We start from the raw sequence: 121333 nt of genomic DNA on the forward strand, positions 1-121333 counted from the left end.
TTAAAATCATGTAAAATTCTGAGAAATTCCTCTCATTTGAGGCACTGGAACCAGAGACTATTTGGAGCTTTGTTTGATAAATGACTCAAAAGATTAATGGATTATTGAAATTGTTCATCAACTCGATGAGTCAACAAATTGACAATTGACAAATGGACCAGTCTCTCTTTATGAAGTCAGGTTAAAACTTGGATCAGTATTTTCTTTCATAGTTGGTTTTAGCCTTTGCAGCTTCACTGCCGGAACAATGCAATTAATTTATTTTAACTTAAGTGATAGTACCAAGCAAACACTTCATTTCAGTTCAATTCACCATTGAACCGAGGTCACTTTCTGGGGAAAACTGGACAGAGAGACGTCATTTACAGTACTGCTCAGCTATTTTACTGGACCCTGAACACTCAGAGACTTCCTGTCACACGTGGCCGCTCTGACTACTTTGGATTAGAACCAGAGCCGTGAAAAACTGGCTCCACACCCTGGTTTGAGCGGTTAGAGAGAAGCAGCACCCACCTGAGGGAGATGCTGTTGCGTGTCTAATCTATAACAGCGAACTTCATGTGCTTCAGCGACGTATTTTTAGTTGTCGGAAATGCAGCTGTCAGTTATCCTGACTCATTCGTCTCCTGCGGCTTTGCAGATAAAGGGTCGTCACATTGTTATCAGAGTGAAAAGCAGTGCTCACAACAACAGCATGCATCTTGCTGAAAGATGCTTATGTCTGATACAATGAAAAACACACACAAAGACAAAGCCCTGAGGTGATTTTACCATGATGCTTTGCAGGGACGATGAAACTACAAAGCGCCAGTGCAGGGCTGTCTTATCATGTGATATATTTTGGGACAAAGTCGGGGCAAATGTGTTTTAAATTGACTATCTGAAGATCTGAGTACACAAGGTGTGGTTTATCTTTTTTTAAAGAAAGAACATCAAGATGTTTTGTTTCATCAGCCGTACTGTCATCTCCTGCAGCTATAAATCTTACGTTTTCGGGGTGTGTAGTGTGACCTTTGGCCTCTGGATTCTGATGTACTGACGATAAATCTCGCTGTAAAGAACAGGACCCTGACATATGAAGAGCCCACTTATGACCCTTTAATCATAGGGAGGGGAGGTACATCAGTGATTATAGTCACACACACAATGACAGTGACCTAACCTTTAGCTTGTCCCATTTCCTGACTGACACACACACACACGCATAACAGGACTTTTGTTACTAAGACGGGGATCAAATTCCTGAGTCTCCTCAGTGTGACTATGTCCAGGCTTGTGTCTCCACAATGGGATAAATACAGACACACACACGTACACACACACACACACAAACACGTACACACACATAGACATACTGACAATATCCAGTCGTGTCATGAAGAGAGACTTGTAAGATAGACTGAATAAGTAGCAGACTTGGGAAATACCTCAGTACCTCATGCTGTGCAAAGACGGTGTAATCTTTCATGTCTTTCTGTCCTCATACTTTTATCAAAACAATCTTCCAAATCCCCAGGACTCACATTTAACATGATCACACTAAAAGGATCAATATTAAATAATTGCAAATATTTTAATCCTGCAAGAAGAAAAATAAATCCTTAATTGTTTGAATATGTCTTTGTGTTAGCCTCACACACTGACTGCTGATAACTATTTTAGCCCGAGGAGTGATGAAAGACTTCTACCAGGTTAGAGGTGCCACATGTTTTAAGCCTTCAATGTATTAAAGCCGCTCATAGTGGCAAACACTCACAAAATTATTGTTATTGTTATTACTGTTATTTTCAGGAAAGAAGCTTGAGCACCGAACGACACAGTTAAAGTAAAGAGCCAGATATTTACATCAGGAGGTGGTAGAGACCAAAAGCAGAGCTAAAAGACAATGCTGGTCTTTGTCAGGGGGTCGTTTCCACTGAAACGCATTTGTCAAATAAAAACAATGCAATGAATAAATCAATGCAGTTTCAGTTTTAACCGTAATTATATAACCAGGTAATGTGACATAGATCGGTAGACTTGATTTCGCTGCGGGGGTATTTATAGGATGCTGTGCCACATTTCCTATAAAGCCTGATACTTCCTGTCCGGGAGGATGTGGCTACTTGCTCCCTCTCAGGCAACACATTGTGTTTGTTTGTTTTATTTTTTTTATTTCTCTGCCTCTTCACCCCACATAAGCTTTTATACTGTATGTGCAAACACAAGCATGTACCTGTTTGCATGTTAACAGCAGTGCTCTCCTCACTTGTATCTACCATTTCTTCTCAACAGCATTTGTCTTCCTCTCTTCACGCAAACACCATCTGTTGAGTTGCAGTGTGTGTTTACTGCTTTCATTTTTCTTCAGTCTTCAAACACCATTTTTTTGTTCACATGCACAAACAGTTTATTAAAGCCTGCTATTTTTAGCACAACCTTACTATTTCAATTTCCCCATCAGCTGGCTCTGGCCTGACCAGCAACAATGCCACTTCATCTTTCATAGACAACAGACATCCTCTGTATTTCCTCTTTTACCACATGATAAGACTGTAATACTGTAACAGACTGGCTTTTATATCAGTGACCTTTCTTACTTACATCACAGAAAAGACGGCTGTAATTTCAGGGAGTATTTAAAAACCCAATGATGCTTTATTTCATTCAAAACTACCTGTTTCTGCTCTTGTTTTTGCACTGCAACGTACATCAAACCCTCAGTTTAAAATGCAGACAAAAATGATCAAATAATGTTCTAAATGCTTGTGAAGTGCAACACAACCCACGCACTAAGTTTAGTATGACACACAGTGTGGTTGCCAGACAATGTGTCCTTGAAGGAACTCTCTATTGTCTCCCAAATGCTTTTGAATAGGCAGACCGGCACGACAACAGGTCATTAATCACACCTGAACATCCCCACAGACACACAAACTGGATGTGACCCCTTCAAGTCTGGACTGAAGGTGTCGGCCAAGACCTGAAGCTTTGACAGACGCCACAGACTTGTGTTCAATAAACTCCAGTTGGACAGAGTCCATCCAGAAATGTTACATTATTTTCGTATTCACAAATGAAGATGATTCCATTTTGCGGTAAAGTTCCCCTACGAGTGCAGAAACATCAGCAGGAGGTGTGAGGAAGCGTCAGTGGTTTGCAGGAAGTATCCTGCACATTGTTTTCAGTTATAGGGAAGTGAGCCAGGACAGACTGGACGCTACCTGTATAAACATGTTTTTGTGTTGGACGGCTGGTGGATCCTGCAGAGGACAAATCACAATATTCAAGCTGGAATCTTTTGTTTTAACAATAAGAAAAATACAAGACTTGTGACAGAGAAATTAACATGATGTCAGTTAGTTATTCTAAGTAAATGCTTTTTAATTCTTTCCATTTAAACTAACTATTGAATTTAAATATTCTGGTGGATTACAGTTCTGGCTAAGGCACAAAGTCATGAATTTTAAGTGGTAGTTATGCCACAACATTACCCAGAATGCATCTCACGCTGCTTGGATGGACAGTAAAAATGGCAAAAATTTTGCTTCCTTGTTTATTTTGACTTTTCACTAATGGGGCACAATAAAATACTTCCACACTTGGCAGGATCTCTGTCCTTCTGTCCGTGAATATTGTTTTAACTTATACTGCCACCTTTTGGTGTTTATTTGTAGCTACAAATAATGGGCTCATTATACTGTGGCTGACTGTGGTACACCACCTCTCCATCTGACTGTAACTCCACGATAAAACATCTGTGAGCATGTGTTTTTATAATGTGTAATAATGTAACAGAAATATCTGAAAACCAGAAGTAAAAAACCTACAATTATATATTTTTTCCGACTATGAAAGCTAAAGCTGTCTGCTGTGAAAATGACCTAATATGGGAATAATTTGACCTGCAGTCATTACAGATATGACCTGCAGATATTACACACCTCCCATAGCTCATTATGTCATAGCATTTCTGAACGAGACTGGACCCCTGTGAAGCTTTAAGCTGCTCATGGAGCAGATCATGTTGCAAAAACATCCTTTATTGGAGTGATGAATGATATATTGTTTGGCAGCCATCGTGTTTTAAACTGGTTTTATTCACTCATTCACTTTTGATTGATGGTTGTTGTGACTGCTGGATTAAACGTATCGTATATATAAACAGAATATGAGTCACTGTGACTCATTTTTATGTTGTGGTATAAAGTGATGTCTTTATAATAAAAGGAAAGAATGGCTGTCACAACACGACTCAGTATTTAGATCTGTATTTGCAGTTAAACTGCCTGCAGAACGGTCATGGTAACAACACAGTGATAGCTTATATAAAGGCCATTTAGTTTAAGATCACTATCAGCAGCTACAGACTAAATCTGCTGACAATGTTGCTCAGAGTAAGTAAATTTCAACAAGTTTCTGAGAAAAATAGAGTGACGCTGTCATTTAGATCTTCATTAGGCTTCATTGAGACTGATCATCTGGATAAAGCGAATGTCACAGCGCCTTGGACCTCCAAAAGCCCAGGTTCACTGAAGGCTTTTGGTAATTTGATTAACTGCATTTGACAGGAAATTTGCACCATTTAAGGACAATACCTTTATTATAGCTGTATTGTGCTCATATGGTTCAGATTACCTAAAAGAACTTCAGCCTAATTGATACACAGAAAACCTGGAAGGAGGTTATATACACAGGCTGGTTTAAGCTTTCTGTGTGCACTGCACATGACAGTAACATGGGGGACGAGAGTACTTCTTCCACTTTTCCACAGTCCATCTTAAATTAGTTCAGGACCAGAGAAAGTGGCAGCGTTTCTGGATCTGGTTTTTATACGGTTTCCTCTTAACATGGTAGAGTTTCAGTTTCAGTTGCATTTGTGGCTGCAGTGATGAACTGCGTTCACCGACGATTTTTGGAAGTGTTCCTGAGCTCGTGCAGTGATGTCCACTACAGAGTCCTGTCTGTTTTCGGTGCAGCGCCGCCTGAAGATCACGGCCAGCAGATGTTGATTTTGTCTCTTGTGTACAGAGACTTCTTCAGATTCTCTGAATCTTTTAATGACATTATGTACTGTAGACAATGAAATCCCAAAATTCTTCACAGTTTTACATTAAGAGTCACTTTTCTTAAATTGTTGCACTACTTGCCAGCACAGTCTGTCACAGGGTGGTGAACCCCTCCCCATCTTAACTTCAGAAAGACTCAGCCTCTCTCGATGGCTCTTTTTAGACCCAATCATGTTACTCACCTGCTGCAAGTTAACCTAATTAACTGTGAGATGTTCCACCACCTGTTTTCTTTTAGCATTTCACAACTTTTCCAGTCTTTTGTTGCCACTGTCCCAACTTTTTTTTAATTGTGTTGCTGCCATCAAATTCTAAATAAGGATATAATTAAAAAAAAACAAAGACATTTTTCAGTTTGAACATTTGATATGTTGTCTTTGTGCTATTTTTAATTAAATATGAACTAAATAAATGTCAGTGTTTTGCAAATCATTACATTCTATTTGCATTTTAGTCCCAGCTTTTTTGGAAACAGGACTGTATATATGGTACAGGAAGCAGAGGTGAATTGTACAAGACAGGGCATGCATGCAGACACAGTTACCATTACACAAAGCATTCAGAGAGGGAGGGACCAGTAGGGTCTATGTTTTTGCCCATGGGTCCCCCAGCTGCTTAACCCAGTGAGTAATGCAACAACAGTAACACTACAGCACCACCATGATGATTTAAGTGATGATGATATATTTTCTAAATCACTCTCAGCAGCACATATGTTCTAATAAAACATACTTGGACTAATTTAAAAAAAATAAATCCAAATGAAAAAACAGACATGATCGATTCAAAGCTAATTTACAGAGAACAGCTGTTTGCGTTCAAAATTATTGGAATAGCACAATATAATTTTAACTTCAGGATGGCTTCTCCAAAAACTCTCTGCAGGCTTATTAAATGATTATTAAAGTGACACAGTATGAGATAGAAATACCATATAGGATTCAAGTGGCCCACAATCAGGCCACCTTTAGCTGACTATGGAGAGCCATTGACACACTTTCCTGATTGGAACATTACAGGGATATTACATTTACACCACACAGGACCGACAAAATACCAAATTACAAACAAAACGGCGTCTCACATAAAATCCCGAGAGAGATCCACTGGTAATTAACACCCATATGACACTTCTCCCCCATAGGTGAATGTGCAGCTGATAAAATGTGTTCATACGTGCGGTGTTGCTCCTCACGCCCTGTGGTCCTCCTCTTCCTTCGTGCCATTGGCTGGTGAGGCTGGGACCTGCAGCCAATCACAGTCCAGCTGGGCCCAGCGGTCTAAATTGTCTACCTGTTGTGTGTTATGAACAGTATTTGTCAGTCCATAGCCAGCTCTGTTATATGCTGTCAGGTTAATGTCAGAAAGGAATGATTTACTGTTGTTAAGTGTCAGCTCATCAATAAATCATCTTAAGTTGTTTTCTTAAATAATGTATATCTTGTATATGTCTTAACTCTTTTGTCTCATCTCCGTTTCTTTTTACCTGTTGTTTGCTTTGCTAAGATTAAAAACTGTAACTTTTCTTTTTCGTTCCTTAGTGTGGTGGTTTTATTTCTAATCATGGCCGTTTGGCTTGTTTCCTATATCTGGCAGTGAAAGATTAAAGCACTGAACACAGTTATTTTTATTAGACCACCCTGGGGTCATAACTGAGCCATATGACCGCTGCGCCTGGTGACTCTCGCCGGCAGTTTGGAGCTCAGACGCTATTCGGCGCTCTGGCACCGCGGGAGGAGCTCATCCCGGCCGGCGAGAGACGCTCTTTCTGCTGCCAGTCCGTGAAAGCCCCTCAGAAACTCATCATCCAGCATTTCAGCCCTCGCACCGGAGCGCACAGGCATGCGGGCGCCCGCCGGAGCGCACTGACTGTCCAGGGCGGGGATGGACGCCTCTGCGCCGACGCACAGGACCGCTGGGGTTTGTTGGGTGGGGGAGACCGGAGCTGAAGGCGCGAGGAGGAGGAGGATGGTACCAGTCAGTTTCGATTTAATTCCTCAACCGGCTGCCTTTACGCAGGGTGGAGGGGTACAGTAGTCTGCCGCCTGGAAGTATAATCCGCTTGCCAGGAGGAGCAGGGAAAGCCCTTTCCAGGCTGGGAGGGAGGGAGGGAGGGAGAGTTTAGAGTCGGACAGGGACAGAGAGAGTTGACAGGAGTGCTCGGTCATATCTGGAGCTTTCGTCCCGGTGCTGGAGACTTAACTGAACTGACTGACACACACTCTGAGCTGTTGGACTTCCACTTCACATCATGAGTGGACCGACAAATGGTAAGAGAGTGTGTATGTGTGCTGTGTTTGATGAGTTTAAGGCGAGCATGTGCACGCTGTGTGTGAGAGAGAGTGTGTGTAGGCGTCTGCCTAATCAATAACATAGTATCCAGGGAGGGTTTAACTTGAAGTAGACATAAACAGCCCCTCAATGAGGTTATTGATCACTGACTCCCTTATTGACACTGTATTTCATCATGTCATTCTCTGTCAGTGAAGGTTAGAAACAGAGGCTGATATTGTTGTATTGATAGCCGGCCATGCTCATCATTGTGTGTGTGTGTGTGTGTGTGTGTGTTTGTGTGTGTGTGTGTTGTGTTAAGCAGTGTGTTTGAATTGAAATAGATTTCTGTGGTTCTGGTAACAACCAGGGATTCCTCCGCTGAAGAAATTCCCACAGTCACAGCACCCAATCATTTAATCCATCACTAACAGATGCATGTAAAACTGCTCCTCAAGCATTTGGGTTTTTTTTGTGGCAGAAAATCTTTTTAGAAACCAGGACTCATTGCAGTCAATAACAGTCAAGTAAGGCGGTCAGGAAACAGCCACTCAGATATTCTGCAGAGGAGAAAGGAAGCTGCTCGTAGCTGGAAGACAATGGAGCAGAGCTGCACACTGTGCCAGGCACATATTAAAATGTCCCAACGTCTAAACAAAGAACCACTCAAAAGCAGGTTTTTATTAACGTGAAACCACTAAATCCCAAAATCTATTTCTCAAAAATCAAAGAGGCTCTGCAGACTTGACACAGCACGGTGCACTTACACCTCCTAGCAGCCTCTCAGCTTTATACCTCTCATCCAAGGGAGATTTAACCTTTTTAGGGCTTCGGTGCGGAAACACTCTGATACAACCATGTCAGCGTAGCAGAGGGGCCCTGGCTGAGCGACTGTAACCCCAAAAATCTCCCACAGAAAAGAAGAGGATTATCTTTTGGCTGACTGCTTTGGTGCACACTGCGAGAGACCTTTATTGGTTTTTATCCAGGCTGTTTATCCCGCAGGTCAAAGGTCAGAATGAATATGTGATGCTGTCAAGCAGTGCTTTGAAGCCACAAGGGGGAATAGTGGGGAAATAGAGGAGACATTCAATTTCTTTTTCTTTTTTAAGGAAAATTAAATGCGTGGGATCCGAGATGTTTTCCCTGCTGTAACACACCACCATAAGGTCAGCAAGAGGAGGAGCAGCATCCTGATACCTTGTTCTTATCAGCATTTGTTTTAATGTAGACCAGTGTTCCCAACCTGGGGTTTGGAGCCCCCCATGTGGTCTCAAAATAAAGCTGGGGGGTCTGCAGACTATTAACAGGTTAATATTTTCTAGATATTCTAAATCTGTGCTTTTTTCAGGCAAATTATTCATTCAAATCCAACCGTGAGAGAAAAGAAATCACACCCCTCACGGAGTCACGTGGTAAATCTGAGAGGTCACAAGCAAACAGATTTATCAAGCAGAAGAGATGAAGTTCAGCTGCACGCCCTTTTTTTAAATCAATAATTTCAACCATACATAAATTTTACATCTTAAAGCCTATAAAATAAAAAATTAAACCAACTGAGGAGTAAAAAAAAGCTCTTTCTGTTTTTTTAAATTGATGCAAAATTACAGTTTCTAACAACAACAGAGAGAGACAGAGGTTATACAGGGCATTATACTGCGTGTGTGTGTGTGCGCGCGTGTGTGTGTTTGTGGGTAGACTGAGCAAATAAAGTTAAAGGAAATGATGGAAAATGTCTGTTCAGCAAAATCTGCAACATGTGACGAGGGGTCGTAACATGACACAGCAGTTAGAGACCTGTCTGTTGGTCTGTTATATCAAGACAATACACACACACACACACACACACACACGCACACACACACACATTGAAGTACATACTGTACATGTCTATGCACAAGCTACATGTTTTCACCTTCATCAGTTCCAAAAACTAGAACATACAAGATTTAAACCTACCAATGAGAACAAACACACACACACACACACACACACACACACACACACACACAAAATACACATTCAATCTCTCTCTCTCTCACACACACACACACACATGCACAAACACACACAGGTGGCTCAGATCTTTCTGCGTCTGTGGTTCCAGTCCTTGTGCTGCCATCTGGCTACAGAACCAATGCCAGCTTCTTTGGTGCACACACACACACACACACACACACACACACACAGACTGATGATACATTTTGTTAGAAAACATTTTTGTCCCAGTTTTACCATTTTTTTTCTCCTGAAAACATTTATAGATCCACAGCTCTGTCTCTCTCCTGCTGTCATCAGCTTAACCTGCCAGCATGGTGTGAGTGTGTGTGTGTGTTTGTGTGTGCGTGTGTACGCATGTGTGTGTGCGACCATTGCATAATACTGTGGGATGCAGCAGCATTAACTGTAATGTAATTGAATTGAGTATTATACAGTAGAACCGTTGCTCAGATTGTTGCACACTGGGTGCAGCTGAGTGTTACAGGAATTCAAAATCAATATTGATCAAATGTGCAACCAGTCAGTGAAATCCATTCACTCCACTGGCCTTTTGTGTTACTGTCTTGTCATGACAGGGACAGAGCTGTATGTGTGAGAGTGTGTGTGCGTGCGTGTTTCAGACAGTGTAAAGAAAGGACTTGTTTCCCCAAGAGGGATTTGACCGGTTTCATAAGCAAGGATGAAAGAGGTGTAACCTCCACTGTGACCTCTCCCGTCTCTCAAAGTGTGTGTGCTTGTCATGTTTTGGATGTATTTCAAGATTCAAAAATTCAAAGCTTTGTTTTCATATGCACAAGATGCAATGCACAATGTGTGTGTGCCGATAGAACTGGAGAACAAAAGTTGAATGGAAATGTAGGATAATTAGTAAAGTGCACAAATGCACAGTGTGATACATTCATGCACATTTGTGAAGTGCAATAGTTGCAACAGCAAACTGCAACAATACAGCAATACAGTACATAAGTACCTGTGTGTAAGAAACTTAAGGCCTCCTGTCTGTCTGTCTGTCTGTCTGTCTGTCTACCTGCCTGTCTCTCTGTCTTAAACCACTACCTGCAAATGAATGGTTGTAAGTCGTGCTGATCCTCCTGGCAGACTAACAGGCTTTCCAGGAGCTGCTACTAGCTACAAAGCCAATCACTAAGCCTCCTCCGTCTCTTCTAAACCTTCAGACCAGTGTGCGTGTGACTGTTTGCGAGCGCGCGTCTGCCTCCATGTTTATTTTGTATTTATTTTTGCGTTTTTGTCATATTGATCCAGCAGGATTGGTTGTGTGACATTTGAGAAAAGTGTCATGAAAAGGGCAAATTGATTTTTTTTTTTTTATAAGCAGGAGAAGAAATCAACATCTTTACTGATGTTTGAGAATTACATTTAGCCGACTTGTGGATCTGATTTGTTTCTACTTTGTGACATGTTCCCGTAACAAGACAAGAAAAAAATGCATCAGCTCTCTCATCTTTATGTGGCGTTCCACATTTTTATCAGACTTTGATCACATGTTTGAAAGGAAGACAAAAGGAAGGGCCTCAAAATGACAATAAGTGACATGTTTTTGATCTCTCCTCTCCTCTCCTCTCCTCCTCTCCTTCTCGCCTCCTCTCCTCTCCTCTGCAGTTCAGTACCAGGCAGGTCTTTATGGAGGAAACAACAACAGCAGCTCTCCTCTCTCCAGCCGTGGAAACTCGGCCATCGTGTGCGAGCGCTGCGGGGAGGTTTGTCGTGGCGAGGTGGTGCGAGTCAAAAACACACACTTCCACGTTCACTGCTTCACCTGCCAAGGTAAAAAAAAAAAAAAAAAGGCACACCTACACACACACACAAACATGCGCATTAACACCTCCTCACGTGCACACATATGTACATACACTCACATCCGCCTCCAGTCTCCCACACACAACACTTCATATTCATGTATTTTTCAATCTTGGACTAGTGCATCTTTCTCCATGTGTGGATTCCACCCACATCAATTTGCATAATTAAATATTAAATAATTACCAGTACTCAGACAAGAAGGAACCAGCACAATTGAATCAATGATCACTGAAATAGGAAGTGAAATGACTTCACCAAGATCAAAGTCAATCACAAACTGTATTGTATTAACCAAAATCAGTCTGCTATCAACAAAGCCAATTATGCAACCAAGAAAAATTAGAGATCGCAATCGCATACATTGCTTTTTCCTCTTATTATTTATATATTTGAAGCCTTTAGTGATTACATGAAGCCCCTGAGATTTCTCCTTTCTGACTCTTTAAAGGAGTAGCTCAACATTTTGGAAAATATGTATGCTTGATTTATTGCTGAGAATTAAATGAGAAAATTGACACCGCTCTTATGTCAGTATGCTAAATATGAGCCTAGCGGGAGCAGCCAATTAGCTTAGCTTAGCATAATGCGTGCAAGCAGGGGCAAACAGCTAGTTTAGCTCAGTCCAAAGTTAACAAAAAGAACCTTTGAATTTTGTTGAATCTTGTTTGTTTTATCTCGACACAAACAGAATGTAAAAATGATTTCCCCCTGCTTCCACTCTTTATGCTAAGCTAAGATTATCGCTCGCCGGCTCTAGCTTCATATTTAGCGTACAGACATGAGATTAATCTAATCTTACTCTTGGCAAGAAAGCAAATAAGTATACTTCCCAAAATGTCAAACTATTCCTTTAAAGACGAGCCACGACACCAAGTTTTTGTCTGTGTGTAAAGCTTTGCAGAATTTGGAGGATACAGCTTGTGAAATGCCTCAAAAGTCTGCTTTGCTGCGTTCTTGTATCTAGATGCTACCCATGCTAATCACGCTTGTGTTTTATTGTTTGTAAAGAAGGAGTAACAATGAAATCCATGATCAAATGTTTTAAATATTGATTAATATACATACATGTAGACTAAAAGGAAATGGAACCAGGCTGAATGTTTTGTTAGGAATTCATGTTTTTATAATAACGTATATATGATATGTACAGTTTAGGTGCTCATAGAATATGCAAAATAGCTTACGTTACTTAACAATGTACCCTAAATTAATGAAATGATAAAGCAGGACTTGTATTAGGTCCCTACTTTCCTGAGCAGAAATAAAACTGTGCAACTGTCGACATTCCACATGAAAATGAACAGCGGAAGTCGAGCTGGAGGTGTTAACACACATCTAAATTCCATATATCCATATATCTGAGTGTGTGTGTGTGTTATGTTATGCACATATGAGTGTTTGTGCGCCTCTGCTGCACGTGCGTCTTTGCATGTTTGAGCTCCACCAGTGAGAAGGTGGGACAGAACGCACAAATAGAGGTCTGGAGTCAGCAGCTAGCTTAGCAGTTTAGTCAGCAGGTTTCCAGCCCGTAGTCAGACTCCAACCAGCTAACCTCCTTTCGCAGGCCGGGACCCGCACGGTCCCAAAGCGTGCTGCAAGACAACACTGTTGTCTCCGTTTGATCTGCCAGCAGCATCGCCTGAATGCGCTCAGCCACAGAGCACCAAAGAGGAGGTCCTTCTGGTTTTATTTATTTAATTATTTTTACGAAACACATCTTGCAACATTGCAGATCTTAAAAATAACCTGAGCTGAAACAACAGCTTGTACTGTTTGTTTGTTTGTATATTAGATTTCCTAATTGACTGATTGTTTGCTCAGCCGAGCACTCGCTCGCTCCGACAGGACACAAGCGAGATTTATTGACGGAAGCGTTCTCTCTTTGATATTAAAGTATTTATTATTATGGACAATTGATCTTGCAGAGTAAGCTTAATGACTTTTAGCTAATGGAGCGTGGGCTGAGTAGACATCAGCTGATGAAGTGGACAAGAATCAAATTGTCAGCTTTTAGCACACAGGCCTGTGGTTTTTTTTCTCTTCCGCTCATTATTTTTTCCTCGTCTTTCCTCCCCCTCTCTGTCACTCTCTTGTCTCACATTCTTTGTTTGTAGCTGTGAATGTCAGAGAGTGGCAGCGTCTTTGTTTGGTCACAGTGTAATCTCCTGTTTGTGTGGCTACGTGGGATTGAAGAGAGAGGAACGAGGAAAGAGGAGATTTGAATTGAATGAGGAACAGAAACAGGCGAGCAGAGTGAGATAGATGAGACAGCAACCCCGTGTGTTTGTGTGTGATAGGAGATTGTCTTTTATTGGATAGTGTAGTAACTAATTCAAGTGGTGTGGCTTTGGAGAGTATAGAGTTGTGCTTGGTCCATAAACTTTTTCTCATCATTTCAATAGAACATTTTTTATGTATTTGAAGAAGTTGGATGTTGGCGCTATGCAATGAAAATTGACTATTTGGTTATTTTTTCTCCGTGCTGGTGGTTAATTAGTTACTCCACCACTTTGGTCCAAACTGAAATGTCTCAACAACTTGGTTGATTTGCCATGAAATTTTTCATCCAGCATCATCACCAGGTCAAAATTTGTCCTGTTTATGACCAAAACACCTACAAATCTAATGACATCCTGATCACCAGCAGTTGTACTTTGTGTTTAGTGCTGTTAGCTGTAGTAATGGTGCTTCCTGATGCATTAAATAGACAAAATGGTGAATATTACCTCCTAAACATAATCAAGTTAGCATTGTAAGATAAATACCTGCAAACCAAACAACATCCCCATGAATCTGAGCTTTGTTTTGTGCTCATTGCTAATTAGCCATAAATGCTAGCATACTAACATGCTAAATGGTACACATCATACTTGCTATACATTAGCATGTTAGCATTGTCATTCCGAGAATGCTTGCCAAATACCTGCAAACCTAATGACACTCATTAACATGCATACATCAGCATTTTAGCCTTGTTATTGTGAACATGCTAGCATACAGATGTTAGCATTTAGCTCAAAGCACAAACCACTGTGCAGAATTAGAGCCTCACAGAGGTGCTAGCATGGCTGCAGTGCTAGGCAGCTACTTTTTTTTTGTATTAGTGATTTGCATTTCAGGACAACTCCACATTTAAGCTGAAGTCGAATGTTTTTAAATGTTTTAAAATTTTGAAATATGTAATTTTTAAAATAAAACTGGCAGCCAAATCATAAAAATCAGGTCTTACAGGGGTGGGTGATGTGGATAGAATCGTTAGAAAGATTTGGCAAAATCTCTGATTGTAGAGGAGACAACTTCTCAGGGTATGTTTGTTTTTCCCAACCACCTTGACATCTGCAAGTAAAATTGGACGTCTTTTCATAAAAGTGACTGTAACACAAACCACCACAAACTGTTCCTACAAGTAAATATCCCACATGAGACATTTAGATTGAAACTTTTGATTTTACCGCTGAAACTTTTCTGTCAGAACAATAAGAGCAAAGAACAGAGTGCATATAAATGAAGTTTCCGACAAGGCTGATCGCTCATAAAAGAAAAAAATGCAACTCTGCAAAAAAAATCTTTCTGGTCTAATAAAGTCTCTCATAAAATATGGAACACATTCATAAATTTGCCCTCATTTTAGAGCAAATGATGCCAGTTTTATTTGGAATATTATCTCCATGTCCTGCTGGGCATGCAAATATGCAGTCACAACTCCTCAGTTTGACTGATAAATGTTAATACTAAGCCACTGAAAACCACATTCTCTCCCAGTTCAAACAATGTAGTGAGATCCATATCGTGACGCATATATGTACTGCTGACACCGAACACTATCTCGGTTAGACTGCACACTGGTGAGACTTCCCCTTTTCTCCCTTCCTGCTTTCCTGCTACCTTCCCCTTTGATCCATCCGTCCTGATCGCACTCATGCAAATGCAAAGGAGCTACATGGAGGAAATCCATCCTATGTTGATGATGCGTATAGATGAGGGAAGACAGTGACAGGACGGCAGACGTGTGCTGGATGGACAGATCGATAGCCCCATTGATACCTCCCCTGGGCCTCCCCCCCTCCACATCCTCATCCCCTCACTTTGCTGTTTGCTTCCCTTTCTCCTCACATATGATGCTTTCTCTTTTCCTCTTCCTCTAATCTCTCCCTCGACTCCCATCTTGCCTTTCTTCTCGTCTCGTCTTAGCCTCGTGTCTAAAATTGAAAATCCTCTCTTCTCCTTTTCTTCACCATAAAATTGAACCATGTACACATCATCTGTGACCTTAAAGCATGTCTTCTGCAAAGAACAAGCTCAGTCATTACTGAAAAAAAGGACAAATAGTCTGATTCTCACTGTGCAGCCAAACATTTCACAAAGCTTTTAGAGATGAGTCTGTTATACCATTCAAATCCCATTTTTCAGTTACGGAGTCCCCCCCTCGAAGATGATGTGCAGCCGATGCACACTAATTTATTTGGATGGATTGTACAACTGCAGGGTCTTTACCTTCTCAACAGAATATAAAACAGACTCATATGATTCTTCTTCTTGCATAGTCGGTCTTACTGCAAAGCCTGACCCACTTTGGTTGGAAACAAGTTTGTGTTTCAGCATCCACCAGGAGCGAGATTCAGTGCATTTTATCAGTATTAGTGCACTCTCAGCCGTACAGACAGTCACGGATGGCCTGCCTCTTTCTTCAGAATAGACTTCAAGGACAAACTGTGAAGCATTAACCGCTGGATCAGCTCAGCTGCGCAGCACTCTTTTGTGTGTGTCCTCGCATGAGTATTTGCACAGTGGGCCAGTGCGCTTGTGTTTCTGTGTGTTTCTGTGCACGCTTGTATGTTTTTTTTTCTTCTTTTTTTTTAATTATATCCAGCAGCTAAATCAGAAAGATGAGACAGTCAACATGTGTGTCAGGCCTCCAGGAGTTCTTGCTTCTTGCATCCATCTTCATTTGTATCCTTTCTTTATCAGTCTGTTTCTCCCTTTGCCTGTTTCTTCCAGTCCCTCGACCCTTCCCTTGTGCCGCCAGCAGCAAACAAAGAAATCATTGTCTGTTGTCTTTCTGCCAATTGTGTGTGTGTTTGTGTATCTGTGTGTCCAGACCTCGAGCGCTTCCCTCTAATAGGCTACAAATCACTGTTAACAGATGTAGAAGAAAAGTATTTAAATACTTCAGCGCCTCTGATGAACTGCAGCTGAACCTGCCCCCTGATGAGCAGAAGGGTGGGAAAGTAGGAGGCTGGCGAGGAGTGAAACTGATGGAGCAGAGAGTGAAGAGGAGGGTAGCTTCTGGGGTAAAAGGGAGGAGAAAGAAAACACACTAAGCATAATTTTTTTCTTTATTGATTTGTATTTATTTGTGACCTGACACTTATGTTCTACTGCCTGTCTCTCCAAGCTGTTTCTTTTCACTGTTTGTCGGCCAGTAGGAAATTAGAATGATAAGAAAGATAACCCCACATAAACTATCACTATCAAAATTAAAAATTTAGTTCCTCAAAACAGAGCTTTTGTCTGCAAAATATATCAAAACTACTATTACATTCGGTGTTCACTTCATGGAAAACCAGTTGGAACACATTCAGATTTTGGAACAATTTTTCTCGTCGTCAACGGTTCAGTTTGGGATTGGGCTCGGTAGATGCTGTTGAGTAGAATTTCTGACCGTTCAAGCTTTTGATAAACCTTTCAGGCGCTGTTTAGAGTCTGGCTTATGTCCCTGTGACAGCCAAATGTTTTCCAGTATGCCGTTATTTTTGAAGTGGAAACAAAAATGGCAAATAAAGCATTGTCCAAACTGCCGCAGTGCTGCGTGTCAGCAGTGAACTTGAGACCACGTAGGGTTGGTCATGTTGTATATTTGACTGATGTGTTTGCTTGACCTTCTGAGAGCAGCCTTGCCAGCATCTCCTGTGTCTTTATTGTTCCCGAATTCATCAGTCATAGACCTTTAATTCCATCATACATTTTTGACTGCAAGTGAAACACAGGTGGAACCAATTACATCAACGGTCTCTCAGTGGCAGCCACTATTGCAGTGCAAAGCAGCAGTTAATAATGTGATTAGTTACATCATTCATCAACCCTCTGCAGCGGCTCTGTGCTCCCACTTTGGGAACCACTATCCTCACCTCACATCAAGCATAAACCAGTGGAGGCTGAATTCACTTGAGGTTTTGCATAAATGAAAGTTACAGACTGATTATTGGGATCTTAATCATTTAATGCCTTAAAGTGTGTGACTGTCTGGTTAGTGCTGACTCCGCAGAACAGAGACTTAATGAAAACCTTCATAGTTTGGGGCAACAGGTGGGGTCATGAGAGGTCAGGGTGAGGTCACACAGGGGTCCTATAAGGTGTTTCTTGATGGGTTTGGAATGGAGGCAACTGACTTTGAACGTTAAGCTTCAGTCAGCAAGTTCAAGTGGCAGCGGGAAGATTTGTCCCGACTGTCCCCGAAAGACTAAAATGTTGTGTGACAGAGCGGGAATAATGTGAGGTAGCAGGCGGGAACATGCTCATTTAGATTCTTGGAGTTCTCTGCGCTGGCATTTCCTGCTTCTATCATAATTACACAAAATGAAATCTTTATCTTAATGAAATTATTTAGGCTGAGATGCACTCGAACACTGCTAATGTAATTCCTGAAAGGTTAAATTGTTTTGAGAGAAACTTTGATTTGAATTCTCAATCTGTGACCTCATGCTCATCATACAGATATTGTTGGCTTGTCTGCTTGATCTGCTACATGATTTGGGTTTGTTAACAAACATGCCTTTCTGCATGTTCCCTTAACATTGTATTTAAGAGAAAAAAAGCCTCTATATCAAATCTGTTGCGCTTTGCTCATTGTTCATCTTTATTAGGACAAAGTTTCAGTATTAATCTGGCAAAAATTCACAAAAACAGGTATGAAAACGAGCCATGAGTGGACAATAGATGATCTGGTAAAGAGTGGATTAAAAAGCTGTAGGGGTTGATTGTCTGATGAGCCTCAGGTGTGCAGGTGGGCTGGCAGCAGGAGGGAGCAGGTGACGACGCCAAAGACACACAAGAGACACAAGGCGGTACTGCCAAATCCTGACACGAGCATTCGCCCGCAGAGCAAAGCTTCAAGGACACACTGAAGTTTTGACCCGATGATGGCGCGACATGAACAGCCATGGGATCAGCTATTAAAATTAATCCTAAAACGAATCATGATGTATGTGCGATATTCCATTGCAATCCATCTGACAGACATTTCACTTAAACCGCAAAGGTTGACCTCCTGGTGGCACGCGAGGAAAAGTCACCAAAGTCAGTCAGAGTCATCATCTGGGAACCATGAATGTCTGCACAAACATTCATGGCAGCCCATGCAACACTTGTTGAGATACTTCAGTCTGAACCAAAGTGGACAGACACTGTCATCCCTAGAGCCATGCAGTTTGCACAGCTAATAAGATTAGTGTAATAAAAACACCAGTAAAAAAAAGGGGAAAAAAGCATGAAAACTCTTCAGGGAGTAACAAAAGAAGCAGTAAGCACAGCCAGAGTGAATGTTCATGCATGGATCTTGTTCTGTGAGGACGGTTTTTGGCCCGCGATCTGAAATCCAAATTTACCAGAGGTCCCTTTAGAGAGGCCAAGCCTCAACAGCTCCCTGTCTTTCCCGTTTCCCTCCACATCTTAATAGCTTTCCAATGAGACACAGATGAATGTGTGAATGCTATCAGCAGGGTGAGAATAGATGAGAAGGACCCGGCCAGCATCCTCAAGTGTGTGTCTCTGTATGAGATGTGTATATCAGGCTGTCGCAGCTGGCGGAAACTCACATAACTCCATCTTACTCTTCATATGCATCAACATGAACTGGCTTTTGATGCCAGGACATAGTTAAACAAAGATGAATTATTTATTTGCTGGACATACATTTTTTACTCAACAACAAATATATGCATACACGTGTGCGTATTCATGTGTGTACAGCACATTCGTTGGAGAGTGTGTTAGCTGTAATTCTTCCACTGTGAACGTCTCAGGCAGACTGATAAAGGTCAGGCTGGCATTTTAAAGTTGTGCGACAGCAGCCTCGCCATGACAGGAATACCATATCTGAGACAGAGCAAAACAAAATGCTGTAAAGTGTTTGAGAATCACGTCCTAGTTTCTCTTTCCTGTGTGAATAAAGTCACTTCAGCATCTTCAGATTAACTGAACTGTCCCAGAAAACTTACTATGTTGTCTTGTTTTTCTTTTCTTTTTTTCTTGTCTCAATGCCTTTATGTCTCAGGCAAATAAAAGCACTTTAAATTGCCTGGTTAATATGCAATTCTATGCAGCAATTGGCATGTGCTGTTTATCATGACCAGTTAGAGGAGATATTGTAATTGCAGGCATTGCAGTGATGAAATGTGTAGTGGACAGCAATGTCATGTTAATATCTACATAATATTACAAGATTATCCTTATAAGGGAATAAAAAGTTAACGCAACATCATTTCCTGGTCTTTGAGTTTCAGACAAAGCTTTTCTGTCTGCATGAAAATCAAATGATTTGTGTGTTTGGCTCCAAGCTTATTTCAAGACAACTTAGAAAAGTACTACAGCTCACTTTAATGTTGCTTTACTGTCTTTAAGTCTTCAGACTGGCTCCAATAGACACATATATTAGGCAGCGAGACTGTTTGTCTTGCTCTACAGTATCTCTCTCTCTCTCTCTCTCTCTCTCTGGCTCTCTTTGAGCCACTTAACACATTGGCTCCGATCAGATCAGATCCATTCACTCTGCTAGGTTTAGAGCCATTAGCTTAATTAGAGACCAGACATTCAATTCACTGTCAGATATCTTGATCCGCTGGCTGCCTTTCAGATATCTAACTTACAGTGCATCCAGGTTGTATCATGGCGCCCCTTGTCATACTGCGGCTTGTACCTGCGCTGGCTGGGTCTGCACACTGCAGGTCATATCACAGTGACAAATTTAGTATGTGTTGACGCGCTGATGCTGACGGCATCAACGGTGACACTATACAGTATGAGGATATGGCTTGCTTGCAGCCTCCAAATGGCACCTGTTGTTGTAAAGTCTGTAAAACACAAACAGTGAGCTTCCCGCCTCTCTGAGGTCTTCCCTCCGCTCCTTTTAAACTAAAGCAAGCGGCTCGACAGAGGCCTCTTCAGCCGCAGCACAGCTGGACCAGAAGCAATCATTTGGCTGAAGGACTTTGCATTTGCCAAATAAAAGCCATACATCATAGCTGTCAGTATAAACAGTACGCACAGTGTGCACATCTGTGTGTGCTCATGTGTCTCTTTGCCTGGACATGCATCTATCACACAACACTGCCTCCATAAATATAAACATGGTCACATTTTATATTAAAGTACACATATTCACCATCAATTACTTGTTTATTAATATACATATTAGTAGCATATTGGCCTTTATTAGTCAATATAAAGCAGTTGTTCATGCCTTATTATTGATAAGGATTATTGAGGGCAAACTCTTGTAGAAAATGGTCATGCAAAATAAAGCATCAAGTGCTTTATAATGACTAATAAAGAGCCAATGAGCTACTAATATACATGCAAAAAAACAGCTAGTTAATGATAAATATGTATTATCAAAAAATGGGCACAAAAGCTGTAACATACACAAAGTAATTCACTAAATCAGGCTCACACATTGTATATTCTCATATGCACAGCTGTAACATGCTGTAAAAAATTGACAGATTAGATGATTGCTGGTCGAATCCCTGCAGCCAGATTAGAGTATTAACCCTCCAGAGGTCGGAAAGGACAGTTTGCACTCTGAACAATCCCACACCCTCGACCACCACACACAGGCACAAAACACTGACTGCGTGTCCTATCAACGACCCTCATACCATAAATGAGTGGATTAAGGTGTTTGTGTCAGAGTAGTTTCTTAGTTACAGCAGCAGCTTGTGGAGCACTGATCACACATGTTGATGTGATCAGAAGCTTGACATGGCTTATAATTAGAAACATTATGTAACACTGTGCATGAATTTGCATGACCAATGCCTCGTCTTTACCTTATTTTTGTGGCAACTGTTTTACTGTTGGTCATAGAGGTCATCACCCCTGCCACAAGTGATGCCATGCACTACAGCTTTCTCTCTGTCTGGGCCGCCGGGCCTTGTGTTTCTGAGCACTAAAGCTGAGCTCATTCACTTTTTTCTCTCCATCTGTGCAGTGTGCGGCTGTGATCTGGCGCACTCTGGTTTCTTCCACCACTCTGGCGAGTACATCTGCACAGAGGACTACCAGCGGCTCTACGGGACCCAGTGTGACAGCTGTGACCAGTACATCACTGGAGAGGTGGTGTCTGCCCTCGGGAGGACATACCATCCACACTGCTTCGTCTGCAGCATCTGCAGGTAGGGGGAAGTGTTTGAGTGCAAAGTCGCAACATTTTCAGACATTTATAGGCCGACTGACACAGGGTAGTTATATTAGAATACAGTTTGGATGGTAAGTATAGTAAGAGTAGGAGTCATGCAGTTAAAATATTTCATCTTTTTAACGTTTTAGTGTACTGCTCTATGTGTTGTGTCCTCAGGGATCCTCCTGGCACTGCCTCATTCATAACTTATGACTATAAATACAAGAGCAACAAGTGAGATTCTCACAGAGCACCACACACTGCGGTGTAATGACTTCACAGCTACTGTTCATAACTTCTATACATACCACAGGTGGCCCTTTACAATTAAAATGCAATGATGTGTAAGTACTACGGGCCAGTGAATTCCTGCATCTGTTTCAGGGACCAGTTCACACCAAAGCCGCTGCAGACACACTGCAGGTGATGTTGTAATTGAAATGTTCACAGTCGATCGCACTTGATATAGCCCATTAAATGTAACACTCTTGAATAACAGATGGAAAAAATAAGAAACAGATCAAGTGAGTAAAGTACAATATTTGAAATGTGTGTTGCTGTCTCTCTAGTTAAAGGTGATTTAGTGTCACACTTCCATAAAGTTTGGGGAACTTGAGGAAATCAAAGTTGCTGTCCTGAGCTTTAGTGCCTATATGGGTCACAACCTAAACATTCTCAGTTACACTACACTTCCCATAATGCAGCTTGATAGCATCTGTCATTCATCCCGCTCTGCCTGGTTAACTTCCTGCAGGCTTTCTGTTTTAAGATTGAAGTCTCAAAACTGAGATAACCCTGGTGATGTCATCAGGGTTATCTCAGTTTTTTCTGTGACTTTAATCAGACATTGTACAACTTTCACAGGCTGTATAAAAAATCAGTGGGGTTGCCCCTTTAAGTATTATAAGTTGTTTGTTTTTGTACCATTTAATTACCCACACTGGTGAGTGGGGCTGAACATTTATCAAAATACTAACTGCAATATGGCCAAGTGCAAATCCAAATTGTAGTTGCTGCAATTCTTTGATAAAGGGAAACGTGTGTCACAACATAGCATCATAAATGAAGCATTGTGGGACTACAGAGATGCCCCAGCCTATATATCATATTCTCAGTCATGTCTCATGTTGCCATCGGAATATCTGTTGAAATAACTACACTTTTTGTTCAGCACTGCTGGTACGTGTATCAGAGCGGAGCAGGAAGCTGATGAGCAAGCACATCCAAGAGCAAACAAGATTTTCAAATATTTTAAATGCTTTGTGTCTGTTGTAGTTGGCTGCTCCCACTTTCATATTTAAATCAAGTACCGGCTTCACTTCAGTTCACTCAGAGCTGGAGTGAATGTGATAAAAGTGACTGTAAGTGAATTGGGACTGGTGAGCTGCTCAGTAAATACATGAAAGGCTAACTGTCTGTCAGTGTGTTATGTAGAGATGGATCATTAGGTTTTGGTTCACATAGCGCGAGAGTCTTTGGACAGAGTTCCCAGAGGTGTGTGTGTGCGCATGCTTGTGTGTGTGTGTGTGTGTGTGTGTGTGTGTGTGCGTGTGTGTGTGTGTGTGCGTCCAGCAAACTGAATGAGAATACACTGTGCTGAAATTGCGAATGAGGCTTATTCATTTTGAAAATGGCTGTGTCAGCATATTGCAATAAAATTGTGTCTCTCAAATGGCTGTTTGTCAAAGCATTAACTAAACTGGTCCAACAACCACTCTGAAGAAAGACATGTAAACACAGAGCTTGGCAGTATATTGATAATGTTGTTTGATCATTGCAACAATCACTGTAGTCACACTGATTAAGTTTATATAAGAATCATTTCTGAAATTGTTGAAATGGCAGTTCTAATTCGAGCTTCTGTTTCTATGACCTGATGTCCAATGCGACGCACATCAGCTTGACAATAAGACATGTAACTTGATTTTCCTCCAGTTATTTTTATGTCTGTTATTTCCACAGAAATAACAGACGCACAGTGACTGTATTTTAGCAGGTTTGTCATCAGAAGTCCAGATTCACACTGTAGATAGAGTCCAACGGTGAACAAAGCCTCATCACCAAAGTTACAGTAACACTAGAACTGTATGAAAATGTGCAATATATATATATATATATATATATATATATATATATATATATATATATATATATATATATATTACAACATACCTTTTGAAATACAGGATTGTATTTGTACTCTGAGCTTTCAGTGTTTCTGAGGCGACTGTAGAGGAGCAGCAAACACTTTACCATTCGTCTGCATCTGTGTTAAGCCTCCTTATTTCCTGCCAGAGGAGTTTTGAAAATCTCTGCAGTGATTTGAATACAGATTTGTATACAGTGAGAAAAATTTGATTCAGCCACAGCATCACCTTTGCCCTCACAGTGTGGCTCCAGCTGAGCCCTCAGGCAAAAGACATACATACTGGATTCATACTTTATGCTATTCTTGAATTAATATTTCAGTTCTGTTTGCTAAACATTATTCTGTGAAAACTAATGTGTGTCTGTAGGTGGAACCAAACACCACCAGCGGCCCTAAAATATAATCCTATATCTGAAATACAGTCATATGTCTTGTAGGATACTGAATCTGCATCGATTTACTCTTCGAAATACAAACATTTGTATTATTTTCAGTGCTGTGGAAGTTAAGGATCACTCTCTGTTAATTTTGAATTACAGAGAACAAAATACAATCTCCAAACTACGTCTAACTATACAAATACTCCTCAGATCTCACAGTCTTTTGGTTTTACTGACACTACCTCTTCGTTATAAAATAGTCAAAATGTAAAGACAATGCAATATAATACAATTCAGTGCTGTGAGAAGCACAAATGTCGTTCCATTTAAATCCTGTAGCAGTAAAAATATCAGTTGCATGTGTCAAAACTGCAAAGCACACAGATAGATGACTGTACTGCGAGGGGTGAGAGACAAAGTGCATATTTTTTGTGATTTTGGTTGAACTGAACCAGACTTTCTGCAGTGCCACATCTGCAGAGCTGCACTGAAATGTTCACCGAAATGTGCGTATGTGTGTGTGTGTGTGTGTTCTCAGGAGTCCGTTCCCAATCGGAGACAGGGTGACCTTCTGTGGCAAGAAGTGTGTGTGTCAGCAGTGCTCACACACTCTGAGCAGCGACAAGCCCGTCAAGGTCCACGGACCAAGCTGTAAGCAACAAACACACACACGCAAATATATGCACACGCACATACAAGCAAACCGCACCATACGTACACTGTAGTGTCACATTTGTGAGTGTAATATGCATTTAGTGCTGTAGTGAGTATTTACAGCAGCATCTGGCTCACTTGACGTGTTTTTAAAAAGTCACAGAGGCGTACTCAAGCTTTGGCGACACAGCTTTTCATGGGATTTGCCAGCAATAAGAAAAATATAGCATACGACCAGCATTATCCTTTCAGGCTATATCAGTCGGACATAGATAAGCTAAAAATACTGCACACCTCCTGGCCGTAGCAAGGATCATCTGTGGCCTTCATTTTGTGTAGCCTACTGATTTAATTAAAGCTACTCATCTCAATCTCTGTGCTTTATCCAGCATGTAAGACTGTTTGTACCCCTACAGGTGAAAAAAAAAACAGGAGAGTTCTACTGTCCACCTGCTAAACGCTGCAAAACATAGCCTCGTTCCCTGCAGCTACACACCCACACACGCATACACAGAAGGTGGCCTGCTGCTCCAGGTAGTCTTGTAGCCTGCTTCTGGTAGCTCCATCTGGCAGAGACCGTGTGACTGTCACCACGGGAAGGGAGATAAACGCATCAGTGCTGAAAATGTCCAGGCCGCTCTCATCTTCTTAGCTGTGTTTTCTCAGTGCCGCTTTTCCCGCTTCTCCTCCAGACTGTGCAGGCTGCGGCGAGGAGATCAAGCAGGGCCAGTCGCTGCTGGCTCTGGAGAGGCAGTGGCACGTCAGCTGCTTTAAATGCCGAACGTGTGGCTGTGCGCTCACTGGAGAGTACATCAGCAAGTAGGTGGCTTGATCCCCCGAATCTACAGTGTCAAAGGTTATCTGAAGCGACTCGCATCTTCTGCTGCAGGATTTCGTATGTGAAGCTGCAGCGCTGGGGCCAATGTGCATAAAATAGATGTTTTTGAAAATAAAGCTATAGGATTTTTTCTAGCAAGTCTTACAAAAGTAGGGTTTTCTCAACAGGACAGCTGTCTGTGTAGCAACAGGACAACAAGTCTTTTCATCAGCTAAATGACACCCACAGTATTTATTTAGATGTTCATACTGAAAAATCTTGATAAATAATGGTGGAACAGTTGCAGGTAAATTCAGTGTGAGGACTTGCTTTGTTTGTCCCTGGCAGGGACGGGACACCTTACTGTGAGACTGACTACCACGCTCAGTTCGGCATCAGGTGTGACAGCTGTAACAGGTACATCAGCGGCCGAGTGCTTGAGGTGAGTGCATTTTTCCCAGTGTGAGCATGTGTGTGTGCTTAAGACAGATGGGAACAAGAGGGAGAGCGTGCATCAGTTTTTGTCAGTGTGTGTCTTTGTGAGAGAGTGTGTGGGTTTGTGTGTGTGTGTGTGTCATTTCTATAAAAAGCTGTGAAAAGATGCAGCTGTCCCTCTTTAAATGACTGAAGTGTTGACTGATGACGAAGCAGCCTTGGAAAACCAACAAAGCGACACTCTCCCATCTCCTCTCTTCATTCCTGTTTTTTTTTTTTTTTTTTTTTTTTTGCTATTTCTTATCGAGTTTCTCACCATTCCACATTCCTCATTGTTTTTCTCTGTTTCTTATCACCATTCTCTTCTTGTTTCCTCATTTGTGTCATCTGCTTTTGCTTCTCTCTGCCTTATTTATTTCCCCTCTCTTTTTCTTTCCCTTCCTGTCCTTTCCTTTTTTCTGTCCTTTCCTTTTTTGTCCTATCCTTTCCTTTTCTTTCTTTTCTTTTCCCTTCTTTCCCTGTCCTATTCTTTCCTTTTCGTTTCTTTCCTTTTCGTTTCTTTCCTTTCCTTTCCTTTCCTTTCCTTTCCTTTCCTTTTCTATCCTTACTTTTCTTGTCATTTAATTTCCCTTCCCTTCCTTTCCTGTCCTGTCTTTTCCTTTTCTTTCCATTTCTTTCCTTTCTTGGCCTTTCCTTTCCTTTTTCTCTCCTCTCTACCTCTCCACCAGGCTGGAGGTAAGCGCTACCACCCCAGCTGTGCCAGGTGTGCCCGCTGTCACATGATGTTCTTGGAAGGAGAGGAAATGTACCTAACAGGTGAGTGGAAGCAGGAGAGGAGAGCCATACAGATGGTATGATGTCTATGTAGAGCCCATGGAACTGACTGAGGCCATACAAAGGTTCCTCTGCAGTTGTACAGCTAACAGGCATAAAAATAGACTTGTAGCATCTATTGAATTAGCTGAAGCCTGCAAGTATCCAGATGGCCCAAGTGTTTATGCATCTGTGGCCGTGCATGTGTGTGTGTGTGTGTGTGTGTGTAGGGGGGGTTGCCTTCTTTATGGGGACTAAATGCAAGTCCCCATAATGTAAATCACTCAATTTTAAGGTGAAGACTTTGGTTAAGGTAAGATAAGGCTGTGTGTGCGTGCGTGTGTGTGTGTGTGTGTGTGTGTGTGCGTGTGTGTGTGTGTGTGTGTGCATGTGAGACAAAGGGGGAAGGCAAATTAGAGAGCAGTGGGCTATGGCCACCTGATAAGTGACTGCTTTTAACAAAGCACCACTATATATAAAGGTTATTGATCTCACATATAACACTCAGTGGTGAAGACACACAAACACACATACACACACCTTCCTCGAGCTGATGTTTTCTTGAAACACACAAAGGTTGGAGTCAATTACCTCTCAACCTCCACCTTTGCTGTGTCCATTACTCTGCGCTGCCCCTGTCAGAATTAATCTGAATGAAGCCGGAGGTTTAAATCGAATCATCCAGGAGCTTCTGTTTTAATCTACATTATTGGAATTAATGATAATGAGCTAAGTATCTGCAGATTGGTCCCATAAACAACAATGTTGCTTTAGGAATTATGTTCAGGAGGAAATGCACCCTAACATTGGCCATAATGTTTGTGTGGTACTACATGTAGCTTGCAAAGCTATGATTAAACGTTGACTGCCAGTGTGATGAAGCGTTGTGATTGTCACATGATGTAGCATTTACCTTCAACCCTGGAGTCAGTGACCATGATCTTTTCCTGGTCTTATTATTAATCATACCTTAACCACAGTTTAGTTTAAATACATGTATTTTATATTGTGGGAGTAACAAGTTACAGTGTTGGCTGTGATAATTTTGCAAATAAATACAGTATCAACGTCTGATATGTTTGAGCAGCATTTCCTTGAAAACATGATGTTAATGCAAATTAGCTGCGTATGAACATACTGTAGGAGATATGGTGGTATAAACAGGCCACAAATGAAAATGAGAGTTCTGCAGTTCTAAACTGGCCAACTGTTTCTTGAAGATAAAGCTGAAATAGAAGCATGCTTCAGTCAGTTTGTGCAACACCGACTGAGCTGAATCTAGATCAAATGTAGAGCTACTGTTCCGTAACATGCGGCCAACACACGGCGTCCCAGAGTCGCCACACCTCCTGTTTCACCTCATTGACATTCTGCTGCTCTCCTGCTCACAGCTACCAGTAAAAATAAGCATTTGCATATTGTACCTGTACCGTATGTGTGTGCGCTTTAATCTGTGCCTGTGAATGCATGCAGGCGTCCGCACGCCTGTGTATCTGCTTCAGTGTGCGTTTGCACATTTGTGCGTCCGCATACGAAAGCAGGTGTGTGTGTTTGCGTGTGTGCTGAGCTCCGGTGTGCTGCCCCAAGGTTACATTCACTCCTTTTGATGACTTCAGACATGTAGGAGGGCTGAGCAATCACCCTCGTGAGACACACTCAATTACGACACTCGCGCACGCACACACACATACACACACACAACATATGTGCACATACCCTTGCAATCAATCTCATGATGCATGTCTGGAATAAGAAGTGGTGTGTGTGTGTGTGAGAGAGAGAGAGAGAGAGAGGTGGGGGTGGAGAACTATTTTATGAACTACTTGTGAATGTTTAATCTCACCATTGGCATTTGGATAGATGAATGGAAATAGTATGTTTTTTGTTCCATCAAGTCTTCTAATTTTTCAGCAATGTTCAGACATCTGAGAACCTTACTCTCCTGATTATACCTGGCATCACCCTGTGTCTTGGGTGATCCAATCACAATTGGACAGCTCAAAGTGCATCAGTTCACACCTGCCATATCAATAGGTCTCCACACGTGTTTTTAACTGGCGGCCCAACAGCAGTAGCCATCACACTGGGGCAGAGGGACTCGGAAAGAAATAAATTACTTAGTATAGAAAATTTGCAGAATTTACAAGAAGGATCAAGAATTTTTCATAGAAATGCATAGAAACTAACGCACCAACTCACAAAATTACACTTTTTTAAAGGGAGTCTGTTGACTTTCTCCACAGGTGGCAAAAATGTAGTGTGTATTGGTTACTGTTCAATCAAAAAAGTATTGTCTTCTTTCATAAATTTTGTGTAAATGGTGAAATCAGTTCAAACAGTGTGTTCAAACAACTGCTAAATATTGGCAGCTAAGACAACACTTTAGACAAGGAGTAGCCAACAGACTGGTGCAGCAATGCTGCAACAAACTGACACAATGTTTTTTGTAACTTAATGTATTATAGTTAATGCAGAATTTAAAAGAAAGCACAAATGATTCAGAATTTGTCGTAGCCATGTCACAAAGTTTATTAAGTTTCTCCTCATTCCGAAACTCTCAAAGTTGTGCGATTTTTTAAAGTTAAGTCCACTTTTGATCAGATCGCCCAAGACGCATGTTCGAGCCAGGTGTAAACAGGGCCAGTGTGCTGTTAGCTCACTCAATCCAAACAATGCTAGCACTGTATTCTCAACAATTTTGACATAACTTCGGCAGCACATCATGGTAGCTTTCGTTCAGGTGGTTGAACTGTTGAATCTCAGGCTCATCTCTTCCAGGTTCAGGACTGCACCTAAAAAATATGAATCTGATGATTATTTTTTCAGTAATTGATTATAAAATGTAAAAAAATATCACGAATGTCCTTCACAATTGGCAAGAGTCTAATCTTATATTTGCTTATTTTTCATTCTAAAGAAACATGAAACAAACTCATAATTATAAATTCAGTTAATTTTCTTGTGATGGATTGGGAATAGATTAATCAACCAAATTGCATCAAAAAGAAATAATCTCACCTCCAAGAAGAAACTGATCAAAGCTTCAGTAGCATTCATACACACCTTTACCTCTTTTCTTACTCCCTCAGTAAAGTCTCAGTTTAAAACAGAAGGACATCAGGAGGTTATATAAATGGAATAATACAAATATGAATGATGACGTCAGTCTGATGTGAGTGCTATTTCTCATGGCAGCATGATTCAGCAAAAGGCAAACGGCCCGCAGCCATTTAAATATCTGCTGCTTTATAGCTTTAGAGTTTCAAATGGCATAAGCACAAACGTCAGTACTGCTTTCCTGGATTTTACTGGCTGCCTTCCTCCCTTCTTTTGAACCTCAGCAGTCGAGATAATGAGACCAGTTTTGTCCACTGATTAACCTCATTTTGCATGAAGTCAAGAAAAGAGGAAAAAAGTCTAAACATAGCTGAGGCTTTCGCAGACAGAGAAGGACTCACAAGTTATGTTTGAATACTTTTGTGACAAATTCTAGGCAGCTAATTTCCTCAGAACTGCAGCGCAGTGGTTTTGGATTGAATTCCTTCTCTCTGCACCATTTAGATTCTCCTCATCCAGTAGATAAAGGATCTCAAGTCCAAGGCCATACATCTGTTCGACAGCAGAGTTGAGGAGCGTGGGTGGGACGGGGGTGCACTGAATCACCACGCATGGTTTCTGTCTACAGTATTGATTTTGTGTGCGGGTGTGTGTGGTTGTTGCGTGTGTGTAGTCGACTTCCCCCGTGCTTCACTGTGTCTGTGCTTGTTTGTGTGTGCGTGTGCAGGTCAGATTTATGGTGATGATAGTGGTTGTATATTACAGTCATGATCAGCTAACTGAGTCCATTCGGCTGGCCTGCTGCGCCCCGAGGCCCGAGAAAATGATGGAGTTAGTGTGTGTGTTTGTGTTCAGAGCGGATATATTACTGTCATTATCATTATGAGATCCACATGCATACAACATCCTGACATTAGTGGTTTATTGTTATGATTATTAGCTAACAGCCTCCATTCGTTCCCTCTTTCCTCTTTTGCTGTTTGGTAAAGTTTCCTCTTGTCTTTTTGTTTTCTCTCTCTCCTCTCAGACCACCTCCATTATTCCTCTCATGACCTCCGTCAGTCTCTCGTGTTCATTTAAAAAAAAAAAAACCTTTTTTGGGATGACTGCTAATGTTCCCAAAATGTTGCCAAAGCAGTGTGTCTGTTTAGTGTGCGTGCACAGGGTATGCAAGAAATGTGCATTTTCAAATTAGAAACAATAAGACAGGAAGTGATGTCAGCATGCTGATGTTTAGGAGGTGTAATGTTTACCATTATCACTTTCTTTGTATAGCGTGTTAGCACGCTAACATTCGCTTAACCCTATAATGCCGTGGGTATCATATTTGATACATGCATTTCTGAAATGTTTTGCTTTACCATATGGTAAAAACGTTGCTCAAAACAATACAAACAAAAAAACATATTTGCAATTTTTTTAAATAATTTTTTTTATGTTAAAGGGCCAAATAAAGTCTTCAAATTCAAAAAAATAGAATTTTCTGTCCATTATTTCTTGGGTCAGGCATTATAGGGTTAATTAGCAATAAACAGAAAGTACAGCTGAGGTTGACGGGAATGGTCACTGGTTTTGCAAGTAGGTCGTAAACCAAAGTGCTGGACGAAGTGAAATTATGACCCGATGATGTTGCTTAGAATGTTTAGGTAGCATCAATGTATGTGTACCAAATTACATGTAAAACCATCCAACAGTCATTGAAATATTTCATTCAAAAACGCTGAGGAAACATCCGGGGATGACCAGAGTTGAAAGTATTCATCCTCTGGAGACCAACAATGCCTGAAAAGAAAATTTATGGCAATCCATGTAACAGTTTTTGAGATATTTCTGTCTGGACCAAAGTGGTGGAAGGAGTGTGTGTGTGTGTGTGTGTGTGTGTGTGTGTGTGTGTGTGTGTGTGTGTTGTTGATGGATGTTGATGCACTTGAGAGAGGCTGAGCTGCTCTTCATAGGCTCCCATAAAACTGTATGGCTGCTGCCCACACAGTAAACAAAGTAAATCGAGCTAAAACCATGTCTGTGTGTGTGTGTGTGTGTGTGTGTGTGTGTGTGTGTGTGTGTGTGTGTGTGGGTGTGGGTGTGTGTGTGTGAGTGTGTGTGTGTGTGTGTGTGTGTTTGTGTGTGCAGGTTCAGAGGTTTGGCACCCCATGTGTAAAGAAGCAGCTCGGCTGGAGAGAAAACTGAGGGTGAGCGATACTCAAAATACCCACAATCCCCTGCGCTGTCTCTCTATTTCTGTTTCTGAGCTCTCTGTGTTCCTCTTTGTCTCTCTGTGTGTGAAATTTCTCATTCTTGGTTTACAAGCTACATTGTTCTAAGACAAAGCTGCCCTCCAGATAAATAGATAAATTGTTTTAAAATCAAACCCTCTGTCTAATTCTTTCTCATCTTGCTCTTAACTAATAAAAGGCTGTAAAATATACGATTCAGGCACCCTTTTCTTTCATATTTTGCAGTATTGCGTGTAATTTATGGCAGAGCTGCTTATTGCAGCTTTAGTTGGTGGCTCTTATCCAAAGAGCTTTTTTTTATGTTTCAAAAAAGCATTTTATTTGAAATATTTATATGGGCTGCACTTTGGCAGCAGCCTGCAAGAGCCAAGAGTTACAGTACCATGACAACGCAAATAACACAGCATGGGCTCATCACATCAGGACAGACGAGGATGTTGTTCTGTCCTCCTCATCGCCCACAGCATGATCAGGACATGCAACATCTTAAGATTCAGAGAATGAAAGATTTTATTTCTCTTCTCTGTTATAGTCAAATGTTTGCGTCGCCCAGCTCACCTGAAGTAACATCATTCAAAAACTTAATGCAAAGTTCAGTTTACCCAACATTCATTTTATTTATTCCAGGCTTAATCTCATTGGTTGTCTCATCTGCCTGTCATTATCAACTTTATATTGAAAGTGACTTATTATGACACCAATGAGAATGGGAATTCATGTCAGTTAAGGTGTAAGATTGTAGGAGCTTAGAAAACTCACAAAAATAAGGAAACCAGCTTTTTGAGTTTATTTAACTTGTGTCAACTCAGTTTAAGACGTTTTGATCAATCAAATCAATCCGTACTCGATTTTCCTTTAACTTAACTTTAGTTTTTATTTCAGTGGATCAAAGTGGTGGTGGACTTTTTTGGCCATTCAGTGCACAACTTAACTGTTGTAACTTACCTTTGTCCCACCAGCTGAGACGTACCTCTGAGACGGCGTCCATTTCCCCTCCAGGCTCCTCTCCTCTCCTCGGCTCCCCTCACCGCCTCATCTGTGTGAGTACCGTCGTCACCATGGTTACGCCAACAAAGCAACGGTTACGCCCTCAGCTGTCACTGTCACAGCCTTCAATCAAAATGTAACAGACAGCGACAGAAGCACAAAGAGTCAAGTCGCCGACCCTACCGGTCTCTTCCTGTCTGTCTGTTTGTCTCGCCACCCGTCTGTCCCCCCACTGCTTTCAGAACCTTTTTCATTTACTAAGATGTTTCTTGTGGGAGACTAGTCCTAAATTGTCATGAAACAAGCCCTCAGGTGTTTTAACTCACCTGCCGGTCTGTGATCTGTGTATGTGTGTGTCTCTGCATGTCGACCAGCATGTCAATTAATGTATTTCTCTGTTTGTTTTTCTTCCTGTCTGTGTATCTGTGTCTTTATATGTCTTTCTGCCTTTGATTTTTCTCATTTTCTGTATTGCTATTTATGTCCAATGTCCTATTTATTGCTGTTTCCATTTTCCCTATGTCTCTCTCTCCGTCTGCCCGTCTGTCTCTCTGTCTCTCTCTCACAGTCTAAAGCTGATGGTGATGTTTTGGACTATAAGCAGCTGGCGGCGCTGCCCAGGGTCAAAGCCTTATATGACATCCAGCGGCCCGACATCATCCCTTATCAGGCCGACCATGCGCACACACACCTCTCAGACGACACGTTGGAGCAATACAGCTGTGGACAGGTACACACACGTGCACACACACACACACACATACACACACACATACAATCAATAATGAACCTAACAGCTTTAGGGGAGATCCATGTTGTCTGAATGCAACTCTCATATATGATCACTTTTGTTGTCATAGCGATGACATTTTGTGTTCTCCTTCTTATCCAGTCATTAGGATCTTTATCGCCGTACTCTCATGTAAGTAATCCACCCAGTTATTTTTACTTTTATTTTTTTTACTCTAAAGTAGTAGCTGTATCGCACATGTGACTTGTTCCCGTTTAGGAAATACTAATTTTCACATTTTCCTTGTAAAATACGGCCTTTATGAAGGATTTAGAGATTAATAACATTTGCTTTTATATTCAATCAGTCTGTCATTGGTAGTAAACATTGTACATTATTCTGAATTTTAATCAGTCATCATTAAGTTGGTATTGGCAGATGACCTGAGTTATGGTGTATTGAAATTGGTATCAGGAGAAAGTTGCAACGAACGAACTCCCCATAAAAAACACAATTTATATTTTTAGGCATTTATGTTTTTGTACAGAACTGTAGATATGCTGTTTTAAGATGACAGTAGGTTCATTTTTTTGACCAAGACAAAACCCTGCTAGCTGTTTCACACTGTTTCCAGTCATTATGCTAAGCTAAGATAGCAATCTGCTGGCTCAGACTTCACATCTTGCATAAAAAACATGAGAGTGGTATTGACCTGGTTCTCTAGCTCTTGGCAAAAAAGTGAATAAGCATACAGTGTTTCCCAAAATGTCAGACTATCCCTTTAAAAAATGTCTTCTTCCTAGTTAAAGGATTCTAACACAGCGCCTGCAGTGTTTCCTCATAACTGGTTTAAACATTAACTCATCACTGACCAAACATCCTGAGAATGTGCCAGTGTTTGTGTGTATGAAAGCTGTGCAGCGCTTGCACAGTATAGAATATTAAACTGCTCTCGTTTGATTAAAATTGTGTTTTGAAAGGAGCCTTGTGTGTCGTCTAGTTTACTGCATTTAGTAAATGAAGGCACGTCACTCTAAAGAAAGCCTGCTTCTCCGTCTCTCTCCAGGATCTCTTGGACGGCGTCGAGTTGAGAACGAGGCGTTCCTCCAGCTCCATCTTCACTGACTCTCCTGCACACAGTCGCCACGGAGGCTCCCCGCTGCATTGTTATCTCCCCGGTAATGCGCCCACACACACACACACACACACACACAGTATAAAATATGCAGTCCCAAACAGGAAAGATGTACTCTGTCTTTGAGTGGGTGTCATGTTTGGAGCCCCAGAAGTCCTTGCAGCACCCCTGCCACACACACACACACACACACACACACACACACACACACACACACATATTCGTACATGCATTCCACGAGGTTGTCAGTCTGTCTGTCTCTCTGTTTGGGGACGTCACTCCTTCTGCTCATGCTTTGGTTTCTCTCACTGTGATTGGCTGCACTGACGGCAGGCAGTGAGAGTGGCAGGAGTTCACCCTATTACAGTCAGCCAGAACCCCGGTGCGCCACACCCACCACCACCACCTTCCAAGCCCCCAGGCATTTCCATGTGCCAGGTAGGCCACTATCCGTAACGCTGACCCCCGACCTTTTTACTAACCCGAGTTTCCCCACGTCAGATGCAAACCCACCACCCTCTGAATTTTTACTTCTGCTGTACCTTGTAGGACGTCATTTCCGACTCTGCTCTCTGACTCCAACCACTAGTCATGTTTCATGTTTGATTCCGAGACCCTGACCCCACACTTGCACTAGCTGCCCTCCTAACAGACACACAACCTCATTCCCAGTGAGCTTTTAACCCAACTGTGATAATTTGACATAATTTAAAGTGGCGAAGCAGTTAGTTGATCTCGAGAAAATTAATGGACAATTTTTAGAATTTTTTAAGATAAAACATCACGTTACATTGGCTCGTGGAAAACTGTGAATGGTATTCTTCACTTCCATCAACTGAAAGGTCAACGACAAATGAAATGACTGTGATAGGAGGAACTGAAACAGCGTATTTTGCTGTAATTTGGTCATTATTGTCATCCATCATCATTTTAGCGTTATGACTTATTTTAGTTTTAGCATCCATGAGAATGCACAGTCCTTATCTTCTTTTCAGGGCGCTCCAGCGGGGAGTTCCTGTCTAATTTATCTCACTGGTCTGGGGCTCTTGTATAACATATGAGTGTTTTAATTTAACCGCTAATACCAGTTCATTTTATTGAAACATTCCATCAGCCCATTTTATCTAGTTGATGCCTCCCCGAATGTCTCGCCCTGTCTTTGTTTCCTTCACTTTTAAAAGGCCTTTACTTTTCACTGCAAGCTGTGCGTTTGGTTTCCCTCCATCGGTCCCTCCTCCTGCCTTCGGTCCGCTTCCCGCTGCATGTTCCCTCTCTCCGGTTTTTCTCGGGCTGTTATTCCCTGCCAGCCCTGCCACGGCAACTCCCCTCATGCTTTTCAGCGCTGAGCAAAATGTATTTGGTGGATGCTTTTATCCAGAGTGCCTCACAGTTTCACGAGTGCATACAAATTTAGCGTGGATGGCCCGTCGGGAGTCAAAGCTCTAGCTTTGGCAGGGTTAGTGGCATGCTCTGTGCAGTGATTGGGAGAAATGTTTTTGCTTTATTAGTTGTTTTATTGCAGGCTATAACACAAAGTATTTTTCATTTAGTGTAATATGCTGTTGTGGTGCTTTTCAAACCTTAATGATTATGCAGGAAACTCCACCAAATGAGCAACAAAGTGCCACGTGCTCCTATCATCTCTAAGTTTCTCCCTCCTCTTCCCTTTTATCTTCTTCCTCCACCTCTCCACCCAGCCCTCCCTCCACCCTTCAACCGCTCTCCTCCCTCCTCTTTATACCCATGCCATCTGCTGCTCTTTCCCGTAATAACCCCGTGAATCTGTATTAATCAGCCTCTCTGCACGTCGGTCAGGTTGTCTGGATGCACGGCGCCGTCTCCAGCATACCAGTTTATTACCCGTGCTGTCAGCTTTACGAATGAGGAGACTGTAAATGTATACAACTCATTTGGGGGGACGGGATGAATGAGGAAATCCAGATTACTCCTATCCCCCCCCCCTCTCCTCCTCCCACGCTATCCCCTTTGCTTCTCGCACTTATTCTCTTATTGTTTCTGTTCTCAGCGTCTGAGGAAACCAACATCTACAGGAAACCCCCCATCTATAAGAGACAAGGTTAGTGGATTCCTCGCAGTGTCTTGTTTTTGTCAGGCTTTTGTCTACCTGTCAGCCAGCTGGTTGCTGTGCTTATTGTCAACGCGTTCACAGTGTGAAACATTCTCCTTAGAGGAAGTGAAAGCATTTCCTCTACAAGCACCACTGGATATTATGAGTCGAGATTATCCAGTGTTTCAAATATTATCTCAGATTCTGCTCCTCCATCGTCTGATAACTGAGCAGCAGATTGTGACAGTGCTGGAACGATTAATCAGTTACTCCGAATCCTGTACAACATACAACAATTGTGATTATAATTATGAATAAAACATTAAAATTAAGATAAAACACTCACAGGTTTCAGCTTCTCAAATGTGAAGATTTGCCACTTTTCTCTGTTTTATATTGCTGTAAATTAAATGTCTCTGGATTTTTAGCTGTTGGTTAAATAAACTAAAATGAACTTTGAGCTTTATGGCTGGTGAAGTGAGCCTGCAGGTGTTTTAATTCAGGAGTCTCACGAGTATGAAAGCTCATTAGTCAGCCGTTAATGAGGAAGGAAGGAGGTTGTCTCATTGTTAGATTGGCTTAATAACAGCCTTTTTTGATCACTTGGACTTCAGTCTATTCAATTTCACTCATTTCAGTTATATTTGTTGTTTTTTCTATGTGTATTATTCCAGATGTGTTAGAGCCAGTGGTGGGCCAAGACCAAGAAAAAGACACAAATCATCACATTTGAGAAGCTGAAACTAATGTATTAAGATCAGTTTTTATATGCTGTTTGGGAATTTGCATCATATTTTAAAAGTTCTTCATATATTTTGTATGTAAAATCTTAATTTGGGAATTAACTATATCTAGATAGCCAGTAGGTGTAAAAAGTACAATATTTGTCTCTGAAATGTAATGGAGTAGAAGTATGAAGTATCATGGAATTAACTGATACTTGTAATTTGTACTTAAGTACAGTACTTGAGTACTGGTAACATAAATTGTTAGCTGCAGCACTGAACTCCACCTTCAGTCAACTTAACCCTGAAGTATCAGCCCCCATACTGACCTGATGAAGGGGATCATGTACCTGCCATGATGAGACCAGTACAAATTAATTTCTTTATTAATGTCATTTTTAAATGTAGTGTTTGTGCTCCTGTATCAGTCACATTCATTTCTTCGCGTGGGCCGCCTGCTCACTGGTTATAAATATGAGTACCAAAAAATAACGCAAACAAACTAAAGTAAACTACATGACTACGACTGTGATGTTTGACGGTTGGAGCCGCATCAGAGGCAGGACTGCAGACTCAGTTGGTGAGGTGAAGTAAAAACTGAGCGAAGCAGCGCCAAATTCTGTGAGTGTGTAGGTGATCCATCAGTGCTCAGACGTCAGGTCCGACAGAGTTACAGTTCCCCAGAAACACCTCTGGATGATTTACGCTGAGCTACAAAGTGCTGACAAACCTCTCCCCCTTCAGTCTGAGCAGGCAATCTGTGGCCTGGGCTCTGTGCAAAAAAATTGAATTTACAGCATGAATCATTTATAGAGCAGTTTTCATATTAAGGCAGAGCACCATAATCAGGTATATATACTGTATATTAAGTACCGTAATGTATGTCATTGTCAAACTTGGCTGTCTGCACATCATAAACAAACTTTTCAGAGCGACTCAAGGAGGTGTTTGGTTATAATACCAGAGGGGGCACCTGAGAAACTGTGTGGTCTTGCCATATTTTGACAGCTCCACTTGCCTGAAATCCATGTGTACTGTATGTTCTGTGATCGCTGTTTTAAATGTGAAAACATTACCAGGATCAGAGTGTAGGACGCTGCCTTGGCCTGAAATATGCGTGCATTGCATCTCTTCCTCATGCAGAGCTGGGAACAGTGATGTCTCTCTCCCTGTTAAAGACTTCAATAAATAAAGACCTCATAATCCCCTCCCAGAAAGGGATCGCTCAGCTGGATTTTCCTGTTAAGTTTGTGCTGTCCACAGACCAAAAGCCACTTTCATGCCTCCACGGCATCGAAATGTGACCTTTGTTACATGCCAGCAACTCGCTCTTTTCACGCTGTCTGATAAAATCCAGAACAGTGAACAGTTTTCTTTAATTCAATACATTCTCTCATCCACACATTTGTTTTGACGTGTTTCACATCACAAACAACCTTCCTTCGTCCCTCACCGGCGTTGTTGCGGCGAACCCTCAACAACTTTGCTTGCTCACTGGAAGCTGTGCATCCCATCACATTTCCTCTGACCTCCTTTCCGCTCTCTGTTCCCTTGTTTGTTTTTGATGCCTCTCCTCTCCTCCTCCCTCCCTCCCTCCACCCCCCCTGCTGTGCCCTCCCCTCTCTGTCAGTAAATGCCTTACTTTGACCGCCTTGTTTCTCCTCTCCGCTTTGAAATAGCGAACCAACAGCAAAGTAAGATCAGGCTGAACATGTTTTAGCATTCTTCTGCTCTCGGTTGACCTTTTTTGTGTTGACATGATTTCTCTCTCTCTTTCCCTCAGACCTATCTGCCTCTCCAACAGCCAACAAGAGTAAGACCAATGAGTACCTCGTCAATTCCAGACGCCTCTCCACCTCCAACTGTAACAGCCTTTATCACCCAGACTCCAACTACTACCCAAATACTGGCTCTCCAAAAGGTACGGCTCCCTCTCTTTCTGTAACACAAGCTTCTACACACAAAAGTGCCTAGAAAACTTTATTTACACCAAATGCACGATACAAGCACATCTAGGCCCCCTTTTTATCTCCGACTCTGTCTCTAGTCTCCAGGGTGAGGAGGTTTTCGTCTGGAGGGGAGGAGGATGGATGGAATCACAATATAAACAGGGTAAGAGAGGAAGACATTCTCCTGCTTTTCCCTTTTATATTTCAAGTGTGTGTGTGTTAATATTTAATGAGCTATTTAATTAAATGCTTCTTTTCCAACCTCACCCACTGGACGCGATACAGAGTAATGCTCCTCTCTCCTTCTCTCACGTCACACTCATCCCTCCATCTGTCCAAACAACAACCGTCGCCTTTTGCCTTTTCCTGCCTCCTCCTGCCTCCTCCTGCGTTATTCCATCGCCATCTAACCACCCATGCATCCATCCCCCTCAACCAACTTATTGCTCCATCTATTTGTCCATTCTTCCACATTACTTATCCCTCCTCCCCACAGGGAATCGGCAGGATGATCCTGAAGGAGGAGATGAAGGCCCGGTCAGGTTGTCACGACAATGACCAGTGGGGGAGCAGACGCAGTTCCCGCTGTAGCAGCAAGGAGGCGCTGAACAATCTGGGATTCAGCTCCCTGAATGGCTGTAAGTCTGTGGTTTAGAGTGTATGTGTGTTTGTTTCGTAGCTTCTTGAATCTGTCAGTAAAGCTAAATGTTTGTAGATGTACTCCATGTCCTACATGTTGCATACTTTACTGTGTGTGGCATATTTTGGTATGTATGTGTCTTTATTGTATTTACTGTAATATTGTTCCTATAAAAATATGTGAGGCCCTCTTGGCCAGGTTTTTCTGGAACAAGATTGTTCAAGAGTCATGCAAGCTGCTTTTTGAGCGCTTTTAGGTGCTAACAATTAGGGCTATCAACAGTGTAGCTGAGGACGATGGGCATGTCATAAGTATTTGGTCATAAAGTGTGTGTGAAAGTGAAAGATTCACCTCATGATGGTGGAGCTAGAGGAAAAGTCAGCAGCAATCCAGCCAGTAGTTGTTCAGTCCAGACAACAGACCAGCATTGCCGTCCTCAGATGTGCTTTAGTGCTAAATGTTAGCATGCTAACATGCCGAACTAAGATGTTAAAAATGCTAAACATTATACCTGCTAAACATCGAAATGTTAGTGTTTCACCATGGTGACGTTAGCATGTAACTGAAAGCACTGCTGAGCTAAATGCTAACTGAAATGAAATGAGTGTACTGAAGGATTCAGATGGCTCAAGGCTGAAATTAGCATCAGCTTTCAGTTCAGGTAATGCTGGTGATTGGTGAAGGTTAGAGGTTAGGAAATGAATACTCACCTTTATAGGAGGAGGTGTGTGATGCTGAATGCCGTCGGAGGGGGGGGGCTCCCACTTAACTCTCCCATTCATCCCATTCCTCATTGCATTCAGCACGTGTGCAGGCGAGACTAAGATGGAGAGACTCGGAGAGAGGAAGAAGAGAGTGTTTAGGTGTAGGTCAAATGGGAATAAAAGAGAGGGTGTTATAACAGGAGACGGAGAGAGAGCGAACGAGGCGGAGAGTGAATTAAATTTAAAAGAGAACGAGGGAGAGGGAGCGAGAAGCTGAAGCAATTTGGAGCTGTTCGGAGAAGATGTATGACATGAAGCCAAGAGGTAAATCAGGGTCAGAGAGCGGTGGAGAGGGAGAGATGAGCTATGAGCACGGGGAGGTCAGACAGAGGGAGGTGTGGGTAATGTGGGTGTTCAGTGCTGCGTAATCACTGTGGGTTTATGGCGTCTGCTGTTATTATACAGATTGAAAAATACAGAGAGGTGTGTGCTCATCTGTTCTTCACAGCTAATGCCAAGCTAATGCCAAAATGGGATGTGCACCGTTTGATAGAACTGCCACAAACTCGAATTAAATAACTGGCACTTGCTGTCTTCATTCACTTTAACTGATTCGGTTCATTTTTTTCAGCCATGCTGGCTGTGTGGCTGCAGGATCCCAACAACTGTTGGATGGATTGCCATGAGATTTTGTGTAGACATGCATGGTCCCCAGATGATGAATCCTAACAACTTTGGTGTTTCCCTGGCTTTTCCTTTAGCGCCACCATCAGGTTCACATTTGTGGTTTTAATTGAAATATCTCTATAACTTTTGGGTGGATCGGCATGAAGATTGATACACACGGCATAAATAACTTTGGTGAATCCCTGTTTTTCATTTGTCCAGTGCTTTGTGACCAAATGTCTGCAAAACTAGTGGCATCCTCAACTGTACTCTAGTGCGAATAAGCAAATGTTAGCATGTTAACACGCCAAACTAAGTAATCCATAATCCTTCAGCAACTGATCTTATTTTTTGTATCCAAACATGTATGTTTGAGAATAATAACCAAGTAAATGTCAAGCTATAGCGGAGTCCATTAAATTTACAAAATGCAGTGGATGGATGCCATAAACATATGCATTTTTAACATGAGTGGCCCATGCTGCTTCATATTTCATACGATGTGTAGGTCCTGATGGTGATTTGTCTGCATGTTGATGCTATCAGGGGCATATCTTCACACAGCTGATGTTTTATAGATGTCCCACAACAGCTGGCTTTTTTTATTACCCTTCCCCTGAAAATGAACTCCCTCAGTTTGTCCTCATACTTTTACTATGTGATAGGTTTATTAGCCAATTAACGCAGTCTCAAATACTGCATGTTCACACAGTCTCAAAGACACTACTATGCATGTACTGATGTGCATGCACAAAAAATTATATGAAAACTTGTCCACTTTTAAATATGCATTTTATATATACTTTAAACAGCTGAGGTGAAGTATCTTCAGTGGATGTAAAATATGGGGTGCTATTACAGTCCCTTATTGTTGTGAACTTGACCTCTTTGGATGGATTAGAGAGACCTTTTTAGGATTTAAATTAAGTTAATATGGTGCTATTGGAGGGTTTTTTCAACTTTAGGAGCTCAAGGCGCGAGTCTTTTGATGCAATTTTGTATTCCCAAGGTGTAAAGCTGATTAAATGAATATGTCGTCCTGTCTGTTTTCCTTCTGTCTCTCTATCCTCAGCTCCCAGGTCGGTCTACAGCGCAGACAGCGGTGAGTGGTTCATCACTGCGTTTTGATCTCTGAGGTCATCTCAAGGGGACGGCGACACAGCGGGCTGTCTTCCCTCTGATCCCCTTCATCCTGTCGGTTCTGCTGTGACAGCGCCAGAGCTTTAAGTGGGAGATTGTTATCAACTCCCACACTCACTCACACACACACACACACACACACACACACACACACACGCACACACACAACTCCTGCCTTTTGGGTTACAGGTGGGAAGATGAATGGCGCTGTAGCTTAGGCCTGTATTTATCAGCTTTTCTTTAGCAACAGCACTGAACCAGGATCAGTGACCTGAGCCCCTCAGCCATCTGTTTCACAACCTACAGCTACACACAACAAGTTTGAATGTAATGATGTGTTTTATGCAATCAAATTACCCACACTTGGTCTTTAAATACCTGTTATGCAGCAGCATTGTGTAAAATAGATGCACTGTCTTTCTTTGTGATCTTTTCAGCAACTATTTTATTGCTTCTGCATGAATTTAAACCCCAAAATGTCCAAACTTGGCCTCCAATTTTGTTTTAAATTGCATTGTTGTGTATGCAGACTGTCATATAATGCCATAATCATTTCAGCAAAACAGAATAACTGATCAATAATTGTGCAAATTACTCCAAAAGCTTAACTATGAGGATTAAGTGGCAGCAGTGATTACATTGTACTCTAAAGCCTGATAAATTATAGGCTTAGGCTAGTAGTTTTCACACTGTTTGACATCGGTGTGCACTTTGATGAAACAGCCATATTTCCGAGATGCTCATCTCATTTCTTGTTGAGAGAGAGTTGTAGATGACAAACCCATTATAGTCGAGCATCTCACATGCTGTACAGTAGCTCCACACATCAGCCTGTATTCTACTGCGTCATGGTGTTTCATCCCGGCTCTTTGACATTGCTGTGTAATTTAATTCCCTTCAGCATCAGAGTGAACAAGAGAAAAAGAGAGAGCCTGAAAGAGAAGAGAAGGTGGGCAGAGTAAAAGAGCAGAAGAGAGGGAGGTGGGGGGGGCAAGAGACTGAGGAAGAATGAATGATGAAGCCAAGAAACAGGAAACGAAGATGGTGAAGAGGAGGCAGGTGAGAGTAGAAGTGAGAGATAGAAGAATGACCCGGGAGGATCGGTGTGACTCCGCTGCCCTCTGCTGCTTCAGCTGCAGCAGTGCACACCGCGAATGAAGGCATGCCAGCGGATGCTCGGATGCTGGTGGTTACCAATGGTTACAGCAGGGATGCGACCACGCTGGAGGAGTGATAACAAAAAAAAAGATGGATTAAAGAATATTTGTGTTATCGCTGTGGTGATAGCGTGCAGGGAAGCAGCAGTAATATCACATTCCTCCAGCTTGTTGGCTTGTGAATGTGGCATGTTTCTGTAGTTTGTATCTTATTTGTATTTAGGGTGTAAATGTAATAAACAGAGGCTGAAACCCCACCATTCCAGGCTTCGGGTGAGCTGTTTGTGAGACACTGATTATAATGCTCCCAAAGTCAAATTGATTTCACCAATCTGTGTGCAATCAGAGCTGTGCTTCGTCATCGGGAGTCTGTCAGGTGGGTGTTTAGGAGGCAGCGGTAGCCTTGAGGTTTACAAAGAAGCTACAGTGTGAGACAGAAGAGCTGCTGCTTTGAAATCTTACAGCAAATGGAAGAAACTGTTTCCTTCAGAAGCTGGAGGGCAAAGACAATAGAAACCGTCTCATAATCCTTCAGCAACTGTCAGTACTCTACCTCAGTACAACTTTGTGCAAGTATTTGAGTGCTTGTCTGTCATGCTCCTTTATTTTTCAACTTCATGACATTTCAGATGGAAATATTGAGTTTTTTACTTCACTATATTTATCTGACTGATGTAGATACTGGTTACTTTATAGATTCATATTTTGCATGAAAACATATGATAATCTTATTGAAGACAGTGCATTGCTAAAGATTAAATCAGTGACCCCTTACAAAAAGCTGTGTCTTTGTCACTTTTCAGATGTTTAGCAGTTTCACCAAAGAGACATTTCCCTCTGAACTTCTCTCATGGTTTCGTTGAAATAACTGTTGGAGGCTTGAATTGTCCTTTATTTCAGAAAAAAGGCAAAGATTAGAGAAGAGTCTAAAAAACTGGATATGAAATTGTGCAGCAGAACGTTTTATCTTCTTTCCTCTTCCATGAATCTTCTTACGACCCCTCAGATTTGTCGTCTGAGCCTTTGGAGGGGCCTGACCCCAGATTGAGAACCACTGGGTTCAGTACAGTACTTTTACTTTTGATACTTTAAGTACATTTTACTGATAATACCTCTGTGCTTTTACTGAAGCAGGATTTTGAATGAATAAATGAAAAGAGTATTATTTATGTGGTTGTACTCGTACTTTTACTTATGTATGAGATCTGTGTACTTCTTCCACCACTGCTGGTGCTACTGAGATTTATATGTTTATATATAGAGGTACTGCACTCCTATTCACAAATTGAGTGTGTTAATGTTGTTTTGCATAATTCATGTGTTTGTTTATGGTTCTGTGTTTGGATTTGTTCTTCCAGACTCGTATATTGCCAAATCGGCCTCGTTGCCAGGCTACGGCAGAAATGGACTAAACAGAGTAAGCAATCATGATTAGTGTGTCTTTGTGCGCATGTGATAGAGAGGGAGGATAAGACAGGCCGTCATTAGCTAAACCGTAAACTGTGGTAAAGTCCTTCGTTTGCCACTGAACCTTTAAACTCATCTGTAACGGGTTCGGTAGATTAGTCAGTGTGAGAAATTCAAACTACTCTGTTTGATCCTTTCCCTCTGTTATCAAATTCATCATCCATGTTTGCTAAACTGCTCTTGTGTTCCAGCAGCCTGGCAGTGCGGGTGCAGATTATTACCAGTATGACAGCAGTAATGCAGTTAATTGGCAGATCAGAGGTAAGCCCACTGTACAGATTAAATCTTCTTATCCGCAGTTCTTCTAGTTTACTCCTGATTTACCATCCCCTCCTGATGCATGTTAGTCAGGGTCTATATATTAATGGAATAAAGGTGACAGTTATTATTATTATTATTACTGAAACTGTATTTTCTCTTCTCCATTTCTTTCAGAATACAAGGTAAGATGCTTTTCCCAAAGCTAGCAAACTGAGCCAAGAGTGAAAGGTCCGGATCAATGGATAACAGATAAGGACGATGTGTTGCCTGTTTAAAGTTCGTATTGAACGGTGAATCCATCTCGCTCAGTAACACCCACTGGAGTTAAATTTTCTGAAGCTGACTGGCTCACTTTATTGACAGGGGAGGGAAAACAAGCAAAAACAGAGTTTGTGTGATGGGTGAGAGCCCTCAGCCTTGTCTGTTTATGACAAGACAAATCATACCTGTGATTAAAAACTTGATAGAAAATGTTAATATACACTGAAAAATAGAAAGTTCATGAAGCTTGATCCACTGTTTTTGTGCCACATTCTGTGTATGTACAATAATAATAATCATAATACCCTGTGGAATATTTCAGCAATTAAACATAGAGGCTTAGTCAATTAATCAAATTTATTTTAGAAAGAAATTAATTAGCTGTATTTGGCCACTAGAGGGAGACAGAGATTAAAAAAATATATAATCAGTCTGCCTGTTTTCACAGCGCTGAAACGTTCCTGTCCAGACTGGTTTGCTAGGATTTTCTTTTAAATGATGCATTTGAATGATGTTAATACTGAATCAACAGCTTGTGTTTTTTGCTCTCTCTCTCTCTCTCTCTCTCTCTCTCTCTCTCTCTCTCTCTCTCTCTCTCTCTGTATGTGTGTTAGATCTACCCATATGAAGCCCTAATTGTGTCAGTCAGAGGGCAGCAGCGTCTTCCAAATGATGTGGACCGAGCCAGACTGGAGGTAAACTGCTACAGGACTGAACTCTCTCTCTCAAATGCTTTTGGTGTGTCCAACACTATTTTAGTGGACACACTGAAGAGTGTACTGGTGTTTTTACCAGTCGTGAAGCAAAAACATGTCCACAGTGAATTCTGTGGTAATCATGTCAGTATAGTCGTCAAGATATTTTACTCTGGATTACTGTAGTTTGACAGAAGTTGCTCTGTCTCCTCTCTCCTGCCAGCGTCACCTCTCACCAGAGGAGTTCTACAGAGTCTTTGGCATGTCCATGTCTGCCTTTGATCGCCTTGCTCAGTGGAAGAAGAACGAACTGAAGAAACAGGTCCGACTCTTCTGAGAAAATGAAGTCACCAGAACCATCTAAACCAGTGCTGGTCCACCGCCAACAGTGTGCTCTGAAGAGTAGCCTCCAGAAAGACCTCAGATCTGACCCCAGGCTGAACTGGATGAAGGCAGGAGCAGAACTGTTGGCCTCTAGATCTTGCCATGCTTTTAACTAGTGGGGACTTGGACTCCTTAAGCAATACAAATGAAGCCAGCCAACTGGCCAAAAGGGAAAAAACTGGAATGAGAGGAAGGTGAACTGGAAGGAGAGCATGAGAGGACTTTGAGAGGCAGCAGATGAGCTTCACTGGGGCTGCAACAGAGAGAAAGTTAATGACTAGAGGGAGAAGTTGGCCGCTTCCCCCTCTTACCAGCAGAGGGCAGTGTGTTAACAGGCTGACACATGACCCTCCTGGCTGAAGTACTTGGTACCGAATTGAGGGTCCACTATGTGGAGCCAAACTTGCATTCATGCTGAAATGGAGGGAGTCAGTTTGGGAAGCAAACAGGCTGCCTGGAAGACACTATCCTCAGCAATTTACAGGATCACAAGACAGACAACGGACAACGATGCGACTCTCAGTGTTAAGGTTATTGAAGGTGATATACACATGGTGTTTTTATAATGTGCTAATTACTGAAAACCAAAGGGTTTCTTCCTTTTTTAATGCTGGCATGTGTTTGATTTTGATGTCAGTTTTTCTGAAGCCATATCGGTTCTTCTCTGTGACAGGAGCAGGCTGTACAGTTCACTGAAGTGGGTTTTGAAATACGATGTAGTCGTAGGTTTAATGTGGATGAACTGTGTCCTGGCTCTGAGCTCAGAGATGTTTAGATATCAGGTTTTAGTACAACACACACTTCAAGATAAATGATCTGTGTTTCACTTGTTTTAGTTAAAGAAATCAAACTTTTTGTCAATTCATATTCGCAGCTGCACTCGTGACGCAGCACAGAGTTTCAGCTGCTGGATTACAATTAAACCAGGCTTAATCGTGTGTTTGTGTGTGTGTGTGTGTGTGTGTGTGTGTGTGTGTGTGTCATTACAGCAAATGACTAATGAAGGATTTTCATGAATGGTCCTTCAGAAGCCCTCTGAATTAAGAGAATGGACCATTCTGAAGTGAAGGAAGGAAATAGCGAAGGAAAGAAAGATGAAGAAAAGGAGGAAGTAACATGGGAAGGAATGTGTGAAGGGATAAACAAAGAAAGATGCAAAGTGAAAGAAATACAAAGAAGAGTTGACGGGCATCAAAAAAGGAAGCGCTAACGTGTAAAGAAAGGGTTTGTCTTTGGGAGGTGAGGGAATAACTGAGCTGGCTGAAATTAGTTTAATGTGAACAGAAAGTATTGATAATTAATTGCAAACATGTTGTAACTGAATATAAAAGATGGAATAATGTTGCTCTCTGCTGCAGGAAGTGAAACCATGAAGTGCGTGTGTTTGGGGTTTTTTTAGTGACATTTGTATTTATTTGCAAAACCCTGTCTCTCACTCCAACTTCTGAATAAACAACTCAAGCATCAACCTTATCATTTCTTGTCCTTGTTATCATTAATTTTCATGAACCTTGAATGTACCTGATGCCGGTTGGCTGGTAGTTTTTGGTTTAAGCGTCTTTGGGTCTCTTGAAAGGATATAAGTGGTTCATCCAGGAATCTCGGGAAATGCTGGATGTTATTGTATTTTTATTCTGACCTGAAATGTATTTGCAGCCGCTGATAAGAAACTACACAATGACTGCTCTCATGATACCTCTTGCCTTTACCTCTCACCTTTGTTCAGAAAGTTGGGGAGTAACAGGATTTGAATGGTGTGCTTGACAACAGAAGAGACCAACAGATGAATCAACATTGCTACTGTACATGTGTATGTAAAAATATACAATAACAATAATAATAATAAGGCCTCATTGTGGCATGCGTTATCTTTATTTTTAGAGGCTTGAGGGAAAAAATGATTCACTAATCAACTAAACAAATGGCAAAAACTGAGGAAAAGTATGAAGAAAAAGGAACATAATTTGAGCACTTAAAGCACAAAGCACTTAAAAGCAAAAATACTCCACAAAAAAACGTGTGCAACATTAGCAAAAGGTACTTAAAGTATTAAAAGTGAAAATACACAATGCAGAAAAATGGTCATTGTGATTGTCATATTACTATATAACATGTTATTTTATTATTATTATTATCACAAATACATCAGTGTTTATGTGAAATTTTACTGTTTTAGCTGGTCGAGGTGGAGCTAACTTTAACTTTATAGAAGTTCACATCCTGCATTTACAATCATAATCTGTAAAGTAACTATTGCTGTCAGATAAATGTAGCGGAGATAAAAGCATTTTGTTCTGAACTGTAATGGAAGAATAAGTATAAAGTATAAACTAGCACTAACATAGTAAAACACTAATGAACAACATATTGAGGTTTCAAGTGATTGCATCCACTCAAATGTGACTAATGTAATAAAATAGCTAAGATATTGGTCACCATGATGTGACTAGTGGGGCCTCAGTATGTGTTCCTGTAGACTCACAGTATGAAAATGTGAGGCAACCCCAACACACCTGAACTGGACCGGCACTAGGACCCGGTGGAGCGCTGGGTGAAGACCCAGCGGCTGCCGAGCCGAACTATAAACTGTAGCGGCCAAACTGACTCACTCGGCCGCACAGAGGCTGACAGAGCTCCGCCGCGTCTGTGGTCAACACACATGTGAACAACCGTCGCTTTTTAACTGAAACATCTACGGGATTATCACTGGGAATAACAAAAACTACCAAACGACATGGACTCTAAGCGGCAAAGTGGTGAGTAACAGCCTTTCTCTTTTAACCAGCCTGTCACATGTTCCTATTTATCGCAACAAAGAAGTACAGTAAGTTTACAGAGGCGACTTTGAGAGGAAGCCTCCTGAAACAGAAAACCAGAAATGTACATTCTACGTCCGAGGAGGTGAATGAATGTGTTCACAAAGGCGCTGCACGTTTCCAAACTGGATAAATACACAAAAAACACATCACCTTACTTATCGCTTAAAAGTCACCATAAGACATGAGATATGGTGTGACTTTTAAAACAGCAGATACACACAGCACAGTTTGATTTTCATGAAACTCATCTGAAGTAAAGGACCATCAGTCCGTTTACAAACCGCCTCGCGCCCCGGTGAGGTGGAGTAACGGTAGAGTGATGTCATACACCTACACGCCGGGGTGGTGCGCTGTGAGCGCGCGCGCGCGCGTGTGCGTGTGGATGGAGGAATCCTCGCTCAGGTGGAGTGATGCAATCTGATACCAACAGAGAAGTGCCTCGTTGGAGGCAGCGCCGCCGCAGCAGCTGAATGGCTGCTCTGTTTCCTCCGCCTGCAGGCGACAGCGCTGCACACAGGAAGCTGCATTATGTGACACCAGGTGATGCAGCTGCGGCCTCGCGTGGAAATCTGGCAAAACGAGGATCACAAGCGACTGTGTCGAGGGAAACAATGAGCATTGTGGACAAAAGTCAGTTCGAGGAAGAGCTTTTATTAATGCTTGTTCAAACGCCCCATCATGCTGCCCATTATTCAGGCATTCTGTGGATTAACACAAAAATGATGTCAGTTCCCTTAAATAGAAGGAGAAATTGAGATGAAAGAAACGGCTCATCCTAATTTTAGAAGCAAAATTCAGTCCAAACCTCAGACGCTGTTCAAAGCCTGAGCATAAATGCAGCCGATCAGCCTCCAGACTACTTTAATTAAAAGTCATGGGTCGGCTCTTAAAATTATCATGTGATGATGTTAATAATAAATGATAATACTGTGGGTGCACTTTAGAGTGTCTACTCACTGCCAATATTACAATTCATTCCTACAGTGTTTGCTAACAGGTATTTTTCACAGCAGACATTTTCAGCACAGGTGTCACTGATAACATTAACTATGGCTGTTTTATTCAAGTATCCCAGCAAGTCATGGCAGTGTGATAGTGAGCCGGCACACACAACACCAGGACCCTGAGACCAGCATTAATTAGCCATCATTAAATGTTATCATTCACACCTGTGCTTTTCCTACTGCGAAACAGTAAAAGGGCCCATGAAGCACTTAGACAAGCAGCTTGCCCTGCATAACCACATTGTTTTGTAGCCAAACACTTGTGCAGCTGTGCACTGGTGAAGAAAATATTCTCACTGTGGACGAACCAGGATTAATTGATGATGGCATTCAGGGCCAGTAGCGCAACTGCTGCAACAAGTGGGAGACATTTGCAGAAATGGAAGTGGTACAATGTCTTTTGGTGAGGCGGAGTTAGAAATACAGGGGCAAAGTTTTCATAATCTTCAGTGGAAGTTTGAATAGTGGATTTATTCTCTCTTACACTATGCTCTGTTTCTCTGTTTAACAACTGTCACAAGCCTTAACCTCGACCGTGGTTCTCATTACATTTCCTTTTCCTTTTCCTCCTGCTCACCCAGTGATCCTCCACCCAGCCCCCTTTTTCCATTCTCTGTCAGAATCAGAAAGTCCAGAACTCTTTATTGGTTTGATATTAAGCCAGTGTGCTCCATCTTTAAGCCTCTTGACACTTTCGAAGACCTCTGTCGTCGAGATGCATAAAGCAGCAGGTCAGTGCATGTCACCCATGCCGGTCTGTTCGATGTAGGTGGAGACTTAACCAATGTGGTGATAACACTTCAAACAGGAAAAACACTGGATCACCACCATATCACTCCTGCGAAATACTGTCATAAAAACACTAGCTCTCTCTCTCCCTCTCTCTCTCTCTGTGTCTCTGTGTGTGTGGGTGTGTGTGGGTGGGTGTGTGTGTGTGAGAGAGAAGACAGTATCAATATAAGTTGCCAATTGAAAATGAGTGAGGCACATTTTTAAACATTGTTTTTTTGGAGGGATTAAACAAAAATATATATTTTGTGTTAATTAGGAGCAGAAGTCTTAGAAGTCTTTGTGCTAAGCTAAGCAAATCCTTCTTGTGAGCTTCATGTTGTAATACAGACATGAGAATGGTATCAGTCTGTCCATCTAACTCTTGGCACGAACGCAGATAAGTGTATTTCCCAAATTCCAAACTGTTTAACTTTAAAAGTGTGTAAAATTAATTGATTTAATGTCAAAAACACCAAGTTTATATTTCAGCATATTCGGCTACTCTTTCCCCGTTTACCAGTCTTTGTGCTAAGCTACATGAGCAGGCTGCTGGCTGTAGCTTCATTTTTAGCATTCAGACATTAGAGTGGCATCAGTCTTCTCATGCAACGCTCATAAAAAAAAATCTAATTTTTCCTTCAAATGGAAGAAAGGAGAATCTTTTTCACATCAGCATGAATCAAAGTTGTCTTTGTCAAGCTAATTAACCAAGCCAGTGGTTAATTAGTCCATGGTCACTGTAGTAGCTGAAGGGCTCAATGAAACCACAGCACAACAGTCTGTGTTTTGAATCGAACTCTTGCTGTGCCACAGTGTCTGCGCCTCCCTTGTCTCCTCTACATTTACTATCTGAGGAAAGTGATAAGATACTAAAAGAATGTGAAAAAGACAGAATTCCACGACCCCCCCCCCCCCCCCCCCCCCCCCCCCAGCAGTTTCTTTTTAAAGATTTTGCCAGCTTGCTTCTGGAGGGGACTTTTTAACATGTCTGACTGAATGCCAACCCCTATCGAGCGGTGACACCATCCACTGTTGTCACGAAAATATGAATTACGGGATGCTGAATCTCTGAAGCAGACTTTTGTCTCAGAGGGGGCCGTCAAGACTTGAACCCTGACCTCTGTCTGAAGAGGATGGGTGTCTGGAGAAGGGATGGAGGGAGGCGGACGAGGGAAAAGGAGTTAGAAGGAAGGGACCAGGGAGGGAGGAGGGACAGAAAGAAAGGAGTGAAAGGGAGAATGTGGGATCTGGAGGGAACTCGGCCTCTGGGAGTGTGGGGGAGGCAGGAAGAGGACGCCTGCTGTAGTGCTAAATAGCAGCTTCACACACTTGGAATCCTCTTAAATTGAAAAAGGCATGAAAAGCGTATGTTTGCGTCACATTAGTAGATCTTGAAGGTTCCTGTTGCAGTTAATCACAAGCCTCAGGCAGCATAATTCATGGAAACAACAAGCGATTCAGCTCAACGCTCTCATATATTTCCCCCACGTCCTGAAGTGTTGAGGAGGAAAATGAAACGGCAGGATAGTTAAGATGGGAGCGGCAAGTCAGGGAGGAGGTTCGCCTTCGATTGATGGGTAGGACGTGTAATGGATGGGAGCGAAAGCCTCAGGTCAGGAGGAGAAAAGTATCTTTTCTCTGTCACCCTGCCCTCATGAGCATTATGTGGTGAGATAAACAGCAGCAGCACTGAGTAGTGGCTGTTTTGTTCCAAGCTGCAACCAAACACGCCAAATCAGTTCAAATGAGAGTCGCATGGCTCAGGTCTCATGACTGACCTTCTTCAGGAAGCCCGTCTGCGGAAACACACAAAAATGTATGTGAAAGCACGCACATGTACACCCACACACACACACACACTCACGTTTTCCAAAGCACTGTTGTAACTGTATGTTTGCTCTGTATAGGATGATGTCTCTGTTTTAAGACACAAATTACAGAAATAGTGTGTGTGTTCGTGTGTGTGTGTGTGTGTGTCTTGTGGACATAAATCTTTTTACACAACCACATTGTGGGGACTCGCCTTCCTTATGGGAACAAACACAAGTCCCCATAATGTAAATCATTACATTTTAGGGTGAAGCCTTGGGTTATGGTTAGGGTAAGTCTCAAAGAAATGAATGTAAGTCTGTGTAATGTCCCAAAAAGTTTGTGTGTGTGTGTGTGTCTGTCTGTGTTTGTGTGTGTGTGTGTTTATACTTGCACTTGCTACAAAGCGAGGACCATGACAAATTTGTAGCCAACAGAGTGAGGACATGTTTGGAAAAGTGAGAACATTTTTGCCATCCTCACAACTTCAAAGGGCCGTTTGAGGGTTAACACGTGGTATTAAGGTTTAGGTTAGAATTAGGTTTAGATTAGAGTTAGGGTAAGGTTTGGTGTCAGGCATGGTTAAGGTCAGGGTAAGGGGCAAGGGAATACATTATGTCAATGAGTGTACTCGCAAGGATAGAAGTACAAACATGTGTGTGCGTGTGTGCTCCCTGTGAGTTAAGTGAATGTCTTTGTCCATCGGCGAAAACATTCAAAGAGAAAATCTGTGCCGTGTGTGTGTCCATGTGTGTGTGGAATGGGGGGTTACAAAGATCCCTCTGTGGGTGAGACCGACCACAAGCCTCCAGAACAGCTGATTCTCAGCCTCTGAACCCTCCAGTCCCCCCGAGAGAACGAGAGAGAGCGGGCGAGAGAAAGCAAGAGAGAGAGAGATATAGCAAATGAATGGGTGGCCTTGACTGTGTAAAGTTAGACTTCAAGAAACAGAAAATAGACCAAAGGCCCTGTCTGGAGCCCCATCAGCCCACTGTTGGTTTTGTTTACACTGAGATTGATCGTATTGAATCCTGTGGCGGGTTGTTTCCAAGAGAAGTGGAGTACAATAGATCTTTAATTTGAGTAACGATCAGCTGAGGAGCTTCTTAACTGCTTCTTCAGTAGACGGTGAATGAACCGAGGACGCACAAGAACAGACAAGCCTGGGAGCTGGACGGAAGGCGAGCTTCAGGATGTCGGGACAGAATGAGAAACAGCAGGACGGAGAGAAATGGAAAAAGGGAGAGGGGACAGTGGGAGCAAGAGGAGGTGGGATGGAGGAGAGAGTGGAGATCAGGAAGGAGCGGAGAGTAGCTTCTGTCGACAGCTAAGACAGGAAACCACAGCTGCTGGACGAGAAGTACTATACACACACACACACACAGTCGCACACAGCTGCTGGAGATATATCCTTTAACCCTGAGTGGCTGTGGATGGAGTCGATGCAGCTGCGTTGCACCACTCCCCTCTTAGACTATGTGTGTGTGTGTGTGTTCCTGTTTTGTTTTTTGCTGGAGTTTCTGACATTGTATTGTTTGCTCTGGTCTTTTGCAGAGCATTGTGGTCATCTAATTTTGGCCCTTGTGGAGACAATAGAGTATTGTCCAACGGGGGGCGGCGGAAGAGGCTTTGGGAGAGTGAGGGCTTTTCTCTCACTCTCTCTGTCCTCAATGTGTGTGAGAGACTGTTTTGATCTTATTTTAACTTAACCCTTGTACCAGTTCTTTAAAAAGAGTTGCATGTTTTGCAGCATGTTTTATCCGCAAGCGTCTATATTTACCTGCTGCTAAAAACTTCATGTTTTTATGTATTTTTACATTAATTTTAACATCTGCCTAGTCCCCACAGAGAAAGCGGTCAGTTTACTTTGCTATGGCAAATCAGTTTAATTATTCAAATTGAATGAAAAAAGATACTTAGTATATTTTTAATGTATTCAAACTGTAAGAAGAAAAAGGGGTCAAAAGGGTCCTTTTCAAATTATTCCTAGAGAGAGTTTATAAAGGAGGTACATTACTTTCTCAGTGGACAGCACAGTGGCTTTTTTGTGTTTTGGGTGAAGTTGCGTAGTAAATTTTACAATTTTAATGCCAAAAATGAAAAACATTAAATGTGTCCCTAAAATATTTTTCCTGGCAGCATGGAAGAAGGAACGCTTAAAGAGCGCGTGGGCCACCAATAAAGCTTTCCAATGAAACCCAAAGTGAAATGAAATTATTTTAAAGGTTAGCAGCTTAAACTCAGAATGATTCATTCCATCTGTTTAATGGCAGGAATAACAATTCATCATATCAACAGTGGCCTATATCCAGTATTTAATTCAAGGTCAGCCAGTTACAGTGCAGAAGTGGAGAAAAGCTGTCTACTTCAGACTCAAACTAATGTCAGACCTCTCAGACATCTCTTATGAATGCATGATCAACTGAATGAACTAACTCAGTGCCAGAGGCAGTTAGGTTACCGTATCCTTTTCCATCTCTAGTGGAACCACAGATTTTCTTCTTTGCTTTGGCTCCATTTCCTTTAGGAAAGGAAGCTTCCTGCCCCCTCCTCCTCACCTCCTTTTCTCTCTGACTCTCTCCCCCCTCCTCCCCCTCTTTGTCGGCAGGATGTGTGAGAGTGTGGCAGAGCTTTTGGAACAATGTCAAGGTCAACAAAACGCACACACGGACGCACACACAGACACACAGGATGTCAGCGTTGAACGTGAAAATGGTTATTTTTCAAAGAAAGCTTGAAATGTCCAAACTGAAGGTAGGACTTGGTCTGCAGTGGTGCAGGGACAAGGCAACAGACAGGAAACTCACAATACCCAAACAAGATGGACAAAATGAGCAGAGTGATATGTTGGATGGATGCTAAATATCTCTTCCCGGTCAGCTGTTGCAACAGGCGGTAAGCCGTATTCCAAACTGACTTCATGCCCCTTGTGAACTGCCAGTTTAGCTCACACTTGCCTGTATGGCCTTGCATGCGTGCGTTAAAGTGATACTTGATGCACTTGGTGTAATGGCACAAGCATTTTAGCCACGTGAAGAGCCTGTCTAAGAGTTGTGGTCGTTCTACAAACCTAAAAAGTATGTTCCTTCATGTTTTTTGTGGTTTTCAGTAGTGATGGAGCGACTTGTGAACGAGCTGGGCTCTCTGCTGAAGATGCTGGACCAGGAGACGGTCAGTCCTGCCACGGCTGACAAGATGGCCTCCATACGTAACATCCTGGACTCGCTGCAGTTGTCAGGTACAGAGTCAAGTCTCTGGTGGACAGGGCAGTGCTCATAACACCTCTCTGGTCTATCGTTCCCACCTAATTAGTAGCAGTGAAGTTAGCAACTTTATTAATCGCAACTGCTTGAGGGACACAGCAAAGGTACAGTATGTCCTTTAACAAGAGCAAAGCACGAACAAATGTTAGTCTAACAGGGAGGTGCAAATTAGAACGGAGGCAGAGAGCGGCCGTGCTTGCAGTTATTTTTTTAGATGCCATTACCTCAACATCACAAGTTGATTATGTCATTATCTCGAGATCACAAAGCTCAACAAAAGGCCCATTTCTTGAGCTTGAGCTAACAAGATAATTAAGCAGCTATGACGAGAAAACGAAAGCTTGTTTCCTCTTACCTATAATATTTATCAGAGATAAGTGCTGTGCCAGCATGCAGTGATGATATCTTGCCAACGGTAGCCACTGATTCAAGATGAAAAGGCCAACGAGAATTCAGTTGTAGCCTACTCAACAATAACACATCTGCTTGCAGCTGACCACTGGATGTAAGTCTGTCACTTACGACAAACAGCCATTATGTAAATACGCTCATTTCAGATCAGTGTGTTCTTACACAAAATGGCAAAAGTTCCTGCAATAGTTCAAATGGTTTGCTTTGAAATGGCCAAACCCACCTCACATAGCAGTGTGTGTGTGTGTGTTTGTGTGAGCATCATGGTCCACTCTTATGAATCTTATGAAGTCGATTTCATGTGCTAAATTATTTCATTATCTTATGAAATCGCCATTTTGGTTTCTCGAGATAACAAGATAAATTAACCCACAATCTCGAGAAAACAAGCTTTTCTATCTCAAGATAACGAAATAATTAACTCGGGATCTCGAGATGATGGAATTAAAAAATAATCATTGCAAGCACAGTTCTCTATTAAATGAGGTACAACTACAAACGAGATTGGGTGACTTTCATTCATCTAGTGGAATTTGACCGAGCATGCTTGCGGTTTAGCTGCATCCTGCCTCATTAATTCAGTTTGACACTTGCAGCCGTTCAACTGAAGCATTTCTGAGTTGAGCAATTTGTTCAAGGTCACTACAACAGCGTTTATTTAGACAGGGACAGAACATTCTATCTTACTCGTCTTTATGCGACAAGGCAAACTTCCCTTCATGACTCAGCCACACTGCAACTGCACAACGCTGCACGAGATACAGTACAGTAATCGTAGTTGTAAAGATGCAACACAATGCCGTGTCCATGACACCAAATCTCACCGAGGCCTTTACAGTAGATCCTTGTTTATCTTTAAGAATACAGGCTGTCAGAGAGGATAAAAGGATTGAGGTAAGAGGATAATGAAATGTAAAGCTGAAAGAGGATGATGAGAGGAGGTCAGCGAGAGGAGAAAAGCAAAACATCCTGATAGCAACACGTCCTCACAGTTGTTTGAATGGACCCCGGCTGCCCTGCCTCGCTCTCCAGGGTTTCACACAGCACATTAGCGTATTCCACATCGATTCATCTTTTTTACAGCCGAATTCTTTGCGGATTTATTTCTCACACTAATTCTAAAACACTTTGTTTTAGTCTGGGAGGCTTGGCAAACTTTCACATGCATTTTATGACTTTAGTTATCTTTGTTCTTCTGGCACAAAGATTTGCAAGCTCCAGTCTGCACTCCCTTGCTGTCTGACTTGGGTTTCCATAAAATTTATTTGTCTAAACATTCAGATTGTTCAGTATTGCTACTCACTAAACACTCAAGTCCTTATTTGCTGCATCTGTGTACACTCTGTACAATCCTGACTCTCTTGACCTTAGCATAGACCACAATCCTAACCCTGTCTTTGATCCTGTTTCTAACCCCTAATTGATCTTTTCCACAGTCAATGGATCAGACGTCTACATGAACAGCTGTCTCTATGGCAACGGCACCAGTTTCGTAGAGTCTCTGTTTGAGGACTTTGGTGAGACGACCTTCAAAGCACCGTCCTCCCAACTCACCATCCTCCCAACTCACTGTTCACTTTTTTTTTTCACATTTTTACATAAGACTCACAGTCTTATGTAAAAATTATCATATTGTACCCAATAATCATTCCATAACATTTATAAAATGATCACATTAACGCAACAAAACTGTATTGTATGTATATATTGTATTTATGAGAACATGAATTCTCTGTTGTTCCACCAGACTGTGATTTGCACATGCTCAGTGCATCGCCGGTGGAGCAGAAAGAGCACAAAGAGGAAGAGGAGAAGACTCATCCTCATAAATCTGTAAGTCGTTTACAGTATCACCCGGTCGGTCCACTTGTCTTTCTTGTCCTTAAACTTTGGTTTAACTTTGACCTCAGACACCGACTGACACGCCCCCTCCTCTGCCAACCACCCCCCTTCCTGACGACTACTACGAAGAGGCCGTTCCTCTAGATCCTGGATCCACCCCTCAGTACTTCACCACCAACATGAACAGTTCTGTGCACACGCAAACTCAAAAACACTGATTTCCACACTCATGAATGATTGTCACCAACTGAATTATTAGAGGTTTCTCTTTCTCACAATCTTGTCCTCATCTCTCTCCTGTAGCTTCCAGGAACTCTGTGGAAGATGCCTACTATGAAGATGCAGACAATAACTACCCCACCACCAGGATTAATGGACCTCCCAAAAACTCCTGTGAGTCTTCCCTCTCTGATACCAATAAAATCTCACAAACATAAACAGAAACCTGTCGTGACTGTGAAGTATGTGGAAGAAATGAATAAACAGAACAAGAAATGATTTTGTAAATTAATCATTTATGTGATTTTTGGTGCTCAGACAATGACTCCGATGCTCTGAGCAGCTCCTACGAGTCTTATGAAGAAGAAGAAGAAGAAGCCAAAGGGCGGGACCAACCTCAGAGATGGACTGCTGAGGAGAACCCAGACGGACCAGTCAGAGACTGCCGCATCTGTGCCTTCCTGCTGCGAAAGAAGCGCTTTGGCCAGTGGGCTAAACAGCTCGTCGTTGTCCGAGACAATAAACTGCAGGTAAATAGAGCTGCTTATTTATTTAAACTTTCAAACCAAAGGACCTAATGTGTATCAGGTGTTATTGTACATTGGAGAAAAAAAAACTTCCTGTGGAATGTTTCATTCAATTTTCTTCAGGCACCAGAAGACATCACACACTAACAAACATTATATTATATTATAGATATAAATCATATATTTATACACACATTGCAAAATGATGGACATCTACAACAAGTAACCAAACTGGAAAGACATTTGCTGCAACCACACAGGTATTAATGTCAATTGGTCCACTGATGTTCCTATTGTATAATTTTTGTCCAACAATTATATGATACATAATTAGAAAAAAGCCCACAGAAAAGAAAAAATATATGTTAAAAAACATCATGAATTACATGAATGAAGAACAAACAAAAATAGAATGAATTACAACCTAACTAAATGAAACAGAATGTGACAATTTGCTAATCCTTTTTCACATAAACTCAATTGAAAACAGTACAAGGACAACAGATCTGATGTTTGACCTCATCAACTTCATTGATTTTTGTTTGGAACATTCCACAGGTAAACATGTTCATTGGTAACAGGTGATAGTATCATGATTGGGTATGAAAGTAGCATCCTGGAAAGGCTCAGTCGTTCACAAGCAAGGATGGAGCGAGATTCACCACTTTGTGAACACAGGATTGTATAAAGAATATTACAACGTGGGCTCAGGAACACTTCGTGAAACTGTTGTCGATAAATAAAGTTAGTTTGCAAATGCTTGTATTCTTTTTTTATTTACATTTTACACAGTCTCCTAACTTGTGTATTTCTGATGAAAAATTATAATTGAAACAGGAATTCGGTCACCTGTTGTAGATCATTTGAGAGAGAGCTTCAGCTTTCAGTTTCAAAACTACAAAGTAAACTACGTTGCCAGAAGGCTGCAGAGTTGGATTTCTGCATTAACATTAAAGATGCAACTGTTACAAATGCTCCCTCAAAGGTGTGCTTGTAGCTATATTGGTATGGCTTTCATTTAGTTTAAAGTAAAACAAAAAAAATCCTTCTGGGTTACTCGAACATTGCTAGAATTTTTTCAAAGGTTACATTTTAGTACCAAAGTGAAATAGCATCAAATGATGCATTCAAGTCTTTCTGTTACAGTGCTATAAGAGCATCAAGGAGAGCACTCCCCACACAGAGCTCCCGCTGAATCTGTGCAACGTCATCTACGTCCCAAAGGAAGGACGGAAAAAGAGACACGAGTTGCGCTTCTCGTTGCCTGGAGGCGACGCTCTAGTCCTGGCTGTTCAGAGCAAAGAGCAAGCCCAGCGATGGCTCAAGGTACCTTTGTTTACATTATCAGAGGGCTGGTGCTTAGACAGACAAGATACGGGGGATCTGACTGAGGGGAGAACTAAAGGTTGTTTGGAATTTAAGGTTTTCTGTTTCTGGATCCAGGTGGTGCAAGATGTTGGCAGCCAATGTGGCAACACTGAAGGACTGGACGGATCCACTTCTCCCATTATACAGAGGAAGCTGGAGCTCGACAAGGTGTGCATATGTGTGTATGTGCACGTGTCTGTGAGCATCAGTCTGTTTATCTGCAAGATTTTCTTTGAATTTCTGCATGTGCACAAGATTTGCTGAATTTCTAGAATTTTCTGTCCAGAAAATGAGGGCTCCCTCGGCCACTTTGCCAGTTGCTGTTCCCTACGTCTGGGTTTTACTGTACTGTTAACTCTATTTCTTCATTTATTTAGGTGACTTAATTCTGAATCTATACTTTAACTTTTACATTTCAACGTCTGGTGCTGACATCACCTCTTTCAGCCCACGCATGACACAACTGTTCCTTTGGCTGCTACTTACAAGCAGTGAGTGAGGTGACATTATTGTGGTTGCTGAGCTGGCCAGTTTTCAAAGCGCTTTATACCCTCAACAAAGTTTTGGCACACAGCTGCAGAGCCAGTGCGGGCTGTAAGTACAGTGACATGGCAGTTACACCCTACGTTGGCAGAATAGTTTTAAAAATAATAAACTAGATTTCGAGAAACTCGTGGACATGACGTTTAGGAGTTAAAGGACAGAAGGATGTTGCATGTTGCTCTCGTCTGTTTAACGAGAAAAAGGGAAAGAATAAAGCTTTCTCCTGTCTTTTATTTCAGGTGCTGCAGTGTGACCGGCAGGCATCAGACTCAGACAGTGGGCCAACAGCAGACTGCCAGCCCATTGCACAGGGACCGGGACGGGACACCACTGACTCACTGAGTAGGTTTACCTTCATGAGCTAGTAATCATTGATTCAGATGTAATTGTTGACACACAGCACATACAGACAAGATTATGCTGCATATTAACATTAGATTCTGATGCATATTTAAAGATTTTTCCATGATGCCAGAGTTAGCATAGAGACATTGGAGCTGTGCTTTAGGCATGGTCACCTCCATCTCCCTCACCCATGTTGTTAGAACAGGAGGAGGAGGATGGGGGTGAAATGAATAAATCAGATCTCAGCCACAGTCTTTGGAAATGTAAACAAGGTTTTTGCCAACTGGAACCCAGACACACACCTCCTACTATGACATTCCTCCGCTAGCTACCCACGAGCTAACGGTCAAGTCCAGTAAATGATGGGCGGAGTCAGCCAGCACTGCAAATAACATTTGATAGGATACATTTATGCAGCCTCAGCGAGTTCAAGATTAGTCATCAAAAGTATTTCTTTGTTTCACAGGAAGTGAAAAAATACTCAAACATGAAAGTTAAAATGTTCAGTTCTGTTATACTAAGAAGTGTTGATTCAACTTTATGGTCATTTTGGAAGTTTATTTTGATAAGGATATACAACATATTGCAAACATTTATTGCTTTTGATAAAAACTTTGTGTTAAAGGTGCATTATTGTTGTGCTACCTGTACCTAAAACCAAGTCTTAGCCCTCAAATTGTCCTTAGACAAAATAAAGACTAAAATGTCTTTACTTTCCAAAAATGTCCTCTCTCTTGCTGTCTTGAAGTCCCCACAAGTACACACATACACACACACACACAAACACACACGTTTAAGAGTCTTTTAAAAGCACATACACTATTTATGTTTATCCATCCACGAAATTCGGGGGATCCATGATGACGGGCCACAATATAAGTCAAACACAGTCATGTTGTTTTAGTGTTGTTACAGCCTGTTTACTGACTGAGCAGCTCTGAACCTAAAGAGACATGAGAGAGAGGGAGAGACAGGAAGTAAGCGAGAACAGATATGACATCCTTCCTGTCCTCTTCCTGCGATTGTCTCCCACTGACATCATAGGAAGCAGGGTGGACGGGGCGCTGCGGCACCTGGTATGTGCAGCGTGAACGCGCTGACACACTCTAGGGAAAGGTTGAATAAATAAAAGACTTCTCTGAAATGAATACAATATATTGTTACTGAATTCTAAAAGAACAGTGAGTCTTCTGTGGAGAAGTTTTCATCATAATGTCTCTCACTTGAAAGCTCACTTGATCAATTTTTTCAGTGATGGAGCAGCTTTTTATTGGTTGTACATCAAAGTGCTCCACACTGTCAGCCCCAGCGCGGTCCGACCAGGGTGTGTTTGATTTCAGACAGGGGCAAGCGCGGCGCCTTCTCAGAGCTGACGGGGTCGATGAGCCGAGCCGCAGGGAAGAAGATCAATCGGATCATCACTTTCTCCAAACGGAAACCCCCTTTACCTGGAGAGCCTCCATCATCTTCCGGTCACCATGACAACCCACGCTGTGGTGAGAACACAGATCAATCAAGGAGTGATTTGATGGATTGACTGGCTGGTTGGCTGGTTTGTGAGTTGCTTAGAAAGAGTCTACCGAAGTCAAATTTTACATTAGTGTGAAAAAGTGAAGGAGAAGTTTGGTCTGAAACTTCAACGTCTATTGTGATGTAAAATTATTGTATATTTTTCAAAACAAAAACAAAACAAAAAAGTGTATATATGCTTTATTTTATGCTTGATATTTAATTTTCAGGAACAAGCAGATACAGACATTTGTTGTAAAATTTTGAAAATATTTTCTTCCAACCTTTAACATAACTTTAACTTGAATATTTGAAGTGGACAAAAAAACTAAAGAGATTAACTTAGACTTGACTATGCATCTTGACCTAAAAATCGTCTGCCATCTTGTCATCACTTGCACATTCCTCGTCTCTCTCTCTGCAGGCTACCTCAGTGTGTGTCTGAGTGGTGCGTGGAAGGAGCGTTGGTGCGTGGTGCGAGGCGGAAGCTTGTACCTGCAGAAGGACCCTGGGGACCAGCGGCCACCAGTCATCGTGGTGCCACTCAAAGGTGCAGAGGTGGTGCCGGGTGGCCTCGGCCCCAAACATCCGTTCTCGTTCTGTATCATGCAGGCAGGCAGCGAACTGGCATCTTTAGAGGTACTATATATATACTGTGGTATCAAAATATTGTCAACAATTTTAACTGTCAGGGGAGAGATTTATTGTCAGCGGATTTTTTTCCTGTGTGGACACAGACGAGACAAAAAGCATGTGGACAAGGATGACACAACTACATGTTTCTGGAAACCAACTACTGTGTGTGTGTGCGTGTGTGTCTGTGTGTGTCCATCAGGCCAGCTGCTCAGAGGATCTGGGGCGCTGGCTGGGTGTGTTGTTTGCAGAGACGGGCAGCGCCACTCTCCCTGAAGAGCTGCACTATGACTACATCGACGTGGATACGCTCACTGACATACGGCACGCTGCCAGACACTCCTTCCTGTGAGTCACTTCCTACAGTATATGTTTGTGTGTTTCTGCATGTATTTATCTGGAGTTCTCTGTCTCTTATTATGACTTTCATCCTGAAATGCGTCTGTTTCTGCCCCTCTGTTTTTTCCGCTCAGATGGGCCACGACCACTGCTACTTCCTCCAGCAGTGCCTCAACAGACTCCAGAACATATGATGAAGTCTATGAGAGCATTGCAGTAAGGAAACGTGTGAACTAGTGATAAAAAAACATTAAACTTTAACGCTCTAAGCTTCCTGAGTTTTAATCTGCCTCTCCACTCTTGCCACTGATCCTCGCTCCTTTCAATCATGTTCAGTTGCAGGAAATTACTTAAATCATTCTGCGACTTCTGCCTGTTATTTTGCTATAGTGTGTTTGAATTTGTGCATGTTCAAGGACAAACATGGATAAAACTTGAAATTGCACGTATAAATCTTTCTTTATGACTTAAAATGGGCCCTGGAAGTGTTGTAAATTTAAAAAATATATTTGTTTTTGCCACAGGAGGGGGATGTTGAGAGCAGAGCTGGACAGGTGAGACGTCATGCCTCCTTCTCCAGCAGGGACTCTGAAAAAACTGAGCAACAGGCCGCCATCAAGAGACACGCCTCCAGTGAGTCTTTTCGTACATAGAAATTACATGATAGAAAATGTAGCTGCAGCTCTCTTCCTGACCTGAAATTTCCTACATACGTTACCTCTGACTTCTCCTGTTCATGACTGTGGTGAAAGGTTTGCCAAGGCGGACAGTCTCACATATATTTTCTGCATGTTTCTCTGTCACGTGTTCCGTTAGATGTAAATCAGTATGCACGGTATGGGAAGACGCGTGCAGAGGAGGATGCCAGGCGGTACCTGAGACAGAAAGAGGAGCTGGAGAAGCAAAAGGAAGAGCTCAGAAGCACACTGGTTTCGCTCCGCAGGGAGAAGAAGGAGATGAAGGAGGAGATGAAGGGCGTTGCAGGTCAGAGGCAAATCACACACACAGCAGTGTTTAGACATCAGCTTCGTAGCACTACTAACTACCTGTGTGTGCGTGTGTGTGTGCGTGTGTGTGTGTGTGTGTGTGTGTGTGTGTGCGCGTGCAGGTCATGGTGTGGAACAGCGGTTAGCCAAGCTGGAGACGCTGTGTAAACAGAAAGAGGAGGAGAGGGTGGAGCTGGAGCTCAGACTGACAGAGGTCAAAGAAAACCTGAAGAAGTCATTGGCTAGAGGAGCACTGGGTCCGCCCACTGACACCAAGATCAGCGTCAAGGTAGGCCGCTACAGCAGAGACGCTGTCTTGTGTACGTCTTAGAAAACTATAAAATATGCACCTTAATGAATTCACCTTAAGGCTGTATGTTTGTCAGATTACAAAGTGCTGTTATGTGTCCCGCCACTGGATTTTATTATCAAATCTCAGTATCATTTCAGATTGTTAGTGCTTTGAAGAAGTTGCCTTCAGGGAGTTACGTGCTGGACTGTTTTTTTATCTGCGGGCAGTGACCTCTCCTCTTCTGCTTGCTCACATTGATGACAGGGCTCCAGGAAGTCACTGCTCCCAGCTAAGAAATAGTCCAAGAAAGCAAATTGGCTCCCATGATCTTAAAATCATCTTTTGAATGAATGAAATCTGACATTTGTGTTTGGTGTCTGTGTATGTGTGTGTTTGTGTGCATCAGGCACAGGGCAGTAAGGTTGAAAAAGTTTACAATGAGACCGTGCCGGTGAACTCAGCGTCCGAGCTCCGTAAACGCCCTCCGTCTCTTTACGCCTCCTCCAAGGGGAACGTCATGCAGAAGGCAAAGGTAGTGTGTGTGTGTGTGTGTGTGCGTTCGTGTGTGAGACAAGGACAGATAGAAACGTTTTCCTCACTTTGTGCTGTCTCATGGTTCTCAGGAGTGGGAGTCAAAGAGAGCGACCTAGACTGAACATGAAGGGATCGACAGATGGAGGAAAAAAACTGAGCTGTGACAGGAAGATGTGTGAAAGCAGGAACAGATGAAGAGCAAGATAACTGGCACTGAGAAGAGGAAGAGGAAGAGGAGGAGAAAGAGGGAAGAGGACAGACTGATACAATCTTCCCTCCTCTCACCTGTTAAAAAGAAGATTTGCAAGTACAGGCAGCATGGTGTCATCTCAACCGCTGTGAATATGACAGACTTGACTGATGTACCAGTACAGTATTAATGTGGATCACTATGAACATGAAATATAGATGTTTGTGTGAGTTTGCATGTATGTTTACATTTGCACAGGGCTGCAGAAAGTGAAAATGTGATTAATTCATAGAAATGCATTGTAAAGGGAGAGTGTAGTTCATCAACACTGTGAGTTACAGGCGAGACTTCTTACCAACACAAGCGAATTTTACGCCTTTTTTTACAAGATATCTGTCGATGTAAAATGAAAAACTAAAGGAAAGAAATTATTACTACTAGCTTAAGTTATCTTTATTAGTGAGAAAAGTATCCCACATCTTGTGAGGCGTATTTAAACCATTAGGAAAGCATATTGTGTATGACACTGTTCCTGAATCCCACGAGTAAATGTTTATTATTGCAATGTGAAACTATTGGTTTTTAACTATTATATGTGTATTTTTCCATATTTGCCTTTTGCACTTTATCTTGTTTTGTTTTGGGATTGCACAAATGTTTTGTGCTTCAGCACCCCACTTACAATAATTTGAGGGTAAATGCCTGTGTCTGCTTTCCCTGTTTATCACACCACAGAGATATGAACAAGCACACTCATGTTGGAGTAAAAGATTACTTTATTGAGAAACTTTGTCCTGTTTGATTTTGTTTCTTTGTTTAAATATTTGTTTCTTTAATTGCCTGCACGACAGCAGTTTTTGTTTGGGTTGGGATACTTTTACTGTAAGTAACCAACAGCAAAATCACAGCTGTGAAGCGCCATCTAGTGGTCATAGGACTTGTTTGATGGGCTGTTCAAATACCACACTTTTGTTCAAGGAATCAACAGATTCTTTGTTCTTTGCAGTACTTCCAAAACTTTAACAATTATATATTTCTAATGTGTTCCAAGAGCTGTCTTATCTCCATCCACAATTAGTTTGAGCTTTAGTGTTTTCTGGTGTGAGCAGCTCCTCCACTTCCTTCCCACAAATTGCATTCTGGGAGGCAATACACACCAAAATCAAGTCAAAGAAAACACTGTCAGCATGTTCTGATAGGGATTATTAAAACTGAAACTCCATTAGGCTCCACTGTAATCACAAAACCTGAGCAAATAAAACCAAAACTATCTCCGCACCACTAAGGTGATTTAAAAAATGAACTGTGAACTGACACTTTAATCCTAAGAAGCAACAGTTTTCTACCTTACCCTGCTGATTTAGACTGTAATATTTAAACTAAACTCAAACATTAACATCCAAAATCAAATCAAAGCACAAAATAAGACAAGACAGTGTTTTAACTTCTTTAGAAAGTGTTTATTTAGTGCATTTCTAGTTTGTCCACAGCGGGAACCAAAATATTAAGTTAATCTGTGCTCCCATTGGTTAAACTGGTCTGGTCCAACACCATTGGTCCACACTTGTTCTGGTGCAATACTATTGGTCCAGTAGTGTTCCGACACCCTCACATTGGTTCACTAGTGTTCTGGTATGACACTATTGGCTCACTAGTGTTCTCTTTTGGTCAGGAACACATAAGACCAGAAAAAAAGGACCTTCAGCATGCTGCTACTGAGCAGAGGTCCACAAGCTTCCATGCAACAACAAACAAACAAACAAACAGCAAGGGACAACAACAACAAACGGAAAGATAAACAACGGCATTGCTTGTAAGAAGTAAGCATGGAAGCATATACAGTAAACCTTATTTTAACCTGCTAAAGCCCTCAGGAGGTTTGTCTGATATACAACAGATCTTAAAAAGATAAAATCCCCCCCACCCCCGGACACATGCGTGCGCACACACTCGCTCTCACTTGCCCTCACACACAACACTCCTACTGCAAGCACAGCGCGTACTTGACCACTCACACACGCACACGCGCGCACACACACACACAGGCGCACCTGCATGCAAACAAATGATCAGTCCTCATAAGTACAAGGAATACGTTCGTCATTTTTAAAAATATGACTTAACCCCATGAGCTCTGTGTAAACATAGCGTACGGTAGAATAGATAAGGACTTTCTTCCTTCCTTTGTCGCTCTGTCACTTTCTTGCCACCTTCCTTTTCACTGCAGTAACTTAGTAAGTTAATACTGGGACTCTTTGGTTCTCTGTAACAGTCTGTTTATCTGTGTGACTGACTGACTAACTCTCTCCATCCCTCTTTCCTTTCTCTCCCGCCCTCCCTTGTTCTCTCTGGTTATGATACAGCAGGAGGAGTAGTCAAGGGAAGAGATTCACAGGTCCTGTTCCTCTGCAGACCAGAGCAGCGGAGCCAGATGAATTGATTGTCCTTGATTTATTTACATCACAGTCAGTCACAGTGGGCTCCGTTGAGTGGAAGAACACATTCCTGTCCTCCTTCATTTTTTCTCCTCGCCTCCTCCAATCCTCTCCAGCCTGATGTGTGGGCATGTCGGCCTGAGATCTGTGTGTGTGTGCGTGTGTGTGTGTGTACATGTATTACTTATGTTGTGGGGACATAAATCTGTTTACACAGTCACATTGTGGGGACTCACCTTCCTTATGGGGACAAGTCCCCATAATGTAAATCATTAAATTTTAGAGTGAAGATTTGGGGTAAGGTTGGGTTACGGTTAAGGTTATGGGTAAAGGATATGGTTGTGTTTAGGGTAAGTCTCCAGGAAATTAATGTAAGTCTACGTAATGTCCCCAAAAGTGATAGAAACATGATTGTGTGTGTGTGTGTGTATCTGTGAGTGTGTTGTGGGTGGGGTGGGGGGCTAGGATAAGTCATCGTTGCTGGGTGACTTCCCTCCACCATTAAGTAGGGCCGAAGCGCTGCGACTCTTGGTCGGCGTGCCGCTACCTGACCGCGAGAGCTCTGTCAGGTCATGGAGGGACGGCTCCCTATACATGGCCACTGCACACACACACACACACACACACACACACACACACACACACACACACACACACACACACAGGACAAGAATAATTAATTACATTTTTAATTAAATTGTTGGTCTTAACACACGTTTGCTATGCACTCCTTGTTCAGGCAGTGAAGTCCATTTAGTTCCCCTGCATGTAGATAACTGAGAGGCTTGCTTCATTTCACAGTGTAATTAAATTTGGTTTTAGAACAAGTTCTGACTGTCAAAGGGGAATTTCAATGCTGAGATAGGTTTTGTGATATAATGAGCCATAAAAACATAAGCAATGACAATCTCTACTTTTTTGGCAGCATAAAATAAACAATGATAAACAAAATTTCCTTTCTGAAATGTTTTGGTTTGTTATTTCCCCCCTTTGTTTAGGCCCACTCAGAGGCAGCACAAACAAGCTCCAATGCAACATTACCATAAAGAACCATTTAAGTTGCAGGCCTGTTAGCAAACAGTTGCCTATTTACAGACACAGCAGGTACGGAGCAACATTAGCATTTATTTGGAGTCCTGCTTGTGCCCATATAATGAATGTAAGTCCAATATTCGCTCTCCTTTTAGCTCTGTTTTGCTCTCCACTAATTACTTCGGGAAATATCTGATGTTCCGCTGTGTTTGCCAGCTAGTCACTAACTCTGTCTGTCTGCTGTTAGGAGCTGGGCAGGTATTGTACAGTTGACTTTTTGAGCTTTTTCACTGAAAACAGCAGCCATTCACATACAAGCAGTCATGTGATCCATTGTTGATACATAAATATTGATTAAATCTTTATTTTTCTCTGTTTTTTGTTCTTCATCACTCTATTTCAGAATTATTTTACACTGTGTATTCACATTTTAATGTGTGTGTTCTTGCATTTATAGTGTGTTTATAGTATGTAAGATCTTTTTATATTAATTTAGAAAAGACGACCTTAGGACACTGATTGTAGGTGGGTAATAGGCTGTAAATTAGCCCACCAAGAGAGACAGTTTCCAGTATTCTGAGATTATTTTCAGTTGATAGCGTGAGTTCATGAAAAATGTAGTCTCACAAACATAAAAAAGTCATAATGCTGTACCAACATGAGACACTGACATCTATTATGAACATATGTTTGTGCATATGGTATGCTGAACCTACAGTGCAGACAGGCTGCATTTTACACTTATCATGGGGACAAAAAAATGTACAGAACCCTTTTACGAGACAGTAGTATTTGATTTTAGTGCAGCTCGTCTGCTTGGTTTGAAGTGGGAGAGGCTCCGTTGGAAAACGGTAACGTCGTTTATTTCCGTGCACCAATCAGTCTGACGGGGTCTGTCTGATGACAGTGGCGGATTATTTGCAAATGTTGCTAGGGAGACGCCACTGACAATCAAATCTGATGAACGCACACCCACAGAGTCCTGATGAAGCCAATTAGTTTTTGAATATTAAACTTATTAAACAATAATTAAGGATGTTTTTCTTAAAATTAACATCAATTGCGCCTTATTTAGTCATGAATATTTAAACATCCCAGTTTTTTTAAAGGGCTGGAAAACCTATTTTCTCAATCAGCCTCCTGCTATGTGATGGGATCCTTCAACAACACACTATTTTCTGCCAAAGTTAGCAGAAAATAGTTTAGTTATTTCTCTGTTTTCTTGCTTTTCTCCATGCTTTTCTCACTATTGTGAAGTTAGCAGGGCTCAGCTGTTGCATATTTCCATGCACCGCAGGTTTAAATGTTTTAATCAAAAAGTTAGGAGAAATTTGGTGCTGTTCCTTTATGTTGCCAGTTCACTGTCTGCTGAATCTGATCAAACCACACCTACACAGTCCTGATGAATCACATTAGCTGAGTCTATGAGTGTGAGTGTTTTGTGCCTCCAGAGGGAGCTGTGTGAAGTCTGATAAATTGCCTCAAGTGATGTCACTTGTGTCAGTGTTGGTTCAGGCTGACAACTACAATGTGGCCCGCTCCCCGTCTCTGCTTGAGGCCAGAGACTTGAGGCTACATTAGCAGCTACTAGCATAACACACCTGAATCTCTGACTGAACTGTTGGTGGTCGCTAGCATTGTGGGTAATATAGGTGCCAGGTTTTTGACAAGGCAGAAGTATCCATGGAACAACGCTAATGCTAAATCAGTGGAGTACTCTTTAAAACTCTCAGTAAATAATGCCTGAGGTGTTTATGTTTCTGAGCTTTAACTCTGCTTGTTTAGTCATGAATATTTCATAAACTCCAGGATCTATGAATATGCAACAATGTTTAATTTAAAAGCTTAAGCAATAGACACAAGTTTTAGTCTTAAGTTTTGTAATCTTACCTTTGAGCGGTTTCGGTATGAAGTGTGCGGCAGCCTTGTTCTTCTTGACGTGGTTGCCCTTCATGATGCCACCCTCCTTGTTGAGTCCCAGGTACCACGCCCGACCTGAGGCCTGCTGGCGGTACAGCATGGAGGAATAGGTGACGTAGTAGTTCTCAAACACCGACTCCTTGAACTTACACTCTGGGGTAAAATGTTCCTGAGGGGAAAGTGTGACAGATATTAGAACAAATCGTAAAAGAAAGAGGAGAAGAAGGTGATTAAGGAGACATGGAGGGGTGGGAGTGTTAGCTGCAGAGAGGGAGTAGAGTCACAGAAGGTGTGAGATTGTAACAGCAACTCCATTAAAAAGTGTTCAATCATTCCTCCACATTGCCATCAGTGTATTCATCCATCAGTTGGTGCGCTCTTTGAATCATTATCTCGGCCGGGCTGTAGTCTCCGAGAACAAACTGCACCAACTTAGGACAGCTGACATTTGCATTTCCTTATTCCTGCATCTCCATAGCAACCGGCTACTCCCTTGAATACCAACCAGCCCGCTGAGAGAAAGATGGTGCCCAGGATGCCGGGGGAAACGGAAAGATACAGAAAGAAAGCTCTTTCTCTCTGTCATCCATTAATCTTGTATGTATTTTGATTAAGTATTGTCTAAGTATGATCTACAAATAGATTCAATTCGAACAGTGAGTTTGTATCTATGAATATTTTATGTGTTTGTGTGTGTATTCTGCATTTAATATCAGGTGAGAAGATGAAACAAGCAATACCAGCGTTCTGACAGAAGCCAAGACAACCCAAAGCATCGCGGTGTGGACATGATGGGCCAGATATTGTGGTGGCATACGTGCCTGCAGAGGTGTAGCAGCATGGCTGTTATTACATCGAGCTGTTACTTTTCATCTTTTGGCCTCGCAGCCTTGTTTAGATTGCTGGAAGTGTGTGTTATTTTTGTTGATTCTTTTTTGTTATTGCATCTACACCGCCCACTCTCACCGCTCAACAGGAACGTGTGCACGGGGTGGCACTGGCCATGCCTGAAATCTGATTGGCCACTTCATTATACCAAAGTATGAATGGCTTTCTGCCCAGTGAGAGGTGGGAACTTAGTTTGAACCAACTGTTTGACGCCTATTTTTGAATGTGCATTGTCTTCTTTTGCATGTAGCCTACTTTTTGAGGTGCAATTTCTTTTTGAGGACTTTAGAAGCTTTATATTATATTTGTATGCTATCGCTCTGCTGTGAGTAGGTTGTTGCTCCACATTCCATTAATCAGTCAAAAATATAAATCTCTTATACACGGAAAAATCTGCAAAAGGCCTTAAACGTGGACCCTCTGCCATCACTTTGACTGTTTAAAGGCCTTATTTGAGATCTACTAGTAATCTTCATGCCACTCCTGTATAAGTCAGTGCCCCACTTGTGCCACCCCAGTCAGAACAGCCTGGGCACGCCACTGCCACTCAAGGGCTAAAGTGAGGCACTTAATGCACTGCACTGCAGCCAACACTGCGTTCTGGCCCGTCTGAGAAGATATACGCACAGGGCTGGATGGATGTGTAAATCTATTTGGGAAAGGCATAAAAATAAATTTCGGGAGCGTGCGTGTAAATGGACACAAGGCAATCTTCCTATCAAAGAATGAGTGAAGGGAGATAAACAAAAGGAGGCTGGAGGATGATCTGAAATCAATCCTAAGAAGCCACAGTATCAGTGGATAGATAAGAGAGGCTCAGACACTGGATTATAGCACCCAGTGGCAGCTGACTCACGAGGCAACACTGTAGTTAAAGTATTGACGTGGTGATAGGGTGATAATGAGACTGGTCACACTGAAAGCTGCTGCTTCATTACTCAACCTGACCCAAAGAGGAGATTTTAGTCTCTAATGGTGTGTAATGATGATGATGATGATGATGTCCGTGGGTGTAAGATGACCTACAGAGGTGTAGAGAAAGCCTTCGTTGTTCATTGCCAGATAGAGTTTGGTCTGGACGCCCTGGATGGCCACCACACGAAGCCCCACTGGGATCAGGTTGAACACAGCTACGTGCACAAATACACGCACACACAAAATGAACACACAAGCACACACACACACACACACACACACACACAGCAAACAAGCAGGCACTCACACAGTGAACACAGAGGGAAACAGAGAGAAAATCCTCATCAATAACAATGTAGCATCTGGTATGATGACACCTCCATTTTGTCACAGAGAAGCTATTTTACAAGGTCATTCTGGCGCTAAGGCCACAGAATTACACTAATGATTTAGCTCCTGATATTAAGCGTGGGATGAAAAGGGTGAGAATTATCAAAAAGGTTTGGCGTACAATCGGCAGCACCAGGAACAGTTTCAACAAAAAAGCCACACAGTCAGAGTTTTTTCTACTATCATACATCTAAATATTCCTCCTGCAGCTACAACTCAGGACTGCACGTTCAGCTAATCTGTTAACTATTCTCTCTACTCATCATTTAGCCTATAAAATGTCACAAGGTGGTGAAAAATACCCAACACAACTTCCCACACCCAAAGATGACACATTCAAATGTCTTGTTTTGTCTGAGCAACGGCCCAAAACCCAAAGAGATTCAGTTCACAACACACTGACTCATTCATCAGAGGCTGAAATCAGAGGAAGTGTGGCATTTTGCTTGATAAGAGACTGAAGCCATGATTGAAACGGTTTGAACCAATCAACTAATCGATCAGGCGACCAATCAGGATTTCAGGATTCATTTCGGCTTTTGAATGGGTAGAGTAAAGAGCATTCCCAGGCTGACAATGGCTGTTTGCGAGTTTTACACCACAGTTCATAGACGTAAACAGCTTGAACAATTTTAAGTTGTTCAGGTACTCTTAATACGTGACAGTGAATGGGACATTAAAGCCGCACACTGTCTTATTGAAAGGCATTTGCAGCCATGTTGGATGAACAGATAAAGGATCCACAGTAGATTTATCGTTTCATCACACACATATTTGTTGTCATTGTTGTTTTCCCCGGTGGTTTGCATTCAGTCGCCACCATCAAAACAGTTATTTATTCCTACAGTAAAAGCTCAGTGGCAGCGACATAATTATTCCGGACAGTTTGATGAGTCAGGCCCTTGTTTAATTATACTCATTTAGCCAACCATGTTCTTTATAATGACTGCGGTTATATTGAGACGTGGATTACATGGATTATCCATTCAAATCCAGCCACGGTCGACTGGTTTCATCTGGGTAGGCGTTTACATGATGTATACACCATATAATCATCTCATTACAGAACACGCTTCCTTTGTAGCCACGCCGCTCTCTTTGTGTACAACAGTTGGTGGCCTGAGGAGTGGCAGAGATTAATGTGTGGCGCTGGCAAACGCCGACTGTGCACGAGGAGGAGAGCGATTGCCGTCTGAACCACAACAACGGAATTGAATTAGCCGTATCAATCACACACTGCAGCATGTGCGCGCTCGTGCAGGCGAGAAGGAGAACGAGATAGAGCGAGCGAGGGAGAATTTGCTCACCAGTCCAGTTTGACCTTTCATTATGTCGCCCATTTGAACGCTGCATCCTGTGGCGATTTAATCGATTTCTTTAACTGGGGAACATTTAATGCAGCTGGACTGCCACGTTGCTGTCTGACCTTTGGGGGAAGAGCCTGCACCGGTTTACTAATTAAATGATGTTGCTGAGTGACTGCTTGAGTTAGAATTCCCACATCAGACAGATTTCCACAGGGTGACGTTTATCACTAAATTGGATTTAAACTGGTTTGGAATGATAACTCCAGCGGGTATACGGAAATTAAACTAAATCAGATCTCGCTATATAATGAGCCTTCAATATATTGCAATGTACTATTGTACCTTGAAGTAATATTGAACTCAGCTGAAAGCTTAGTTTCAGCCTCTGCTGTGCAGTAATATTTGTTTATCTTCTTTAATCTTCCTTTATAAACTCTGAAGATCCCAAATTGAGGTATTAAGATTGCATATGAGTCAACCTGTGCTCCTGCTGCTGCTCAAATATTGTCTTTCCTTTGTAAAGAAAGACGTTTGTCATCTGTTTTCACTAATTCTGTATTTATGTGCTTTATACCAGGACAGACAAACTGTTTACATGCATTTTATAGACTGTATTTCTAATTGTTACCAGTGTCGGAGGAGCACACATTCATTTTTCCATTTTATGGTGACCTAAGTTCTCTAACGCTGAAACAATGAGCTCAACAATCGATGAGTCAAACAACAGAAAATTAATCAGCAAAAATTACAATAATAATCAACTAAATGTTTCAGTCACTTTAACAAGGGGGAATAAAGAACATTTGCTGATTCCAGTTGCTCAAATGTGATTATTTGATGCTTTTTTTTGTCATATATAATAACATATAGAATATCTTTGGGTCTTTGGATCAAACCAATTTGAATGCAAATTGAAGATGTCTTAGCTTCTCGAATATTATGATGAACACTTTATGGAAAACAATGAATAAATTAGCTGAGAAGGTTATTGGCAGGTTAATCAATAATGAAAATAAATTATTTGGCTTTTGAAATAGGAGAAAATCATTATGGAAAAACGTGGATGGCCAGTGTTCTTTTCTGCATGTCCAAAGGTCAGAGTTAGACTTACCGTAGGTGCTGTCTTCATCCTTGGTTCCATCAATGGTGCCATCTGGCTGCATCTGCAGCTGGAAGCCCTGGCGACTGGAAAGCCTGGTCACAATGCCCTTTAGCTGGGGCTCTGAAAGGGGGGGAGGAGAGGAGGCACATTAACTGCATTCATTCCTTATTGCTGTCATGTGATCAAATCCAGCAGTCTCCAAGAAGCCGGAAGTGTCAGAGGAGGAGAAGCTGTTTGTGTTTCCAATCAGTGGGCCTTGAGGGCCCAATATCGATCCCTGACCCCTGTGCATTGTGGCGCACAGCAAAATCAAAGAATAACTGACAGATGTAACCTGTTAGGAGTAGTTCAAGTGCTGCTCGAATTAGATCCTGTTTTTCTGAGATCTCCATCAGCTACCACACACATGCTGCTACAACACTTTGCTGCGGGACGAGACAAAGTTATTTACATGAGATGTTTGTGGTGTCATGCAACAGGATTAATTCCTGAGCCGATGCCAGGAGACTGTCCAGAGGGTGACGAATGATGAAGTGATGAAGGACCTGCCTCAGTGAGGAGAGAAAATGGTGTTGGTTGGTGGTGATGATGGTAATGATGCTGGTGGTGGTGGTGGTGATGGTGAGATGGTTGAGGTGGTGGTGCAGCCAGTGGCTCCCCGACTTTCCTCTCCCCGACTCTCAAACCTGGTGGTCGCCTTCTCTTCCGTTTCTTCCTCGATCCAAACAATTTGACACGCGAGAACACATTCAGCTTGCTCGGCTTCTCGTTTGCGCCTTTGCTGTTGCTCGGGCTGCCGCTGCCGCGGCAAGCATTCGCCTTCTCCCGCTCCCGTGCCTGCCGCTTCTGGCGGATCAGGGAGCTGGCGATAGCCGCTGCCCGGGACATGTTCCCCCGGTGGAGTGAAACAAGGCTGTGCGTCCCGGTTGGAGGGAGGGGGGTTCGCGGATAAGGCGGTGGGGTGCGGGGAGGGGGTCTACACCACCCACGACTCAGTTCGCATCACACACCGGCCGCTGCAGTCTCGCAGATATCCGTGGTTTTAAAAAGCGTCCAGAATCCTCCATCGGTGCGTCCGGGCGCTTCATGGAAGTCGTTAAACAAATCCAGTCATGTGCCAGTGAGTGAGCGTTAACGACACCGCCTCACATCCCCCAAAGGGGTCTGAGTGGTAAAAGCTGTCTGCTCCCGGCCCTCAGGTAATTCTTCTGGCCGTCCCGAGAGAGCGTGGAGGAGGGAGACGGGGTGCGTGAGGATCCGGTCCGCGTCCAAGTGGCGAATCAACAGCTTGGGAGCTGGTGCGAACGACACCGGCGGTTGTTGTTGATGATGACTGCAGCTGCCTCCTCTGCTGCTGCTGCTGCTGCTGCTCTGCACCGCTCCCCCGGTGATGCCCCGCTCCTCGACGCTGTCCGTGACACAAATGCAGCAGCCGGAATGTTTGTCAATGAAACAGTTCGGGACTGGTTCAGCGGGAACGGAATCATGATGCAGCCGTGCCGTTCATAAAAGTGCTGCAGCCCTGCCCGCCCCGAGGAAGAAAAACGAGGTGGTGGGGGTGTGATGGACGTGGGGGTGTATGTGTGAATGTGTTTTGCGTGTGTGTGTGTGTGTGTGTGTGTGTGTGTGTGCGTGCGTGTGTGTGTGTTGGGAGGGGGTCAGTCGGTTTGGGCAGCCCTTTCTCATAGGGCACCTGTAACCCTGAGCCCCACGTGGCATGATATTTACATGTTCGACTGAATACTGATTAGTGATAGGCAGAGAGATTGAGAAGGGGGAGATGGAGGGGAGTGGGGGGTGTAATATGGGAGGAAAAAAAATAAAGTGTGAAATAAGAGGGAGGGGGAGACAGACAGGTGAATGAATGAGAAGAGGAATAAAGGAAAAAGGGGGTGGGGTGGGGGGATGAGATATTGAGTGTGAGAGAGAGAGAGAGAGAGGCGGAGAGGGAGAAAGAGGGTGAAGCTTGTAGAAAACACAACCTACAAATGGATTTGGAAAGAGAATGATGAATGAAAAAGAGGAGGAAAATATAAAGAGAGGCAAGAGAGCAAGAGAGATATACAGTGCTGAGTGTATGAGGGGGAGAGAGGGAGGAAGAAGAAAGAGGGAGGAGAGAAGGGAATCATCCATATAGGAGAAACATAGAGAGCAAAAGAAATGAAGTGAAGGGACAACAATGGGAGAGAGAGAGAGAGACCTGGTAGGTGTGTGTGTGTGAGAGAGAGAGAGAGAGAGAGAGAGAAAGTGGAGAAAGAGCAAGGAGGGGCTCTCATCTTCTTTTGGTGCAGAGGTTCACCACTGCTGAAAGGCTGCAGCGTGCAGGCAGGAGGTGAATAACAGAGGCAGCGCTTCAGTCGGGATGAGCTGTGTCGTTCCGCCTTTGCTCCCTTTTGCATTCGCACCAGAGCAGGGGCGACACGTTCAGCAGCAATCAGCCAATTCATGCATGTCGGCCGGCCACAGGCGGCCCCCCGGGGAGACAGATGCACAGCTGCCAGTGCCAGATACAGCTGCAGTGGCGCATGGCAACTGCACGTCCGAGTCTTGAGGAAGCCGAGGCGGTGGACAAAGAGCTGAATGGCTCACAGCGGAGGTCGACCTGTGGCACCTGGCGCCGGGGCGGCAGGCAGAGCCAGTGCATGCTGCTCGACAGTGGAAAAGGTAGTGAAAATCGATGGCTGGAGAGCGAGGGGATGTGGTGAGCAGTAAATTACATGGCCGACGAGGAGGCAAACTCAGTAAACTGCGGCCCCACCGCGAGAATGAGCCAATGGGTGGAGGAGAAAGTGATGGACTGTGGACAGAAACTGGGGTCAGGACCTGGTCACTGATGTGGAGCCTTTAGCCTTTGTCCTTGACTGAAGGAGTTGAAGTCACACCTATGGCCTTCCGGTTAGGTAAGACCCTTGCAAATGCACAGATGTAGGATACAAGATTTCATAACCAATCTGTGATCCAAAGCATCAAAATATGAAAGCAAACAACCGCTGGAATAAATGACTGACAGCTATAGGTCTAGTCAACTGTCATTTATGAGATCATTTAAACACCCTGTGCTCCAAAAGGCAAAAGCACACAAACTAGAGGTAACGAAAAATGTAATATACAAACACAAGCTGCAAGGAAAACAACAGATACAACTGCCAGTTCTCACAGTTTGCCTTAAATCAGCACAATAGCAAATTAAAATGTCACGAAAACAAGCAAGTCAGTAAGTGGCTGAATAGGAAGACCACTGAACAAATAAGCAGAGGGAAAAACTAGGATTCATATTCAGAATTTGAGAAATATCCCAGGATAGCCTTGATTAATAACTGAATAAACAAATTAAAGTGTGTATGTGCAAACAGAATCATAAAAGTGGCCTAAACGGATTAGATTGTTGCATCTGTAGCATCAAACTAATCAATACGAGCTGTTGCATCTGATCTACTTGATGATTGAAAGTATTTAAACTTGAGGTTTGGTTGGAGCTCTGTGGCGCCCCCTGCAGGCAGTATGGCTTTGAGACAAGAGGTTGGAGAATGCAGAAAGTATATTTACAGCAAGCATCCATGGAGGGCCCTTCTGTCTAACCTTGAATCCCACTTAGAGAATCATCAGCCTCGCACTAACCCAGCAGCATGCGGCTGCAGCAACTGCAGAGGCATTTAGAAGGTGAAACACCAAAAGCAGCAGTGAGCGGTGTGATGCATCCGCTATTAAACTGGTGTTTTTTGGGGGCCACTTTGGTTCAGGTAAAAAGTCATTTTTGGTTCATCTTCTTCTGAGCGAGGGTGTAAGAAACCGCCCTGCAGGCCGACATGGATTTGGACAGTAAAGGGATTAGTCCGAGCGCAAAGTGCGGAGACTTGTGATTCAGTGTCTCTGGGGGCGTTGGTGTTAAGAATGTTGAGCCAATTAAACTTAATCATCGCTTCCAAAATGAGGCGTGAATGTGTTTTGATTTTTGTTGAGTTATGTAATATTTTAAAAGTTTTTTGGGTTGGGAAATCTTCCCTGAGAGCGTGAAGGACACGATACAAGTTCAGGATCTGAGTTCCTAAAATGCTTTCAAGGTGAATTTATTCTCAAGGGCGCAAAGGATACAGCAGAATGCTATTCAAAGCCTCGATTACAAGGTCGCTCCTGTAAGTCTAGGAGGGTTTTAATGAGCCTGTTTTGCTGTGAGTGGAGCAGAAAGTCTCATCACTGGGCGCGTCCGGCGCTGTTTTCAGCATCACGGACAGCGCTTCACGTTTTAATTGCGTTAAAAAGACTCGTTTATGTCAAAATGATCGAATTTTGTTAAACACAACTTTTATTTAAAAAAAAAAAATCAACAATGAACGATATAAGGACCGAGCATCAGCGAAAAACACCATGGCAGTATATTAGAAAAGTTCCGTTACAGACTTCAAGAGCGTCTGTTGACCTCTTTGTACCTAACTGTATATTTATCCATTCAGCTGTTACCAAAGCATATTATACACAGTGTTAGACTAATATTCGTACAGCTGCCGTTAAGAATTTTGCAACAGGATTACCACAGGCCGGCTCAAATCTCGTTATTTCACACCAGTCCTACCTGAGGTCGATCGGCGGAGAGGGAAGCTCATGCTGCGCCCGTGGAGCTCCGGAGCATTGTGCTCATGGCTTTTCGCACTTCCTGTTGTGAGCTGCTCCACGAAAAGAGGAGGAATTACCTTAGTTCAAGCCGGAGAACTCTCCACGGCATTGGATCCATTAAGGCCGCGCACATGGCGTTGACGGGAGATCATTACAGGACATTAGAGGCCATTAAGCCGTTGGAACCGGTCATTAATGATTCATCTCAAGGCCCCGCTGATCTGGCACAATAAGAGAGGGAGGGAGCCAGAAGGCCGATCCCAGATCCAAGGATCTATCGAGGAAGATGCGCGCGTGTGTGTGTGTTTGTATTTGTATGTGTGAGTGACATCAGAGTGAAACAGAACTGTGTCCAAAGCAGATTAACTTTCACTGGAGAGCACACAAGCTTAAATTTATATCACTGCACTTGGAGAGACTCCACTGGTCTCCAGGAACCCCTGCAAACCAGCTTCTCTCCATAAACTTTATCCAGAAGCCTAAACATGACAGCCATGTATTTCTCATTTCTGTGTGCTTTTGTTAACATTAAGAAACATTTAACTGTTCTCTGTTGCAGTGTCAGTGTCAAGCTGCCTTCTGTATTATTTTCATCATCAATTAATCTGCTGATTATGTTGATTAACTGATTTAAAAATGACCTCACAGTTTCCTAAATCCAAAGGTGATGTCTTCAAATTGCATGTTCTCCACTAGAACCGAACTTCAACCAACTTCAGTTCCATGTAATATTGAATGGGACAAAGAAAAGCAGCAAATTGTTTTGAGGTTTAATCTGGGAATATTTGGCATTTTTGCTTGAAATGTAACTTAAAGGATTGATTAGTTTTCATTTCAGGAGTAGTCAGGTAGTCAGATCTCTGTAAAAGCTGTAAAATGCTGTGAATTTGTATTAAACTTAATGACTTATGCACCCAGTGCAAACAAACTACCCCCAAAATCCTTGAAGGTCTTTACCCATACACTTTCTCCAGCCTAAAATTCTTTTTATTCCTCCCATAAAACTATATTTTTTATTAAAAAATTTAAATTTAAAGATCTCAAACTTTTCGAAGATACTAAAAGTGTCGGGTTGAATTTTGCAAAGCTGTGAATGAAATGATGCACTCGATAGCGAGAGCATTTCTATTTGATGGAACAGTTCAATGGTACATCGTATTGCTTTAATTAAAAGCTGGAACAAGATGATACAGATCATATATGGTGCTTTCACACTGGACTAAGGTGAATTAAACTACCATCATAAATCATAAACAAATACAAGTTATAACCCTCATCTACAGTGCCTTGGAAAAAAGTAAGAACTTGTGAAATGTCCCTGATTGAAAGGGTTTTTAACATAGAGACAAACTCACAATACACACACACACACACACACACACAGACACACACACCTAATGGCTTTGCATTATATCTCTCAGTGGGTCTGTGGGCTATCCTCAATGCACACCCCCATAGCACATTACATAGTAAGCACACTCAGAGTGATGTTGCCATGTAGTCCAGAATTACACACTGTAGACGGCCACATCTTATCAGCCCATTACACTGTTGTGCTGTTACAGTGCTTCCTGTGTGGCAGCCTGCTCACACACAGCAGCATCCATATTACTGAGACGACACAGAAATTATTACAGATTGCAGAGTGTCTATACACTGCGGGGCAGGAGCCTATAAAAGCCGCTGAGGGCAGTGAGGCAGGATGTTGCTGGAGAATATGCACACTCAGCAGCTTCAGAAGTGAAGTTCATACAAGAAGAAACATCAAAGTTATCCTTGCAGATAAATGTGCTTCTCATTCGGATCTGAATCTCTGTGGGGCTGCAAGAGACTATCTTTTAAGGGAAGCAATGTTATTGTTGCGTTTGCCCACATAATTGTATCATTATACTGGCTTCCTGTGATCAGGAAATGACTCTATTAGATCAAGCTGATGGGCTGACTGGGCCACTGTATGCCTGTGTTTCACTGTGCTTCTTTCTGTCTTTCCTTCTTTTTGTCTCAGCTGAACTGAGATCACACATAACACCTCCCAGAATAGCTTTGTAGCCTTGGCTTGAAATAGAAAACAGCAAAGATGCCAGCAGGTATATTTTGTCAACGGCTCCCAGGCCAACAGCCCAGGCAGGCACTGAAGTCAATTAAGAAAAAAAAAAAAAAAAAAAGCCTTGCTTGTGTTTCCCCTCAGATTTGGAGGCCATCAGCTGTCATTCACTAACTGTGATTTGAATTATCGGCCACCAGATGGCGCCATATTATCAGATAACATAGAAAAAGGGGAGTTTGTGTGAATAGTGAGAGAGCATGAGTCCAAACACACAAACACAACTTAACACTAACTACTACTACAATAATAATAATAATAATAATAATAATAATAATATAAAGCTTTTATCAGACCTCATGACTTACTACAGAGAAAATGTTTTGTTGCATTAAAAACGTCCATCACATCCCTGTCACATTGATTGAATGCCCTAAAGCTGTCACAGTTTGATTTCTATCCGGAATCCCAAGTGTCCCAATCGATGACAGACCTCATCTACTGTAGCATATGGCAGGACAAAAGGTTGACACCTAGAGCCACAGCTAAGGTGAACACATCTGACACGAAATGTTTTATTTTTTCCATGGTGCAGTCATTGTACTCATTGTACAGTCATTCCAATACAAATATTCCAGAAAGTTTTTTTTTTTTTTCTGTCAGTGAATGTTTCACATATGTGAAAGCATCATCTTGGCCCTTTCAGAATCTAAATACAAATTTTTAACAAAACTGTGCACCTGTTGTGTTGTTGTTGTTGTTTTTTAATCTGCCTATTTTTCTCATAAAGTTTTTTTCTCATGACTACATCTAAATATCTTAACAATTACTTGATACTGCACCATGTAGTTAATCATTATTAAAGGGACAAAACATATAATGATGAAAATAAGTGTCTACAGCCTCACTAGCAGCTATGGGTGGCTGCATTATAGCCACAGTGTTGCTTTGACTAGGTTTGCAAATACTATTTTTTCAAAATAACTTATTGATTTATTTATGTTACTTATTTATATTTATGCTCTCCAACCCCTCCAGTCCGCATGTCAGTGTCCTTGGGCAACATACTGAATACCAAACTGGTCTACATATGTCAGTGGGGATAGATTCATCGTGGGGCGCTTTAGACGAAAAGCAGTGCATGATGAGCAGGTCCCCCCCCCCCCCCCCCCCCCCCCACGCCGGCCTGTGCCATCAGTATATGAATGTGTGTGTGAATGGGTGAATGTTGACTTGTTGTACAGTGCTTTGAGTTGTAGGTAAACTAGGAAAGAGCTGCTAGCACTGATGAAAATAATTTGGGTCATGGTGGTTGACATCGGCTTCCATATTTTTTAAAGAACTTCAATAAATGTAAAAATAAGCAGGCGATTGGGTCTGTGAGTTTCGTGCTTGTTAGTACTTCTGGTGCATTGTTGCTGGACTATAGGCTGATATCACACACACATCAGTGAAACGTCAGATGATTTTCAGTGACGAACTGGATGTTGCAGTGCTGACCTCTACAGCCATATTGCTGTGTCACAATCAGGGTTAATTAATAGTGTCTCTATGGTGAATCCTGTCCTGCTGCTTATTTGTGAGCCCACACACACACACACACACACGCACACACACACACACACACACACGCTCGCTCACACACACACACACACACACACTCATCACATTTATAAGCCAAATCTCTTTAAGAACAAGATGTTAATGAGTTCTTGTTCTACCTCAAACTTAATCCTTAACACCACCATTATTATATACAGAACAGTACAAGGTGACATATAACCCTGTATGTCTGTCCAGCCAAGAGGGAGTGAGTCTGAACTAAAGATATTTTAGTCGGAACGGACTTGACATATTTCTGCAATTGTAATTCGAAACATTACTGGTGTCTTTTGTCTCTGTTAGTTTGTTTTTTTTTAAGTTACTGACTCAAGAATTTAACTATTCAATGTAATGAATGTAGCCTCAGTAACTGCTCGTGAATGTTTGTTTTGTATACTCTTTACTCATTACTATGTCAGTATAAATAGTTTAGTGTTACATTAATCATTAAAACTACACATAAAGTAATTTTTGAAGCTCAAGCTTCCAGTACACTGAGTTAAACAGAAAGACACCAGTAATGCACTAGAGCTTCAACAAATCCTGTTTTACCTAAAATGTTCCATTTTGAGACTACTATGGTATGTTTTGAGACTCTGTACTATGCTGCATTATACTGAAAGTTGTAATACTGGTTCACTTTATTTATGTGGCAAATACACTACTATATACCATAAGGCGTTAAATGACCTGCGCCACAGTGTTAACACCAATAACAAATCATAAGTTCCACTGAGGCAGTATTTATTACAGGACTGTTGTATTGAAGTCCATTCCAATGTGCAGGTGTTATTATTGTTCTGGCCTCTCTGGGATTTATTGTCTTATAAATCACCCCCTCTTGTTTATTGGCTGGGTTTTATTGCTTTTTCTGTTTATTGATGGGTTTGCTTTGCATCCTTTAAAGGGTTTTTTTATGAGTAAATGTTACCATAAATAAGGTTTATTACTATTCTGCCACCAGCAGTCAGTTCTAGTTAAATATTTTGTTGCTATAGCAACCCCTACAGGCACAGTTCCATAGCAGCCTGAGTTTACTGACATCCAGCTCTTTGCATCCAGCCTTTTGTCCCACCTGTGACCAAGCAAGCATTTATCCCCTCCTCAGATGTCCTTGTTGAAGTTTTATCTGTAGGTACACTTTTTATTATTTCTCTTTTGTGAATAGTAAAGTCCAGTAGAAAAAAAAGAAGCCTGAAATGCCTGTCCAGGCAGACCCAAAGTAAACTGATAGCTATTCGTGAAGGGGTTGGACTGTATGCATGGTTTCGGTTCCTTTGAAGGTAACACTCTGAACTTCCCCAGCTGTCAGAATCAATGTGAGTGTTAATGGATTTGTGTAATAGAAGTCTGAACACACTGAAGTGGAAGGGTTTGTTTTTTCTGCCCGTGGTATTCTGACATTCATGTTTTCTCGAACGGTACATATAGCTGTTATATATATACATATATATAATAATATATATATATATATACGTACATATAGATGCTATATAGCCAAAAAAAGCCAATTTACTATATGTTTATCGATGTAGATATCTGTATTTTATTCATGAAATCTAAATTCTGGCTGTATATTAATATTTAAAGTCATCTGCACTCATCTGCAAAACCAGCTGTGATTGGCTCATTCTTCACACCAGAACTAGAGAAGGAGGCCCTTCTTCTTAACTCAGACTTTTATTGGCTTCTCTGCTTGCTAGGCAACATATGCCAGATCGTGATTGGTCAAGTGAGGTCATATGAAACCTGAGACACCAGTAAGTAATTTCTGTATATGGAAAACACAGAAGACAAGCGGAAGTCTGCTAATTTGAAAGCAAAAAAAAAATCTTTCTGTGGATTGTTGTTATGTTTTGGACTAAATATTTTTACTGCAGTAGATCGTCTGGATCTTTGTTGATATTATGACACCATGTTTGTCGGCGTGTTATCAATCTGTAGATCACTGAGAGACATAACTGATGAGTTACCTCAATGTTGCATCAATTGTAAAAATGGTTGTTTGTCTGTTGTTGCCATTTATTGTGTCCTCTGTTGTGGTTGTATCTTGAAGTGGTTTGCACCAATTCATGAGAATCTTAGCTCTCTAACCGTGTATGTGTATACACATAAGCGTTGTGTTTCTGTCTATAGACAGAAAGAAAAATAAGATACAGGAAATGCTCCTGCGGCCTGCGGGCGGGCTGTGGGAATGGCGAGGGGTTTTAACAGAAGTACTTACCAGACCAGACCAATATTCAGTAACCTTGAAGTCTTATCTCTTGTAAAATAAAAAACCCCATTTCATATGAAGCATAAATCTCACCTTTATGGCACTTGTTTGTTTGTTTTCAAGTGTCGAATGGGCTCCTTCTTGCCCCTTTGTGGCCATTGGCCAATTTATAATGGGAAACTTATTTCGACACAAAGTGAGATTTATGCTTTAGTGTTTTTTTGTTTTACAAAAGAAAAGACTTCTCGGATAAAGGTTGACTGCAATTGCCGACCTCCATTAACGAGCAGTCGTGCACAGTCGTTCTCTATGGGATGCAAAACGTGGATTATACTAAACCATCTGAGGCTATTGCGTTGCTAGTGCGACATTCTGACAACAGTTAATTTCCTGTCGGGCTAACTTGTGGACTTTAAGTGTGCAGTTTGCAAGATTAATTACTAAAATCTAATTTGACAGGTAATCGATACTTTTGTGAATCATTGCATTGTTACTGTATTAATCCATTTTCTCCTCCATGTGTAGCTCTTGTTTAAATAATGTCATTGTTTTCTGGTTTGTAATCACTATCATTGAATTTACTGTCCAGTAGTCAGCACAGTTTGTCACACTTAAAAACGCCAACCTGCGTCCTCAAACTTTATTTTCTTACTCCACAGCTGGGTTTGGTGAGTGCAGCAGATTTACAATGAATTAAACTCCTACAGTAGTCATGATAAATGAGTGAACTAAAGCCTCCACTTGAGATCACTGGAATAAATCAACAATCAATAGCAATTTCAGATTTTTAGGAAAAAAAACATGAATAAAAAACATTATAGATACTCACTGCACTTTCATTAAAACCACGCACGCCACATCTTTCTGCTTTTTGTGAATGAGTACTTGTCACGTGCATACAGTATGATGCATGCTCGCGCTCATCTTGCGGGCGACTCCCTTTTTTTTTTTTTTTTGTCTCCATGGCAATAATAGTTTCCCAGTTTCCATTGCGGTGTATCGCGCGTCAATTTTATTGCTGTCCAGAGGGGAGAAAATGAATGTGTGTGCGCGCGCCGCTGAAATGGGATGTGGGAGCCAGTAAGCCCTCTGTGGGGGAAGCACGAGCCTGTGTCAGTGATTGTGCGAGCTCGACGTACAGCGATTGGATGTTTCATCTTGAGCACAATGTAATAAACACCGTGAGAGGTTTACGACCCCCTTCCTGTTTCTGTAAGAAAGCTACAAGCTGCAAGACCCGTACAGAGAAAACATGTAGTTTTCAACGTGCACATCTATAAAAGCAATTTCCTGGAGGGTGTTTTTACAGCCTATAATTTGGAACATATATCCAACGGTTTTAAAGTGGTCCAGTTTGAATGCCCAGTATTTTGGATTGTGGGGACAATGGGAATAAGTGGCCAGTATTCTGATCTCAGTACAGCTTCAGCCCTCATTTGTGCTGACAATGAATGAATGCATGAATAAATCAATAAGATCACATCCCTCCTTCTATCTGACGCGGGTCCATCATCACTCACCTTTGGCGGCATGGTCTTTATCCTCTTTGCCTTTAGTTTTTCCGCTCATGGAGCACCGCCGCCGCTGCTGCTTGTTGAATCAAACTTCAGGTGAGAGATGCAGGATCCCGCTTTCACTTTTTCATCCTCCTCAGTTTTTTACTCCTCTTCTTCTTGTTGTTCTTCTTCTTCTTCTCCCTCTTCAGCAGTCCAACTCTCGCACTCCTTCTCGCCGTCCCTCCTTCTGGTCTGTCCCTCTCTGCGTCCCTCTGCACAGCCCGGCTCCGTTTGAGAGCCTGTTGTGCCTGGATGTCACCATAAACCAGCAGGAGCGCTCCCAGTCGTGCGCGCGCAAAAACGGCACTCGCTCGCGCACATTGAGAGACAAAGACAGATGACACGAGATTGTGCGCACGCAAGGCAAAAAAAAAAAAAAAAAAAACCTCTTCCAGTTTCTCGTCAGACATCCTGTAGGCATTATTCGAACAAGTAAAGATGCGTCTTTCCAATGAGGCTTAATTAATGGTTGGGAATGTTTTATGGCTCCGTTTTGCAGCAGGTTGTGGAAAACCCTCCTCCAGCACTGTAGACCTGTAAGGCCCACTGTTGCAAAAATACAACATCAGTTTTAGCTATACTAATAAAAAATAGCTTTTTTAATTTTTTTTTTTTTTTTTTTTTAAAGACCACTTTTCATAGTCAGTGGGCCCTATTGTTTAACCCTGCAATGCTATCGGTTGGTAAATGTGTTTATTGGTCTGAGAGATCAAAACCTGCAAGATTTGGGGGTACATGGGCCTTAGAGGGCAAGACCTCCAAACTCCTCTTATTGACAAGGTGTTAACATTTACAACTGCAGACTAAATGGACTTGTTTTAACATTTAGTCTTTTAATAACATTGATGATTGCAGGTGAGTGACCAGTGTTCTCTGTTGGCTTTTTAGAAAGCATGAAATGACCAGTCACCGTTTATTAATGACTTCGTATGACCTATTTGTATGGTGGATTATTTGAAAATGAGACATGACTCCTTAAGTCATGAATGAGTAACTGATGTCATGCATTGTTCATTATTTTGCCTTCAAGAGCACTACAATCATCTGCTGCTGGTCATTGGAGGTTCCCAGTAACAGCCGAAAGAAAATTAGGGATGCCAGTGTCAATGTCAATTACGTCTCCAAGCTCTGGAACACACAACCTATTGATATCAGGCGTAATATATATAAAATGTTATTTTCCATCCTATCTTATGCATTCTTTTTATCCTTCTATTTTCATCTTTACTTTTGTTATTTCACAATTATTGTGGGTTTTGCGCTCCATTTTATTTCTCATTAATGTCCCTGTTTTTATGTTCATTCGATATCTTTTTATGTGAAAGCTGCATATCTGGTAAGAAAGGTGCTATACAAATAACATGGATTATTATTGTTATTATTATTATTATCCGTTCTTCCAGTAAACTGTCACTAGGACAAAAAGCTGTCACTCTGTGAGTCTCTATCTAAATACTAGGGTAAAATCGTCTTGTAGTAGGATGCACACTTTAGCTCTTGCTGACTTAAAGAAGGTCACCATATTCACAAGGTTGTCTTCAATCCGATAAACATAGATCCATCTGCAAACTCAGCTGTCTAACACTATGCAAATGAGGCAGTTTATTGATCATTTAATCAATCTGTGCTGGAAAATAGCTTTTTTACTGATGCAGAAGTAGGATACACACAGATTTTATCCTGTGTCAGTGTGTTTCAGATTATCTGAAGTCCCCTCAGCAATTATACAAGACAGCTTCATGCTTATTTTGGGGTGAAGTGCATTTTTCTTGAGGTAAAAAAGGGATTGTTGCCTGCCACCTTCTTCTTTATTCACCCAGTCACTGTCATTCACTGATGAAATAACAGTGACGACGTCCATGAAACTGACAATGATATACTGTATTGTCCTGCAGGAACAACAACCCCATCACACAGCCCTGTTTCTAATAACAGCAAAGTGTTAAACACCATCTTCTGTTCTTTTCCATATCTGCTCAGTGTCAGACTCTTTTTCCTACATTCTGATTTACACTGTTTTCCCTCCTCTCTTCTCTTCTCTTCTCTTCTCTTCTCCTCTGCCTGCAGCACCACTCGGCTCAAGTCCATTTGACAAGACCGTCCTAAAGGCTTCGGTTTGTTAGCATGCAATGTGAAGAAGTTGGGTCAGAGATAAATTTAGTTTCTTCTGTTAACCTACATCAGGCAGTTATATGGCACAACAGGACTGGCCTGCTGGAAGTAGCCCCAATTTTGTTTGTTTCTTCCGACTGTCAAGAATTCATTTCAGGAGACATGCAGACATTTTGAGCAGAGATGGAAGTTACGACTGTTACAACTGCTTTTTCTGCAGGAGGAAGGTGAGGTTAAAGAGTTGTCCCACAGACAGGTTCTGTGTGTCCTGATTTGTACTCTCAGGATGTAAGAGTGTGACTGAATTGTCTTGTATATATGTAATTAGTTTTTAAGTCTCTCTTGCAAAAGAGATCTTGATCTTAATGAGACGTCTGTAATACCTGAAGCTTAACTTATTTAATCTAACATTGTTTTACAGTTCCTGCTGAGGTCCTGTACATGCTGTACAATTTGTGAATAGAGTGGTTTTCCCCATGTGATAAAGACAAATGTAATGTTTCTAAAAGCTTGTAAGCCATTGCATCTTCAGGTGTACCCAAACAAGCAATCTATAAGGTCCATGTGTAGACTTCAGCTGCAAGTAAACTGGCTCACGTTTAGAGCAGAAAATTTCATTTATTTCCTGTCCATTGTGTCTGTGTTTTTATTCTTTTGCAATGGATGTGTTTTAGTGTGCGGCTCAGTAAATGTCACAGTCCAACCTCTTTTTAACAGATAAGCACCACCATGTGCCCATAATTAGAACAAATCAAGCACAAATAAAAGACACATATAAAGATATAATAAAAAGAAATAACAACTATACCTTCTATAATAAAATGACGTAAAAATAAATAAATACATCTTAGAACAGAGAAAATATGGGCATAATATTGAAAAAGTTAGCTTCCTTGTTTCTATCGCCCTGAACTGAACATTTTTGATTGAATGATTTGCATCAGTGAACTGTTGCAATGACGTCACTGCGTTTTATTAAAGACTTCTGTTCCCTGACTGACGACCACAGCAAACACGTCCATGCTGTTTGTAGATCTTACTCACAGCATCCGCTGCATCGTGTCATATGGCAAGTTTGCCTGACTCTTGTGTAACGCCTCTGTGACGTCAAGTTGTAGTGGCTCTTTGACTCCAGCTACTAAATGAGCCAACAGACCAAAGCACAGCTGGCTCTCTGCCAGAGCCTCCCCTGGAGGATTACTGTTCTGGGACCAGCTGCTCTATTAGTGCCACATATGTGCTCCTGTTCCCGTCAGAATTCATGCAAACAGACAGGGCCCTCTCATTGGCAACTTACTTGTAAAATTAGATTTACCCTCCAATGCAGTTATATGCGTTAGGTTAACTAAATCATACCAAGTCAGATGATGAGAGGTGTAGCGTAGCAGAGGTGTTAAACTAAACTGCCTCTGAAATATGTTCTTGTCATTGGTGAAATATCCTCATTATGGTTTCAACTCCAAATTACTTTTCAACACAGAGAAAACTGTGTAGGAGCTCATTTAGAAAAAACTCCTCAGATATATTAAGTCACTTGCCAGTAAAAAGAATTCCCCTGCACTGTGAACTGATCTGAGGTCAGCTACACAACACTCAGTGTTGGTGAGGGAACAGGAACGACAGAGGCGTTGACCTCATGAGTCACACACTGGCGGCAAAACAGCTGTATGATTATACTGGGAGGGAGAGGGGACATTTCTGTATTGATCGGTGACAGGGGGACATGAAAAAAGATGTCATCGACTTGATCCCAGCCCTTCGTCACTGGTCTTCATCACTGCATGTCTCAAAATCTGTCCAAACCAGACAGACGTCCATCCTGCCTACTCAGCTTACTGAAGAGTATTCTGTACAGATACACAGCACCAAACACAATACTGACTGAGAAATGAATATAAGCCTTCATCTGATTAATTGTGGGCGACTAAACCTGAGATTCTTTTTTCCCTCACCAGTCGCAGTCTGTTCACAATAGAGACAGTCAGATTATAGAAATGCTGATCTAATCGACTCACAGGCAAAATTACAAGATTTACTTAAATTTGATCAGCAGTCATGTGACAGTGCACAGTCTGGATTGGATTCTGTACACCGGGACAGGCTCTGTCCACCAGCTTGTCTGTCCTGGCTTTAACCCACTTTGCATTTACATCTCAGATGCCTGACGTCACCGAATGCTGAGCTGCCATCCACAGCACTGACAGATCCGGTCCCACAGGACACGAATCAGCAGGGAGTGATTTAATCATAACTGTTAGCAAAGGGGTGGTGAACGAGCTAATTCTTCAAATTCCCATGCAATTTATTTTTTTGCTGTAAAGTCTACAGTTTGCAAGGGGGTGAATTGTGAATTTAAAAAAAAGGGATGCAGCCCTCCCTCACCCCATTTAAATCATCCTCAGCCAATAAGTCACCACAAGGCCGCCGCTGCCAAGGAGCTGCTGGCTCGAGGCCAGCCGACCCGGCTGTCAGTCACAGTGATATGTCCACAGCCACACCCTGTGTAACTCACAGTCTAATCAAACAGCCGTCAATACTCAGGATCGAGCCTGGAGTCCAGGTGGTCTTTACTTCAGTGTGCAAATTGCGGGACCAGCTGTGGGTTTTAAATATGTTTTCCATCTCTTCTTCTGTTTCTAAATTACTTCAAGCTGATTTGCCTGCCTGGATTTACAGCAGCATTTGTCCACTCGAATAGTGAAACAATTTAAAATCTGGACACATTCGTGTGTGTGTGTGTGTGTGTGAAATAGAGACTGTCTTGTATAGCTTCCTTTAAGAGGAGCAGTTTGAGTGTGAACTTGAGCAAATTTTGGCTGGTTTTGTACATTTTGCGGAACGATACTGGTCATACTGGATCTAATAAGCCTAAGAGGCAAAACCTCTGAGTGTATTAAATTAGAATTAGATTCAAGTTAAGACTATGCAGGGTTTTGTTTGTTTGGGCCAGCCATGTGGTTGTTATGGTTAAGGTTAGGGGCTCTGCAGTATGTAAGGTGAGGGTCCTTACAAATAGAGAAGTACAAACTGTGTGTGTGTGCGTGCATGCATGTGCGTGCGCGTATGTGCACGCCTTTACCCCATTTGAAACCGTCATGTAAGCCATGCTGCAAAAGCTGCTTATCAGACAAGACTCATCATGATAAACAACATGGTTAACAGCTGGTAATGTCATCAAATACACACACACACACACACACACAAAACGATGTCAAGAACTGTCCTTTCTCATCATCAGTCAATATTTGCTGTTGCTCAATTTCAGTCTGACATGACTGAATAAATTCATCTGCTTGTCAAGGTTTTGCCACTTTATACCTCTCTCTCTTTCCTGTGCACACACATACTCAAAGTCCTTGCTCTCTCACTTACACACACACACACACACACACACACACACAAATGTGAGCATCCACACACACACACTACCTCCCAGGTGAGTAAACAGTGTGTGGCTGTACTTTGGAGTGGCGGATCGGTCTCTCTAGCACCGAGTTCAGGCTTTGACTCGACAGTCAAAAATAGACAGAGAAGTAAAAACGACAACATGGCTGGAGTTTGTTTCCTGGCTTTCATTGCTGTTTTGCTGCTGGAGGTGTACGGACTGCCCGCTGAAATTCCAGAGGAAAACAAAGGTAAACGACAAGCACAGGTATGGATTGAGGAGGCAGCCAAAGGTCAGAGACGTGAAAATACGGGAAGAGGCTGGTGGTCAAAGCCGTTGGCCATTGGATCATTTTAAAGGCCTGATCTCTCACTTCAAAGTCTTAAAGTGACATCGCTCAAAAATCTACATTTTGATTAGAGGACTAGAACTTATGACCACAGCTGGAAAAACTGACGTTCCAACAGATGCTGTTTATTCAAAATATGGCTAAGTGTGTTACTTTGGGCAGAGCTTTGGAGCTCGATTGAAGAGGAGAAAGTGACAGAAGCAATGAAATGAGCTGTAGTTCGGTACCATCTGTGTGGTTTAAGATGTTTCTTAGTTTAAGCATTAAAAAAAAGTCTTTTATGCTTTTTTGCAACTGTAAAAGCTGTCCAGCCTTCCACCACTGGAATCCACTATAACCACTGTGAGTTTAAAATGACTCCAGCTGCTGGTCTCTATTTTAAGCCTGCGAGGAGTCAGTGTTTGATATATAACTCCTTGCAGAATTAAAAAAATGACTGTAAAAGGCAGAGATGTTCCAGTAATTTCTCACCTTTGTCCTCTGCTACCTTTTCAGGAGCTGTGTTTGTGTCCCAGCAGGCGGCACACACGGTGCTGCTTCGCAGGCGCAGGTACAACAGCGGCCATCTTGAAGAAGTCCTCTACAAAGACAACCTGGAGCGGGAGTGTATAGAGGAGGTCTGCACGATGGAGGAGGCCAGGGAGGTGTTTGAGAATGATGAGAAAACGGTAGGTCCCGCACACACACACAAAATAATCCATTTTCTCACGATAACAAAGTGTGTGTCGCAGCTGAACTCTGAGGTTTCTCGTGAACATCCGTATTTGTCTTTCAGATGGAGTTCTGGGCCGGCTACATCGGTAAGACAAGTGAAAGTCAAGTTCTCCCAGAATTCAAAGCGCACCGTCACCCCTAAACTTGTGTGTGTATGTTTCATTCCTGTGTGTAGATGGTGACCAGTGCAAGCCACCACCCTGCCAAAATGGAGGTGTGTGTGAGGACGGCATCAGTGCATATGTTTGCTGGTGCAAACCAGGCTTCAGCGGCAAGAACTGCGAGATCGGTAAGTGCGGAAGGCTGGATCTGAATCTTTACTTTCTTTTCACTCAATATACAGTTTTTAACCCTGGTTTGTTCAAAACTACAGGCCCAATTTTCATGAAACTTGGCGGGCTGATGTAGCAAAGGAAGAACAGATTAAAATATGAAGCAGATCCAATTCACGGATCAGTTCACTTAACATTGCGAGATGGCTTTATAAACGCCATACGTCTTAAAATCCGGTAGATGGTAGAAAAGTTGACAAAACACAGCCAACTGTAGAAGTAATGACTCCACATCATAATCCACCATCATGGGTACTATCAGAGCACTCAGGCACAAGGTGGCTGGACTCAAAAGCAATGACTCTCAGACACTTGGGAAAAAAAGGCTTGAAGCCGGTTTTAATAACAAAAATCTCTCAGTTTACAAAAATACAACAAAAGGTGCTCTGTGATCAAAAATAGCAAATAGCGCTAAGGATATATCTCAAAAGGCAACAAGAAACAAAAATGACTAAGTCGACAAGGCAAGGCTTATAGGCAAGGTAACAAAGACAAGACTGACGTAAACCATGGATCATACAAGACAATCTGGCACAGGACAGAGGAAACGCAGACAATATATACACAAGGTAACAAGCAACAGGTGGAGACAATCAGGGCGGGGCAGACAATCAGACAGGCGGGAAACACACAAGGAAAAGGGCCTGAAACGAGAGGAAAGTTAGGTTCCACAATAAAACAGGAAGTGCAAGACAACAACATGACGCCAGTGAACAAAACCTCAACAAACATGACGGGACATGACAGGTACCAGGAAACCTCCGGGGTAGGCGACACTTGAAGCAGTTGTGGAGCATTTAGGGACAGTGATTTCATGGGAGAACTGGCACAACTGCAACATCACCACAGCTGTAACAGCAGTGTGGCTGGAAATGTAAATATACACATATCGTACAACTAAATATGCTCTTACTCACATCCAGATCAATAAACTCCACCAGAGATATGAAGGAAAAGTGTTCAAACTTTGCTGAAACGATGAGGCTCCAGTCAGGCACAACCACATCATGACATAATTCCTTCTTAAGAGTGGATTAGTGGCCTTGGCGGACATCTGCGCTCTCTGGTGTCCTTCTAGTTTAAAGATGTCATCAGTGTGAGTGCTAAGATGTGCAAGAACAACACGTAAAATTAATGCATTCTGCTGTCCCGCCTTCATTCAGAGGTGTCCAAGCAGTGTACAGTCAACAACGGCGGATGTTCCCATTTCTGCGTGATGCAGGCGGAGCAAACCGTGTGCCACTGTGCAGGTGGTTATCGGCTCGGGCCGGACAAGAGGACCTGTGTACCAACAGGTAAACCATACACAGTGTTAACGGGTTGCTCAGGCGCCTTGTTTTTGTACTTAAAAAGTTAATTTGACACAACACTACACACATTACATCTGCTCAAATGGGAACAATCATGGACCACTGAGACCCTGTTGCGCAGATCTGGATTCTGAACTACACCCGTCTCATCCTTTACCCCCACATTTGACACCATGGTGACTGCCCAAATGAAATCATGGTGCCATCTACTGTACATAAACATCCTCTCTCACAGATGAGAGATAGAGTGATATACAAGCTGTCTTTTAAACAGCAATAAGACAGAAAGCTGGACTCATCATGTTACATTTTTCATCCCTTTGGTATCCATTAAGGGACCACAGACTGGCCCATAAACTGTGCATTGCACTTTATAGCTGTCAAATAAAGAACATAATATATGGGTATCGTAACACTCCGGCCAGAGAAACACGCAGAAGCAGCACTGCTGCAGCTGCTTGAACTTAAACATTTGCAGATTGCAACTAATGATTATTTTTTTATGGATTAAGCTGCTGATTATTTTCCTCCATTAATCAATTCAGTGGCAAGAAGAAAAAAGAGTCAACTGATTCACTTTTTGCCGTAACCTCAGCCGGTGACAAAATAACAGAAATACTGCAGGAAAGCCATTCCAGCTGGGAAAAGATCTGATACTGCAACATTTAATGATGTTTACAAGACAAAACCTGCTGTATTTCTCCTCTCAGAACAATTCAGCTGTGGTCGTGTGAACTTGTCCTCCACCTCCAACACCAGATCCATGGTAAACGTTCGATCAGCAACACACAGGTCTTCCGGCGATGCCCTGCAGGATGACTACTCTGACTACAATATGACACTGTACGATTACATCGACTACCCTATGAATGATTCAGAGCCCTTAAACAGCTCAGTGGCCTCTGCAGTGCGTGCAGTGAGGTCGGCCTCCAGCGGGGAGGCGTCCGGTGTCACCGAAGTGCCCACAGAGGCAAAGCAGCAGCACTCCTGGGCTTTCTTCCCCACACTACCCACCATCAAGGAGCAGGACAACACTGACCAGAGGATTGTGGGGGGGGACGAGGCCATTCCTGGAGAGATACCTTGGCAGGTAGTGTTGGATGAAGAATGGAGAGATTGGGAGCAGTTGGGTTTTTTTTTCTTTTTTTTTGGTTGGAAAATGGGCATTCTCGCACATAATCACCGCAGCAGTGCAGATGCTTGCCCATTGGCTTGAACTTAACGATTTCTTCCCACCCCAATATTTCCAGGTCACTGGAGGAGGGAATGTAGCATGGAAAGAGGAGTGAGTAGAGGAGGAAAAGATTGGAGTCAGAACAAGGAAAGGCACATGCATTTGTCTTCAGCTTACTGGGTCACTGTTGACCAAACCACTCAAGACTTTTACTTGCTCTTTTTTTTAAATAATTCCCAAAAAGCAACCACCTGCAACAATATCATGTGATTAAACAATTGTATGTTGCTTCTCCATCTAATCGGGCATAAACATACCTCACGAACATCTCGAGGTATAAAAGCATAACACATAGAAATACTCAAGTAAATACTGCAATACTCTGTTACATGCCAACACTGCACGAGGAGTTTGAAATATGTGGAATCACCCAAGCAGAGAACACCAAACCAAAGATTATATTGTGTTGCATTATGGGACATGTGGGATGCAGGGCAATTTGGGCATGTGCAATTAACAAGCACCTAGCTCTGAGGACGCTCTGCCGTTTTGTGCTCATTAAAGTGTTTGTGTGTGTTTGTGTGTGTGTTTGCAGGTGGCCCTGATGTCTCACTCGGCCGCCCTTCAGAGAGCAGAGCCTTTCTGTGGAGGATCTCTGCTCAGTGAATTATGGGTCATCACCGCTGCCCATTGTCTGGTACAGGCCAAAGTCGCTAAACAAGGTTTCTTCGTTAGAGTGGGTAAGAAAAAACACAGTTTTCTATACACTCACATCCAACATCTCTTTTCTGTAGCTCTGAAGTACAGACAACCTCTTCTTAATCATTACAATTAATGTCATGTTTGTCTTGAAGGACCATGTCAGTTATGCGCATGTTTTATCCGAATAACTGAAAATTACTGCTGATGATTTCCCAAAGCAGAACTTCTCTATCCTCCAGGCAGCCGCTACAGTTCATGTACAAAAAATAACTTGCAGATACTCGACAGATGCTCGAGGCAGATAATCCAACAGTGGAAATCTGCTTTTATCAAAGCTTTTTATCACTGTGTGGTAATGCAGTCGCCAGCTGGGACTGTTCTGAAACCTGTTTGTTGTCGGTGCATTCAAGGAAGCTCTGACGTTTGAGATTTAAGAGCCAGTTCCCCAAAGCATTTCATTCATCAGCGATGTTGCTGTGAGAGAGGGCCAAGAGGATATAAAATCAGCCAACTGGACGACGTTTTAAGGATTCTGGCTGTCACCTGCATTGATGCTTGAATTTCAGACACTGTGTGATGTCACATCGTAAAAGAGGCTGCCTGCTCGCAAACACAGCACAGTAATGCGATGAAGTTTAGTGGACGGAATCTTCACTTTTTATTGACTAAATTCATCAAAGTTATTTGATCATCAGCAAGATGTTTTTACAGTAAAAAAAAAATGTTGCTTAGAAATGATGCTCTCCTATATGTTACATTTTAAGAATTAAAATTAGTAGTTCATGAGCTAAAAGATGCAAAACACTTATAACACCATAAGGTCTAATTATACTTACTGTACTTTGAACACAACAAATTGTTTTGTTACTTTTGTATTCAGGTCAATCAGGTGCCAATCTAGCACTGACACAGTAGTGGGTAAACTTCACCCTGTACTCATGGGTATACGAACCATTAGGTCACCAATCACACCCAAGACAATGGGCTGTTTTTGACACTGTTTTTGTACTATTCATTATATCTGCACTGAGTTATACAGATACCAGTATGTGGCTATTCTGACCCAGGAACAATGTCAAGTTAAGTCAATTTTATTTATACAGCACCAAATCTCAGGGCACTTTCCTTATAGACCAGGTCTATACTCCAGTTGGACTGATAATATCACTGTATTGTGAACTTATATCCAAACTGAGCTGGACTTGAAGCTGAGGCCTTGGCAAGGTCTCCTACAAATGCCTATGAGTGTTGACATTTGTTTTATCTTGCATATCCTCTGAAAGTGAGGTGATCAATATTATCAATATTCATTTATTCTTCATGAGCAGCAGCTCTTTGTTGGACATGTTTTTTCCTCCAAAATGTTGCTTGATGCGGGACCCATCACACACATTTCATGGTGCAGAAAATCACACACTGTCATATATAAATCTGTACTTCCAGGTGAACATGATGTGAACGACGATGAGGGTCCCGAGCGAGACCACGTGGTGGCAGAGCAGCATCTCCACCACATGTACGATTTCAAGAGGTCCCCGTATAACCACGATATTGCACTACTGAAGCTTGCCAGTCCAGTGGAACTGTCCAATCAACGGCGTCCCATCTGCCTGGGCCCCAAAGACTTTACAGAGAATCTGCTGAGGGAGTCCAGGAGATCGCTGGTGAGCGGATGGGGACGGATAAAGTTCCTTGGCCGCCAGGCCACCCAGCTTCAGAAGCTGGAGGTCCCCTACGTGGAGCGCACCACGTGTAAACAGAGCAGCCGGGACCACGTCACACGCTTTATGTTCTGTGCCGGCTTCCAAAATGAACAGATGGACTCATGCCAGGGGGACAGTGGGGGACCACATGCCACCAATTACAAAGGCACTTGGTTCTTGACAGGCATCGTCAGCTGGGGGGAAGAGTGTGCCAAGGACGGGAAGTATGGCATCTACACTCGAGTGTCACGGTACTACCCGTGGATCAGTCAGAGAACAGGGATCCGAATCAACTAACTGACAAATGGAGTCTTGTGAAGGGATACCATAGCTGTGAAAACACACAGCAGCATTTGTTCAGTTTAGACTCTGAGGATGTTTTTCTTCTGCTGAATCCAACGAGAAATCACTCATGTTCATTTGATTCTATAATAAAATGTAATAAAAATAGTAATGAGCATTTGCATGTTTCTTGAAATATTTTAAAATTGCACCTTATGGCTCTTCTTCCAGTGCTTAAGTGAAATTGTATCCAAGCAGGAACATTAAATGCAGAAGCTGGAGTAGCTGCTGCATCTAAGTTTAAGCAAATGTAAAAGTTAATTTCATGTTCCTGAACGTTAGAGACCCACATGCACAGGTGTCTTCACTCACAGTGGATTATCAGCTCAGGTTGAATCTGGGGAGAGCTGGGCTGGAAATAATATAAAGAATGTAAAAATAAGATGCAAGGTTAGCGGCAACAACAGCAGCCCACACGTTCAGAGGTATATATTGTTTGAATCATGTGATTGCTGTTAATAACTGTTGCTTGTCATAGACAGAGAAGTGCAGGTTTAATTAATACAGTTAACGATGGCTCAGTTTCATTTAAAAGTAAAGGTAAAGGAGTTCCACTCTGATTAATATTAATTACACTGTGGCTTTCTCTGCTCCAACAGGTGCAACACAACTATCAGCAGAGTTAGAGAGATGTTAATGAGGCATTATGCCAACATAGTCCTGAGAAGAGGTTGGACCAGGCAAGATAAGTGGTGTGTGTGTGTGTGTGTGTGTCTGTGTGTGTGTCTGTGTCTTAAACTATATTTATAATGGAAGAAATCACATTAGAATCAAATCAAATAATCCTGTGCTTATATTTTGGAAAATAATCATATATTATGCATTATAATACAAGCTTTCACAATGATTCAAAATATCAAAAAAGTGCAAAATGAGCAAAAGTAGCAAACACCAGTTTCAGGTAGTGTGGATGAGACATGTTCCAGCCGGACTGAGCGAATCCATTCACAGCTTCTGATGTTACAGTGTAGCCGGTGTTGAGTGGGTGTCACATAAATGTACCATGATGAGATGTTACTGGGTTTTATTGGACTGTACCTGTTTAGACAGTCTGGTGCTCACTATCAAGTGACTATAATGTTCCCAGTGTGGATCTTTATTCATTGTTAATCTTAGGTTTAGTGTTACCTGCGGGATCAGATTTTTATAGACCAGAGATGCAGCATATACAGTAGAAATCTAATGTACCTCGCATCACTTGATAACTGAGTGTCAACTGTCAGACTGTCCAAACACTCGTCCAATGTTGTGTTTTAACATCTAAAATTTAGATTTTTACCATTTACATGTTCACAGTTAACAGTAATTGACCCCAAAAGCTGTCAGTAACTGAAGTATTTATACTGTATCTGTCTGCCCGTCAGAGATAAAACCTCAGCACATATGATGGTAAAGTGGCAGTGATTATAACCACTTTTCACACTTTGTTTCAAAGCTGTCAACAGTGTAAAGGAGGTCAGTCTGGGCAGTTTTAAAACCAGGAAATTTTAAAGCAATTACAAATCAGATCGGATCAATACCTCATGAATACACAATGCAACTGTAACAGTTTAGCTGGCAAGTATTATTCTACGCGATTCTACTCACAGTTGCTACCTAACACCGAGCCTAGTCTCCCTGTAGGTGTGAAACAGCAGCACAAGCAGAAATAAAGCAATAGGCATGTGCGGTGATGTATCCATGCAGAGCAGCGAACACACAGAAACATAAAGCTGGTCTCTTCTCGGTGGAAATAACAGCTGGACAGGATGCATTTGACGGAAGGGTCACAAAATTATCACCAATCAAAAATCCACAAATTCCAACTGAAAATCATAACACATTATCACCATCAACAGCAGCAAAAGTAAAGAATAAACTGGAACATATCTGCAACATATATATCACAGCTCTTCACACTGTCTGTCACCCACTGAACTACAACAACCAGCTACAGTGACCGCCCGGTTAGAAGTCTCCCTACATTGTGCTGATCCTGCAGAAGCACTGCAGTGCTTCCCCCAGACGCTGGCAGTTCATCCTGAGGGCTGACCAAGAGTAATGCATTAATAGACTTTTTTCCACCCTTGGGAAACATTTTCACTGGTTGTAGCAAGAGAAGCGCAGGAGGAACTAATAACATTTCTGACGGCTCCATGCACAAGACCAAGGCTAAATAGCATGCAGCCATTATTAATGTTATTAATGGGCTTTTCCTGCTATATGTAGGAAAACATCTATAGAGGGTATGCAATGGCAGGACATGCCTAACCAACACTGGAGTGGCAACACAACCCCGCTACTGCAGCTATTAATGGGGAAACCTGCAATATCTTGACTCAGGACTGCCAAGTTATTATTTCGGCAGCTTTTTTTTTTGTCATGTGGACACACCTGGGACGTGCTGAGTATCTGCTTTTGCCATGAAGAGGTGGAGTAACCATGGCAATTTTGGGCACATCACGTGCATACCCTCTGGTGACATAGCTGGCTGCCGTAGGAAAGAAAGCGGCAAGCTAAAGCAAGTTAAAGCTACAGTGTTATTCAAAAGGAAGCCATGATGATTAGCTGAGCTGTTTGGCACATGAACTGTAATGATATGTAAGTCGTCGTATGCATGATTTCTGTGATATTTCGTAAGAAAATAGAAATGATAAAACCTGAAGTCTTAAACAAAAGTCCATTCTGCACGTATGAATAAAAGCCCCAGTTCAACGTATTAAGTTATAAGTCCAAATAAACTACTGTTTACTGTCTTCTTCTATTTTATCTACTATTACACTGGAAAAGACAGATGAAGAAAAAGAAGGCGCCGTTTCTGTGAGGTCCCACGTATGTGCTTTGCATTGTTACAGTCTTCTGAGGTCCATTCTGTAGTTTACTGCCTTATGAGGTGGAAGCGTCACAGTAGTTTGAAGAGTAAAATATGCGATTAATGTGCTTCAGTCTGATGATCTGATGAACGTCTCGGCAGAGTCAGATGCTCCCGTTTGGTCAGGAAGTTGAGAGCGTGTCTTTGTGTGTGTGTGTGTGTGTGTGTGTGTGTGTGTATGTGTGTGTTGAGCCAAATGACTGAGTAAAACAGAAAGGGAATGGACACATCTATCTTCTGTTCTGATTGGCTCTTAGCAGGTCTCTCCCAGAATCCTGTGCAGGTCCTCCGATAGAACACGGCCTTCTTCCCCACGACTTATATTCCTCACCATCCTGCAATTACACACACACACACACATACACATACACACACAACACAGACAGACAGACAGGAAAAAAGATTTTTAACACAAATTCAGTATGTTCATCAGGATTGTTTGCATCTTCATTTGAAATTGTCTGTAAATAACATTTCTGAAACATGTTGCATATTTTACCACATTCCTGACAATTCCTCATGCAGCAGCTGGATGACATCACCACAGTTAAAGATGATGTCATCACTGCTGGCCATGCTGCTCTCCACCATGACCCTGTACCTGCCCGCCACCTGGAACAGAACAAAGATGACTAAAACACAGGAGAACGGTGCATTTTGATACTTTTCCACATGTCCACAGTCCTAAATGTATATATTACAGATAGACAGATGCATAGATACACAGACATAATAAAAGATCAGGTCTTATCTAAAGTGCGCCATCTGTTGGACAATAACTAATCGTCCTCATTCTGGAAATATTTTGAATTGGTTTTGTTTGTGGTTGGCTACAGAGCTGTTAGCGATAGAAGAAGATTCAGGGCCCGGTCCCACCACCCAGTTGATGGAGGCGACACATGGCGCTCGACATAACAACAAAGCATTTCTCCAGTACTACCTGTGCCGTGACAGTAAAGAAATCTCACCAGGGGGGCAGGCTGATCCTCCTCGTCTGAGTCTGATAAGTTGGAGAGGTCTGTAGCTGCGCCCCAGTCCTCCAGGCCCTCACAGATCGCCACAGAGTGGGCGGGGACAGGCCAAGCTGCAGGAGACAAGACAGCTGAGACAACCAAACACTGCACCATTTAATCACCATGATCTGAGTATCCACTGTGAGGAATGACACACGTGGCAAAGATGATGTCATCCAGGTGTTCTGAAAACAACAAAATTATTCTTCTGTTTATTCCAAACAAACTACTACTTGAAAGATATACTCAAACAATCATCTACGACTCAATGGTAGTTAGTCATTACATTTTCTATTGCATGCCATGAAAGGGCTTAATGGCTCTGTGTTGTAGGTTTTAGCATTTGTTTACATATTTTTCTTATTGTCATTGTATTTTTTGTGATTAAAAGAAAATGCAGCAAATAATGACTCTAAATTCAAACACATCATAAAGTGAAAAACAGTGATAGAACATGTGTGTCAGCGACTCACTGCGTCGAGGTGAGTGGACCACAGGGTCTGAGTGGGCGGGGCTGGTGTGTGCCGACTCCTCCCCCCGGAACACATGGGAGTGGCTTGTTGTCGTGGAGCTGTGAGGAACAGGGAGACACGCTGAGCAGCCTCCCACCGACGCTCCGCCCCACGACACACACACCTCTGATGCACTAAACCGCATCACCAAGGGAACAAGACACGACCACAACAAACGAACAACAACAACAACAACATCCACGGTGTCACAAAACGAGCTCATCCACATTCTGTAAATTAATACAGCATTCCAGTAAGTTCCCAATCACATATATTCCAGCGTCTGATTTCAAAGGATCTTGGAGTTTATAAACCAAATGTCAATTATATCAGAGCTGTAATATATGGAAATATTATGTAGGATTCTGCACACAAACGGAGCCTCGATTAAACAGCATTTGCAAATAACCCACAGTGTGGTTTAAACTGCTTTAAGTAGCAGATGGGTGGTGTTTAGTCTAGACAGAAAATATACACAATCACATTAAAATAACTGAAAGTCACTTTGTATGAATATGCTAAAGCCTACCCATCTGCTAAATTAAGCAGAAACTCTTCAATTACTTACAAATGCTCTGTGACTTATACCTATATTGTGAACACAAATCATTCAAAAAGTGACAAACATTCACAGCATCTAATCCTCCATCTGTTAGAATATATCTGCTTAAAGGAAAAGGCTGGCAAGCTCTTCCACTGTCAACAAACACCATGAAAAGACCAAAATCAATAATGTGTTAGTCCGTCTCTCAGTTCTTTCTGACTTCCCAAGCTCGCTGGTCCCTGCTGAAGATGGCTATCTATAAAAATGGGTCATAAATACACGGTTAAAATTTTCAAAAATGCTGTGTTTTTTTCTTTACATTTTTTCTGAAACATCTGGGTACTGCATATTTATCAAACTGGAGTAAATAGAGGATTTGTGGGGACTATTTTCAACCGCGGATTAATACACAATTGGTGTGCTAGTATTTACAACAGCAGGACAGTGTATATAGGATTGACTGAATAATAAAATACAGTGCCCTTGTTCAAGGTAATGTAGGAACATGTCACAGAGGATGTCACAGAGTGCAACGTTGTGGCTCACTGATGTGCTTTTAGTAGTTCTTGGACAATGGATGTCTAAGTCGCAGAGGAGTAATATAGGCTTTGGCTACACACAAAAAAAATGTTAGTAGGATCAATTTATTGTTGATTTTGATCTTTTCATTTAATTTATTGAAAATGAAAAGCAGAGAATATTGCCAGCCTTATTCTTTATGTGGACAATTTTCACCAAGTCTTAAATCATTTGACAAAAAAAAAGGATAATGTTGATAATTTTCCTGCATTATGTGTCAACAACAAATTGTTCATTTTGAGTGTCAGAAGACTCAGTAGTTTATCAAATTTTTTACATGCTAGCATGCTATCAGAAAACAGAACATTCACATCTCTTACAAAAACTCCACACCAACACCCTGTAAACATCCATTTTTGACATTGTCCTCGAGAACCAGCATGTTTAATGACTAATAGCATCAGAGCAAAAACTGCAAGATCTTAGAAAACGTCAAACAATTTACACTTTGGCAATTATCACTTAGCTAACATCTAACATGTAGACCCAACTCAAATTTTTGCCCATTTACTCACCCTGTGATGTTTAAATGCTTGCTTAACCCCAAGATCAATAACATAACACACTTAAGGACTGTTTAAGCAGCCTGACAAGGTGTTAATGGAGTAGTTCTCAATCATCATGGAACAGTCCATTAAACAGGTGAATGTAGAATGTTTTGTGCACACGGGAGAAGCCTGCTTTCACGACTCCCTGCCAGAAAGCCTTTTTTACACATGATTTAATGTTGTGAAAGGCTCTATTTTAAGCCAAATTATGATCCTTTCCTTGACCTAAGTAAGTAGTATTGTTGCCTGAACCTAACCAAACATTGACTGAAGTTCAATGCTTTCAAGCAGAAAGCTTTCTGCCAGAAAGCCTCTGGTCTTACCGGTAGATTCGGTGTGTAGCTCTCTCCATGGTGCTGAAATTACGCCGCTTGGAGTTTCAGCACCATGGACAGCGTTAAAGCCATCTGCTGGATTTGGCAGTGTTGTCATGAATACTGGTTCTCAAGGGTAATGACAAAGATGCTAATACAACACGTATACACACAAATTAATTCAATAACAAATTCAATTCCATAACATCCAGTCTACAGATAATCATGATGCTCTCCTATAAAAATAACAAGATAGGGTGGCCTGTGTGTGAAATTAAGGGGTTATTGCATTGTCAATAATTTCAGAAATTGAATTTCCACCATTAACACTATGGGTGAATGAACGTTTTTCCTTAAGGTATAAAGTTTTAAATCAATTTCTGAACTGAGACTGGATTAGAAATGAGTTGACCCACATAAGGTCATAGCTGACACAAAGGATGATAGGGGGGTCATGCAGAGACAATCACCTGTCAGAGATGGGGTTGTCTGAGAGTGGAAAGGAAGGAACCTCATCTAAGGAAAGAATGAGAAGAGACAGAGGTCGCAGACATAAGATTTAAATTTAGAGGACTCAGATCATACAAACAGCAAATTTGATTCTACCCTGAGACCTTCACATGAACACTCAAACATCTGATATTTCTATGGGAAATTCGTTTAAAAAACCAAGCACAAACACTACTTCTTTCAAGTACTTAAAGCATAAGTTGAAAGAAGTAAGGTGCAGGGGCAACACATGAACTGTAGCAGTAGCAGACACCTTGATGCAGTTTCAGCTGGTTGGTGAGAATTTTTCGAATCTCTGTCAGCCAGGCAACTTTGACCTCCACTGTGGGAGCCTGGACGAGACAAACACACACACACACAGACCATAACACAAGAGAGGTGTGTGAGGGAACGAGCTGAAGGGAGAGACACTGAAACTCATTAAATAAAGACGGTAAATAAGAAGCAAAAGATTAAATACCTGAACTATATACACCACTTCTCTGCCACTGTACCAGATTTCAAATTTCTTTACATCTCCCTTCACATTTTCTGTGATTCCCACTGCACTCATCTGCAGAAAAAGAGAAAAGTCATTATATTTCACTGTAGCCTGTCATCCTTAATGACTCTATACTGTTAATTTCATTTAAAATTCAAACCAATCCAAAAAATATGCAGCACAACTCAACCGAACCCCAATCTGCTGCCTCCAAAATGATGTAAGTCAAATTGATAGTACTGAACAATAAGCTTCCTGAAGGGAGGGTTTACTGAAGGGCTGTTGAATTGGACTGCAGTGGATGTAGCTAACAAAGAATATATCACATATCGTTACTCTGAGGCAGGATTTGAAGCTGTAGAAGGGCGTCCTGTCGTGAGTGTCCTCGTCTCTGCGCTTGCAGAACAGCAGGGCGTGGTCATAGAGGAAGAGATGTCTCTGCATGGGCTTGAACCTGGCCAGCTCCTTCATTCTCACCGCCGCCCTCTTATGGCTGATCCACACGCTGAAGCCTCCCTGCATCACCACCCGGCCCAGCTGGCTGAGGTCGCCCTGGGTGGACAGACAGGTGGACAGATAGATGAACTGCAAGTGAGATCTTCATCACTCTTACTTCCTGCACAATACACATTACATGGACTATATCCATCAACATGAATGTGAAACTACATGTGATTTGCTACCCTTCACCTGTAATAAGTAAGTAATATAGTGATATTTGAACTTTTGCTGATAGTAAATATATTGTTACAAATAGTGGAAATATTATTTCCTTATAATTTTCTATTTTCTGAACAGACAAATAGAAAAAAAAAAGTTCGATTGAAGGACATTTTAATGAATCTCCTTCAGTTGCACATCAGTACAGTAAATACCAAATAAAGCCAGGTTGTTGGAACTTTTACAAAAACAGAAACCTTTTGGCCACCTTGCCAGCTGATGCCAAAGGTAGCAGAAAACCGAAGTCAATCAAATGAGAAATGCAAATTAAATGAGAAAATAAATGGGATGGATTAAAAACATCCATTTCTTTTGTCTATCCAGACATCATTTGTTGCAGGCACTACCTGCACAGTGGTCAGAGCAGAAATAGTGATGAAAGCTTTGACTGGAAAATGATGTGTCATAAATCTGGCATCCAGTGGCATGATTGTCCACTCTGTCTTCTTTATTGCTTTGACCAGATGGTACCTGATATCCTGTGATGGCTATCTGATGCATGGAGTCGTTGACAGACTTCAGCAGCTCCAGCATGGAGTCCAGAGCGTCCTGCAGCTCACAGCGGTATCGCTCTTCTGTACAGTGTTTCAACAGCTCCTGAAGAAGGACAGACAGGTTGACAGGTCACAGCTTTCACTTTATCTAATCTAGTCTGCCTTGATCTCTTCCTGCATGGACAAATCAGGTTTGTCTGGATAAATGTTATCAGTTTGTGTCTGTGCCTGTTTAAGATGTCTACCTGTGTCTGCATCTCAGTGTGTATGACTTGGCTGTTGGTCTTTGTTGCTTGGGTCTCCAAACGAAACCCGGACTGACCACATGACCACATATATACAGCCATGCTAGCGGCATGACTTTATGGATGGCAAGACTGACAGGCCAGTCCTCCATTTTGATCCAGACTGAGATATCTCAACAATTACAAGTGACGGACTGCCGCGAAGTTTTGAACGAACATTCGTGCTCTCCAGAGGATGAATCCAACTGACTTTGGTGATCCATTGACTTTTGCTCCATTGCCAACAGCAGGCGGACATCTTTGGTTTGAAGTGAAATGTCTCAACAACTATAGGATGGTTTGCCATGACAGATGTTGAGACATACATGCCCACCTAAAGATGAATTGTAATAACTTATTGGTTGGTGATCCCTTAACTTTTCCTCTAAAATGTTTTATTTGCATACTTTGGTTTATGACCAAACTTGTGTTTCGTGCTAATTAGGAAATGTTGATGCACGCTGACACGCTAGAATAAGATGGTGAACATGGTAAACAAGCATGATTATTGTTAGCATGTTAGCATGCTGATCATAGTATTTAGCATGGTTGCGTCAGGAAGCCTCCTTCCTTCTCCATTTCCCTAAGTTTCCTGTGTTTCCCTGATCACTCTGTGTCATGTTAGGCTCTCCTAGTCTCTGTCCTTATGTGTGTGTGTGCATGTGTGTGTGAGTGTGTGTGTGTGTGTGTATGTCTGGACTTGGTGTTTCCCTGCAATCTTGGTTCACCTACACCTGCTCTCAGTGCCAATCAGCCCCCACAGTCTTGCCAGACTGTCGTACTCGGCCTGGCCGAGCCTGGCTGGCCTGATAACGCGTCTCGGCTACTTTGCTCACCTTTGTCCTTTACTACAAGCTTCAGAGTTTTGCAAGTGACTAAACTCTTCTTCTTGATCATCTCAAGATCATCTCCTCGTGTCTCGAATCTGCTACCTCTGCCCAGCTCCAGTCCACCATTGACTCCACCTACCTGCCCACGCTATCATCTGGATCATCTCCCTGTAAACATCATCCATTTTTTGTCAAAATAAATAAATCCCCCTTTACTGTGTTTTGCATTTGGAGTTCAGCCATCACCTCAGATCATAACAGGTTATGCCTATAAGTGCAGCATCACTGTCAACTTGTCTTGTAGCTGATACAACTTATATGACAAATTGCAAAATGAAGCATCTTTGTAACACCGTCATTAAAGCTATTCACCAGAATTTTAACATGCAAATGAAACAAAAGATGCACCACATCTGTCTCCTCATGGCGAAAACCTCAAATTACAAAAACTACAAAAAACTACATTTTTTGTCATGTTTTGCTATTGATTATTATGCAAAAACAGGTCAGGATTTTCTGCAATGATGAACATCTAATCTCAAACCAATGTGCCTTCATGAAAAAAATGTCTTTCAGACATGCATGTCATTGTGTGTGAGCTGCATGTGTACAGGTCTCTCCGTCGCTGACTGACTCAGATGTACAGAACCTTGAGTAGCAGCTGATACTTGGTGAGGCGCTGGACTGGTTTCAGGAGGTAGGAGTCCAGACCCAGCTTGTGGTCCAGCTTCTTCTGGCACTCCTAGAGAGAGAGAGAGAGAGGGAGAGATCTATCTCAGACAGATTTTTCTCATAGTCATAACTGGAGTCTGTTCTGAAAATAAGAGAAACAACAGCTTTACAAACAAATATCTCGAGATTCTGCCTCCTGTCAACACTAATCCAAATGGCTTTCATTCCATCAATTTGAGATTCAGTTAAACAGTATGTAACTACCTGAAAGAAGGGCGAATCAGAGCACTGTCTCCATAGCAACTCAGAGCGAGGCTTGTTCTGGCAGTAACGCTCATATACCTGAAACTTCTCTTTCTGCTCACACACACACACACACAAATGTACATTTAGATATGTTATGTCAAATCACTGCATGTGAAGTTCCTGCGTTCTCCTCATGTTTCCTCACCCGTTGCAGGAAGCAAGCCCCCACCCTTTCTGGTGTCTCCAGGCAACCCTGGAGATCTTGAAGGAAGATCCTGAAGGGAGAATCCAAGAGGAAAATTAAAGGAAATTGAATTGGCGTCCAAAGATGGCGACAAGGACAACCTTGTGACAGCTTGTAAACTGTGTGTGTGTGTGTGTGTGTGCACTGGCTTGTGTGCGTGCATGCCTGTGTGTGTGTCTCTTGCCTGCTGTGGAACTGGTAAATCTCTGGCATGTTGCCAAACAGAACATCCTTCTGGCTGCGTAGAGCACAAGGAAGGAGATTAGAAACGGATGGGTCCTCCATTTCTGCCCTGTAGCCCTGATAAGTGGAGAGGAGAGGAGAAGAGTGAGGGTAAAGGAGATGAGAGAGGAGAAAATACAAGGCATTTGCAAAAGGAGAGCAAAGAGGAGAAAGAAAAGGAGAAAAGAGAGGTCAAAAGACAAAGAGGAGGGGAGAGGAGAAAGGAGTGAAGAGAAAGAAGAGCGGAAAGGAGAAAATCAGAATGAGAAAAAAAGAGATGAGAGACAAGAAAAGAAAAGAAAAGAAAAGAAAGGAGAAGAAATGAGAGTAAACCAGATCAAAAAACAAATAGGAGGAGAACTTGATAGGAGAAAACACTAAAAACAGAATAACAAAATGTGTTTGTGCGATCTTTCGCCGTCTCCTTCTTCCCTCTGCCAACACCTGCTGTCGTTCTAATCTGTAAACTATCAAACAAAAGCAAAGTGCCACAAAAATAAACTCACCAGAAGGACAGAGAGCAGCTCGTCCACGTAGATCCTCTCTGTAGCAATCAGTTCCTTCATAATGTGGCTTTAAAGATAGAGAACGAGAGAAAAAGAGACAAAAAATAAATGCAAAGCAAAACACACTGAAAGGAAAAATGCCACTGAGCACGCTGTGACCTTGGCTCACACACACATGCAGCTGCAGACAAATATGAAAACAGTGCAAGAGTCACAGGCCAAGCTTTTAACACATGATCGTGTGTGGCAGGAGAAAGACCGCATACCGCGTGACCTGCTCTGGATTGTCTTCTGCTTCTGAATCTGTTTCCGGGGTCGGGCCATACAAACAGCTGCGGTTGCCTTGGAAATCATGCATGACCTCGATCTGACAAAACACACACGAAATAAGCACCTCAGCTTGAAGCCTTGGACACATATATAACAGAGGTTCTGGTATATTTTAATCACTGCGGATATTAATAAAAAAAACTAAAACTAAAAATTTTAAAATAGAAGGTAATTATTGATTGTAGCACCCCTCTCAATTGATAGGATAAGGACAATACGCACTGTCTCTCTCTCACACACATTCACATACTCAACTAAAATTAATTTAAACACTATACATTTGTTCCTAACAAATAGAAAGAAAAGGTTTACAGTCATGTCCATTGTGTCTGTGAGGCTGCACTACTCCACTGAGCTAAATGCTAACAGCATCAGCATGCTAACATGTGCATGATGAAAACGCTAAAATGCTAATGTTTAACAGGAGTAATGTTTATTATGTTCATCATCTTAGTAACATTTGCTAATTAGGAGTAATCACAAAGTGAAAGAATACTGGAAAAATATGACCTGATGATGGAGCTGGATGAAAAGTTAAGGAATTACTTTAGTTGTCACATTTGAATCTGAGGGGATATGGATGTGTGCACCAAATTTCAAGACAACCCATCCAATAGTTGTTGAGACATTTCACTTAATTAGGAACCTCATGGTGGTGCAAGAGAAGAAGTCAGAAAATCACAAAAGTCCTTAAGGTTTATCCTCTGGCAATCCATCTGTGGGCTGACTGATCGCCACACCACTAATGTGGCTGTAAACACACACACCTTGCGTTGGCTGTTGTTCCTCCTCGCAGCTCTCTTGCCAGGAAGCAGGTCAAAGGAGAACTTGGAGTTCAGGACGTTAAAGTCAACACCTGAGGAGAGGGTCACACATGCACAAAAATACAACTGGAGGTGAGTACAGAGGAAAAGGTGACAAAACACTGCACAGGAGATAAACAAGAACGAAACATGCTAAATGGCTTGAGAAGGGAGAGGAGACGTGAGAGTGGCATAACATCTGAGTCAACAACAGATAGTGGGCAGAATCTAAACCATGAAAATAAATCTTGATTCCAGAAACAAGTGCAAGAAAACATTGAACAGTGATTTAAAACTGCTTCTGAATCATCTGAGAAATTCTTAAAGCAGTAAAACTGCACTGAAACTGATTTCCTGAAAGAGGATCAAGGGGCGTTGGGGCATACCATGTTTCGGGGAGAAGAGGGGTGACTTGCAGCGCTGCGAGGTCTGGTCGGGTTCGGGCCTGGGGGCAACCAGCTGAACTGGTCTGACCTGTATATCCGCCAACTTCCTCAGACACAGCTCTCTGTTTCTGATCATGGACTGCACCGAGTGCAGCTTCTCTGTTACCATGGAGATTTGGGACTGGACAGAAAGAAGTTGCGTATAAGTTGAGGTGAACTGTGGGCCATCGGTGCGTTGGTGAGAGCAGCGGTGGCTTACCTGCAGCTGTGGGGTGAGTATGGCTTCAAACTCCAGGCTCAGAGTGTCCTGGCTGTTTTTCAGTGCAGACGGCGCCCTCTCCTGGTGAAAGCTCAGGCACTGCAATGCCTCCTGAGCTCCCTCTCTGGTTTGGAACCGGTCCACCATCTGACTCGCTAGAAGATAGGCGCCCTCATCACACCACCGAAGGGCCTGCAAACACACAAACATAGGACACAACACAATAAAACACATGTTTTAAAATACATGATCTAGATTTTTAAATATGATCAAATCCTCTTCTGTCATACATGACAAGCTAATCAAAAGCTGCCTTCGAGGAGCACAAATCTAACATGGACATCAAACAGATACAGTTTTGTGTCATTGCACACCTGCATTTGTGAAAATTAACATTTTAATATCAGAACAAACATACAGCTTACACTACTTGTGGTTTGTGCTGCAACCTGCATGGAAAATAGAGGGCAGTGAAACACAGATGCACAAAGATTAATGGATTTCACTGTAATAATTGTGAGTTTGCATGTGTTCTCTTTGAGCGTGTGCGTGCATATTTCAGCATCTTTACCCCCTCAAGGCGGAGCAGCAGGTCTCGCGCTCGAGTGAGCGAAGCCCGCTTGGTGCGTATGGCTGTAGTGATGATGTCACAGTGGTGCCGCAGCTCATTGCACCGCTGGACGATGAGTGCCAGGGCGTAGTGGTGGTTGGCGGCCAACTGGTGACCGTGCAGGATCACCACCTGGGCACGAGCCATCTCCTCCTGATCCACAAACACACAGATGAATTTCATTACGCCTCGTCATAGAAAAACATCGAAAAGAATGATTGGGTTTGGTTTTCATGTTCCCACACATCCAAAAGCACTTTTTTCTTGAAAAACATAGAACATAATGGGCCCTGAACACGTGTGACGTTGGAGTTTCATAAGCAACCAGCTAAACACCTTTGCAACATAAATTCTGCAGGGGGAGCTGTTCCTCCGCTACAGCCTACAGAGCGACTAGCAATGACAGGATTGTAATAAATTCTATATATTATACTGTGTTATACTAAAACAGCCCTTTAAGTACTTGGCAGTAAAAAGCACCAAAAAAAAATGAGACAAACCCCTCTCGAGTAGCACAAAGGAAAAAGAGGTGTGACCAAACGCCTGATTGTTGCTCTGTAGGTCATTCTTACCCCATAATAACAGAATAGGTGCCCATTAGTTACAGAACACCTACAATATAAATTAATAATAATGTGGTATCAGAATTACATCAGGCATCATGATGTACTGATGTTTAAAATGTTATGACACCTGATCTCAGTCACTTCCTTCAAGCAACATCTCAAACTGTAATTGTGTGCATGTTGTGCGGCTGTGTGACCTCGGCACGTGAGTCCAGCATCTCCAGGTCTCTCAACAGCTGTTCCGTCTGAACCACCGTGGTTCCCACAAAGGCAATGTCCCTCTCCTGGTCCGTGAGCCTCGTCAGCACCTCGTCCATCTACACACACACACACACAGAGTTAATCACTGCAGCTCTGTAACGTAGACTCAGGGCTGATATGACAGTCAGACACCGCTCATTGCACCTGCTGGAAACTCATTTCGTAGTGCAGCAGCTGGAGGTACTGCTGCAGCTTCAGGTGGTGTTTCTCAAAGAAGCCATCAAACGCCTCCTCCATGTCTCTGAGCTGAGCCAGGAGCCTAAAACACATGACACGCAGGCGTTCACACAAGCTGCCTGGTAAAATAAGGCCTAACAAGATGTTCGTGTCCAACTGAGAACATTTCTTCCTCCTTACAATAGAAACATGTGTCCAATTAATTTCTCTACAGATGATGTCTGAACTCTGTACCTCTGAACAGTGTCCATGTCTACTCTTATGTCCCTCTCCTCCTCTACGTCCCTCTTGGAGGCCTTGACAGTCTCCAGGTTGGACAGCAGCAGGCGCCCCTCCTTCAGCACACTACGGATGTCGTCCTGAAAGATGACAAACAACAGGACCGATGAAATCATGAAGCAATCTAAAACCAGTGCAACTGCGTTAAAAATAAATCGAATACAAACAATGCCAGACACAGAGATAGCGAGTGGTGCGGAGAAAGAGAGAAGAGCCAGCGGCAACCTTCATCTGTCGGTATCGGTGTGTGTGTGAGTGCAGCAGGAACTCGATGGCGTTAGCGTCGTCTGGAAGTTCGGTCTCAGACAGCTCTGATCCGAAGCCCTGCAGCAGCTGGGCGATCTCCTTCACTGTCACCGCAAACGTCTCAATGGCCTGCAGACACACATGCAAAAAAGACAAAGACACATGAACATGACTAGTTTTAGCCAAACTATTAAATACAAGAAGCAGAATAAGGCCTGTAGGAAGGGCTGGTTCATGGTCTCCCTACATCAAAAGAGACTATGCTGAGATATCGTGGAACGCTCCTCTCTGCTGCTGTCTAGTAATTCTCGCTTTATTTTTAGCTCCAAAGACCATCGGGAAGTGTGCAGCTTGTGCTAGCGCCACTTTAACTTCGGAGACACATCACAAGTGTACGTACCGTGCGGAGGACGATCCAGTCACTTTGGCAATATTCCACTTTTGCAGTGAAGTCTGATGCCAGGTGGTTTTCATCGATGTAGCGCAGCAGGTCGCTGACCGAGCGTAGCATCACCACCTACAAACAAACAGAGCCACAGGGCATCTATAGCAGCTGCTCGGCCGGTGCTGTACAGAGTACTGAGAAATGAACTGCTCCAGTGATGCAATGACTGAATTAAAGGCAGCTGTTGACCAGTTTATAGTCTGTGAACTCAGCTTCGTGCCCCCTCTCACCGGCATCTTTAAGAGGAAGTCATCCTGGCTGAAGCGAAAGCCCAGGTCAGTGCTTGAAGATGGACTGGGGGTGGTGCTCAACAAGCCGGTGGGGCGGAGGACCAAGACCAAATGCAGGTTGCCTGGAAATGAGGTCTGAAAGAGCAAGAAGTGTATTATGTTATTTGCTGTTAAATTATCAGATACTTGCTTGAATCGTGGACTTGTACAGCAGACAAAGGAGGAGAGGTACTGGGGTTTAAAAATGCATAAAGTCACAACTGCAAATCAATATTAGACCAGCTCTGCTCAGACTAATGAGGATTTAGGAGTTATGGCTGCTGTTGTACACCATTAATTTATTTGAGGAAAATTATTTATAGCAGCCTAACAATGTGGTAACCTGAGTATGCGGATTTTGCCTCCGACACATGCCTGGACGGGGGCAGAGGGGCACAGAATGAGAGGATGAGAGTCAGAACTGTTGACAGCTGGATGGTTTTAGCCGTGCAGTCGAGCGGAGCTCAACACAGCATCAGCATCTCGCAGTGTCAATCTGGGAAGTCTCAGCAGGTCTGACTGTCAGCTCCTCCAGCCGATTCTGCTGCTTCGTCACTCTTCTTCATGATCAACTGCCTCGCATTACCCTCACAGAGTTCCCGCCTCTGCACGAACACTGAGCTGTCATTGTTTCTGTGCACATTTCCTGCGTGGCCTCTGGCTCCAGCATTTCTGCTTTTATCGTGCTTGTCTGTTTCTGTTCATTTGTCATTTTGTCCTTGTGTCTCTGTGGTTTTTACCTGCAGCACATCCTTCCTCTGCATATTTTCAACAAGAAAGACAAAGCAAACTCTTGGAGACCTGACGATTAACGGCCTGCGGTGGTGGACGAGTGACTGCCACAAAACAGATGACCGCTGAGCAGACCACTGGTCGAGTGCTCTCCCAAATGTGGTGACTCCTTCCTCACCTGCCTGCCATCTTTTCCAGTTATCCTTGTATCACATCTGCTGTCCACCCCACACTTTCTGACCAGTGTTTGCACAGATCCAATAGCCTCCAAAGACTTTCACACTTCATATAAACCTCTTCCACTCCGTGTCACCTCGTAGGCCAGGCAGGGAAAGTGCACGGTCTGTGAAGCTTCTGGTACCCTGCTTTCACATAAGTTTGTTATCCACTTGTAGAAACAAGGTTGCAGCTATTTTAGCACAGATGGGTTTTTTCCCCTCTGGCTGTGGCAAAGAAAGCAGCTTTCTGTGGTCAGGTGTTGTGCAATCACCACAACTAGACATTGACACTGCTGAACTGAGACCAAACACACACAGCTTCCTCCCATTCACCACACTACACCAACCTTTTGTACAAAAAAATGACCCTACCAGGTAAATAGTGATCCAAGCCTCAACATGAACCTGAATATTTACTCCTACAGCAGCCATGATGGATGTTATTGGATGATGCCAGACTTGTTCGGCATTCCACAACTGCATTTAGATTTGTGGGCATGAAGTATGTGACACATATTTCCAGATCTGTTACATAAAGCTGCACAAGTTGAAGATGCTCCACAGTTACAGCCTGAGGTGCCAGAGCTGATACAGCATCTTACTGTTCTGCACCTGCAGGTGCAGTCCAAACAAACACACACACACACACACACACACAAAGAAAACACGTTTGTCATTGGCCTGTCCTGGTCCCCTTCACTCACTCCTCACATTGAATCTGCCCAGACTGTTAACGGAGAGGCTTTTTAAATATCTAATGCACTTTGCACTGCACTGAAAGCACATCCCAACCTCTGTGTCGCAGCACTGAACTGTCTTTGGAGCAGCCTGCATCTCTCTCCGCTCCTCTCTCTGCTGCAGTGTCCTCGCCGCCCCGTTGGCAGCCTCCCACTCCCCCACCTCCCGGCAGAGCTTACCGCGGCCCGGCGCAGCCGAGGGAACCCCCGCAGCGGGTTGGACTCGGCCATGGCTGTCAGCGCTTCCCTCTCCCGTGTTCCTCCCGGGCTCGGGAAGTCTGCAGCGGGACGTGGATGTCGGGAGCGAGCAGCCGCAGCGACGGCACGGTAACCTCCACTGCAGTGTCCGGGCGGGCCGAGCGGCGCGCTGAGTGCGCACCTCAGCAGACGCACTCCTGCTCTGGAGGAGCAGGATGACGGGCTGTGTTTCACTCACCTGACGTCAACGCCACAAGTTTGAAAGCTCCACAGCTGCGCTGCACAAATGCACATTTTGTTCTCCGTGCAAATTCTATATTTAACGATGATTTGATTTTTTTAGCCTGTTGTTATTATATTAAGCAGTAATTACGGAGAATATCTGCACTGCCTCATCAGGCTGTAAAATATGAAGAATAGGTTTACGTTTTTGAATTTGACGATGACTTCTTTGCCTTTTCTTTGTTAGAATAGCAGACAGAGGCTCATTCACTACATGCGAAACACTACTAGCAGGTAAAATGGAGAGAAGATATGCGTTCATTTCGACTGGATCCGCTAGATGGCGCTTTAAAGTCAGGAGATTGTACACCACTTCTGGATCACCATGTAGCAGACACAGCAGGCATGGACCGATTAACCTGTTCTGGGGGCCTTGGAGCTGTTGGGCCACCCGTTGACAAGCCCCACCCACCTCCTACCCTCTGTGCATTAAGTATAACCTGTAACCTCCACCTTCCCATCAAATACAGACACATCAGACGGTGAGACAGCTTCTTTAGAGAGAGCACATTCATGCTGGAATACAATTACTTGGAACAAGGTTTTCTGTGTGTAAACTAGTTTGGTGCAACTTGAATAATTAATAATTATTTTTTTAAATACCCTCAGGTTTTAATTATGAAGAGTTGAACTATTGAACCTGACTAAGTTGCTTGTTCAGCATTGTGTCAAATGGGTGGTTTGATGAAACTTGATGGACAGTAAGTGTCAAATGTTGTTAAATTCTGATTGGTGCAACGAAAGTATGTGACATCGCATTTTTCCAAGTGAGCCCTGCCCACTTCAAAATATAAAGAAAAGAAATAAAAAGAAAGAAGACAACTGTTCTCACATTGGCAGAAAAGCATTCATGGAGGAGCCCATCACAAGAAGCTGAATGAGAAAATACGTTTATGGAGCCTTTAAACGGAACCATATCCGGATAATCCTCTGTGAGACAGGGCCAGAAGACAAGATAATAATGCAGGACCCACCTTTGTTAATATTGTATTGGTGAACGTACATGCCTTAGAGCTTATTTACAATTAATCCAAATAAGTGCAGAAATTGCAGAATAAATTATGTCAACAGCTGTTGGATGGATTCAGATGAATTTTCATACAGACATTCATTGTCCCCAGAGAATGAATCCTACTCTGGCGCCACTTGATTTGCTAAAGTAGCGACATTCCCATCAGCCTCAGCTGCTGTAAGTAACGCCTACATGCTAAACAAAGATGAACATGGTAATAAATGAAACCTTCCTAGCTCCAGCGTGTTAGCATTGTCTTCGTGGGCACGTTAGCATGCACAGCCTCACAGAGCTGCTGTTGCTTTTGTGCATTAATGCTGACCTCGCCTCATCGTCTTATTGGTGTGTCTCATTCTGGCCCAGCATGAATAATTGATCGTGCTGGTTGTGCCCTCTGGCTGACTCTCCTCATGAGGCACTCCACATCATTAGTGCGTGTGGCCTCATGTGTTTGGAGTTAAAAAGGCTCAGCCACCTACACTTAGTTCACTCAGCTGGTCCTAAATAAAACCTCTCAGTACATGGGAACAATGCCAACTTGGGCTTTCGTGATCAGGTGTGAACAGGACATTTGTGTCACTCTATGTATATTATTAGTTTTTAACAAACCAGAGGTGTTGCTTTTATCTGTTCACATTAAATTATATTAATGTTTAAAAAGAGAGGGCTTCATTTTGGACTGAGATCGCTCTCTGCAGGTTAAAATGAATATATAGAAAGGATATTTTTGTTCACATGTAGAAACGAATTTGAAACACTCCTTAGCCAAAATATTTGCTCACTTTCTTTCTTTCCATCTGTTTGTATTTGTACACAAATGCGTGTGACTGTTCGTCATTCGGTCATGTGTCCAGCAGGGAGATCCTCCTCAGAGGGAATCACGCTGTCACGTTGTGTTTAGGTTTGCGATCAAAAGGCTGCGAGCCAGGGAAGCCACACTTTTCCAGGAAGCAAACAGCGCAGCAGACGAAGCAGCGATTAGCATGGAGGCGATGTGAGCTGTTCTGATAAAACTTGAGCCTTCTGCATTAGTTTTATTTTAACTTGCACATGCAGATCATGAAGATCAAGCGTGACGCGGCAAAGGCAGGGAAGTTTATACAACCGTGGAAATGTTTGTCTGCTTTCGTTAAATAACCTCTTCCACTCGAAGCTTTAAATTCCCATTGCATCAAACGGCCTGAGCACCGATAAAGCTGATAAGGCTCTCACATAACACTCCACCTGAACCTCAAGCCAAGTTACAACACAGTGCCCCTTGCCTTGTGGGGCGTCCTTTGGCCTTGAGGTCACTCTGCTGACCTTGGCTTGATTCCAACCAAGATTTGAAGTTATGGTATCCATATAATGATAATAAATACTAC

General features: G+C 42.4%; 5 protein-coding genes across 8 annotated transcripts; 3 read left to right on the forward strand and 2 right to left on the reverse strand.

Annotated features, from left to right (window-relative positions):
- Positions 1-7299: 7299 nt before the first annotated feature.
- On the forward strand, positions 7300-46998 carry LOC121617085 (actin-binding LIM protein 3-like). Its single transcript, XM_041952107.1, has 23 exons — positions 7300-7318; positions 10941-11105; positions 21349-21532; positions 24605-24717; positions 25413-25539; positions 25886-25979; positions 26701-26788; positions 31973-32031; positions 33036-33116; positions 33632-33793; positions 33956-33985; positions 34860-34971; positions 35262-35366; positions 36955-37005; positions 39505-39642; positions 39769-39833; positions 40167-40308; positions 42753-42782; positions 45336-45394; positions 45636-45705; positions 45880-45887; positions 46581-46661; positions 46885-46998. The coding sequence occupies exons 1-23, from the start codon at positions 7300-7302 to the stop codon at positions 46996-46998; spliced, it is 2097 nt and encodes a 698-aa protein (XP_041808041.1).
- Positions 46999-49664: 2666 nt separating this feature from the next.
- Positions 49665-67206, forward strand: LOC121617216 (actin filament-associated protein 1-like 1). Of its 2 annotated transcripts, none has more exons than XM_041952308.1 (19): positions 49665-49801; positions 56558-56686; positions 58559-58639; positions 58870-58955; positions 59033-59150; positions 59268-59357; positions 59502-59713; positions 60857-61036; positions 61154-61246; positions 61861-61963; positions 63307-63462; positions 63900-64114; positions 64311-64456; positions 64582-64663; positions 64972-65080; positions 65264-65431; positions 65556-65722; positions 66132-66257; positions 66349-67206. In XM_041952308.1, the coding sequence occupies exons 1-19, from the start codon at positions 49780-49782 to the stop codon at positions 66373-66375; spliced, it is 2310 nt and encodes a 769-aa protein (XP_041808242.1). In that variant the 5' UTR covers positions 49665-49779; the 3' UTR covers positions 66376-67206. The 2 variants fall into 2 exon arrangements, with proteins under 2 accessions (XP_041808242.1, XP_041808243.1); XM_041952309.1 differs by having other exon boundaries at positions 49677-49801; positions 56561-56686.
- A 2139-nt stretch (positions 67207-69345) lies between these two features.
- fgf13b (fibroblast growth factor 13b) lies at positions 69346-81039 on the reverse strand. Of its 3 annotated transcripts, none has more exons than XM_041952008.1 (5): positions 81009-81039; positions 76448-76558; positions 73751-73854; positions 71807-72005; positions 69346-69485 (listed from the first exon to the last, which is right to left on the reverse strand). In XM_041952008.1, exons 1-5 carry the CDS (start codon positions 81037-81039, stop codon positions 69346-69348), a joined length of 585 nt encoding a protein of 194 aa, XP_041807942.1. The 3 variants fall into 3 exon arrangements, with proteins under 3 accessions (XP_041807942.1, XP_041807943.1, XP_041807941.1); XM_041952009.1 differs by lacking the exon at positions 81009-81039 and adding an exon at positions 77750-77762; XM_041952007.1 differs by lacking the exon at positions 81009-81039 and adding an exon at positions 77125-77326.
- Positions 81040-94125: 13086 nt separating this feature from the next.
- Positions 94126-100544, forward strand: f9b (coagulation factor IXb). The gene is made up of 8 exons (XM_041952888.1): positions 94126-94213; positions 94808-94980; positions 95088-95112; positions 95202-95315; positions 96522-96653; positions 97379-97758; positions 98438-98582; positions 99988-100544. Exons 1-8 carry the CDS (start codon positions 94126-94128, stop codon positions 100542-100544), a joined length of 1614 nt encoding a protein of 537 aa, XP_041808822.1.
- A 3149-nt stretch (positions 100545-103693) lies between these two features.
- Positions 103694-118708, reverse strand: LOC121617100 (proto-oncogene DBL). Its single transcript, XM_041952132.1, has 26 exons — positions 118658-118708; positions 116752-116886; positions 116477-116593; positions 116056-116205; positions 115786-115910; positions 115519-115633; positions 115311-115430; positions 114509-114700; positions 113938-114129; positions 113679-113859; positions 113257-113345; positions 112426-112526; positions 112160-112226; positions 111616-111731; positions 111393-111462; positions 111206-111298; positions 110919-111011; positions 109133-109258; positions 108278-108493; positions 107921-108013; positions 107714-107792; positions 107421-107466; positions 104927-105099; positions 104409-104524; positions 103940-104052; positions 103694-103775 (listed from the first exon to the last, which is right to left on the reverse strand). The coding sequence occupies exons 1-26, from the start codon at positions 118706-118708 to the stop codon at positions 103694-103696; spliced, it is 3051 nt and encodes a 1016-aa protein (XP_041808066.1).
- Positions 118709-121333: the final 2625 nt, after the last annotated feature.

This window comes from Chelmon rostratus, chromosome 14 (genome assembly GCF_017976325.1).
Source record: "Chelmon rostratus isolate fCheRos1 chromosome 14, fCheRos1.pri, whole genome shotgun sequence".
Lineage (NCBI taxonomy): Eukaryota > Metazoa > Chordata > Actinopteri > Chaetodontiformes > Chaetodontidae > Chelmon > Chelmon rostratus.

Excerpts from the sequence above, each read along its gene's own strand:
- LOC121617085 (XM_041952107.1), top strand. Across the intron at positions 11,106-21,348 it reads TCACTGCTTCACCTGCCAAG|TGTGCGGCTGTGATCTGGCG; the intron begins GTAAAAAAAAAA and ends CCATCTGTGCAG. Across the intron at positions 34,972-35,261 it reads GCTGCATTGTTATCTCCCCG|GCAGTGAGAGTGGCAGGAGT; the intron begins GTAATGCGCCCA and ends CACTGACGGCAG.
- fgf13b (XM_041952007.1), bottom strand. The coding sequence starts at position 77,326 with ATGTCCCGGGCAGCGGCTATCGCCAGCTCCCTGATCCGCCAGAAGCGG. Across the intron at positions 73,855-76,447 it reads GGATGAAGACAGCACCTACG|CTGTGTTCAACCTGATCCCA; the intron begins GTAAGTCTAACT and ends TTGTGCACGTAG. Across the intron at positions 69,486-71,806 it reads CATACCGAAACCGCTCAAAG|TGGCCATGTATAGGGAGCCG; the intron begins GTAAGATTACAA and ends GTGTGTGTGCAG.
- f9b (XM_041952888.1), top strand. The coding sequence starts at position 94,126 with ATGGCTGGAGTTTGTTTCCTGGCTTTCATTGCTGTTTTGCTGCTGGAG. Across the intron at positions 95,316-96,521 it reads CGGCAAGAACTGCGAGATCG|AGGTGTCCAAGCAGTGTACA; the intron begins GTAAGTGCGGAA and ends GCCTTCATTCAG. Across the intron at positions 97,759-98,437 it reads CTGGAGAGATACCTTGGCAG|GTGGCCCTGATGTCTCACTC; the intron begins GTAGTGTTGGAT and ends GTGTGTTTGCAG.
- LOC121617100 (XM_041952132.1), bottom strand. The coding sequence starts at position 118,708 with ATGGCCGAGTCCAACCCGCTGCGGGGGTTCCCTCGGCTGCGCCGGGCC. Across the intron at positions 114,130-114,508 it reads TGCTGCTCCGCCTTGAGGGG|GCCCTTCGGTGGTGTGATGA; the intron begins GTAAAGATGCTG and ends GTGTGTTTGCAG. Across the intron at positions 107,467-107,713 it reads CCAGCTGAAACTGCATCAAG|ATGAGGTTCCTTCCTTTCCA; the intron begins GTGTCTGCTACT and ends TTCTTTCCTTAG.
- LOC121617216 (XM_041952308.1), top strand. The coding sequence starts at position 49,780 with ATGGACTCTAAGCGGCAAAGTG. Across the intron at positions 59,714-60,856 it reads TCCGAGACAATAAACTGCAG|TGCTATAAGAGCATCAAGGA; the intron begins GTAAATAGAGCT and ends TTTCTGTTACAG. Across the intron at positions 61,247-61,860 it reads GGAAGCTGGAGCTCGACAAG|GTGCTGCAGTGTGACCGGCA; the intron begins GTGTGCATATGT and ends CTTTTATTTCAG.